Source organism: Leptinotarsa decemlineata, unplaced genomic scaffold (assembly GCF_025532065.1).
Source record: "Leptinotarsa decemlineata unplaced genomic scaffold, Ldec_3_MD MMD2_tig00000199_RagTag_RagTag, whole genome shotgun sequence".
NCBI classification, from domain to species: Eukaryota; Metazoa; Arthropoda; class Insecta; order Coleoptera; family Chrysomelidae; genus Leptinotarsa; species Leptinotarsa decemlineata.
Window position 1 is genome coordinate 11620400 of NW_027412544.1, and position 144179 is coordinate 11764578.

The window sequence follows — 144179 nt, forward strand, 5'->3', positions numbered from 1 at the left end:
TATCCTGCACCCGGAATTCACGCAGGCAGCTATAGCTGCCTACGTGGTGATGTTAGATGACATCTGGGAATGCTAGGTCTTCTAATTGATTCCACAAATGTGCGGTTAGCTCCTGTTGGTGACACCGTGCATAGGTATATATTGTGATGTTTTTCATTTTTGGTAACCAGTTGTTGTTCATCTTTGCAATTGGCTGCACCGCGCTGATGAGGCCAATAGCCAGAAACACGTGTCCACAGTTGTCGGTTGATTGGTCAAACCACCAACACTGACATAAAAACTTGGCAAGTTGACTTGGGTGACACACCAATAGGTGGTTCCACTTATGTTTCACTTTCGTTTACGCAGCTATTTTTATCAAGTACTTTTCTGATTTTTCACATTTTATCTTCAATCGAGGACCGCCTGCCCGGTACTGACGATGCCCAATAGGCTGAAACAGCTGTCTACCGGTGGCTCTTAAGTTGAAATGAATATGGGAATGATCAGAAAGTATTTATCTATTGATCTTTTATATATATATATATATATATATATATATATATATATATATATATATGATGTCCGCCACAGTAGAAGAGGAAACTTGAGGAATAAAACATGTAGACCACGGCTAATGAACCTAGAAACATAGGTCACTGGCATAACCGTTGTTTTGATATTTCAGGAGTAGATAAAGGAAACAGGAAGATTAAAAGACAAACCCAATAGGGAACCGGGAAAAGACAAAAATGAAAACTGATGATTTTCATGAATATATTGAATAGCTTCTAAGATATTTGTGAATGACTATGATTGAGTTTATTGTTATTCATTCATTTATCATTATCAGTCATATTCAATTCTTCAAAAAATTACCGTCTCGTCAGTGCCTTATATATTCAGGAGAATATAAGCAGTTACTACATTGCTAAACTATAAGTTTGAGATTCCACTATAATAACAATGGAATTGTATATTTTGTTTCATGAAGAATACTTGAAATGGTAGTTACATCTTCAATGAGCATAAAAAAAAAACTCCTGGTGAACGAAGAAATTGGGATAATTCATTACTTCCAGTGAGTAGGTAGACTCTTTTCAGATATCTTTTTTTCTAACAGGAGTAACTGCAGCTCCAAATCTTGCCAAAAATTCTGTATTACGAGTATAGGAACAACAACAAGCCGTTGGAATTTGAAAACTATCCGGATACACTGAGCCGGATCCATCTAATGCTAATAATCTTCTGTAAATGTACTTCTGCTTGCACGATGTAGTATATCCCGCAGGAAGGTCTACAAGAATGTCACATGGTTTATCTGGTCTGAAAAAAAAAACGTATAAAGTAAGTGACGTGAATTTTCAATACTTTCAACATAAAATTTGTCTGAATACATATTCAACTGCGATCTCAAAATAAGGAAACGATGGAGGGTCATATGCATCTGAATATAAAATATTGGAGTTATAGAATTCAATACTATTTGCAGGTCACGTGGGCAATCTCATTATTTGCTACTCTCCCCTCCCTCCCTCTCCTTGGTCTCCAATTTAGTGCAATGCAGACCGTATTGCCGCTAAGTTAGTGTTTTCCATATGTTGCATATATCTTCACTAGTTTTGCAGAATACATCGTTTTTCAACATGAACGAAGCTTTTTTGAACTTGTTTCTCCCTATAGATGATTTAATGATGGATCCTATTGATAAAGTTGTTCTATATGCTAGGTCTTCGTCTTCAGATAGCTTTCTTCTTATGATGATCATACAGAGGAAGGGATGTTGACGTTTCATCTTCCATTCTCAGGCCGATAAGTCTGATGTTGTACTCGACGACCATCAAAGTAGGATAATATTCGTCATGGAGTTCAAGGCTTCATGTGAGATGGATATCATTCGAAAAGAGATGGAGAAATTGATGAAATATCGATACTTTGTCTTCGAACGCTGCAGACTCTGTTCAGATAATTGGCTGTTCTTATTATCGGAGACCCTACTCCCAAATCTCGAAATAATGCTGGCTCGCCACACTAAGAAAGGAACGTTAGCCAAAGAAATACAGAAGACACATTCCTGGTCCGCCAGGATAATGTCTTCAACATCTCCGTCTAGCGTAGTTGCGTGATGGGTACAGTGGGTCTACTGTGAAGCCCCTGTGATTTCAAAGAACTTGTGAATCCGTTCTTCGAATAATGAGAGCGCCAGGCGTTGCGTCGAGATCAAATATACATGGTAGAGGTGGATAAGCTGCATGCTTTAAATTTTCAGGAAGAGTCTTGTCGCTTTTACAGTTTTCTTTCTTTTGGTAGACCACGCAGTTGCTCCGTGAAAAGTACTATGAAGCACCATTGACGATACCTAAAATGAGACCGAAATAACCCCGATACGTCCCAAATAACCCTAATGAGAGCAATTTTCATTCATCCTCTGGCAAGCATCATTTAATCCCTAAAATAATTCGAATTTCCAATATCATTTATACTATTCAACTACTTAATCCTCAACTCTTCGAATTCATGAAATGTTCCTCAGTGTTTACCATTTTATAGCAATTATCAGATCGTATATTCGCCTTCATGAGTATTTTTCATTTCATCGCTACTACTAAGCACAAGAATTTTTATGAATATAATAATTTTTTTAATCGAGACTTTTTTTATGGAATGACAAAACGTAACTAATTAGACTGGATTATACAAACTCCTGCGTGGTCTCTAGTGGCCTCTATTAAAATGAATTTTTTTCTTGGAAACAGTTTATTTCTTGATGACTCTCAACCTGATCCGTTGGGAAAAGTTTCAGGACTCGAGAATATCACCGAAGCAAAGAAAGGTAGCTGAATTTTCAAATTATCTTCTTTGTAACAATTTTATTAATGATATCGTTTAGTTATTACTTTTGGTTAACAAAATTACACTATTATCCGTTTCATCTTTGTAAAGATCGTTATGTCTTATGCTTATGGATCTGCCTGTTCTAGCATTTATCACCGTTATTTCATTCTCAACGAGAAATTCATTTATTCATTTAACGGCAAAGCCAATTTACAAAAACACATTCAATAAAGTGTGAAGAACTACAAAGTATTTTTGAATGCTCGTGTCTAATGACTACATTACAATTTACCATTTTACAAAACATTTAGCGAACCGTGAAATACAAATAATTAATTGATTTTTCAAGACCTGAAGTGACACATTGAACAGATCTAAATACTTGTGATATTGATTCCCCAGCTCCAGAATACGAAGAATCAGGCTGTTCAAAGCATAATTATTTAAAATTAGATACAAAATATATTCCGTCATTTGTTTATTTAGTTTGCTCCATCTTGTATTTTCCTATAACCATTTGCTTAGTATAACGAAAAATTTTCTTGAACTTTAAAATATATACCTGAATGATGTCAATGAATCAATATTTGAGTTGTATACATTAAGATTGAAAATACTTGTGGATAACTTAAACAAGCGAGTCATGAGAATAGGTCGGTCCAAATAAATCAATTAGAATTCAAGTTCAACAACAAAATGTGAAAATACCAAACTTTTGAAGATATTGTGACAGTAATTCAGTAATTCATCATGTGAAACGTTTCATCAGTTAAATTCTACAATTACTTTTTTTTAATCAATCTGTTTACCTTCGAAGATGAGAAGTACTTGACAATAAAATTTTAACTGCAGAAACGAATCTGCCTCGAATTTTTCAAAAAATGTGTAACTTTTTGTACTTTTCGAACAAATAGTGGGCCCCTTACGTGTTAAGCCAACCTGCAGCTTTGTTGTATATTCTTGGTGGGTTCAAAAACCGTTTCGATATTGTGTTTCCCCAAGGGAAACACAATATGTCTGTGTCCCTAGGGATATAAGCTATAAGACCACTTGAACGTTCAACACCCAAGCAGCCGATAGCATTCCTAGATGTACTAATCGAACGATTGTTCTAGACTAACCCACAAAATGAATCGAAAACCCACGCACATGGATAAGTACCTGCATGTACTATCGAACTATCATCCTAGTCCAAAGGGAGGAGTCATCTCCACTCTAACGGAACGAGCTCAAAGAATATGTGGACTAGAACATTCAGAGGAGATCGAATGGAAACAGTGTACCCGATATCAAAAAACAATCAAACTGAAGAGTTATACGGCACAAAACGGAAAGAAAGCTCAGATGGTTGCACGCGCGTATCTATCTTATATCATTAGGGTCACAGACAAATTTGGAAAACTCTTGGGGAAACACAATATTGAAACGGTTTTCAAACCTACCAAGAAGATACAGCAAAGCCTCAGGTCGGCTCAAGACAAAAGGGACCCGCTATCAGCAGCAGGGGTGCATCCCATACCGTGCACATGTGTGAAGGTATACATCGAAACCACCAAAAGATCCTTGGTAACAAGACTGAATGAAGGAGCATGGAAGAAACTGCTGATTGAACCAAATAGACAAATCATCACTCGGTACGGTAAACCAGAGGATTCTGTTCCAAAACCAGGGATACCACAGCCGACTGGTACGGGAGGCAATAGAAATTCAGGTAGAAAACGGTCAACGAAAGTTATTAAAAATTTACTGAATCCAGGTACAGGTAGCATTACACCAGACTACCTGAATCAAACACGCTTTAGGTAATTTACCCAAGCCAGGAAAACTATCTGAGGAGTCAACATAAATACGTTACCTAATATCCACGGCCTTCAAACCTGGAAAATAGTTACACTAAAAACACCGGCGCGAAAGCCTTAACCATTTTGTCAAACTGTGTAAAACTCAAGCAATGCTCAACTGAATCTGCAGCTACAGGATTATATTTTCATTTTTGTCGAAAGTGTATCAACAAAAATAAGATTTTAGAAGTTGACACCGATATTAGAAGTATACTTTTCTGGCATCAAAATAGATATTCTAGTGAGAATGGAACAATTCGTGGACACAACACATCAAAAAAGGGGAAAACCGGGGACACGTCAGAGCAGTACAGTCAAGTGCAAAGATGGGCAACTCAAGATCTATTAACTGAGACCACACATGTGCGGCTGGCTCCTGCTGATAGCACCGAGCATTTGTATTCCTTTCTTTTGGTAATCAAGTGTTGCCATCCTTACACTTGGCTACACCATACTGATGATGGGCCAAAAGCCCGAAATACGTGTCTATGCTTTGCATGCCACTTTTTTGAGTGCTATGTCCGATTAATAACTTCTGTATCTATATCAAGACACTCAATAACGTTAAAAGGTAAGACCTCGTTAGTCCTCAGGTCGCACAAGTTTCGACTCCTGAAGATTGTCGTTAACAATGTAAAAATAAGAAGAAAATGCCAAGGGTGTCACCCGTTTATTTTCGCAGATTCAAACTGAGGACCCTCCAGTTCCTTTTGGATTTCCTCCTTGAAGACGAATCACTTGGCGATTGAAACATGTGTCGATGTGTTAATATTAACGGTTTGACGTTGGGATAAAACTCCACTAATATTCCTTCTCGAAGTACTAGTTTTCCACCAGATGTCACAAATATGTTTATAATGCACAAGAAAACATGAAAACTACTGCAACATCAGATCCAACGAAGAAAAATACCAAAACTTGAATGAAACAATTACTTTCAATTCTTCGTGAACCGTTGGCTACTCCATTCAAACCAATATTTGGTTAAAACTTCGAAAAACCGGTTTTTTATCCCCTGGCATTTCACATTTTTTGTGGAGTGCGTAGGATGTTTTGCCTGCCGAACTTTCTACAATATTCAACTGTCAGTAGGCAACTGAAAATTAATTTCATTTGATGGATAGTACATGGTGTCCCTGAACAGTCATGCTCATTTTGTTATAACGCTAAACTAGCCATTACAAGCAGTGAAATACTATTTTGATAACGCAGAGAAAAGTAGATGAATTTTCTATCATAGTTATGAATTTAAACCTCAAATTTGGAAAATATGATATGCTTCAACATTGGGATCATGTATCAATTCATGAGAAGTTGAACATAGTCTTTTATCTGAAAACCAATGCTGTCGTCAATGAAGTGCCTTACAAATTTGAATCTAGTTTGGATCACCCAGTACAAAATTTGAAAATATTTTTCCTAAGACACCATCACCAATAAAAAAAAGGTACTCACTTTCTACAAGTCTCTACCAGAACGCCTTGTACCAACCCATCTTCTTCTTTCTGATTTATGATAAATTTCCACTTATTATTTTTATTCTTTCCAATTTGTGGATAAATCGTTGATACAATAGAAGCGCAAAAGTACCTTGATTGATCACCTCCAACCCTATTCGCGATTTCAACGGGAGCTTCATCTTTCCCAAAGAAATCTTTATAGATGGGGTTCTTCTTCAACGTTTCTTTCAGGTGGCGATAAGGATAGGACTCGACATTTTCGCAAAAAGTTTTTCCATTCGCACATTTTGGAGGACCTCTTGGACTGTTCACTTCTGGGGGTGGATCATCGAAAAGAAGCGCAAATAAATCAGGAAATATTATATCCTGCTCCGAATAGTCTAAGGAAGGATATCCCCCTGAAAATTACAAACCTATAACATTGTGTCAAATCTTATGTTAGGAGATCGACTCCGTGTTTGTAGTTGATTCACGAGTACGAACTGACAACGGAGAAAAAAAGGCCACGAGGAGACAAGTGAGATTAGAGAGTGTTGGACGGTCGATCGAGCAGAATACGTGTGATATATTTTGTTTGTGGTTGCGGGATATTTCCAGTAAATAACTGACTGTTATTTTCATTATCACTACACTTATATTTTCATAATTTCATATAATTCAAACATGCTTGATTATGAGCAAAGGATTCTGTTATAGGACTACAATTAAATTGTATTGTATCCACAATAGACGTTCTAACATCCACATCCCGGTAATTATTTACTACGACCCAGCGTTAAACACATCTAACTTTTTTCGTACTACCCCGACAATATTTGTTGGTGGAATAATGAGTGAAAAAAAATTTTCCACACCACTCATCTCAACTCGGTAAGCTAGAGAGGGTGTTTTTTGTTTTGTGACGGAAAAGGTGTTTTCAATATACTTGAAATAAATTTTAAGAAATTCAAAGAAAAGCTTGGAAAAAGTATTATATAAGTGATGAATTACATTTTTTTTTCAATCGAACACGCTGGAGTCGGGTTTTACCTCTTTAAAATAGAGATTTATCAAGTCAAGTAGCTTAATATTTTAACAAACTACTTGAGTTGACTCAAAAATCAAGCTCGTAAAAATTTACATACTTGACTTGACTTGATTTGAGATATGTATTACTTGACTTGAAATCAAGCTACTTCATATTACTTGATCTTGATACGCACTTGTCGCACGGTGTATATTTCTGCAAGCTCGCTCGCTCTTAGACAAAATACGGGGGTTCCCCAAGCTCCGAGCTGACTGAATCAATTATGCATACATACACGTCTTAGGTGAATGGTAATTTTGACCAAGTATGTGACATCACAAAATTACATGAGTACTCAAGAAGTGCCTTGCAAGAAAAAAAGAGTAATTCATCGGAAATAATGAAATCAGAGACCAGCGAGTCAGAATATGTGTCAGAGGAAATTACTTCTCAATCCGAAGATCGTGAACTTATACAAGAGCTGGCACATAAACAATGCAAATTCCTCAATAATCAGACTTCAGCCAGGTTTTGGCTGAACGCTGAAACAGGGTTTTGCAGAAGAGTATATTACACAACTAGTGTAGACGGTGATACATTTCACACGAATGAGAATGTTGTTGAACGCTGCGGGAGCCGAGTGAGAAAATTTAACGAGTGTAAGAATGTCACTTTCTTACTAGGTGTGTACACTATTTTTCCTACGAACACAATACATTTTTTTCGAGATTTGTATTAAATTTTGTTATCATTATTTTCTGCACGTGTGTGGAAATATTTTTGCGCACGTATGAAATTTAGTAGGTAGTTTATAAACAATCAAAGGGGAAAATTTTGTTATTTTTGGGTGATGTGGTCGTAGAAAAGTAATATTACTTTATTGAAACCACAACTACTTATTACTAATTCTTAAAAATTATTATTCATAAATACAATAATATATTTATATATCAATTTGATTTTTCCTAGGTGAATTCTCAGGATTTCCAGCAAGATCAGTTTGAAAAACTACTTGTGAAGTATATGCTGGAAAAGTATATACCTAGCGTTCAATTTTTTCAAGTTCCTGAATCCTAACGCAATTTTCCGGATAGGAATAAAATTAATTGTTTGGCAATGGAAATGTTCCGGTCAGCTTTTTGCTGATACATTGGAATTCTACGATTTGACAAATTCTGTGTAAGGAATCACAACTGATGATACAAACAGCAATTTCACCTATATGAATGAGATTGCAGACTTTATTTCCGACATTGACCCTGGAAATAGTCTCTTAGTATGTTTTGTGCACATATGAAATCTGAGGGCAGGGGATTTTATAAAAATACTTGATTCTGATTTTGAGTTTCTAGAGATAGAGACAGATCTATTGGAGAGTGATGAGATAACTGGAGATCTAAATTTGCTATCTCCAACAAAAAAAGCATTGTCTTGGAAAGAAGTCAAAAAAATCGGAAAATCTGCGCGGCGATTTCGAAAATTTTGCATTTCTCTGAATTAAATAATGGATATGCCGAAATTCAACTTTGGATATGCTACGATGTGGCCTCAGTATGAAAAACTCTATGAACATTATTTGTGATAACACAGAAAATATGAAAACTGTGAAGCCTACAGACACAGAGTTGTCGATAAATAGATCGATTTTGTCAATACCTGTCTGAACAGTTTCAAGACAATTTCCAAAACATTAGATGGAGAAGTATAATGCACACTTCCGATGGTGACAATTGGTATAAATATGCTCTTGGATAAGCTAGAACCATGGGCTATTGAACTCGATAATAATCCAAGTAGAAATGAGACTGATTTAAAATTCATTCACAGTATTCAAGCGGCTGAAGATAAATTCATCAACAAAGAACAAACTGGATGTAGTGTGTTGTATCAATCCTATATCCGCAGAATACAGAGGAAACATTCTCCAATACAAGTTGAGAAAAAGACTTGGAAAAGGAAGCAGTCGAACACTTTTAAAAAAATTTTGAAACAGAATATTTTCAGGCAGGTCTACAGATCACAACAGCATCATCTCTATCTTCAAAAGTTGAATACAGTGACTTTGATATCTGTCTCTCAGTTTATTCAAGAAATCTCCTGTGAATCGAACAAATGAAATGGCTTGGCGTTATGAAATAGACAAATTCCTGTCTGAATCACGTGCTGACAGTTCTGAAGATATATTAAAATGGTGAAGGAGGCACGCAAATTTTTTGTTCAAGGTTGGCCAAATTGATCTAAGATTTTTTATCAACGCCAGCATCTTCAGCTCTTGTTGAAAGACACTTCTCCAGAAATCAAACAGTGCTTGGAGGTTTCTCAATATTGATAAACATAAAAATCAAGTAGCTTGATAGAAGCACTTGATTTTTCAAGTACTTGATGAATGAATACTTGACTTGACTTGACTTGACATCAAAAACTACTACTTGGCTTGAACTTGACTTGATTTCAAGTCAATTCAAGTCAAGTAGCTTGAATATCAAGTCAATTCAAATAGCTTGAATATAAAGTTAAGCTGTTAATATCTGCATTGAAATCGAATCAACTTTTTCATTCTGAAATACTACCACTTTCAAAAAGTACTACGTTATTAAGCCGATATGATAACTAATAAAGCGAACAAAATACGGGTCAGTAGGTCATGGTCGAATGAAACCTAAAGTACCAAACGTTTTGTTTGCTACTGCGGTAGATATTATCATCGGTATGTGCGTTTACTGCGGGGACAAAAGTTATATCTTGAAGTTTCAGTAACGAATGAATTATATCTTCAAGATATAACTTCTGTCCTCTCGATGAACGCATATAGCGCTAGAACTACACCAATATGGGGTGAGCAAATTCAAAATCAAAAATCTCATATTCTGCGCATGACATATTTTTTGTGATTATTGAATCATCATTTTCTCCATACCATATATAGACTCTGAAGTATGTAGAATTTCAGATATCTCTCCTGAATAGTTTTCGAGTTATCAATTATAATAAACCTTCAACCCACTGTATGGGAACTTTTTGGACACATATCGTGTGATACACCCAGTATGATACTCCAGTTGGGTATGTAAATGTGTACTCTATCTAGTTGATATCACTATTTGGGTTCTGTTGTTGTTGAGAGGATAATTTTGAGCTGAAAATGCCCAAGTCCAGAAAACGTTCATCTGGAATACTGAAGCATAATAAACGTACTCCCAGCATTCGAAGAAATTAGAAAAAACGAAAGGACGATTTGCGGGTTACTTAACCAGCTGATTTGAGCGGTACATCTAACACGAACGATGAAGTACCTATTAGCTAATCTTGTTCTGAGGAATATTTTCATGAAACGAGTCCATCTACGTCACAGAAAGCCCCTGGTCGTAATTTTAATAACAGTTCTTTTTTCGAGTATATTCTTCTGGACAATGTTATGACGATAAGCGAAAAATAATATGATTGCTACGTGTTGAAAATAATATGAAAACAAATTTGAATACTTTTGATTTGAATAGGCTAAGAACCGGAGCATTTTCAGTACCGATTTTTTTTTATGTAGCACTATCGACAGGTGTGTCACTCCAGAATGGCCAGAATGTACTCGAAAAATACATTTGACTATGAAAAGTTGATATTATCAGCAGGTTATTTCCCTGTATCACTTATCATTTAATTTTTTGTTTAGCAGTTATATTCAGTTATTTTCTTCCAAACACAGCAACGGGTTTTTCAAAAATATTATCCATATCATATATGCCTCGTATTCTTATAGACTTCACGATAGATGCATTGTCCAATTGTGACTATGAAAGTGTGTATGTTATTTTCTGAAAAACATTTTAAAGCATGAATTTACAGTCACTGGTAGATACAAAAAGTTCAGTAGTTATTATGTCCGATTGTGGAAAACGTAAAAATCTATTACATCCGACATCTATATTGTTATCTTATCAGAATTTCAGTTTCTTTTATTTGGATTTGGATTTGATTCAAAAGTGGATATATACTCATAATATAATGAACAATTGGTTAGTTTTTATGTGAAAAAAAAGTTTGTAGAAAGTATTTCAATATCACCATGCCTGTCCTTATCACGACAGAAGATGAATATTTGTCCAAAATACAGTAATACATGAAAATGTTGATTATACCTACTTGTGTATAAAACACATCTAGTTTTGCTGATACTTAGACATCGTATATTCTGAGTTAGTACACTAACATGTCAATAATGTGTGATGTAAAAAAATGTGGACTAGTTGCTTCTGAGTCAGGGTGTTGTAGATTGAGTAATATCGTATTTTGTAGTATCTCTGGTGAAGAGTGTATCTGTAATGCAAGTAGTGTTTCACTTTGTTTGAAGGTGGTTGACAATGTTTCGTGGTGTATTTCATCAGTTGGGACTTCCATTGTCTAATATAATATAAATTGATTCGAAATGCCTGAAAAAAATAAAAGACTGACCGAAAATAACAATTTTATTAAAACAAAAAACTGAAATTACAAGGAAACAACATATAAGCTACAACTAGAAAATAAATAGTTGAAATATCAATGCAAGCTGAAAATAAAAAAATATTATTAACAAAAATGAAAAATAAAAATTAAAAGATTCCAAACCAAGTTACTTTTCGATTGTTAGTATCCACAATTGTCCTCGGGTGATAACTAAACTTATTCCTTCGAGATCTGACTATTTATAGGTCATTCGGGTGCTTTCACCTTTCACCTATCCCCTCTTTCCTCTTTCCTCTTTCCGCTTCATTGGTTTTAGCGGGAGATGACTGTTTCTCGAGAGTTGGACGTTTTTCGCATGATAAGAGGTTTCCATATATTACGTATCTCTACGCTAGCTTGACTAAATGCGTTGTTGGACAACATTTATGCGGCTTCCTTGAATTTTCGCCTGAACCAGTGTTCCTTTTTGTGGATGATTTCAGCTTGAGCCCATTTGATATTATGTTGATGATTCCAAACATGCTCTGCTATTCCGGATTTGCTGGTTTCTCCTCGCTGTGCGTGTTTCTTGTCCTCAGCAATGCGAACTTTCAACGGCCTCTTAGTTTCACCGATGTATGATTCTCCGCACTCGCAGGGTATCCGGTAAATGCAATTCTTGGAATCACAGTCCGCGTTTGGTAGCCTGGTTTTTGTGAGGCTGCTACGGATAATGTTCCCAGATTTGAAGCAGGTCCCTATGTTATACTTGGACCCAATCCTTCTTATCCTTTCCGATAATCCTCTGATGTAGGAAAGTACAAGTACTGGTTGTGGCGGTTTCTCTTCCTTGTGGAGCTCTTGCTGTCTCCTAGCTAAAGCCTGTTCTATCAATACTCTGGAGTAACCATTCGGTTGTAGGTCATTTTTGATGATGCCTATTTCTTTTTCGAGACCTTCCTTTGTATTACAGAGCTCGAAAGCCCGGTCTAGTTGAGTCTTGATGATTCCTCTCTTAGTCGATTAATCGACTGAAAGAGGAATCATCAAGACACTATTCGACCGTGTTAGATTCAAATATGAGGTGTGTAAGTTTTCAATATCCGACCTTTTGTTAACGCATTTTGTTCCATGTTTTGTTATTTCAATAATTTCGTTCAGGAGTTTTTTATTTAATATCGTCTGTTGTCCTATAATACTGACTCAAAATCAAAAATTTGAAGGGACGATTTGCAATGTTCTGCAAGGCTAGTAGGATTTTTCAGTGTTTTTAGTGGGTTGTGTATATTTTTACAATCCCTGCTAACAGAAGCCAACCGCACATTTGTAGTTCCAGTTAGAAGACCTAGAATTCCCAGGCTACATCTAACATGACCACGTGCAGCTATAGCTACCTGCTATTTGTATTTATATCCTGGACCCGGATGTCACGCAGGTGGCTATAGCTGCCTACGTGGTCATGTTAGATGTAGCCTGGGAATTCTAGGTCTTCTAACTGGAACCACAAATGTGCGGTTGGCTTCTGTTGTTGACTCCGTGCGTATGTATTGTTTCCTGCTTTCGGCAAACAAGTGTTGCCCATCTTTACACTTGGCTGCACCGCGCTGATGACGACAATAGCCAGAAACACGTGTCCGCGGTTTGCCCCCCTTTTTTGGAGTGTTGTGTCCACGAATTGTTTCATACATTCATTCATGGTATTTTATAGACAATATTGGATTTCAGGTCTTTTGGTGTTTTTGTTTTTATTCCCGTGAATAAATGATTTTCGATGGTATTTTCAGATTTCATACTAATTTTAAAATTTTTATTTTCTAGAGTCTTGCATAGTTGTGGTGTCAGACCTGCTACATACGGTAATTTGAAATATCAAATGTTCAACGGTGTTTTTACTTTTTTTTTGTCTATTCGTTATGTCTGAATATTCTAATTTTTTATTTAAAGATCTAAGATAGCCATTCTTGAATAACATAGTTTTTATTAGTTTCAGGTATTGGTTTTTAAAATTTGCATTGTGTAGCCCTGTATTTGAGATTGTTGAACCAAAACCTGAAACTAATAGAAACTATGTTACTTAAGAATTGCTATCCTAAATCTTCAATTGAAAAATTAGTATATTCAGACAGAACAAATAAACCAATAAAGAAAAAACACCGTTGAACACAAAATATTTCAAATTACCGTATGTAGCAGGTATGACACCACAACTATGCGAGACTCTAGAAAATAAAAATTTCAAAATTAGTACGAAATCTGAAAATACAATCGAAAATCATTTATCCACGAGAATAAAACAAAAACACCAGAAGACCTGAAATCCAATATTGTCTATAAAATACCATGTGCTGAATGTGTGAATATATATAGGGCAAACAGGCAAGTATCTCAAACAAAGAATTACTGAATACAGCAGGGATTGTAAAAATATGTGTGTAAAAATATACACAACCCACTAAAAACAATGAAGAATCCTACTAGCCTTGCAGACCATAGAAAATCGTCCCTTCCTATTTTTGATTTTGAGTCAGTCAGTATTATAGGAAAACAGACAATATTAAAAAAAGACTCCTGAACGAAATGATTGAAATAACAAAACATGGAACAAAATGCGTTAACAAAACGTCGGATATTGAAAACTTACACACGTCATATTTCAATCTAATAGAAAAAATCGAACAATAATCAACTTTGGAATCATTAGCAGACTGCTTTTTTTCAAATACAATTCTAATTTCTTTCATGGGATATTTTTGAATTATAAAGAACGATTCACAGACAGATCAGATTGTTACTTCCTTTGTGTCTGTGTCAACGTCTTTCAGGAACCTGTCTACGAATTTATATTTTATGTCGAAATTATTCACTTCACCCTTCAACTCGGAAAGCCGCCCTAAATGTAAGTATTCATCAATGTTGTTTTTTTGTAAAGGGTTCGAAACCTTTACTAGTTTTCAACGATTGTTACATCATTTATTTTGTTTCTAACAGAACTGCTTTGTAAATTTCCATTTTAATATATATGTCTTGTTCTTATATTTCAGAGTCCTGAAAATGAAACAATGAAGTTTCGAAACGTCGACAATTTGGAAATTGGTTTTCTTCAACATTTTGACCGAATTCCTGCCAACTTGACAATCAAAATCATCAAAAGTTAGCTTCAACGGAATGGTTACTCCAGAGTGATGGTAGAACAGGCTAGAGCTAGAAGACAGCAAGAGTTCCACAAGGAAGAGAAGCCGCCACAACCAGTACTTGTACTTCCCTATATCAGAGGATTATCGTAAAGGATAAGAAGGATTGGGTCCAAGTATAACATCAGGACCTGCTTCAGATCTGGGAACAATATCCGTAGCAGCCTCACAAAAACCAGGCCACCAAACGCGGACTGGTATTCCAAGAATTGCATTTACCGGATACCCTGCGAGTGCGGAGAATTATACATCGGTGAAACTAAGAGGTCATTAAAAGTTCGCATTGCTGAGCACAAGAAACACACACAGCGAGGAGAAACCAGCAAATCCGGAATAGCAGAGCATGTTTGGACTCATCAACATAATATCAAATGGGCTCAAGCTGAAATCATCCACAAAGAGGAACACTGGTTCAGGAGAAAATTCAAGGAAGCCGCGTATATGTTGTCCAACAACGCATTTAGTCAAGCTAGCGTAGAGATACGTAATATATGGAAACCTCCTATCAAGCGAAAAACGACCAACTCCCGCCAAACGGTTATCTCCCGCTAAAACCAATGAAGCAGAAAGAGGAAAGGGGGATAGGTGAAAGGTGGAAGCACCCGAATGACCTATAAATAGTCAGATCTCAAAGGAATAAGTCCAGTTATCATCCGAAGACGATTGTGGATACCAACAATCGAAACGTCGTGACGTAACTTGGTTTGGAATCCTTAAATTTTTATTTCTATTTTTCATTTTTGTTAATAATATTTTTTATTTTCAGCTTTCATTAATATTTCAATGTTTTATTTTCTGGTTGTAGCTTGTATGTTATTTCCTTGTAATTTCAGCTTTTTGTTTAGTTAAAATTGTTATTTTCGGTTAATCTTTTTATTTTTTTCAGGGATTTCAAATCAATTTATATTATATTAGACAATGGAAGTCCGAACTGATGAAATACAGTGTTTATACTATTGTTTTCACTATTTTTCAGTAAGCTCATTTCATATTTTGTTCAATACGCTTCCGGGCGACAGCTGATTAACGAAAAAACAGATTTTTTTTCAGAGGTTTTTTTCCCTTATTACAATTCTAATTATTTTTGTAGTGATCTTCTTGAAATAAATGGTGAATCTCTATATCTTCTTATTTGAATGCAATTTTAAATTCATCAGGGGCCTGTTTGATATGTTTTGTTTTGGCAAAACATATCAAAACATTTTTATTGCAATATATCAACACAATGACTCAAGTATGTACAGGCCGTTTTTTTTATCATGTGGCAACATTGCTATATTCTAAACCGTAACAGATACGAAGACGATTAAATGGGAAAAAAGGTAGCTGTCATCGGGAACAATACCATGGCCAAAGAAAATTTAAGGGGACTCTCGCCCTTCCAGAGTTATACGGGTAAAACCAAAAATGCTGTTTTTCGATTTCTTCGAATGGCATTGTTATGGAGGGTGTCAAAAAATGGAAAATATTATTTTATTCGAAGTTTACTATGACTATGTAATGATAAATATTCGATAAAACGTTTCATGTTAACATGGCCACCATCAATTTTTTTCACAGATATTATTACATATATTTTTAAAGCGATGAACTCACAATCCAAGGGTATATCACATTTCATATTTTTATATCGTTTTATTTAAAATAACCACCATCATCAGTGACAACCATCAAAAAGAAAAACGAATTATTTTATCATGATCGTTTGGGAAAAATGAAACCAATACGGAAAATCAAAGCTATATGGCAATCTACGTTAAATTCTCGAATTGACGACCTCTTTGTTGAATGCACATAAGTTGTCGGTCCAGACAATTTCTGTGGCAATTTTCTAGCATGATAATGATACATGCATGTCTTATTTTTTGTTTGAGATGGTCGATATATGTACATGGTGTTAAAAAAACTTTTTCCTTTATGTATTCCCAGACAAAAAAACCTAAAGGTGTAAGATCTGGGGATCGAACTGAATAGTTGATTGGTCCATTGATTCCAATCTATTTTCTTGGGAATATTGCATCTGAATGTTCCATTATTATTTTCGCATTATGGGGAGGTGGGCCGTCCTATTGAAAATATTATATTTCATGGCAGATATTCAGTGGTAATTCATCTAAGTAGCCATCGAATTCATTGAATAGAAAATGAAGATACATTTCACTATACACATGATCATCGTAAAGGAAGGTGCCAATGTTCCCATAATTCCCAACCAAACATTTATTTCGAATCTTTCTTGAAAATTGGTTTTCCTATGTAAATGTTCATTTGTATTATTCCACCTATAATGGATATTTCTGTTAAATCAGTGAATTTTCATTAGTCCATTCATATTATTTTTTTACAAATATTTCCAACTTTCCTATTTCTACGTCTTGACCACTTCACGAATTGTACTCGTCTTTCGTAATCCCTTTCATTGAGTTGATGAACTTTGCGTATCCTGTAGTATTCATATTTGTTTTTTTTTAATATTTCTGCTGGATTTTACAGAGAACCCCATTTCGTGGGCAATTTCTTGTAAAGAACAATCTTAATTAGCATTATTTTTGTAACTGGCCAATCCTAAATAGAAAAAAAGATGTTTTCACTGTATAAATTTTTATGTGGTAATATTTGCTTAGCCAAAACATTTATATCAACAACACTTTCAGTTTTCCTGCCATAGAAACCAAGCAAAGCCTACGCGTTTAAGATGGCAAATGAATTGACATGCTATTTGATCATACCAAATTACACAACAATCAAATTTTGACCAAAACCCAATATTTCCGTTACTTCCAGGATTGAGAATTATGAAAATATTACGAATTATAATTGATTAGGGAGAAATAAGCTTTTAAAAAAGGATTACGGAAATACAAATGTTTCCAAAACGAAAAAACGTATTTTCATTGTGTTAGGGTACCTACCTGTTGAATTTATTGGGTTGTCTGAATTATATTTTGAAGTAATGGAAACAATTCACAAAAAAAGTAATGACAGGACCATAATTTAAAATAGTTTTCACTGATAATGGTAGATGTTTCAAATGAAACGCAAATATGATATACCTTTGTATTGTAAGTTAATTATTTTATCAATATCTGTAATGAAAAAGACAGGTCCGTATTCTCCAAAATAACAATTCCATTCGAAATAAACAGCATTTTTGGATTTCCCCGTATAACTTGGGAAGGGCGATAGTCTCCGTAAATTTTCTTCGACCATTTTATTGCTCCGTATGACAGTTACCTGTTTTTTCATTTAATCGTCTTCGTATCTGTTACGGTTTAGAATATAGCAATGTTACCACATGATGAAGGAAACGGCCTGTATACCATTTTCATATAAATTTTCATTATTAGGTAGATCAGTAGCCAGGCAGATCGACGTGGGTGCCTTGTTCACTCTCTCAATCGACCGATGTGTGAGTTGGTGGTTCAAGCTGCAGGCTGAACGATCGATTTTCACTTGCTATCGTCCAACCCGTGTTAGGAATCATACGTTGAAAGGTAAGACCTCGTTAGTCCTCAGCTCGCAGAAGTTTCGATTGCCAGATTCAATTAGTACTTAGAATAGGTTGCACTATATGTTTTCCATTCTGTCGATGGAGTGAACGAAAAGTAGTTATTGCTCCTTCACTTTTAATGCGGATATAATGGAGTTAACGTAACTTCACGAAAGATACTACTACAATATTTCGAACTCTGCCAGGTAATGAGATGCAGATTTTATCAAGGTAATGTTTATGTGCATAATGAAACCCATAAATTAGATAGATGTTTAAGTGATTCCAGGAAGGTTTCCGATTTCGAAAAATGGCGTGTGATGATTTTTCACACAGGATTTTATTGTCGACGGGGCTATAATGCACGGAAAGTGGAATCCTAGAAAAATGATGATGAGCTTTTTTTTGATTCTCTACCATATTTTATCGATCAAATAACCGACAGGTACGTTGGTACACTTATCAATGATGATTCATTTCATAATTGAATTGAACTCATGTCATACAAAATCAGTAAATTATCCAATATCATGAACAGAAAGGTTATGACAGTGTCATAACAGCATTAATGATACGTATTAGCGGCAAGAATGTGGCTGTAGATATCAAATGAAGATTTCATATCACGAAAACGCATCAAGAGTATTTGATTGAGTAGAACACAGTTGTAGTGTTGTAAACTATAAGCATATGTGCCAAAAATGATAGTAAGCCGTGCCGTACTGCACAATTTATCTTAAAATTCAATGAATCCTTTGACTAAATATACAGTGTGTAAAAGCCAATTAATTTATTATTTCGATTACTGTACATATCAAAAAATAAATCCTGAGAAACATCTAATGTAATTTTATCAGTTCGGAAAAAAAATGAAAAGATTAACCGAAAATAACAATTCCATTAAACAAAAAACTGAAATTACAAAGAAATAACATACAAGCAACAACCAAAAATGAAAAATTCAAATAATAATAAAAGCTTAAAATTGAAAAATTCAAAAATAGTATTGTCAGAAAATGAAAAATTGAAATTAAAAGATTCCAAACCAAGTTAAGTCTAAGAGAAGCACTCCGTTGTGGAATACCTTCTCCATTGTGAAAGTGATGAAAGGACTTACGTTGGTGATGTGCTTCAGGAAAGTGTCTAGTTCTGCATTCCCAACCAACTCCCGCCAAACGATCATCTTCCGCTAAAACCAATGAAGCGGAGAGTGGAAAGAGGGGATAGGTGAAAGCACTGGAATGACCTATAAATAGTCATATCTCGGATGAATAAGTCCAGTTATCACCCGAAGACGATTGTGGATATTAACAATCCGAAAGTCGTGACATAACTTGGTTTGAAATCTTTCAATTTTTCATCTTTTGTCAATATTATTTTTTATTTTTTTTTTTATTTTCTGCTTTTATCAATATTTGAATTTCAATTTTTTTTGGTGGTTGCTTGCATGTTATTTCTTTGTAATTTAAGTTTTTTGTTTAATAAAATTGTTATTTTCAGTTTATCTTTTGATTTTTTTTTGGGAATTTAAATCAATTCATATTATATCAGACAATGGTTGTCTGAACTGAAAAAATACACCACGAAACATTGTCAATCACTTTCAAACAAACATCAAATGTGAATTATAATTTGACATTCTCCAACGCCCCTTCAACCCCCTTCGAATGGAAGGTTTCAATTCTCTTTTCATAAACGATATCGCTTTCAAATTTTCTGCAACAATTTGAATAAAATAAATTAAAATCATGTGGTTACCGAAATTCGATAGAATAGACTCAGAAACTAAAATGTAATGCAAATCGTAATGAAATGTAGAATACGAAAAAGAGCTATGGATGTTAACTGAGTAGATGTTCAAAATGTTAACCGCGATCGTCTTGGGAACATCCTAATCTCAAATAAAACTGTTATTTGTTCTTTTGAGGCATTCAAATCTCAAGGTTTACTTTTGTACACATTGCTTATTACAAATCCCCATAAAAAGATATTTAATGATGAAATATCAGGTGATCGCGCTGGCCATTCAATCGATCCTCGCTTCCCTATCCAGCGATTGGGAAATGTTGTATTGAGGTATTGCCGGACATTACTTGGTAATGTGGTGGTGCTCCATCCTACTGAAACCATATCGTATACACTGAAACTTGAAGGTTTTCTGGATCAGGATATAAATTTGCTGAACTTGACGTAGTGCCAAATAATCATCGCCATTCAAGATGCCCTCAATGAAAAATGGGACCAATAATATGGTTTCCTACAATTCCTGTCCAAACATTAACCTTTTGAGGGTATTTTGTGTGTTCTTCTTTCATCCACTGAGGAATTTCCGTTGACCACTAGCGGCGATTTTGACGATTAGCATGACCGTTAAAAAAGTACACTCATCAGAGAACAAAACGTCTTCTAATTGAATAATATTGTTATCCAACATGTCCATCATTTGCTCACAAAAATAAGTTCTTCTATCAATAATACTATCGATGATATATAGCTAACATTGAATGTAGTGGATGCATGTTCACTAGATGTATGTGGGTTTCCCTTATAATCAAGCATCACATCTAATTTGAGTTCATCACTCATTGCATTGGCAGCTGCTTTTTTTTAACTGACCTACATGATCAAGCTCGAGAAACTGCTTCTCTATTTTGCTTATTGTTTCTTGAGGTATGGGCGGTAAATTATAAAATTTCTCTTGAAATAGGCGAGTTAGTTCCTGTTGTGTTCGGGTTTCATCTCCGTAACAAATCATGTATAAAACCGTTATTTTATGCATTACCGCTAATTCAACCATTTTTCAGACGTGAAGTTAACAAATTTTAAACTCAAAATTAAAATACTGACAACTAATGTTGTAACATACAAAACAATTTAACAAAGCGTTTTTAACTAACGTTGCCCCAAAAATTATTTACAGTTTTTTAAAGGATACCATCGAAAAAGAACATTGCTATGGTTTTTGCTTACTTTCTTATCATCAAAACCTCAACATGAAATAAGTTTTGAGTATATTACAATAAGTTCTGAGTATATTTTATTGAATTTCGGTACACATGATTTTGATTCATTTTATCTTGATTGTTGCAGAAAACTTGAAAGCGATGAAATTTTAAAATTGAGAGTGAAGAGACCTTTCAAACGATATATTACGACGGGGGTTGAAGGTAGGGTTAGCATTTTTCCGTTAAAGTATGTCAAATTATATTTTAAATTTGACGTGTTCCGGGATTTTGTTAAAATATGAATTTATTCAATTTGGCTTTTACACACCCTATGTGGAGGAATGTGTTGAAGGTGAAGATGAAGAAGGACAAGCTGAGAGGAGACTTGAAAAGCCATAGTTAATAAAATTTGAGATGAAGAGAAACTTCTTTGATTGACGACTTGTTTATTTTGTAGAAATTCATGTTCAGTGAGGATACACTACAAAAACACACTTCTGTCTAGTTTCCACGATATTTCTTCATCGAATAATGAAGAGAAACGCAAATTAACGTAAAAAAGGAACGGATGAAAAATGTGTTCAGTTTTCAATGATTTATCTCACGAAAAATGGTAAACGCGTGGCATACACTGCATACTAGTTTCAGACAAATCATTCCAACGAATCAAAACTCACCGTTCTCAATATATCATTACAATACTCACATCGTTTTCCGTATTTCTGGCTCCGTTCTCTACTGGAATTATAAATAGTCCTAGCTGAATATTCCCAGTTTGCATTTATTAAACCCGTTTTATTCTCGGTAAGAGATATTTCCTTGGGCGGATAATGTTTGTTCACCGAAACTTGTGATTCCGAAGTATTTAGATGAGGTTTAGCATTCAGTATAGTCAACTGAAAAGAAAATGATAATTAGCACTTTCACAGGAATGTATAACGATGAGATTGGAACCTTTGGTGTGAAAGTTGAATAACTTTTTTCGAGATCAATTGCCCTAACACCAAACTGATATTTTTGCACTCCTTAACTTCCTAACAGAAATTTCAGTACATAAGGATTAACCAGACTAGACTAGGTATCAATTTTCTTCTCTTGAGGATGCTAACTTTGTTGGTGAAACGCGCGTCGAGTGCAAAAATATCAGTTTGGTGTTAGGGCAATTGATCTCGAAAAAAGTTATTCAACAGGACTGTATGATACCAAAAAACCTATAACAACAGAATCCTCTTCACAACTACAGTTAAATATTTTTTCATTGTAAGTTTCATATGTTAAATGAAAGTGTTAGGTAGAGTAACTAGGTCTAGAAAAAATTCTTCTGTTCAGCCTACTATTCGCCATAAGTGCCTGTAATTCATGAAGAAAATAGGCAATAAAATGAAATGATAAATTCTGATATTAGGTAAAAAACAAAATGTTTCGTAGTGGAGTTTGTATAGCTTCCTCAGATTATATACGGAAGATAGCAGCTTGTGAAGAGATAGGAAAAATATTATAAAATTATATTGTGAAATTTTTCGGAAAATTTTGATATATATTTCATTGTTTTCCCATGATGTGCCAGTTCAGCTGGTTTGGGATTACATAATTTTAGACCAAAAAAACTGAAGTGTTCTTTATGATAAATATTTTTTGAATAACTGGATACTTAGACTAATCAATATTAATATTGTAAATGATTTAAATTGAGAGAGGTATATTTTTAGAAGAGATTAATTTTTGGGAAAGAAAGATTTGGATTTCTAGTTCTCCATTTTCATACCAAAAAAATAGGGGTATCTTTCAAATAAAGGAAGGAAGCAATCAATTTCAAAAAAGTTCACTCTTTACGAAGATGTGTAGAGCATGCAAGGAAGTAACTTTCAGACACAAACTAGAAAAAAAGCCTTCTTGAAACCTAGTTTCATATAAATATTGAATTACACTAAAAAAACTTTCGAAAAAATACTTTCATATGAACACTGAATTATACAAAAAACAATTTTCTCTATTCAGTTTGTATTCCAAACATTCGTTATGTAATTGAATCAGATATCAATCACATGAATGCTATACATAATATACTAAATGGAGAAAGCAACGATTGTAATAACTGCCATTACAATAGTAACATGAAATATTATTTCATTCATACGCTTGGGAGAATTAAAAAGGCTGAGATGAGGACTGGGAGTCTTGTGAGAGCCACGAAGGGGAGTCGGTGACAGAAGCCCATCGAGACAACTTCGGGGGTGTCATCCCTCAGCCTTCGACGCTGAGGATGGTGGCCTAAATAGGGGAGTTATTTTGTTCCTAAAGCGCGTGTTGCGAAATTTAAGGAAAATCGGTAGTTAAATCGTAAGCCGGTATTGGGTACAGGAAAGTTCAAAATAAAAGTGTTGGTGTTGAAGACACACCGGGTCAACGGAACCTATGGTTGACCATGAACCACCAAAGAGGCGTTATGTAAGTGTTTTTTTTCTTGTATTCTAACCAGTTGATATTGAGAGAGAGATATTTCACATATTATTTTGTCTGGAGTTCACTTCCTATTTGCAAATATGTTATATATTGTTTGGTTCCTAGTGTGGGTTGTTCAGCCAGAGTTCAGATTATAATTACAAAAAAAGATGCAAATTCAAGGTGTTCACCACTCTTCCTGAAGTCAAAGTAAATCTGAAAGTATTTTGTACCGAGTTGGTGCGTTTACAGTTGTTTTAGAGGTTAAATTAATAGTAAATAGCACAGTCAAATTGGCGGCATTTTGTTCGTTCCATTTTCTTTTATTTTATATAATTTACCATTATACTTCATATTTGAAACCATGGACTTTCATTTTCTCTTGGACTAAGAAAAATACCATCCTCGTAGAGTAAGAAGAAGTTAAGAAAACAAAAAATTTAAGACTTCTTAGTCAATCTATCGGGAAGGACAGTAAGTGAAAAGTATTTCTAAGATTAAAATTCAGTTAGAGAATCTTCGGCATCGTTCTGGAACCATATAATGAGAAATAACTATGAGCAGGTGTACTGATCAGATTTCAAAAAGATCGGCCTTTTTGGAATTGCCTAACATCCAAAATTTGATGTGGAGAAATCCGCATCTGGTGACAGCAGCTGTCAAATTTATTTAAATAAAACAAACACGGCTATGGTAATGGCGGGAGGGTTACCAAGGGTTAATAGACAGTTAATGACGTATTATTTCACTACTGATCCATCTATAATTCCGTTGATGTTACAAATTTAATTTACATGGAAAACTGTCATCCTCACTGGTGGTGGACATCCGATGTTTCGACGTTAGACACTTGCCTTAACAGCTCTTCTGTACCAAATTTGGATAACATTATAAAAAAAAACTTTCAATTAGTTCAATCTGTTCATGTTATCGATGCCAATACTCAATTACATTCATTTGTTCATTTGATTGAATCCCAGCCATAGGAATCTTGCTCAAATTGAAAGGGGTATATTTTTAGGGGAGATTAATTTTTGGGAAGAAAAAGTTGTGGCTTTCTACTTATCCCCCTTCATACAAAAAATGTAGTAATCTTCCAAAGAAAGGAAGGAAGCAATCAATTTGAGAAAAGTTAACTCTATAGGTATACAAAGATATGTAGAACATTCAAATAAGTAACTTCCAGACACGATGAATTACACGAAAAAAAAAATCGGAACACATACTTTTATATCAACACTGAATTATACAAAAACACTTTTCCCTATCCAGTTATATGAAAAACAAGCAGCGCTATAGAAATAATTTTGTCTCAAATCATATTCTCCAATTTCCTCATATAATTTTTTGTAGTAGTTCTGGTTTCATGAAAGACAAATAAGTGATGATAATTTCTTAAAGATTTATTCTATATAGATATCACATTTCGGATGACTATCTATATATACATCTAGGTAATTTATATTCCTTGTTTTATTCAATATTGTGATCACATTATTATGTTTCATTTCTGAGTTATTAAACGGTGGTACCTTAGTAATATGTGAACTGAAAGGCACATAATAGGTTTTATCAATATTGACAGTGGAAACATTATTTTCACATCACTTTGCCAGTTTTTCAAAATCATTTTGTATTCTGTTTTTTGGCTGTACCAAGCAACATCTCTCTAAAAGAATACTGTATCATCATCAAAAGTGATGATGTCTTCCGAGGATTCCGCAAAAAACAGATTGTAAACATTCAGAATAAAAATCAAGGGACTCGAGACCATAACTCGTGGTGGTTTCACCACTGGAGTTTTTAATATTGATGGGACTGATGGAACTGTATTGATGATTAAGTTAAAAAGGAATGCTATCGCAATGAAGTTTGCAATGCTTTCAAGGGTATCTGCCGTAATTCCGTCACAAGCAGCAGCATTTTTTTTGAAGTTTATAATCACTTGCATTTTTCCAATTGCATTAGTATGGCTGAGAAATTGAATGTTGTACGTTTCATTTAAGAAAAAACAGAAAATTCGCTGTCGTTAATTTTAATGAGGGAATCAACAATAAATAATAACAGTGGAAACATAATCAACGGATGAATTATTCGAAATGACCTCCACCTAGCCTACGGTCTACTCTTGAAAGCTTTTCATACATTACTGAAGATGTCCGAAGTCAGCAATCGGCATTCTCGAACAATTCTCTGTCGCAGGTCTACTAGACTTGTAGGCTTAGTAGAGTACACTTTCAACTTCAGGTGTTCCCACAGAAAGAAGTCCAACGGTGTGAGATCAGGTGATCTAGCTGGCCACTCCACAAAACCCCTTCTGCCGATCCAACGCATTGGAAAACATTCGTTCAAAAACTGTCTCGCCCGAACTTCAAAATGTGGGGGTGTACCATCCATCAACTAAATTGTTGTCTTTTTCTGAAATTTGTGTAATCATAGGATTTACACAGTCTTGTAATAGATCAAGGTATGTGTATCTATTGAAATTACCTTCAATGAAGAATGGCCCAACATTATGATTACCTAGAATGCCCGCCCAGACATTCAATTTTTGTGGCGTTTGTGACGTTTTGATCATCAAATGAGGATTCACATCGCTCCACTAACGAAAATTATGTCTATTCACTTGATCATTCAACATGAAAGAACTTTCGTCTGAAAAACATGTATTGTATGATAGGTTTGGGTTATTGGTCAATTTCTCGCCTAACACCTCGCAAAACTGAAGTCGACGATCAGGATCATTTCGTTTAATTCCTGAACTAGCCTTATTTTGGAAGGATGAAATTTGCAGGCTTTCAAAATCCGAAAAACACTAGTAGCTGATACACCCGACGTTCTACCTACTTTACTGATAGATTGTCGATCATCCATTTATTCATGTCCTAAAACTGTAACTTCAACTCCGCAGCGACGGATTTAGACTTCGGCGTCCCATATTCATGATTTTCACATCGACGTATCACATCACATAAACGTATCGATAATATCTTCGAAGTTTGTTTCCCTCAAAACATCACTCTCTAAACTAAGGAGAGCCAAAATATTCAATCTGTCCTCGGTCATGGAACTTCGGAGTTTATTTTTTATGACTTTCAGTTTCGAAAAGGATCTTTCAACCGTACAATTTGTCACCATTAGTATGAGATAAATTCTCAGAATTACCTAAACGTTGGGAAAGCAATCTTCAACATTGTTTTTACACAACAATTCATACATCCATCTCTCATAGCTAATCTCCCCTCTTCTCTTTTGTTCAAATTCTTCATAGTGAACTATAAATAGTTTGAAACGTATGAATTCGTTGCCAAGAGTATCATCTACGTCGTCATGGTAGGTTTTCACCAACTTTTGGCTGGCAGACAAAATTTGTTTATCAAACATAGTTGTTGAATTTTTCCAAAATCCAAATGGTGCATTTAGTAGTGAGTACGCGCGTCCATTCTCTTCCGAAGAGCGGTCATGAGCTGGTCGACAACTGGGAAGTAGCTTTGAGTTCTAAATTTGTCCGAGGGCACCGTATAGAAGTAGATGAGATATTGTGAGCTCCTCGTAGCAATGATGAAGTCAGATCATGGTCACATATATTTTTATCGAACCTCGTACAAAGGTGCACGATAGCTCTCAGCCTACACCATCCTGCCCCGCCACATGCCAGCAAAAAATAAAATCTCGACCCGAAGCATCAAAGAGGCCGACGTGAGTGAATTTACTTGTGATCCACGATCTACCTGTTATGATGTGAACACTGAAAGACCTAAACCACCAGAGCTGCCTTTTGCAGATCATTCGTACTTCTTCACTACATTTTTAATCAATATGGCATGCTTGTTCTATTTGGTAGTTTTTGATACATTTTCATAAAACTCATAATTATAGTTCAGACCAGAACGCCTTTGTGTACTCAATGATGCTCTTATATTAGAGACATTATGTGAAATATGCATAGAATTCTGAATCATATTCGATCAATATACCGCAATGCAATGCTGTCTAACAGAGTATTTGAATGGATCATTTACTGAGTAGCAGCGATTACACGATTTGTTCATCTGTCGTAACTGAAACGGGTTCTGGTCCTAATATACAATTCTGGGTGCTGCATATATTTTGTTATACGAAATAAATAGAATTTTCTGATTGACTCGGTCGTTACTTGATGAAGACCCATAGTAATTTCACAAACTACACCGGAAAAGATTTGAGCTTCACAAACTTTATTTCCAAAAATATCACGACCTACTCAAATGTTCACTATAAAAAAGCTACTGTGATAGCGAAACATGTCCTGATATTTTTGGAAATAAAGTTTGTGAAGATCAAATCGTGTTCGGTGTACTTAGTGAAAACAAATAAATTTATTGGTTTTGGTTTCAGACAGAACAGTTGATCCAAAGTGCAATGTGGTAACTGAGCTCACTCAGAGATGTTTCAGTTCTGGAACTGATCATATTTGTCACACAACTTGGTCTATGGAATATTTGGCTAAATTAGTACTCTTCCAAATTCATTGTGAGTCATTATATGAGGCATTATACCCTTTAAGTACTATAGTTCAGGATCAGAAAATGCATCAAAATGGGTGGGAATAATCATCGATTTGGTCAATATAGGTGATGATTTGGAAAATTTAAATTGTGTGATTCGGAGTCGTGATCCTGATTGTGATGAATCAAATCAAAACAACTCTGATTCTGCTGAAGAGTTGATACTTTCAAAACCGGAATATTTGTAAAAGCTTTTGAGAGAGGGAGGAGCTAGGATTGAAACTAGAGAGACTGAATACTATTTTGAATTTGAAAAGGTTTTTTAATTTCAAATAACTGTTGACGGAGTTTAAAAGAAGTATTACAATTAATGAACGAATCCTGACAATCATGATCAACCGATGAAAAGAATTAAGTACAATTTTATTCAATATAGTGAATTTTATTATCAAATCTAGTATAAATGGGCATTTCAGAAACGATACCACTGTGAACCACAGTCTTCTATCTCAGATAAATGTGAAGGGTGTCAACTTGAGTAAACGAAAATACTGGTGCCAAGGGGGACACTTTTAAGGACTATTTGTAGCCCTCGTGGTTCAACCGCCTAGGAGATGTAGATGCTACCCTTAGAATTTTGAATAGGAAAGGGGGTGGTATATCATTTTAATTGAAGTTTAATTTTGCTACCAATGGTACCCTGAATTAATATTTTTTGATGAGCATTTTTCGATAAATAGCGTTCTAAACTTTCACATGAGATTTGAATTTGCCTGTTCTGAGATGCATTATTGTATTGACTCCTTTTAATAAAAGTAGGTAGAAGAGTAGAAGTCACCGTTCCATCCCTTAAATGACAGAAATAAATGTATTTCGCATGGAATTTTTTATTTGTTGGTTAATGACCTTTCACAAAATGAAATTCAATTTGCGAGAAAGACATTTCAAACATAAAAAATCGACTTACGCTCATCTTATAAACTGTTCGAAATGTCGTTCATTTTGCCCTAAAGTCTGTTTTTAAAGTCTCCTCTAACTTTACGGAAAACTTCACTTGAATTGATTTGCATGCTGTTGTAATTCGTCTAAGTTCTTTAATATCAGAAGGTTGTGTTTTATGAACAACGGATTTCGGAGGGTATTTAACTGCTCCCCTTCTGCCAATCATCCGAAAATATCTGGTTTAACCACTGTCGGACGAAAGAGAATATTGAGGTGGAGCACCGTTCTGCTGAAATTGTTACAGATCCTCTTGCAAAAGTAGCTCGTGAGTTATATGAATTTCGATAGTCTTCTCAAGCAGTTTGAGGTACAGATTGCCAGTCAAGTTTTTTCCAGAAATAATGGGCTAATAATGGCATTTCCAAAAATACCAACCCAAAAATTAACTTTTTGTGGGTGTTGTGTATGCCCTTTCCAAAAAACATGTGGGTTTTCGTCCCTCCAATAGCAATAATTTTGTATATTAACATTGCCATTTGAAGAAAATGAACACATGGCTGAAACAGATGTTTAACAGAAGATTAGGAATGGTAATTTTAAAAACTACACCTCATGATTTGATCTCCATAAACTTTATTTGGAAAATAGATCACAACATGTTTCGCCAACTCAGTATCTTTATAAAGAAATCGATATTTTAGATGTTAAGGTAAGAGAACAAGTTAATCAAATCATTCATAAAAAGTACTGCATTCAAAAAATTAATAAATTCACTAATAGAAAAGAAACCACATCTACCAATTAGAAATGAATTCACGAATCATGAATATTATGACAGGTTCATAAATGTATCGAAGTTTCAGTTCACAGACACTGAAAATGTGTTGATAGAAAGAGGTTTCAAATATAACATTGGAAATGAGAATAGCACTAACAACTTTGAAATTTTGGGGATCTAAACAGAAATGGCATCATCAGGAGGGGCATTAGCATTAATAAAAAATACCAGGCGTCACATATCATTTCTTGAATTTAGGAAATTTTGAAATACTGAAATGTGATTCAACTAATTCTTTCCAAAGACAAGTGAACGATTTTTTGAAAAATTCAAACATATTTTTACTGAAAGGGAAAAGTTCAAATTACCATTGATGAACCTCCAAATCCCAAAATTATAGTTACTCATAAAACTGTTCAAACAGAGTTATCCAATTAGACCAGTGGTTTTCTTCGTCACTGCAGCATCAGTGAATTTATCAGAGAGGCTAATCAGTATCATCTTGAACCACTGTAACTTCCAACCAAAATTCAGTCTACGGAATTCATATGACTTAATCAATAAAATGGAGAACATATCTCTACCAGACAACGCAAAATTACTATCCTTTGATGTGCAGAATCTATTTCCCAGCATACCTTCTGATGATAATATTACTTTAGTAATAGAAATATTAGATAAAAATAGAGTGAACCCAGTCATAAAACGAGAAATCATTGACGAATAAAATGATTTTCAGTTTTACAATATTTATTCCTCCTCAAAAGTGTACTTGTGGGAAATCCATTAAATTGAGCGCCTTACTTGCGGAAATTTTCATGGATAACCTAGAGAAGTCGATTTTCAAACATCCTATGATTAGGAATTTCTTGTATTGGCAGAAATATGTGGATGATGTGTTTGTATGTTTTACGGGTACTATAAGAGACAATTAAATACTTTTCATAGGGATATTAACAAAATTCATGCAAACATCAAATACACTATTGAAATAGAAGAAGACAACTCAATCAATTTCTTGGACTTAACAATTACTAGAATGAACAACAAACATGATTTTTCAATTTATCACAAACTGTCCTATACGGATATTACTATAAGTACATTACGATTCTACCCATCCTTATCATCACACAAAGTAGCAGCTCATAAAAGCATGTTTCACAGATTAATCAATATTCTTCTTTCAATAAATAATTTCAATAAAGAACTTAATATCATCAAGCAAATTTCGGGTAACAATGGGTTTAACCCATTACTGCCCATGGGGTCGTTAGCGACCCACGACAAATATGTTATCAAAACTACAGTCTTAACTACAACTAGGTTAACCACTACCTACTTCCGCAATGACACGTGTCCCTTTCTGCCGCCAAACATACTGAAGTGGAGTTATAGTTGGTTAGGGGTTCTCAATATCATTCAAACTTTTCCATATTTTTTATGTGTTGATAATGGCTGCGCTTCCTGAGGATACATACTGGTAAGTAAGTTATTTCGTTATTGTATGTAAGATAGTTGCTTTCAGTAAGTCTTAATAATATTGGGGTTAGATTTGCCAGTTCATATTTAGCATAGTTGTCACGTTTAGGGCATTTGAATAAAGGTGGGTCATTAACGACCCTCTGGGCAGATGAATACTATTTATACAAAATTTTCATTTTTGGATATTCGTAGAGAAACCATATTTCATTTACAGGAAACGTCCTCTCACAACCGCCGAAATATTAGAAGAAATTGAGAGACTAGATGAAGATGACCCAGTTCCTGATGAAATAGTCCTTTTGCCTCCAAGTGATGGCGAGAAAAGTGCTGAAGATTCGGGGGATGAGGAATGCATCGATCCCAACAGGTTAGGAGCAGCTCAACTGAGAGCTCCAGCGGAAGTTTTTTTTGAAGATGAGCTTTTACATGAGAATGGGAATGATACAACGACTTTTTCCCAAAAAAAAGACGGAAAACAGAGGACATATTTTCATGGAAAGGCGGAGAAGACAATCCAAACTCTAGACAAGAAAAAGAAAATCGTAAATTTGCAAAACCTTGTCCATTCACCTCCTCAACTGAACCAGTCGAATTTTTTCAACTTCTTTTGTCTGAAGAAATTGTAGAGAATTTAGTAAAATATACGGTTACATACGCTGCATCAAAAAATAGACTATTTGAGCTAAAAACTGGGGATATGTATACATTTATAGGAATTCTACTATTTAGTGGATATGTTCCTGTTCCTCGCAGGAGGATGTTGTGGGAAAATAGTGAAGATGTACATAATTCACTTGTTACTAATTCCATGCGAAGAAACCGTTTCGAAGACATTTTTTCAAATTTGCACGCTGCAGATAATGAAAATTTACCACATGACGACAAACTGGGAAGAATGGGCTATCTGATTGATGCCCTAAATGAAAACTTTTTTCGCTATGCGCCATTTGAAGACAATATATCAATCGATAAATCAATGATTCCATATTATGGAAGGCATACATGTAAGCAATATATAAAAAATAAACCTGTGAAATTTGGTTACAAAGCGTGGGTTGCAGCACATGAGCTAGGTTATTGCCTACAATTTCAAATTTATCATGGTAAAAAAAGCCAATATGATAAAATTGAAGGAATGGGTCTGGGAGAAACAGTCATTTTTCATTTTGCTAATTTCCTGAAGTCACAATATCCCAATGAGAGCATTTCTTTTTATTTTGATAATTTCTTTTGTTCAGCAAAGCTCTTGAAAAAATTGGGAGAACATGGATACAAAGGCACCGGAACAGTGAGGGAAAATAGACATAGTAAATGTAGACTAGTGGATGTTTCTACTATGAAAAAACTGGCAAGGGGAGCAATGTGCAGTGCATATGATGAAGATAATGATATTGTAGGAGTTCGCTGGAATGACAAAAGTGTTGTTACATTACTTTCCAATGAGTTTGGACTTTATCCAATTACAACATGCAAGAGATATTCGGTTATTGAGAAAGCTAAAACAGATATTCCTCAACCTAATGTGGTGAACAAGTACAACATATTTATGGGCGGCGTTGATCAACTTGATAACCACGTATCGAATTACCGAATATCCTTCAGAGGAAAGAAATGCTACATACCCATAATATTTTGGTTATTTGATGTGAGTATCACCAACGCTTGGCTCTTAGCTCGGGGGTATGGCTATGAAGGTGTTAACCTCTCATTCCGACGAAAAGTTGTTCAGTCTTTGCTGCTGAAATATGGAACAAAAAATATTACACCGGGACCAAAAAGAGCGTATATAAAGAACCCCACGATAGCAAACGGAAGACATATTATCCTCACCCAACAAAACAGAAGAAGATGCCAAGTTTGTAAAAACAAAACTACGAAATGTTGCGAAAGCTGTGACGTTCCCCTGCATGACAAATATTTCGAGACATACCACACTCACTAAGTTCATTAGTTTTCTGCTGAAAGACTTGTATTTAATTTTTTTTATTTGTGAAATACATGATTAGCAAGTCTGAATATGTTTATGTTTCATATATGTTTAATGCTCAAGGGGACCCATATCAAAGCTCGGCTACTATTGTGAATTTTTTTTTTTCATTTTTTTGTGGCTATTTGTATCATCTATATACCCTTTTCTCAATAAAATTGGGAACAATTCACAAAAAATAATTCTAGGCATTAATGGGTTAAAGCCGAATTAATAAACAAAATACTTGCCAAGAAAGTCTTCTAAAAGCGATTCGAGACGTTTTTTCTACTGATGAGGTGAATGAACAAAATTATGGAGTTTTAACGTATTTTGGACAAACATCGGAAAAAGTGGCTTCATTTTTGAGGAAACGAGATATCAAAATTACATATAGAACAAGTGATACGTTGGGAAAATTAGTTAAAAATAATAAAGACAAAACATTCAAATTCGAGAGATCAGGAGTATATAAATTGAAGTGTGTAACGTGTCCTGAAGTATATATTGGTCAAACTGACAGAACATTTAGGAATCGAATTCAGGAACATCATACGAGCTATGTAAATAAGAAAACAAATTCAACATACTCAAATCATCTCCTAGAAGAAAATCATATCTATAACGAAGAGTTCGAAATTTTGCACATAGAAAATAAAGGTTTGAAACTGAATTAGTTGAAAGCAATGGAAATTAATAAACTTTAAATTTAAAATATTCTGATGAATGACCAACTGGATTTGAATAGATCACCATTATTGAACTTGTTTTTTTAAAAACCGAGAAAGAATTATTATTGATGTAAATGTGAGGTAATGTGCTTCAGGTGATCACAATGGAACAGGTATCTTAGGTAGCGGTTGAGGTAATTTTTTAGAGGTAGTCTCAATTATGGTTACCTGTAATATATAAATATCAGTGTAAGAAACAACTTAAAGTATTCAAATCACTTTCTAACTTGATAAAGCTACTGATTAGCTACTGTGATATATTTTTCAAATTAAGTTTGTGGAGATCAAATCGTGAGGTGTAGTTTTTGAAATCACTATGAATCTTCATCAAGTAACGGCCGAATCAATCAGAAAATTAGGAATGGTATTGACTCGATGAGACCATCATGATTTCACAAAATTCTATTCTTTTATCACTACCATCATCGTAAAGTTCTTGAAGGATTTGCATTTTATAAAGATGAAATTTATTCATTTTCAATGCTTTCCTCAGTCTCGCGTGACATTTCCGCCTGTCCTGATACTGATCGTAAGAAGCTCTTGGGCTCTGCAACAAATGTTCCCAAAACTTCAATTGGAGCTTCTTCATTTAGTACTCTTAGGTTATTCCTTTTTTTATTTACCACCAAATCAAGCACATACCGATGACTTAAATTACAATTTGTATGTCTTCATTATAATCTGTTCAGAAATGAGAGAGAATACAGCATTATATCTATATATATATTTTAGTGTTATTGGCGTACTGCATTGAAATTATTTACTATCAACGAATTGAATAAATGGATTTATACTACGAAAATGCAATATTTATTCTTGAAATATATCATTCATAATAAACAAAATAACAAATCTACTATGACAAATGTTAAAATATATCGAGTAGTAACCAAAACATTATTCAACATATAGGTATTATATTGTCAACAGACACATCGCACCTATCAATAAGACTTACTTGGCTTTTTAGCGGGATTATTCGTGATAATCTTCAGTTTACTTCGAAAGCGCGTTGAATAAACAGCTAAACAATATGGAAGCTAGTTGTTCGGGAATCGTGAAGCGTCCGAAATTGTCACCATTAAATATAAATGAAATTACATTTGTTGTGAATGTATATAATTCTTTAAGAATACAATATCCGCCCGAAATAAAAAGTAAGGAGGAAGTAGTGGAAAAATGCGCGAGTATGACTGGAGTCAATAGATCGACAATTTTTATAATTCTCAAGGAACTCAAGGAAAACAACAACTTTTTCGAGCCGAAAGTATGCACTGGTAGAAAGTGTTTGGTTATCGATGAAGAAGTGAAGAATTCTATTAGAAAGACAGTACATTTTACATAAAAAACGAAATACCTTCATTAAATAAAGTTTTGTCAGTTATTCGTGAAGAGAGTTTTTTCCTGATATAAGAAGAACTCGATTATGAAAGATATTATACATGAGCTGAATTTCACTTTCGGAAAGCAAGATAGAAAGAGCATGTTAATAGAAAAATCAGAGATTGTAGAATGGAGAAGAAACTATTTAAGAGAAATAAAGAAGGCCAGAGCACTTGGTAAATCTATTTTTATTTGGATGAAACATAGGTCAATGAGGGTCATACCGTCTCGAAAGTTTGGCAAGATCAGAACATCAAAAGTGAAAGACAAGCCTTTATGGAAGGTTGGTCCACTGGTTTGGAAATTCCAGTTGGAAAAGGTCGTTGTCTTATCATCGCTCACATAGGCAGCAGTGAAGGATTCGTGAAAGATAGATTGATGGTGTTTGAATCGATGAAAAATATGGATTATCATCAAGAAATTGATGCCACAGTATTCTAAAAATGGTTCAAAAACATACTTGTAAAACTTCCGCAGGGATCCGTAATAGTAATGGATAACGCAAGTTACCACAGTAGACAAGTCGAGAAGCTGCCGATGTCGTGTTGAAAGAAAGCAGATATTACTGAGTGGTTAAAAATGAAAGCTATTCCTTTTAAATCGACCATGTTAAAAGCGGAGCTCCTCAACTTGGCTAAACGTCATAAGTCACAATTCGTCAGGTATGTCACCGATGAGATGGCAAAGACTAAAAGAAGGTCGGTTCTTCGGTTGCCGCCTTACTGTGAATTGAATCCAATAGAGTTGGTTTGGGCTCAAGTTAATGGATTCGTCGCCAAAATTAATAAGACCTTCAAGCTGTGTGAAGTATAGAAATACATTTACAGTGCTCTGGAAACAGTCGACCAAAAAGCTTGGGAAAAATGTATCCACAAAACAATCAGAATCGAAGCAGAGATGTGGGATCTGGATGATCGCATAGACTCATTATCAGAAAAAAATATTCCAGTTGCCATCAATCCTAATGAAACTGATTCATCCAGTGAAGTATCACTCAACGAATCCCTGTAGAGATTTTTCAGATCAAAATTATCGCAATGTCTCATTCGAAGTAAGTATTACCATTAAATCTATAAAATTGTTCCTGAATCAACTATAAAATCCAATAAGGAATATGAATCTTCATTTCCAAACCAACAAGAATATATAAAGTGTATCTCTCAGTGCAGCCACACTTTTCTACTTCCTGAAAATGCCAAAGTCGAAGCCGAAACGTCGAACAACGCAAAATTTCGAACGCGGTTCAACTAGAAATCAGATGTTTAAATTTCTAACCGCGGAAATCTATTCTATTTGTAAACTTATCTGGTGATGTTTCGAATACTTTCTCTATCTTCATTATCATACCGACGATCAATTTGATATTATCAGTGTCAATGATAATAATACTATCAAATTTATTTACATCAAAAGACGAATCACAACTTATTTAAATAGGTTGGATAGAGTCTTCAACACGTCACCAGATGATACGTATTTCCTTTAATATGCAAAATTCTTTAAATTCAACTTAATGACAAATTTGTTTTATTTTCCAAAAAGTTAATTTATCAAATGCAGTAACTTTTTGCCCTTTCTACATTTGTATTTATTTGTAAATTCAATATGCTGATTATTTTTTAGATCTGTAGAAGGTAACAATTCTAAATAATAAAAAACTATTTAAAATATAAATTGTCCTTCCCAAAATAAAAAAAAAAATATTTAAACAAAATTGGGGGTATTTTCACATTCTTTGTTGGTGTTTTCGCGTTCTTTGTCGCATATTCCTATTTTAATGGCTCGTTAGTGGCGTCCTCAAGAGATATAAAGGGTGGACATATCTCAATGATTTTGTGGGTGAATTGCAGTGCTATTTGCTTGAGACCTTTGTTGCTTTCTTTGATGTAGCGACATGGTTGCATTCTTGAAATTCTTTTAATCTCAGACAATACTGAACGAACTATAAAAAGACCAGCCGCTCTTCGTACGCACTTTCCAATTCCTTCCTGAATTATAATCATTTCAATTTTGTCTTGAGGAATGTAAACCATTTTCACACTTTTATGCACTTATTAAAGTAATCACTAAACAGCCTAACAAGTACAATTGTATGCACAATACTACCACATCATTCACATTTGAGAACCAATTTTTTGCCTGAAAACAAAAACTTTTCACAGCAAAAGAAACAAAAAAAGACGGTTATCTGCACAGTTTCTGCGATGAGAATTGAAAATATAGCATTCACTAAACACAACTTCACAACAATCTACGTCTTACTATTAGACTGCTTTTTGATTTGAATTGATTGGAGCTAGTGGCTAATGTTACCTCTGTTGGAACGGTACCACATAATATTCTTACCAGTTCTCGTAAAACCATCAATCTCAGTATAGGCTTACTAATAATTATTTCTTCTAGTTAAGAACCTTCTCCTCATTAAAAATTCTGATGGTAACATCTACCCCCTAGGGGGTTGAATCACGAAGGCTACAAATGGCTTGGGAAGTGTCCCACTTGACAATAAAATCGAATTTTTTTCTCCTCATATTGTTTACTGGAAGAAAGATATTGAGGGTGGGAAGTTTTCAAATTGATACCCTGTATAGAAAGATTGAATAAGGAAAGTGACAGATATAAAATATATTACATAGTGAGTTAGTATGGGTAATTTATATTTTAGATATTCGAAATGTTGGTTTTTGAATATAACTTCAATTGGTAATGACAATTACCTAATGAATATATATCTAGAAACCTCGATTTTCAAAATTTTTTCAATATTTTTTCAATATCTGATCTTATAACTATGATAATAAAAAATACGTATTTTCGCCAGTCCACAGGAGATGTGTTAATGATGCAATATGTATCATTGAATTTTTTATGCATAAGATAACTTTTTTCGGATGATTCAATATGGTCTCAAAATAACGTCACTTTGTATAACCAATAACTGTGATCTCCAAATATTTGTATAGTTTCTGTTTGAAATAATACGGAAATAAAACATTCTTATCGTAATGTTCATAATACATCACCAGAAATACAAATTCAAATCGATTGGAAAAATATTCTCATTAGCCTGAAGAAAATGATATGATATATATTTGTATATGATATACCATAGCATACGTCATTGGGTTGATCATCATACACAGTAAAAAGTATTTTTTGCAAAGAATATCATAGGTTGCTTTGAAATATTTATCTCTATTGGAGAAACTATCACTTCATGCCAACAGCGCCATGTTCCCCAAGAGAATCACAATTTTTTTAACGAAGAAATCAAATTTCTTGGACTTTCAACGACATCATTCGTTTGATTATATTAGTGCGAACACGAACTATTTTGAATCAAGAAAATATAATATCATCTCAAAATTTACCACCTATTTGAAGAGAAAAATAAACTATTTTGAATGGAGAGCAATATCAACTTGATCTGAACACATATTGTTTGAATTTGAAACTGTCTCACTTCAAATAAATCAATTCGATTATAACAAGAGTTTTGTGAATCTATGTACAGAAATATATTATGATCGACTGAAGATAACAAAAATTTTACATTCAATGAACAAAATGTCTTTTAATGAAATATTTCATCGCGTACGCGCCAGTATGTGTTGGAAAGTGAATTGGTGTGTTGCGATTTAAAGGAGGGAGTGTGTCATGTGCCTGTAGGCAGTGCAATTCTTTTCCGATTATTTTGTATTTACCATAATGAAACAGATTTTACAAGACTGGGGTCTTACACAGTGGAAAGATATTTTCATGGGTAAATATCATAATTGGATAAAATTGAGGTGTTTGGGTTACATGAGAAAGAAACTCCGCCATATCAGTAAGTACTGCGTAATATATGAAGTACCGAACAGAAAGTAGTAAACTTTGACAGCAACTCCTAATTTTGCCCTCATTTCGCAAAAATTATATCAATACCTCCTAATTTTTCACACATGGATTATTACATTGGCCGAGCTCTGCAAGAAAATTACTCGATAAAAATAACTGCGTAAACGCAAGTGAAACATAAGTGGAACCACCTATTCGTGTGACACCCAAGTCAACTTGAAATCAATATGGGAATGATCAGAAAGTACTTATCTATTTATCTTTTGATTTTCATGGAATTATTTTCCAGCAGCTTGACTGCATTAACCTTTGTCGATTCCATATCATTTCTAGAAACATATAGATTCGTTTTCCGATGGCATTTCAAGTTAGCTTTCCAAATTTCTGCTACCTCAGTTGTCGGTTGATTGGTCAAACCACCAACACTGACATAAAAACTTGGCAAGTTGACTTGGGTGTCACACCAATAGGTGGTTCCACTTATGTTTCACTTGCGTTTACGCAGTTATTTTTATCAAGTAATTTCTGGTTTTTCACATTTTGTGTCAGCCCAAAGGGTAAGGGAGCAAGGCTCCAGCCTGACATAAACGACGATGACCATCGACATTTTGTCTTCAATTGAGGACCGCCTGCCTGGTACTGACGATGCCCAATATGCTGAAACAGCTGTCTACCGGTGGCTCTTGAATTGAAATCAATATGGGAATGATCAGAAAGTACTTATCTATTTATCTTTTGATTTATTATTTTCCAGCAGCTTGACTGCATTAACCTTTGTAGAGGCTGGTCCTAGAAGTACTGGGCCCAACAAAGAAAACACAAAAATTTGGAAAAAATGTATTTGTTTTTCAACATAACCTCCGTGCAGCTCTACACATTTTTCCCAGAGACGTCCAATGAGTTCGATACCGTTTTTATAATAATAACTGTATTGCTCCTCAAAATAGCCATTAACTGCCGACATCACTTCTTCATTGTTGGAAAATTTTCGACCCCTGAGCCATTTTTTCAAGTTATATATATATATATATATATATATATATATATAGAAACAGAAGTTAATATCGGACATAGCACTCATGAAAGTGGCAAACCTTACACTTGGCTGCACCATACTGATGATGGGCCAAAAGCCCGAAACACGTGTCTATGGTTTGCCACTTTCATGAGTGCTATGTCCGATATTAACTTCTGTTTCTATATATATATATATATATATATATATATATATATATATATATATATATATATATATATATATATATATATATAACTTGAAAAAATGGCTCAGGGGTCGACATATTTTTTTTTTATTGATGCAACTAATTTTCCTTTATTTTGAGTATTTCAATATTAAATTCTACAAAAAGGATTTGAAGCTGTATATCTTCTATTAATTATCTGCGAGCGCTTTCGACAGTTGGTAGTACTGTCATCTTCTGGCACTCCTCAAACTTTGTTTGAGTGCCAGAAGAGTGCCATATATATATATATATATATATATATATATATATATATATATATATATATATATATATATATATATATATATATATATATACAAATATGAAAGTTATTGAGTGTCTTGATATAGAAACAGAAGTTAATATCGGACATAGCACTCATGAAAGTGGCAAACCATAGACACGTGTTTCGGGCTTTTGGCCCATCATCAGTATGGTGCAGCCAAGTGTAAGGATGGGCAACACTTGGTTACCAAAAGATAGAAATACAAATGCACGGAGCCACCAACAGGAGCCAACCGCACATTTGTGGTTTCAGATGATAGATCTCGTGTTTACAAGAAAACTATCAAAATCACCACGGAGGCAGTTACAGCTACCTGCGTGACATCCGGGTCCAGGAAATTATACAAATATGAAAGTTATTGAGTGTCTTGATATAGAAACAGAAGTTAATATCGGACATAGCACTCATGAAAGTGGCAAACCATAGACACGTGTTTCGGGCTTTTAGCCCATCATCAGTATGGTGCAGCCAAGTGTAAGGTTTGCCACTTTCATGAGTGCTATGTCCGATATATATATATATATATATATATATATATATATATATCGTGAAAAAATGGCTCAGGGGTCGAAAATTTTCCAACAATGAAGAAGTGATGTCGGCAGTTAATGGCTATTTTGAGGAGCAATACAGTTATTATTATAAAAACGGTATCGAACTCATTGGACGTCTCTGGGAAAAATGTGTAGAGCTGCACGGAGGTTATGTTGAAAAACAAATACATTTTTTCCAAATTTTTGTGTTTTCTTTGTTGGGCCCAGTACTTCTAGGACCAGCCTCTACAAAGGTTAATGCAGTCAAGCTGCTGGAAAATAATAAATCAAAAGATAAATAGATAAGTACTTTCTGATCATTCCCATATTGATTTCAATTCAAGAGCCACCGGTAGACAGCTGTTTCAGCATATTGGGCATCGTCAGTACCAGGCAGGCGGTCCTCAATTGAAGACAAAATGTCGATGGTCATCGTCGTTTATGTCAGGCTGGAGCCTTGCTCCCTTACCCTTTGGGCTGACACAAAATGTGAAAAACCAGAAATTATTTGATAAAAATAACTGCGTAAACGCAAGTGAAACATAAGTGGAACCACCTATTGGTGTGACACCCAAGTCAACTTGCCAAGTTTTTATGTCAGTGTTGGTGGTTTGACCAATCAACCGACAACTGAGGTAGCAGAAATTTGGAAAGCTAACTTGAAATGCCATCGGAAAACGAATCTATATGTTTCTAGAAATGATATGGAATCGACAAAGGTTAATGCAGTCAAGCTGCTGGAAAATAATTCCATGAAAATCAAAAGATAAATAGATAAGTACTTTCTGATCATTCCCATATTGATTTCAAGTTGACTTGGGTGTCACACGAATAGGTGGTTCCACTTATGTTTCACTTGCGTTTACGCAGTTATTTTTATCGAGTAATTTTCTTGCAGAGCTCGGCCAATGTAATAATGCATGTGTGAAAAATTAGGAGGTATTGATATAATTTTTGCGAAATGAGGGCAAAATTAGGAGTTGCTGTCAAAGTTTACTACTTTCTGTTCGGTACTTCATATATTACGCAGTACTTACTGATATGGCGGAGTTTCTTTCTCATGTAACCCAAACACCTCAATTTTATCCAATTATGATATTTACCCATGAAAATATCTTTCCACTGTGTAAGACCCCAGTCTTGTAAAATCTGTTTCATTATGGTAAATACAAAATAATCGGAAAAGAATTGCACTGCCTACAGGCACATGACACACTCCCTCCTTTAAATCGCAACACACCAATTCACTTTCCAACACATACTGGCGCGTACGCGATGAAATATTTCATTAAAAGACATTTTGTTCATTGAATGTAAAATTTTTGTTATCTTCAGTCGATCATAATATATTTCTGTACATAGATTCACAAAACTCTTGTTATAATCGAATTGATTTATTTGAAGTGAGACAGTTTCAAATTCAAACAATATGTGTTCAGATCAAGTTGATATTGCTCTCCATTCAAAATAGTTTATTTTTCTCTTCAAATAGGTGGTAAATTTTGAGATGATATTATATTTTCTTGATTCAAAATAGTTCGTGTTCGCACTAATATAATCAAACGAATGATGTCGTTGAAAGTCCAAGAAATTTGATTTCTTCGTTAAAAAAATTGTGATTCTCTTGGGGAACATGGCGCTGTTGGCATGAAGTGATAGTTTCTCCAATAGAGATAAATATTTCAAAGCAACCTATGATATTCTTTGCAAAAAATACTTTTTACTGTGTATGATGATCAACCCAATGACGTATGCTATGGTATATCATATACAAATATATATCATATCATTTTCTTCAGGCTAATGAGAATATTTTTCCAATCGATTTGAATTTGTATTTCTGGTGATGTATTATGAACATTACGATAAGAATGTTTTATTTCCGTATTATTTCAAACAGAAACTATACAAATATTTGGAGATCACAGTTATTGGTTATACAAAGTGACGTTATTTTGAGACCATATTGAATCATCCGAAAAAAGTTATCTTATGCATAAAAAATTCAATGATACATATTGCATCATTAACACATCTCCTGTGGACTGGCGAAAATACGTATTTTTTATTATCATAGTTATAAGATCAGATATTGAAAAAATATTGAAAAAATTTTGAAAATCGAGGTTTCTAGATATATATTCATTAGGTAATTGTCATTACCAATTGAAGTTATATTCAAAAACCAACATTTCGAATATCTAAAATATAAATTACCCATACTAACTCACTATGTAATATATTTTATATCTGTCACTTTCCTTATTCAATCTTTCTATACAGGGTATCAATTTGAAAACTTCCCACCCTCAATATCTTTCTTCCAGTAAACAATATGAGGAGAAAAAAATTCGATTTTATTGTCAAGTGGGACACTTCCCAAGCCATTTGTAGCCTTCGTGATTCAACCCCCTAGGGGGTAGATGTTACCATCAGAATTTTTAATGAGGAGAAGGTTCTTAACTAGAAGAAATAATTATTAGTACGCCTATACTGAGATTGATGGTTTTACGAGAACTGGTAAGAATATTATGTGGTACCGTTCCAACAGAGGTAACATTAGCCACTAGCTCCAATCAATTCAAATCAAAAAGCAGTCTAATAGTAAGACGTAGATTGTTGTGAAGTTGTGTTTAGTGAATGCTATATTTTCAATTCTCATCGCAGAAACTGTGCAGATAACCGTCTTTTTTTGTTTCTTTTGCTGTGAAAAGTTTTTGTTTTCAGGCAAAAAATTGGTTCTCAAATGTGAATGATGTGGTAGTATTGTGCATACAATTGTACTTGTTAGGCTGTTTAGTGATTACTTTAATAAGTGCATAAAAGTGTGAAAATGGTTTACATTCCTCAAGACAAAATTGAAATGATTATAATTCAGGAAGGAATTGGAAAGTGCGTACGAAGAGCGGCTGGTCTTTTTATAGTTCGTTCAGTATTGTCTGAGATTAAAAGAATTTCAAGAATGCAACCATGTCGCTACATCAAAGAAAGCAACAAAGGTCTCAAGCAAATAGCACTGCAATTCACCCACAAAATCATTGAGATATGTCCACCCTCTATATCTCTTGAGGACGCCACTAACGAGCCATTAAAATAGGAATATGCGACAAAGAACGCGAAAACACCAACAAAGAATGTGAAAATACCCCCAATTTTGTTTAAATATTTTTTTTTTTATTTTGGGAAGGACAATTTATATTTTAAATAGTTTTTTATTATTTAGAATTGTTACCTTCTACAGATCTAAAAAATAATCAGCATATTGAATTTACAAATAAATACAAATGTAGAAAGGGCAAAAAGTTACTGCATTTGATAAATTAACTTTTTGGAAAATAAAACAAATTTGTCATTAAGTTGAATTTAAAGAATTTTGCATATTAAAGGAAATACGTATCATCTGGTGACGTGTTGAAGACTCTATCCAACCTATTTAAATAAGTTGTGATTCGTCTTTTGATGTAAATAAATTTGATAGTATTATTATCATTGACACTGATAATATCAAATTGATCGTCGGTATGATAATGAAGATAGAGAAAGTATTCGAAACATCACCAGATAAGTTTACAAATAGAATAGATTTCCGCGGTTAGAAATTTAAACATCTGATTTCTAGTTGAACCGCGTTCGAAATTTTGCGTTGTTCGACGTTTCGGCTTCGACTTTGGCATTTTCAGGAAGTAGAAAAGTGTGGCTGCACTGAGAGATACACTTTATATATTCTTGTTGGTTTGGAAATGAAGATTCATATTCCTTATTGGATTTTATAGTTGATTCAGGAACAATTTTATAGATTTAATGGTAATACTTACTTCGAATGAGACATTGCGATAATTTTGATCTGAAAAATCTCTACAGGGATTCGTTGAGTGATACTTCACTGGATGAATCAGTTTCATTAGGATTGATGGCAACTGGAATATTTTTTTCTGATAATGAGTCTATGCGATCATCCAGATCCCACATCTCTGCTTCGATTCTGATTGTTTTGTGGATACATTTTTCCCAAGCTTTTTGGTCGACTGTTTCCAGAGCACTGTAAATGTATTTCTATACTTCACACAGCTTGAAGGTCTTATTAATTTTGGCGACGAATCCATTAACTTGAGCCCAAACCAACTCTATTGGATTCAATTCACAGTAAGGCGGCAACCGAAGAACCGACCTTCCTTTAGTCTTTGCCATCTCATCGGTGACATACCTGACGAATTGTGACTTATGACGTTTAGCCAAGTTGAGGAGCTCCGCTTTTAACATGGTCGATTTAAAAGGAATAGCTTTCATAGCTGAGCCATTTTTTCAAGTTATATATATATATATATATATATATATATATATATATATATATATATATATATATATATATATATATATATATATATATATATATATATATATATATATATAACTTGAAACAATGAAGAAGTGATGTCGGCAGTTAATGGCTATTTTGAGGAGCAATACAGTTATTATTATAAAAACGGTATCGAACTTATTGAACGTCTCTGGGAAAAATGTATAGAGCTGCACGGAGGTTATGTTGAAAAACAAATACATTTTTTCTATGTTGGGCCCAGTACTTCTAGAACCACCCTCCTTTGACAACATATGGTATTGGTAGATATGATAATGATTTCCAGACATTGAAACTGTGATGGTTACAATGATTGCCGGCACACAACGGATATTCATAAAAAGAAAGGAAACAAACTCGTGATTCACTTGTGAAGTTCTCGTAAGTGTCAGAAAGATAATTGAGGAAGACAGCACTCAGCTCTGAAATAAGGAGATACGGAACGAACCTAGTTCTGTTTTGGATGCCAGCAGAATATTTAAATATAAATTCTTGCTTTGAAGTTCTATATAAAGAAAGAGGAACACCATCAATTTGATCAGTTTTCAGAGAAATTGTTTCATCGGGAGGATGAGGGGCGATTTTGGTTATAAACTGAAAAATTATATGACCGTTTGATGGCTACTTTAGTCTTTGGAAGAAGTTAATTAATGATGGACTCAATGAAGAAGCAATAACGTTTCCAAATAACACTTTGTTGTGAGATTTTTACTTAAAAGCTAACAAACCCGCGATAGCTTCTTCAGAGATGTTGAATACTAACATGTCTGAAGAATAGCATGTTTGAAGAATAGTCATTTGAATCTTAATGACTATTACTACCTGACAAATTTCTGGAATTCTCTCTAAGTGAAACCGGTTTCATAATGCAGAATTTTCACGATATTGTTAATGTCAGATCGATCTAATTGAAATGGAAATGTAGTGAGGAATAGATCATTGAGTTTTGCGTAGACATGCAGCTAACACCATCCGATCCAGCCGCGATCATCGTTATATATATAATATTTGTAAGAGTATATTTTAGTTTCAGCCATCATAATGAATGAAATATGAGTGCAAAACGGAATGAAGCAAAACTGAGCGAATATGAACTTCTTCGTCGGGGCAGATGACGTCACACAGCTGTCTATAAGTTTCTCATTCTTAGAGATACTTCGATGGTTCATTCATAGTTTGATTCTATTTTGACAAAAAAATTTATTTGATCAATATTGAAGGAATGAAAACTCTTCCATTCTACTAGATAATGATCATTAGTTTGAAGTATTGATAATGAATTATAATTTGAGCAAGATCTCGTAAATAAGCGCTCTAAGATTACTGAGAAAAAGTTACTTTCAAACATTGTTCTCCACAAATTTTTTGTTTCAATCTCGTATAAGTATCTATTGATAATGAATTATAATTTAAGCCAGGTCTCATGAACAAGCACTCTAAATTTCCCTGTGGGGAAAAATTATTTTCATAGATTCACGATGTTTTCTGAAAATTCAGTTCTCTATTACATTTCGTTTTCATTATATGCTCTTTCAGGATAATATTTATGATTTGCAATTGCTTGAAATAAACCAATCATAATATATAATGTATTATTTAATTTCTTTCCTTACCACTTATAGCTGTTCATATTACAGATGAAATACTTTGGATTCAAGTAACTAAAGACATCCATATGAAAGGGACAGTTTATAAACAGAAGCATAAGATCATCTTCAATGAAGTATTGAAAATGCTTCTCTTCGAAGAAAACATTCAATTTCTTCTAGGGAGATATTTAAATAGTGGTCTAAGTTAACATATCATTCTTGCAAAACCCAAAACAGTTTTGCACAGACTAAATAATGCATACTTACTTCTCTTGAGCTAATGTGATGATTTCTATTGAAATCTATGCACAATCTTGATGGAATATTTGGTTTTTTTACTTACAGAAGCATTTATTCAGTCCATTTGAATTGATGATTCAAATTAAAATTAAGAGAATATATTTCTCAGTTTATAAAAATATTTCTTTATGAATATAGGAGAACAAGATTTCTTTGAATCGAGATAATATTCTTCACTTTGAGATTTTTATTTTCACTGTGTATATACAATAATAATTATAAATCATTCTCATGAGCATTTCATTTAGAACGATTAAAACTATTTTTGTCTATCTGCAGACGTCTTACAAGAACCATCATATAACCTATATTTTCCAAATACAAAGTTTACCGAGTATTTATAGAATCTGTTCTGTTAACCATTCACTGTCCTCTCACAAAACCGCCACAAGTTGAAACATAGTACAAAATAGAAATCAACAAGGACCTACCTTCAAATGTCCTAGCAACCGATAACCAGAATTTTTTTTTCAGTAACTCAATAAAAATTAGTAGAAGGAATATCCATGAATAAAACTTACCAGCTCTAAAAAAAGCAACACGCTTGCTAGTAAACACCTATATAACATGATGGTCTATTTTGCAAAAAAGGGCCAAGTGTGTAATTGAAAACTGCTCTAAGCATGAATATCACATCAAATTCGAACATATCGGTGACAGTAATTGTTTGTATGTGTGTTATTCACTTTCAAACAATATAATCAAATTTATCACTAGGCGGTGATCGCCTCACAATGTTCCAATAACCATTGTTATGATTTCAGCACCGTTTCACTAACTACTGTTACTTTGGAATACACTTCAAGCTGACCTAGTCTATTCATGAATGTCCCAAACTCAACTAAAAATGTGTATAAGTTTCATACACTGATGATGCGACTTGCTGAACGATAATTAATACTCCATGGAAATCCCCGCACATAACAATCTGAAATCGCTTCTTTCATCTAGGCAATTCATAACTGGATATACAAGTTCGTGAATTCTATTTATAAAAAGGCGTATTCATGATGTTTCGAGTATATGCACACAGAAGTGGCCTTTGGAATCATTATTTGTTCCGCAAACCATTGAACGTGTTCACTGAAGTGAAACTTGTTGATTTTAAGTTTTATTGAGTTGTTGACGATTACTAGGAGTAAAAATTTCAAGAGAGAGTTGAATCTTGCCATAGAAGGGTGTGTTGTTCACAGTTCAATGACCCTGCAATTTCGGGTTCGATAGGACCATGAATCTCCTTGAATTCACATGAAAGATCAGTTGCTTTAAAATGTAATATAAATATTTCCATTCCCACTGTAACTTCATCTAGAAGAACTGTTCAAAAGGATTTCAGATGAAACGGGTTCTTGAATCTATTAGGTCATTGATTCGAGTATATTTTATTTCAAACTGTAACTGCATTATAGTTATATATTACTGTTACATAGATATCTCGAAGAAATTAATTATAATACTAAATATTATTCGCTGTAAGTATTTTTGATATTTCTCTCATTTTCGAAACAACGGAAATTCCAATCTTCAACGTTCACCAATAAACATCATCAACCACATTCAAACAAACGCTCATTAAAATGCTGTAACTGGAAAATTTGATGTTTTTCCATGAACTGTAAAACGATAACAGTTATTGAAAATTACTTTATGAAAATCTTATTCGCACACAAAGTTTTCTTTCAAATGTCTCGGAAAGTAGTGGAAATATGAAAAATTGACAGACTGATTTGAAAAAATCCCATCCTCGTCGCCAGTAGTAGAATACTCAATGGGAAACAATAAATAAACACTCGTCACTTCACTGGCTATACCGCTCTATTCGGTCATCGGTACTGAGTTCTCTCCTCTCCAGAGTTAAGTAACAACCTTATTCATCATTCGGGATGACTTCAATAATCGATTCAGTAAATCCTAATGCTATACATACACTACAGTCTCACTATAGCTAAAGACACTATCGTAGAGTTTAAACAGAAAAATATTGAGGAAATTCGAAATAAACGACTCACAGGAATAGTTTACAATCAAGACTAATTTGATCTTTATAGATGTTTCTCTCATTTTCATGTCTGGCGAATATGGCTTCCAAAAATAGACATATTCCATTATTGTGACGGAGAAAGATTCATATCTTTCAGTTTCCTCTGAGCTGAAGAAAATGTGTAGATTTTTAATCAATGAGGTATATTTACGGATGTATGTAAGTATTACAGTTTTTCATGGCAAACATCCCAAATATTCTGAATGAAGTTTCATGAATACGAGATATATAAAAGTATAGATGTAACATTAGATACTGTATTTATGAGTAACTGTGTTCATATGTGGAATGTGTTTGATGAGGAAGGTAGTTGAGATCATAGTTTATAAATTTGAAAATGGTTTCATACACATTGAGAAACATATAAAACACATTTGGGAATTTGCTCAGATTGCATTGGTATGACAGATTTTACAGTATTGAAATTGATAGTACTCAGATTATGAAAATAAACATTGTCCCACAATTGACAAACATGAATATTACCAGAACAGTTTCCAAAGATACAAAAAAATTACTTTGACGGAGCTAATAAAAAACGTTTACATCTGAATACAATAAAGTACTGAGAAAATATAAAACGGCTGATAGAAGACTAGTTTTGGATCTCTACCTAACAACCAATCGAAAAATTCACACAGTCACCGTAAGGTCTCCATTGGGATCTTCTGACCACAAACTCATTTCAGTGTTGATGGAATTACCGATAAATATTGGGAACAATCTAAGCCGAGAGGATCTTCAAGACCATTTTCAAAGTTTTCCCTGGCTAAATAGTTGTTTCAGCTCGAATGATCCATTAACTTGTGCTTCTGAAGTCACGAAAGTTATTCTATCATCCATAGATGCATATATTACTTTTCCAATGGAACTTACCTCTAATGGTGAACCTTGGCTCGACAAAATTTGCAAAGTGCCGAAAATCGAACAAGGTTTGTTGATGGTCGCAACAAATGCAAACTCAAAATAAAGAAAAACTTTACAATCAGAGAGTCAGGGATGAACTGCTTGCTAATCCCAACGGGTCTAGATCCTTCTGGTCGTTAGCTGAAGCTGTTAATCAGAAACTTCACATGATTCACACTGCCATCAATAACAAATGCGGATGATTCAATTGCAACAGCAGCCATTGGAAATGCAAATCTACCAGTTGAACAATTTTCGTTCCTCTCCACAGTTGATTTTCTGGGAAAGGCACCACCCACAATTCCTCCACTAGAATTCACAATGCCGGAAATTCCTTTTCGACAACGTCTAGTCAGGTCAATTTTGAAACAGCTCAATATCAACAAGGCTTCTAGTTCTGAAGAAATGCTTGTCATCGTACTTAAAAAGTGCACAAATGAACTTGCACCGGTATTTTGCAAACTTCTCAAACTGTCTTACAAGGAAAGTGTGTTTCCTTCTTGTTGAAAGATTGCTTGCCTTCAGCCTATATCCCCGATAAGAGCAGGATAAATCTTCCAAGTAACTATAGACCAGTCGCTTCACTATAAGTGATATCAAAAATCATGAAGAAAGCCGTAAACCACCATATACCATATCCTAAAATATTTGGAAGGCTTCAACATCTTGAGCGATCATCAATATGGCTTTCGGAAACAAAGATCAACAGGCGACTTTCTATCATATGTCACCTATATTTGAAATAACGCAATCTAGAAACATGGACATAATGATGTTAGGAGAGACAATTCCGTTTTCTGCTCCGATGAGTTTGTAGGGGTTAAAATGGACACCAATGTCTTGGCACAATCATGTCGCTGCAATTGCCAAAAGCTGCTTCTCAAAAGCTTGGAACACTGTTCCGTAGCAGAAAACGGTACACATCCCAGAAAATTTTGATGCCGTATAGAGCTCAGATCAGACTATCTTTGGAGTATTGTTCTCATGTATGGAGCTCCGCCCCTAAGCTCCGCCCCTGAAGCTTCTGGATTACAAAATATTTTGAACAGAGGCATTCGCCTATTTGGAGACGCGAGCATCACTTGCAACCTCGATAGTCTGGAAAATCTAAGAGATGTTGTGGATCTGTCTCTTTTCTTTTCTATAGATACTTTCACGGGAGGTGTTCAAGTGACCTGGCACATTTGATTCCAGAAAGAGCGGTACATATTAGAAATACGCGACAGACTGTGGCTGCTCATCGTTCAACTGAGTACACCTTGAACTTCACTGATCAAGAACGCTTTCATTTGGAGAACTGCGTTTATGTGGAATGCACTTCTTGAGAAATTTTTGCAAATGGATTTAATCTCCAGCGATTCAAATTCAATGTGAATCGCTACTTTGCACAGGCACCTCTCTTAGAGAGCCATAAGGATTTTTCTGTAGTGCTTGTGTTTCATTTCAAAAAAATCAATGCGAGGATGCACGCTGAGCTGAACAAATACAGAACAAATACATAAGGAGAGACGCTAAGGGGCTTTCTCTGGATGTACATGCCAGGGTCAATAATCTAATACTTCATTCAAATTGAGAACTCGATACTCCTGAGGCTTCCAGCATGGATAATTCAGTTTCACAAGAAAGTGGATGATTCTGAAGGAGTCCTTCACCTAAAATGTGTATAATATACAAAGTGAATTCAGCTTCGGAATACATATCTGGAGAATAGAAACATTCATTACTTTCTTTGCTTTCTGTGCAGCATTATCTGGGTATCTGTTACACGTACCTACAAAGTTGTAGGTCTCGACGACAGGCAAGGGTTAAGGTGTTTTTTACCTGAACCTGAATCAGGATGTCACACCAATAGGTGGTTTCACTCAAGTCTCGCTTGCGATTATGCAGTTACTTTTATTGAGTACGTTTCTTGCTTATTCACATTTTGTTTTTAATCGACGATCACCTGCCCGGTACTGACGAGACGATGCCCAATAGGTTTAAACACTCTATATATATATATATATATATATATATATATATATATATATATATATATATATATATATATATATATATATATATATATATATATATATATATATATATATATATTTATATATATATATATATATATATATATATATATATATATATATATATATATATATATATATATATATATAAATATGTTCAAGTTTTCCCAAATTTCTATGCGGTTTCCCTTGTTGACACAAAAAGGATTTGAAGCTTTATATATATCGTATATACAGTAACTTGCTGGAACTATACCAAAACTCATATTGATAATAATGAAAATTGTATCAATCAACTTTCCCTTTAGAGTCAAAGATTATCAAATCATCATGCCCATTGAAAAATGACATTTATGTGAAGGTATGACATTTGTCAAACCAAAAAAACTCCATTAATGTTTAACTTTTTTCGTCGATTTATATGTTCAATTAATTGCTTTTTACTCATTTTTACTGTAAGTATGATTTGTAATTTTATTCATTGGCCAAAAAACCCACAACTCAATAAATTATAGGCCCTGAACAAGCTTCCCACTAGAAGCGAAAGCTTGGCAAAGTAAAGCAGAGTTTTTGATTTTTGATTTTTTGACTGAGATACCCTGTTATTCCATTCTACTGTATATATATATATATATATATATATATATTTTTATATATATATATATATATATATATATATATATATATATATATATATATATATATATATATATATATATATATATATGAAAGTAGCTGTTTCAGGAGGACTTTATTCCAGTTTGTGTCTGAAAGTTACTTCTTTGTAAGGAGTTTTTTAATCGGACATAGCACTCAAGGAAGTGGCAAACCATAGACACGTGTTTCGGGATTTTGGCCCATCATCAGTATGGTGCAGCCAAGTGTAAGGTTGGCAACACTTGGTTACCAGAAGAAATAAATAAAAATGCACGGAGCCACCAGCAGGAGCCAGCCGCACATTTGTGGTTTCACTTAATAGATCTTGTGTTTACAAAAAAACTATCAAAATCACCACGGAGGCAGCTATATATATATATATATATATATATATATATATATATATATATATATATATATATATATATATATATATATATATATATATATATATATATATATATATATATATATATATATATATATTTTGATATTGAATTTCACAAAAAGGATTTGAAGCTTTATATCTTCTATTAATTATCTGCGAGCGCTTTCGACAGCTGGTCGTACTGTCATCTTCTAGGCACTCCTCAAACTGAACTTGTCATCCTGTCGTCTACCTCTTTATACGGTTCGAACGTCTCAACTCAGGTATTTCAGGTACTTTAGGTAAATTTGCCTGTATTTGTACTGCATCAGGTAATATTCTTTGTGTTAGATCTTCTCTAGGAATGTTTATATTGAATGTGAGGTCTTGTTGTGTTTTGATTTGTACTTGTTCCTCATAAGTGATTAATGGCTGTTAAATTTATGGATGTTCAACTTTTCCCAAATTTCTATCCGGTTTCCATTGTTGACACAAAAAGGATTTGAAGCTTTATATCTTCTATTAATTATCTGCGAGCGCTTTCGACAGCTGGTCGTACTGTCATCTTCTAGGCACTCCTCAAACTGAACTTGTCATCCTGTTGTCTGCCTCTTTATACTGTCCGAACGTCTCAACTCAGGTATTTCAGGCACTTTAGGTGAATTTGCCTGTATTTGTAATGCATCAGGTAACATTCTTTGTGTTAGATCTTCTCTAGGAATGTGTTCAATATATTGAATGTTGAGGTCTTGTTGTGTTTTGATTTGTACTTGTTCCTCATGAGTGATTTATGACTGTTAAATTTATTTATGTTCAAGTTTTCCCATATTTCTATGCGGTTTCCTTGTTGAGTTGTTTTATGAGTTTCATGTTCTCTGGTGGGGGGAAATTATGTTTGATTTGTATGGCGTGTGTTGCGAGGTTTGATTTATATACTATTGGATTTATGTATGCCTTTTTGTGCTCATTGTACCTTTAGATCAGTTTCTCCTTGGTTTGGCCGATATAGAATTTGTTGCAGTCCGAGCATTCTATACTGTATATCCCGTTTTGGCCTTTGACTTCTTCTTTTACATAGTTGTTTATTTTTTGTGTTATTTTGGTGTTTGGCTTGTATGTGATGTTGATGTTCAGTGGTTTGAAGACGTTTGTTAGTTTTTTGTTTGGTGTCCTACGCACGTAAATGCTGTCCATCGTTGTGTTGTTTTGTCTGTTGGGGTGTCTTGATCCTTGTTCTGTATTTTTTGTTTGATTCTGTTCCGTTTTCGTTCGCTATTTGGTATATGACTTTCCGTTCTTTGTTTCGGGCTTCATTGCTGAGCGGTATCCTTAACATTCTATATATGAATGCGTTATAGGTAGCCATTTTGTGTGATAGTTTGAAGTTGCGGGTATGGTGGAGTATGGTTTCCTGTATATTGCCATTAGAAATTGTGTTTTGTTGTGGTTATATCCTATGGTTATGTCCAGGTAGTTAAGTTTTGAGTTGTGTTCTTCCTCAATACAACGACAAGTGTCAGACCGAACACTAAACTGTTCTCGTTCGATATGAAAAACATGTAGTTAAAAAAAACAGCAGTAATACAGTAGTAGTGATAAGTTCACATGGTAGAATAACTTTCAATTTGGGCTCATGTATTTTGCCTAGAGTGTAAAAGTTTCTTAACGTGGTTCTTCACTTGACCAATAGGTCCATAATGAATGTCGAGATTCTCACAGAGTTGATTGCAACAATTGGTGACTTGAGTAATATGTTTGTTCTAGAATTTGGTAGATAAAAAGTCAGTTCATTTCTAGAATTGATTCGTGGAACATGAAAGTTGAAGTGGGAGAGTAGTTCGGGAGAGTCAATCAGATTATTTACTATAGTTTATAAATGAAAATTATAGAGTAGTAGGTTTTGAAGCGATAATAGATTAAACTTATTCAGTAGTATTCTGTCGCGATGCCTTGTTCAGGGTGAACTCCTTCCAGCTTGTAAATAATATATTTCATGAAGCCTCTTTGTATAGACTCAATTTTGTTTATGTAAACATTGTATATAGGTGACCATATAAGGGAGGCATATTCCAGCCGAGATTTAACGTATGCATTGAAAAGAGTTAAAGAAATGTTTTTGCTACGAAAGTTCTTACAGTTACGATAAATGAGCATATTATTGTGTCATAGTGGATGGAGAAACTCAGTTTAGGGTCAAATGTGACACCAAGATTTCTTTGATGAGTGCTTATTTGAAGAGGTGTGTTATTTATGCAGTAATCATGAAAAATAACATTATGTTTAAGGATTCATTTTGAGTATTTACATTTGTGTGTATTGAGGGGAAGATTATTTTCGCTACACCAAATGTACAAAAAGTCAAGGTCTTTTTGTAAGATGAAGCAGTCCTCCTGTGATGTAATGGGACGAAAGATTTTCAAATCATCTGCAAAGAGTAAGAAATTGCTGGAGAGAGTATTTTCTATGTCGTTAATGAAGAGTGAGAATAAAAGAGGTGCTAAATTTCTTCCTTGAGGGGCACCACTGGTTGCAATAAATTGGAACGACTTGTGACCCCTATAATCTACGAATAGGATACGTTCAGTTAATTAAGAGCGGAAAAGGTTTGAGAGTTGAGAGTCGAATCCATATTGGTTGAGTTTATTGATAAGAATGTTATGATCCAACTTGTCAAATGCCTTCGAGAAATCTGTGTAGACAGTATCTACTTGTAGGTTATTATTAAGTGCATTACTTACTGATTTTGTGAAGCACATTAAGTTAGTTATTGTTGATCTTTTGCTGAAGAAACCGTGTTGATTGTTTGAAATTAAATTCTCAACATCAGGAAATATTCTGTTGTACAGGCACATCTCAAAAGCCTTTGCAAAGTTTGATAACAAGGTTATAGGTCGGTAGTTTTGGATATTGTTTATGGCACCAGCTTTGAAAATTGGTCAAATTTTTTATATTTTCCATTTGTTAGGAAAGCATTCTGTACTCAGTGCTAGATTGAAGATTGACTGTAATGGTATGGCTAGGAGGTGTGCACAATCTTCAACGAAAAAGCTAGGTATGTTATCATCCCCGCTTGTGAGTTTTGGTTTTAGTTTGTTGAGAGAATTGCAGATTTCAATTAGTAAAACATGTTTTGAAGAAATGATAGGATTGTTCGTTCAGAAATAAATAAACTCATGGATTCAAGTAATTACCTGAATCTGTTTAAAATCCGTTTTTCCGTTAACCAGCTATCGCACCCCTACGAACGATAACCCTCAGAAGTCGAAACTTGTGCGAGCTAAAGATTAACGAGGTCTTACCTTTCAACGTGTGATTCCTAACACGGGTTGGACGATAGCAAGTGAAGATCGATCGTTCAGACTAGGGCTTGAACCACCGACCAACACGGCAGTCAATTCGAGTGAGTGAACAAATCACCCACGCCGAACCGCTTGGCTACCGACCGACCAAATGGAAATGAAAAACTGAATATTTTTTCGAATGTGAAAACTGGTACTTTTCTTATACATAAGCTCAGGTAATTTCATTGATTGAGCGTTTATTCAAATGAGTTTGTACACAATTTTTTATTTCAATATTGATGGATTCATTTTCAAATTCAGGTAGGTACACATTTCCAATATCAAATCGTAATCAGATGTTTGAAATTCAGGCACTTGAAATTCAGGTACTTCAAATTGTAAAAATATATATGGAGCTGAAGGAGCTATTGTATAACGAAACACGTGTTGCATTTTTTGTGGAACTGTTCAGTGAAAATCTCACGATAAAGTGTTTTCTGAATATTTCTGAAGTGACAAATGGCAGTGGCATGCCCTATTGGCGTCCATAAAAATGGTTACTTCTAAATATATTGACAATTATCGATTTTACAAAATATAATGATTGTTATAAATTCTAATGGAATACCAACACGTCGATTGTCTTGCGATGTTAAGGAATAGTGTGAACGGTGCGACGTTTGTTCTTTCAAAGTTCCAGTTTTAAACTTAGCTTCTACACAAAACCACATTCGAAAGAATTTTCATCATTTGCCATGATCATCCTACGAACAGTATCAACAAATATCTGGTTTTGGTGATAAAACATGTCTCTGATTGGTCTAAGATTGTTCCTATTCTGTATCAAGAAGCTAATAGGGTAGCAAAGGCGTTCCACAATAATGTAATAAATAGGAATGTGGTACAGTTGCAACAGCTATCTGATCATTGATGGAACTTCAAATCAGAAATATGGGGAGCATACATACAGTAATACTTTTCGAACAAGGAATAGATTTATTTATGAATGCTTATAATTTGAGAAACGAAAATTATCGTTGAAACCTATCATCAACTAGACTATGAATACAGAGTTGATCGACGAGAAAGTGAAATGAATAGAGTAACTTTATCAATAAAACTGAAGAGATCATCAACAATCGATTAGGAAAAAAGATAAGTGGTTAGAGTAGGCGAATTTATGTGAAACAGGAAAATGGCATACTTGTCAAATATCCAGATGAACTCATAGAATGATTTCCGAAGTATTTTTCCGAGATAACCAAACTTCATTTCTTCTTCGCATGGATACCATAAATGTTATCATTATGCATACATTACAATTTTTTATAATAACTGATTATGAGGTTATCTCTTTTGTTTCTGATTTAAAAAACTAGACTTTGGTCAATTTTGATTAATTTTCTGTAATAACATTAAAAAATATCGTTCATGTTCATTTTTATTAGGTCATCAACGTACTGATTAATCAATCTTTCAAAACAGCTACTTATCTTTTGCTAAACTTTGTATACACCCAGATCACCGTGAACATTCAGTTCTTTCCTTGTTTTTGCTTTATTGAAAGCCGTTGATACTAGCATATGTGAAATTACATTGGAAATTCCATCAAATTTGTTATCTCCCAATCATAAATGAATATATAATTATCTGGAGAGGATTCACTGGCCGGAGCCTGTCCCCGAAACCCCGATACATTCGGAGGTGCTTCGGGGAAAGGCATGATGTTTTGGATATCCAAATTTTCAATAAATCACAGAATACTCTCAAACCCTCCTTGACTCCCTAAAAAGCATAACCCCAATTATGAAACTATCAAATCTATTTTACTACATCTCGTGTCACGATTGTGATCATTACATTAGTATGACTCCAGAACTGATAGAAAAAATAATTAACGGTCATATATACATGAAAATTTCCAGCACAGCATTGTATAAACATATAATACAAAACAAGCATAACCACAATTTGAAAATACTAAAGTTCTAACTTGAAAATAATCAGGAAAATTATGTAGATAAAATAAAGGGGAAATTATGTAGATAAAAAACACAACAACTCCCTGAATGATAGAACTGATATGAGAAATTTAAATCAAACCTCTTAAAGCATTGTATGAAAACCGACTTCCATTCATTAATTGAACCAAATTAAAAAATTCACCCATCACCCCTAACCTATCCTTCATCGACTTATGATGCACTGTTTGGAACCTTTGGTGTAGTAATGAATATTACTGGAGTTTTTTCCTAACACAAAATCGTTATTTTCAACACCTCGACACGTGTTTCGATCACCAAGTGATCACCTTCAAAAGGAAGATTTAACGTTTGTTTGAAGGTGATTGACAAAGATTAATCTTTAATCGAAACAATCACCGTAAAACAATACCTAATACACATGAAAGAAATGATAACGATCGAAAAAGACTGATTTCCTTCCACATTCCTTCCACACTACAAAATAAAACATCCAATTTTTTTCCCATTATTTGCAACACATGCTAATTGATGACAGCTACCACCATAATAAAGTTATTACATTTCGCCTACATAAAGTAACACGCATACAAACATAACAAACACGCACTAATATTGCAATAATTTTTTCGTTCATGAATGTCATTTTTTTTTTCAGAAAATGAATTTTATATAGACAAATCAAACTGAAAATGCTGCTGGACAGAAGTAAAACGTATTTTAATCGAATTTTCGATTTAGATATTTCATTTTGGATTTCAATACCCAAGATATTCTTCATTCCACTCGTTTGTGGAATTAGAAGAGTGAATCTGTACGATTCATTCGTTTTTCCTCTACATTCAGGAGGTTATTAGCTTAATCTGAAACGAAAACTCCACTCTTTCAATCGAGTGGTCTGTGGAGAGTTTGTGTAGTTCGGAGTGAAAATATTCAGAAAGTGGTACAGAAGTACTCTCGAGGCTGCGTTATATCGGTGAATATAGGCTGAGGACCCAAAAAAAAGGGTGTCTGGTGACTTATATTTGGTGAACGCGACTACGGTGATTTTGTAGAATAAATCATGGCAGGTCATAACAAACCCATCAGTTTCCAACTCGGGCTCACATGACTTGAGTAAGGTAGAGATCAGTTGCTTTGATAAGCTGAGGCCTTCAATGTTCTTGAGAAATATTCCATTATCCGGCGTATCGTTTTGTAGTTTCAGGAGTGAGCTGAGTATTGCGGCTTTGATGTGGGCCTTTTGCTGACCAGGTTTCAACTGAGTGATAGAGTTGCATTTACTTCGTTCAGTGCCAAAAACCAAACTAAATTCAACGGCCGCTCGGGCACCTGCTTATAAATGAGAAATGCTTCGTATACTGTTCCATGTGATGCACTGCTTGAAACCTTTGGAAAATGAATATTGCTCACATGTATGGAGCTCCGCACCTAAGCTACTGAAAAAAATAGCTATTCACCTGATTGGATATCCAAAATCACAAGTAATCATGAAAGTCTGTAGTAATGAATATTACTGGAGTTTTTTACCAACACAAACCGTTATTTTAACACCTCGACGCGTGTTTCGATCACCAAGTGGTCATCTTCGAATGAACAGTTTAGTTTGATCTTCCTCTTGAAGATGTTCAATTGGTGATCGAAACACGTATCGAGGTGTTGAAATAACGGTTGGTTTCTGGGAAAAAACTCCAGTAATATTCACTGTTCCATGGTCACAAACCATGCATGGCTTCAGTCAAAACCATTCTATTTTGAAGACAGTCCAAATTAAAAATTCCAATAGAGTTGCAGTTACTTCGTTCAGTGCCAAAAACCAAACTAAATTCAACGGCCGCTCGGGCACCTGCTTATAAATGAGAAATGCTTCGTATACTGTTCCATGTGATGCACTGCTTGAAACCTTTGGAAAATGAATATTGCTCACATGTATGGAGCTCCGCACCTAAGCTACTGAAAAAAATAGCTATTCACCTGATTGGATATCCAAAATCACAAGTAATCATGAAAGTCTGTAGTAATGAATATTACTGGAGTTTTTTACCAACACAAACCGTTATTTTAACACCTCGACGCGTGTTTCGATCACCAAGTGGTCATCTTCGAATGAACAGTTTAGTTTGATCTTCCTCTTGAAGATGTTCAATTGGTGATCGAAACACGTATCGAGGTGTTGAAATAACGGTTGGTTTCTGGGAAAAAACTCCAGTAATATTCACTGTTCCATGGTCACAAACCATGCATGGCTTCAGTCAAAACCATTCTATTTTGAAGACAGTCCAAATTAAAAATTCCAATAGAGTTGCAGTTACTTCGTTCAGTGCCAAAAACCAAACTGAATTCAACGGCCGTCGGGCACCTCTATAAATAAGAAATGCTTCGTCCACTGTTCCGTGTGATGCACTGCTTGGTGGATAATGAATTTTGCTCACATATATGGAGCTCCGCACCTAAGCTACTGAAAAAAAAAGATATTCGCCTGATTGGATATCGAACATCACAAGTAATCGTGAAAGTCTGTAGTAATGGAGTTTTTACCAATATCATATCGTTATTTTAACACCTCGACGCGTGTTTCGATCATCAAGTGGTCATCTTCAAATAAAAAGTTCAGTTTGATCTTCCTCTTGAAGATGTTCACTTGGTGATCGATACACGTGTCGAGGTGTTGAAAAAACGGTTTGTTGTTGGAAAAAAACTCCAGTAATATTCACTGTTCCATGGTCACAAACCATGCATGGCTTCACAGGCTCCAGTCAAAACCATTCTATTTTGAGGACACTCCAAACTAAAACTTCCAAGAAGAATATCGTCCCACCACAGAGTATTCAATATCCTTCGCAGAGTAAGGCAACATTTCATTTCAAAAGTACCGTAGGATGGCTAAAGTGAAATGAGGTGTTGCCTGGTAGAGCATGATGAACTCCCACTTCACATATTCTAAGTGAATGTCAGGTGCAGCCCATCATTATTATCATTACTGGGGTTGAACTGATCATGCCCTTCTCCAAATAAGCCCCCGGAAAGGCGCATTAGCATTATCAACCAATGACCTCTCCTCAAAACGTGGGGGGAGTGATAATTGAATTTGAAGATTTCAACCTCAGTGCGGCATGCCGGCATGATCTCAATATTCAATAGGAGAGAGCGACTCCAATAATCAGTACAATTATCCTAATACAGTGGTCTTTCGAGCTAGAAGAGAAAATCTTTAAATTCTGTTTGTTCGGCACATTTCATTCTCTTCAACCGATTTAACATTCCCCGGAACCTAAGGCAACACCGATACTGTAGAAGTACAGAAAACAAAAGGCATTCTCATGGCCCTGATATGTCGGTAGATATGGGCTGAGAACGCATATGCTTAATATGTCGGCCAACAATACATTAGGGTCTCAAGCACCTCGCAGCAGGCCCCGCACTTGATGTCAGGAACCTCTATACTCATCACGTGACTGCAGTAGACTGATGGGTCGGAGACACCATAACGACAGGCCATGATTAATCCCTCAGATTTTCAGTTCTACCCACTCGTCCTAAGGAAAGCAAAGATAAGGTGCTTTCATAATCCAAAGTCTACAATGTTGTTTAATAGCCCATGCATTGACGTAATCTTGTGTTGCCGCAAAAATGGAGTGATCTCTGCGGTTATTATGTGGGCCCTTTAGCCAAACGGCTTCCAACCCGTTAACAGATTCATTACCACCTCGTACAGTGTCGGAAACTAAACCAAGTTCATCAGCAGCCCGGACAGCAGCTTTTTCATCGGGGCGGATCATGCGGGAAAGGGAAAAATGAACTCCTGATGACTTCACAGGCTCCATCCAGTACCATTCTATCATGAAGAATCTCCAAACTCAAAAGTCTACCGCCTCTCGGTTGTCAGGGGAAGTACAACCGTGGAAATGACGATTTGGGAATCAAAATCCTATTAAGATTCCTTATTTTTGGTTCTCCACGTTGAATCCATACAACCCCTGCCGTTTATTAAGATTCCTTGGGGAATCATATATTTGAATTATGTATGCAGAATGGATCAAGAGTATAGCACCCGAGAAAAAATGATAATCTTAAAATAGCTTCCTTAGCGTTTCTTATACACGCTGATTATTTTATATTCTTTACAAATATTACGAACTGGGATTTTTTGGTGTTAACAGCAACTGTGGTCATTAGGCTTATGTACTGGGCAGGCTATGATTATAGTTCTTGGGCCATATGAATAGTATCAAGGGTATTTGTAGTGCCACGTCAGCCATGTAACTTGACAGAATGAATCAATTATATCAATTACATGGCTTTTCGAAAAACTGTGTATTCAGAAACCACTACGATTACGATCTAATATGCCTAACGGTAACATATGGGCTGGTGATTTCACAATTGCAGAACTTCAACATTTTATCAACGAAATGATTCGTATTTTTGTTTTTTTTATTATCGATATATTCATTTCATTTTGTATTGAAATATTTTGAAAACATCATAATGATAAATTCCAGTTAGTTTTCATAAGATGATCAATACCTCAATTCATGTTACTTTTGTACTTGAGTATATTTCATCAAAATATTTTCATTTTTTTTTCAATTGGAAAGAATATAATGTGTCTCACTTTTCATGGAAGCACATCCATACCTTTCGTATTTATCAAAATAAGATAATGAAAATGCAGAAAATACACTTACCAGCTGAATGGTGTTGGCCTGAGTGATATACACTAATTTCAAAAACGACGAAGGAGCTGAAAATTATATATTGATTCAGATTCACAAAATTCAAATAATTGTTTCTTCCTCTATGAGTCCTCCTTCGAAGAGAATACATTTTTCTATTCAATTTCTATTATTTACAACCACTTTTCTTAGTTCCTGGCATGCCTCGATTATTCTCGCACGAAGAGAGATTAGCGGGGCTATTCCTATACACTTTATTTTTTAACGTTTCCCATGAATAAAAGTTTAGATGGGTGAGAACAGGGGAATGTGGAGACCACATCACGAGAGGGCTATCAAGTTGGTTTCTGTTGAGCCATTCCTTGCTTGTCCCATAATTGTGAACGGGTGAACCGTCCAACTGAAAAATCAATTCATTCTTTCTATTCAGAGGCAATTTTTCCAGGAAGTCGGAGAACTCATTCTTCAAAAATCGAATGAATGATTTTTCGTTCACTTTCTGTTAAATGAACAAGGGTCCTAATAATCTTTCATTTAGTATCCCACACCACTCATTCACTGTTTGGGATATTTGAGTTCGACAATTCACCACCCAGTGCGGATTTTTTTCTGCCTAATATCTGAAATTCTAAATAGATACCACACCGTTAGTGGTGAAAGTCGCCTCATCCGTGAATAATATATTATTCAAGAAATTACTGTCATTCAGGTAATTGCCTTGTGTTCACAAACAGTATTCCATTCATCTTTGATAGTCTCCACCATGTAACGTGTGAAAAAATTCAGGTTTGAAGGCATGCATTCAATGCCTTTTCAAGCATCTCCAAATTTTAATCCGGCCTAGATTGAGTTGAAGTGACAAATTTCTCAAACTTATATGGGGATCAGTACAATATGCTGCCAAAATGGTTCCGTCATTGATATGGTTTTTGTCAAATTTCCTCACCTTCATTACTTGACCGGTCCTCTTGAATTGGTTGTATATTTTGGAAACTATTCCAAAGTATACGGAAGTATTAAGTGGGTGTCTTCTATTAAATTCAAAAGCTGCTTTGCGATAAGACCTCGCACCTTCTCCAATCATCAGTATTATTTCAATTTTCTCTTGTATAGTTTGTCGGGACATGTTTTAGACTGAATCGATATGAAAATCAATAGATATTTATCAGAATAGAAACTTGAAGGAACACACAAACAACAGGATAGATAGGATCAACAGCAAAACAGCAGCAACAACAAAAGCAACAGGAACAATAACTCAATTAATACGAGGCAACGTCACGACATCCTTCGATTTTTATTGAATACAAAAATTTGAATTCGCGAAAGAGGCTGGCAATGATTTAATAGTGAACAGATATTGTGAGGTTATAAAATAACTTTTTTTCGAAAAAACATTATTTTCAGTTGATATTTCCGTTGGTTGAATTGATTTATTTCTAAAGTGAGAGCCCCTCGATCTAAAACGCACACTTTATTATTATTCTCCATGAGAATTATAAGTTCAGCTGAAAAGTGTTTTTGGTTATCATTCAATTTCGCTAATTTCACAGTTCTACGTCAACAATTACGGAAAATACGGGAGTGCTTCCAAGCAAAGTGAGAAAAAATTGGATAATTCAGGGCTGATATTTTTTCAGGAATAAGGTGTACCTGTAGTAATTTGGGGGTTCTCATCACGAATCTGAAGGAATTTTCAGACTATTTTACCTATTTACTGTAAAAATGGGTTCTTTCATAACAACTGGCGGGCAGTATATACCACTTAGGCCAACACCATTCAGCTAGTAAGTATGTTTTCAGCATTTTCATCAATCTTGGGAATTTTATCATTGTATCTTGATAATAATTACAGGGGTGCTTCCATGAAAAGTGAGACACACTGTATACACACTTCCACTCATCACACTTCCGTTATCACTTTCTTTTATTCATTGCCAACTTCAACGTTTTTTTTTTATATTCTTGTAGCAGTTACAAAGAACAACCCAGATATTTGAATGCGCGAGGTGGATCTATTGAAATATGTTCAGGAGACTTCAGGATTTTTGTTTTTCATTCAATTCGATTACAAAGGCTTGAAGACGTTGGAGTCTCTACACTTTCCATAATTTTGCTGTAAATATTTTGAAGCGCTGCCTGGCATCTATAGTCGAATTTCTGATATGCATGGCAAAATCTTGAAAGCCACCAGGATCAGTTATTTTATGGAGTTCAAAAATATTGTCAGTATTCGATACACAAGAAAGATTGTCATGGTTTAATCTGAAAACGAAGTACCATGAACGTATTTCATGTGTCGACAACAATGGTACTTACTGATAATTATATCTTAATTGTTTTGTCATTGCAATTTCAATTACTTTTGAATTTCTTTTCGAATAACTGAAATTTGTTTTCTCGACACTGACTGTGAGAAAGCTTTTTTGACAGAGTGGTATTAAGGTTTCGAGTGAAGAGAAATAAGAATGATCATGAATATACTGAATTCGAAGTCTAATTGATAACCAAGCAGCTACATTCACTAGAAACAAGTAACACTGCAGTTAAAAAAACAAAATGTATATCGATCTGCTTTTGCAACAGAAAAATATTCCAGAAGGTCATTGCCCCGTTCATTGAGACGCAAAGGTTCATCACAGAAGAGAATGTAGTTCAACCTAGATGAGGCTTCAAATTTCCTTTCGTTTTCTTCAGCAATACTGGTTACCAAATATAAAATCATGAACGCTAGAAAATAAATAAATAAATCTCTTGAGAGAAAAGCAGTATCTTACAGTATAGATAATTGTAAACATTTCAAAATACTTAAACTTTGGTTAGGTGATATAAGTGCATGCTATGTGTAGAAATTTGCATATTGTTCATGATGGTGATGTAATGCTGGTCACCATACCAAATATGTTCATTACATTTGTTATGTAATATTCGAGATGGAAATGTGATCTAAGTTATATTATGTTTACACAACGCCGCCTATAACAAAAATCTTAAGAGTGGACCATAACGTTACAGAAACTTCCACAGCATCCTAGATTGTTCTGGAATGTTGCACAATGACCTGGAATGTTTCAAAATGTTTTCAAACGCTACATAATTTTTCTGAACATACCACAACAAATTAGAATATTCCTATATGTTCTGAAATGTTATGTGATGCGGTCAGTTCCGTCCTATATTCACGAAGGATTGAGAAATTGAAACGGTGACTTACCTACAAGATTTACATTTTTACACACATTCTTTAATCCAATTTTACCGCCAGTATTAGTATTAGGTCTTAGAAAAGACTTGTAACAACTATCAATATGATACAATCAACGACAGCTTTTGATGTCATCAGAACGATCTTCAGCTAATTTCAAAATAGATTATTTAAATTTGAGTGCAGAAACTTTGTAAATTTTTTTCGAAGACTCTGCGGTTTCTTTTTCTCAGCCTGTTCATCTACTTCATCGCCACAAAATAATCAGTTTTCTTTCAAACTAAAGCTGGATTGATTTACTCGTGCTCTAGTACGAGGTGGACCTACTTTTGAAGTACTGGCCTGTTCATTTTCACGTTGTCATTTTGCTGCGGCAATTGAAGTTTTTTGGGTGTATGATTTTCGGTAATCCACGTGGATTGTAACGGACTTTAGACCTCTTAAATATTCAGTAAACTCATCACTTCTCGCATCACTTGCATCGATTAAAGTTTGCATTCCACGATTAACTACAACAGTTTCACCTTCAGTCAAAAGCTTAGAGCAAATAAAGCAAAATTGCGACATTTTTATTTTCAAATATTAATCACTAAAAACTCGTATAGTAGACGCTTGTAATAAATACGTATATTCATTCGAACAGAACGTTTAACACTAAAAGAAGCAGGCATATGAACGACGCCACATGGAAAATAGAATAGGTAGCCAGATGTTATATTCCATATGGGTAGAGGGTAATTTCGAAGGGACTGACGGTCCTTCAAATATATATTTTCTGAATATAATATATATTATATACATGAAAGAGACACAAACAGGCATTTTTACTTGCTTAAGTGCCTGAATGTGTATATACGTGGCTAATGTGAGCATATTACATGTACCGTGACTTTTACAATTGCGATATCTCAGGAACAGTGATACTTACGGAAAAAATCATGAGAACCATTTATGTAGAGAATTTTGAGATCTACAACATTGGTCTGAAATATTTTTTTGATAAAACTCACGGTTTTCGAGAAAAACTCAAAAAACCTGACATTTTAACCTTCGACCCCGAATAACTTTTGAAGCGCTCATGGGACCGATTGGGACTTTCAAATTTTTATTTTTTATGGTAAAATGAAGGTTTTCACCAAAATTAAGCTCTGTCGCAATTTTCTTGAATTCAATATTGTATAATGACCGGACTATAATTTTTTAATGAATTCAATTACCTGAGCTTATGTTCCGGTTTTCACATTTGAAAAATCATTTAGTAACGGTGAATCATTCAATTCTAATTGATCATTCAGTAAATTACAAGAATTACTGAATCTTTTGATATGTAAGCATTCTAGAAGATTAAGTTTGAAACTCTTCTCTTCTAAATGTAACACGTCACATTCATTATTGAACTCATGTCCTTCTGCTAAAAAGTGGACCAATGTGGAATTGGTCTTTCTATTTACAAAATTATTTCTGTTTCCTTTAATTCTTTGGGAAAATGTTCTCCCTGTTTGGCCAATATACAATTTTGGACAAGAACCACAAGTCAGCTTATATACTCCTGATCTATCCGACACCAAAGTTTTGTCTTTATTGTTTTAATAATAAATTTACTTAGACTATTATTCGTTTTGTAAACTACGTTTACGCATTCTTTCTTCAAAATTCGGGCAATATTAATGGTTAGTTCACCCAAATATGACAATGTCCTATAACTGACGTTATCGCATCTTGAATTCGAGTAGATAGACTTTTTGGAAATAATGGAGTCTATAATATTTACATTATAACCTGACTGCGATTAATTTGATCAAACTCAGCTCTCTCTGGAAACTACTCTTAGATAGTGAAATATTCAATAGTCTGTGAAGCATAACTACTATTGAATATAGCAACTTTATGCTGGTAAGGGTGTATGAAGGAATTACGTATGATAATGTCCGTGTAAGATGGTTTGTGGAAAATTGCAAATTCATGTTTATTTTTCGTAATGGTTAAGTCAAAGTATTTTATTGAATTATTTACCTCGTTTTCAGTGGTGAATTTTATTGACGGGTGGATGGAATTGGCATATTCAATGGATTTGCCTAGTTGCCTATCTGTACCAGTTAAACAGACAAAATCGCTGCTACAATATTCCCAAATAAAATACAAGCCAGCGATTCGAAGACCCCGTTCGCTTTGAAGTTACAAAAAGCTAATCCGGCACTGTTCAACTGTGTTTATACAACAACTTACTAACGACTTGTAAATTACGATAAATCCATATATTTCATTAGTACCCATTCTTCTCCTACTTCAATAAACATCAAACTTTTGTTACCGACCACAGTAGTAAGCGGCCGTCCTTGTTGTACAAACGGTTTGTTGTACATATTTTGTATCAGTTGATCAGTGCAGTTCTTGGGAGAGTAAAGAAACACATCGCCTATTGAGACGATCAGTGTTTACAATGCGGTGTTCTGTAATGTTTTGGATGTGTGCTTTTGATTTACGGTGGTGGTGATTATTCCGAAACAAAATGCTGGGATATATTTTTTTATTAGTTACTTCAATAATGGTAAGTACATATTTCTCTTCGACGAGCTTTTCTGCGGTACACATTGTGAACTTCCTGGGCGGTCACTTGCCCTGTTATATTAGTACGGGGACTCACCGCAGACTGAGATAGGTAATAATTATTATTACACACGAAAGGTTAGTTGACACAATATATGCAAGTCATACGATATGAAAATAGACAAATTGTATAGTCTAAAGGATCAGCAAACCCTTTCCTTTTTGTGACTAAACGTCTCTATATAAATCTATAAATCTAAAAAGTATCTTGTAATCTGTTTTAATTGTCCTGACGAAGGTAATAAATTTACCGTAAACTTGACATATAACAAAGTGTATTCCTTGCAACAGTCCTACCAATCTGAGTGCAACTCCACGAAATAAATTGATTTACATTAAAGCCAGTCACGAATTCTTTTATATATAGATATGAATAAAGGAATAACATAGGGAGGTTGAATCGGTTATAGCAGTCAGAGGCAGAAATATTATGCATCTATTTTTTTGGTTCCAGCTTTCGAAGTTATTATTGTGTCTTCATCGGGAACTGAAAGTGACGTTGAAATGAAGCTATCATAAATGTAACATAGAGGATCCTCATATATGTATGTCAATAACAACTTTTTTTTTTTATATGAATAATGTCTGACAACCGTTGTTTAGTTATTGCTATATCGCAAATACTCATAGGATCTGTTGAATTAGTCGGAAGTTGCCTATTTGGATTCACGAAAAAATCTTTCATAACGCGACCTTTCATCGGACCTAAAAATAAAATCAGATTGAAGGACTCTTTGTGCTGTTTCATATCTGTTATGATTTGGTCTGAACCAGCTTTCAATGCGACCTTTCATTCATTGAATTCCTATTTGAAGTTTTCTTCAGAACAGACATCTAGTTTTTCATCAATCAGTAGTAACTATCGCATCAATGGATGTAACTATTTATGGGTGTTCCTCTTCGAAAAAACATCGTTAATGTCAGGTCATACAATTCCATGTCCGAAATTATTTCATAAAGTAGAGACATATATTATCGGTCTAGAATGTCTCTTGAGAATTTGCAGATAGGTATGAATACTGTTTAGGTATTCACAAATAATTATCACAAATATGACCCTGCGTCAAAAAACATGTATTTTGGGTGTTTTATTCATTCTGAATGCATCATCACAATTCGTTCAGTGAGAGATTTCTTCAAATGAAAGTTCAAATTTTCCATTGCAATCACACATATTTATGTTGGAAAAATCGAAAAATTGACATACTAATATACAAAAAGAAATTGACACCAAAATAAGTGGAATGCATTTTACTTGAATTTCTAAATGTGTTTTCCACATTACCTATATATCAATGTATGTTCAATTGTTTCTCAAACACATTTTCACTTTCACAATGGTATTTCCGAGTCAGGGTTGAAAAATATTCAGAGTTGACATAAGTCTTCATCTTCAAGTTCTAGGTAAGAAGAATAGTATTATCTGCCTTGTTACAATAGTGGTAACTGAAATTGTTGACAAAAAATAGATCATTGAAAGGAAATTGGTTCACACCAGATCACAACAAACATCGGCCAATTTCAGTTTTTTGCGAATATCTCAGAAAGAGCCATTGAGAGGCACATAATATGCTATTGTTCCTCCAAAATAATTAAGTTTAATGTGATTTGACTAACCTTGTAAGTCTTATTATTACCGAAATGGCAAAAGTCGAATCAGCTGAAAAAAACAGTCTGTATAATTTTTGGGAAAGAAAGTTTTTGGCTTTCTACTACTCCATCTTGATACAGAAAAAAGGATGAGGAAATCTTCCAAAGAAAGAAAGGAAGTAATCAATTTGAAAATAAGTAACTCTATACATGGATCTGTAGATCATGCTAAGAAGTAAGTTTCAGACACAAACTGAAATAATTTGATACTGAAGAGCCTTGGGGAAGTGTCTTAAGGCGATACATCGATGTATATCAGTGAGGATGACAGTGTTCCATGTAAGTGCAATTTGTTACCATTCATTCAAAGTAGAACTCATGTGAATGATATCTGATTTTTATTCCACAACGAATGTTTGAAATACAAACTGAGTAGAGAAAAGTATCTTCTGTATAATTCATTGTTCATATAGAAGTATTTGTTTCGAAAGATTTTTTTCTTTCGTGTAATTCAATGTTTATATGAAAGTAGCTGTTTCAGGACGACTTTCTTTCAGTTTGTGTCTGAAAATTACTTCTTTGCATGTTCTACACATCCATGTATAGAGTTACTTATTTTCAAATTGATTACTTCCTTTCTTTCTTTGGAAGATTCCCTCATCCTTCTTTTTTTTTGTATCAAGATGGAGTAGTAGAAAGCCATAAACTAAATTAATCACTCCTAAAAATATAACCCCTTCAATTCAAGTCTGTATAAGATCCAACATATATTGCGAGTCTGTTCATTTTTGATTTTGTGTTCTACCTATTCATATCTCACGATCAAACGTGTGATTTTGTTTTTCATTGCCCCAAGTTCATTTATATTGATGATTTAATATACATTTTCACCAAAATGTTTACTGGTGAAATATTTGACATTTAGAATATAGTAGCGACCCACTCCGGTATGTATTTATATAAAACGTTCACAGCTTTTTGTCAGTAGACAATACAAACATGTTTTATTTAGAGACTACTCTTGCAAGAGCGACATATACTTTGATTACTTTGGAAAACAAAATTTCCAATGAGGAACAGTATGATCCAGAAATTCACAGGGTCATTGCACAAACTGTAATTTCAGACTGTTGTGGAATATACATATCTGTGGTATTTGTGATTGACTAATGTATCATTTTCTGAAATGAGTTGGACAATTCGTTAACCAGTCTCTGCAGTTAGAATTTATTTTAGGTAAATTTCACTAGTTCGGACTTCCATTGTCTACTATATAAAATGATTTGAAATCCCTGAAACAAGTAAAAAAGAATAATTAAAAAAGAATAGTTGAAAATAACAATTATATTAAGCAACAATAAACCTGAAATGAAATGATAGTGAAGTAACCTACAAGTAAAAATATAATAATTGAATAAATAAAAATTAAAGGAATGCAAAAAGAAAATAATAAAAAGTAAAAAAGTGTAGAGATTCCAAGTCACGTTAGTTCACGACGTTTCGATTGTTGGTATCTACAATCGTCTTCGGGTGATGACTGGACTGATTCCTCCGAGAGATGACTATTTTATAGGTCGTTGAAATACTTTCACTTTCTCTACTTTCCATTTTCCGCTTCACTGATTCCGTGAGAGATGACCGATTTGGCGGGAGTTGGTCATTTTCCGTTTGATGATGGGTTTCCATATGTTTCGTATATCTACGCTGGCCTGGCTGAATACGTTGTTGGACAACATGTATGCGGCTTCCTTAAATTTTCTCCTGAACCAATGTTCCTCTCTGTGCAAGATCTCAGCTTGGGACCACTTGATGTTGTGTTGATGGGTCCAAACATGGTCTGCTATTCCTGATTTGCTGGTTTCTCCTCGCTGTGTGTGCTTCTTGTGCTCGGCAATGCGAACATTCAATGGCCTCTTAGTTTCACCAATATAGGATTTTCCGCACTCACAGGGTATCCGGTAAATGCAATTCTTGGAATCGCAGTCCGCGTTTGGGGGCCTGGTTTTCGTGAGGCTGCTACGGATAGTGTTACCGGATCTGAAACAGGTTCTAATGTTGTACTTGGAACCAATTCTTCTTATCCTCTACGATAATCCTCTGATGTAGGGAAGTGCAAGCACTGGTTGTGACGGCTTCTCTTCCTTGCGAGGCTCCTGCTGTCTTTTAGCCAAAGTCTTTTCTACCATCGCTTTGGAGTATCCATTCCGCTGAAGATCGTTTTTGATGATGTCTAGTTCCTTCTCGAGACCTTCCTTTGTATTACAGAGCCCAAAAGCACGGTCTAATAGAGTCTTGATGATTCCTCTTTTTGTCGATTGATGGTGGTTGGATTCGTGGTTCAGATACTGTCCCGTATGAGTGGGTTTTCGGTATACAGATGTTTCCCACTTAGTGTCGGTCCTCTTCACCAAAACGTCTAAGAATGGCAATTCATTGTGGATTTCCTTCTCCATTGTGAAAGTGATGGAAGGTCTCACGCTGTTGATGTGTTTCAGAAAGGCGTCTAGTTCAGTATTCCCATAGTTCCATATTATGAAGGTGTCGTCAACATATCTCAACCAGACTCGAGGTTTCTTGTGGGCTTCTTCAATGGCCAGAGTTTCAAACCACTCCATATATATGTTGGCTATGACTGGTGAAAGTGGCGATCCCATTGGTAGTCCCTCATCTTGTGTAAAGAATTCGTCCTTCAGTTGGAAATAACAATTTCGTACACAGCATCCTAGTAATTCCATAATTACTTTTATAGGTAGATTCGTTCTCTCTTTCAGGTTCCCGTCTTCGGATAGCTTTCTCTGTATGATTTGGAGTGCTTCTTCGACCGGAACGTTGGTGTAAAGGCTTTCCACGTCGAAACTAATTAGTTGATCTTCCTGTGTGACTTCAATTGACCCTAGTAGTTCGACAAAATGTCTTGAATTCTTCACAAAAGGTAAATCGTACCTACCTGTTTTTAGGTGGGTTTTGTCTGTATTCCAAAGACTCAGATCTGTTCATTTATGGTATTTTGATCATCCAAAGGAGAACTGAACATTTTTGTGAACAAATTGATATACATGATATCAAACGGAATGACTGTTATTTATCTCTTTACACTACCCAAATGTCATCTAAAAAAGTATCGAAATCTCGTTTCATGACTTGGATATTTCATGCTTTTTTATTTCTCAGATTCCATTGTTCATAGTGATTTTTGTCACAATCAACTATGTCTTCAAAGTGATTTACCGATGACTGTCATCGGTGAATCGCCAAGATGAATAAACCTCTGAAGAAGCCAGCCCCTCGTGCTGGCGAAACGTAAGGATGCAGTTCCAAACTACGACCCTGAAACGCGAATGAAGATAGTAACACTGGAGCTCGACAAATGTTGGAAAATTGAAATTTAAATATTATTGCAAGAGCCATAGTATTTTTATGTCCGTATATGCAGGCCTGTATATACGGTCTGTTTCTGCAGGCAGTTTGTATAGTCAGGTTTCACCGTTTCCGAAATGGCAAGAGTGGGATCAGCTAAAAAACGGTCTGTATGTACAGGCCGTTTTTTTTTTTCAGCCCACCAGAAACGGAGAAACCTTCAAAATTGCATAAATTGGACAAAAGTTTTTAATTTTGAGAAACTTGAATATTTTTTTTCATATCAAGAATATCAGTGGTTCTTTTTGAAAATGTGACATGTGAAAACATTTAAGATACACCCTGTATAGTTCGCGATCAGTGAAATTCGATATTAAAATAATAAATCAATTCGCGTGAATGCGAGAATCATCATAAAAAGGGATATTTCGAAAGTTGAACAACTATCGATAGATAAATATTTTTATTGCGAGTTTTATAGCGACATTAATGATACTGATTTATTTCTACGGTTATGAAAATATAATTATGAGTTCGCAATCATTTACTTATTGAAATTTCATTTTCAATGACGGTATATATTTGTTTGGATTATATCGTCATTTACGATGTAGCGAATTTCTTGGTAGCCTCTTTAATAATTAAATCGCCTCACAAACATCCGATGAGAAATCATTTATATGTTCAATTAGATAAATTATCATATACATATTAAACTGAAAACTATTAGGTAGTTAATATGTTAATGTTGGAATTATTCATGTCTTTAGATTACACTTCTTGAACTGGATTTTTAATCATCTCTTTTGAAAGTCACTTTACCTTCATAATTTGTAGTCTACATTATTCAAAACTCTGTTTTTTCGACAATCTAATCCTAGAAGAAGTTGTTAAATACTGACAATCCTACAAAGTTTAAAACACACTGACACCTTTCCACAAGTTTCTTACAATGAAAAAATTGAATCTTTGTGTACTCAACAAAATTAGAAACTGAAAACATGAAAATAGAATTAGTAGATACATTTTTATGTCAAACGGTTGCATTGAAAAAAAAATAATAATGATGTAGATAATGTACTAAAAACTAAAAAATAATTCGTAGCGTGAGTAAATATGTAAATACTACGCCCAACGATTCGATTATGTTTTTATCTGATCAATACCGTAGATTGCTCAGAAGAATGGTGTGATGACTGTTACCTAGGACCTTCTGAATTATTTTTCAGTACATTATCTACTTTTTTCAGTTCATTGTATGGTTGAAAAAATAAATTTGTTAATTTATATGAGTCTATGTATTTGGGTATTCTCAAAGTCAAATGTCTAGGAGGTAGGAAGCAGATTTGGACTTGAGGTCTCATATTATCTTTTATAAAGTTCAAGCCTATCCGTTCTGAAGCATGAATTTTATGTCTGGGAGAGGTGTGACTATTATATTGATGAATTCGTGAAGTTAATTATTTTAAAGTTTGGATTCATCATAAAATGTATTCAATTTTGTCAGGATCAACTTGTCAGACAAACAGTGGAAAATGTACATGTTGAATCTGTTTGAATATGTCGCTGCCCTACAAACAACAACTCCCAAAAGTTGAAACTTGTGCGAGTTAAGGACTAACAAGGTATTACCTTTCAACGTGTGATTCCTAACCCGGCATGTACATCATTATAAGTTTCAAAGAGGTCATTTTCCAGAGGCTTTCAAGATGTCATGAAAAAAAGGTTCAAATTGGGTTCATGAATGTTTCTTCAATTACTATATATCACATATTGATTTGAATACTAGAGATGATGTGATCAATTCGCCCTTTGTACCTCTCTCATTCTTTACTTTCCAAAAATTGCCTGGTATTCGTTATAATCGCAGTGTCATTTTAAAAATATTTATACTGGGCTGTCTATCAGAAACAATATAACTCGGTAAACAGGGTACCATCAGAAAAAATATACTTCAGTCAACATGGTACTATAGTTTCATCTTCAGAGAAAAATGTTTTTCCCAAGATTTTGAAATTGTTGAAAAAACATTATTCGCAATTTTTCTCGGTTGTTTTTGTGAAAGTTGGAATCCTCTCCTGATATCATTTTAATAAAGTATTTTTATCTTCTGAAGACGCCAACGGGGTTAGCGAAATGCGCGTCGAAAGGAGTATTGCATTTCTGATAACTGGGATTTATTCTATGCCAGAGTTTCCAGTTTTATCTCTTCTTCATTGTCAGTATTTATTTATATCTTCTGATTTATTGAAATTTTCAATACTGATCAAGTCTTATATGTAGCAGCTGAAACTCTTATTATTGAAAAACAAGGTGAAAAATTACTTTTTTAGTTAACCAATAAAACTTAGATTTTTTCAGTTCCATGAACCATTCTTACAAGTGAACGCACAACTAGTATATACAAGGGACATTGTTAGCAAGGGGAATTTAGGATGGATCTGGCTCCATCCTAAAACTCGCTTCGGGCCGGCACTGGCTAGCCGATATATAATAAATAAGATCACATCCAAATATTCACATTGAAAATTATCAAAATAATAACTCAGCAGATTATTTCTGAGAAATAGGGCACAAGTTTTGAATTCTGAGGGTTGTCGTTTGTAGGGGTGCAACAGCTGGTTAACGAAAAATATACATTTTGAACATATGTTAACCGTTTTTTCATGTTTATAAAAAATATATAATTCAGTGTATAGAATATTCATTGTGTCGTTACATCGTTTCCCTGAAATCATTCATTATATCAGAAAATCCCTTTTTTATTTTGGTCAGAAAAAATCATCACCAAGACTAAACAACATTTTCCAATTTTTTTCTTCATTTGTTTAGGAATCACACGTTAGGAATCACACGTTGAAAGGTATGACCTCGTTAGTCCTTAGCTCGTACAAGTTTCGACTTTTGAGAGTTGTCTTTCGCAGGGGAGCGACAGCTGGTTAACGGAAAAACGTATATTAACACACATATCATATCGTAGTTTCACTCTATTGAAAACCATTGCGCCATGTTGTAATGTAATAAAGGATTGTTTTCCATACAGTAATCTTTTCAAAATATTTTCCAATGGAAATAAAATAATTATCAAAAGACAATTCTGATCTTGTTAGTTACTGTGCTAACCACTTCTTTGGCGCTGTGGTTTATTGGCGAAAGAGTAAATGCAATTCCGATTTCTGGAAAAAGACAAGCCTGTAATTGTCACTTCAATTATCTAATCACTTAGAACCAGACAGTTTAACCTAACTGGAATGTTATATTTACTTTCTGATCACTTTGTTTAAGGCTGTAAAGCAAAATTAATGACGTAGATTGATAATATAAGTGAAAGGGTTATTTTACGATTAGCAAATTGGAAAATCAGAGTTGCAGTGATAATGCGTTCATAATGTCATTGAGACAATGCCGTTTTTATAAAATTCATTTCATTTTGAAGTCTCACATGCCGTATGATGTAAACCTTACATTTAGGTCCTTTTTAATCATATTTTGAATTTCGAGTATCATGTCTAATAGAAAAAGTGTTGGGATGAATTGTTGTTGACACAACGTCCCAACTTAATGATAAAATATCTTGTATAGTCGAAGTAAACGATATTGTGCACATTTAAAGGTGGCGGCACTCTCAAAGGCCAAAATAACCAATACATAGAAATGAACCGGCAGCGAACTAGTACACGTGAACTGTAGACTTGGCGGTTCGTATTGGATAATTTTTACGAAGCGAGTTATATGATTGGCTGAAGAGTCATAAAATTAAATTTGAAGTCATGTTACGGTGACGAATGGAAATCGGGGCATGTGGGGATGGTTATCGCCGTCGCTTTCAGTTCAGGAACTGTTCGCGATTTGAGTGTTGAAATTCGATATTGGTGCAGTTATAATTACTAAAAATTTTTTTTATTTGCTTAAAATGTGGCTGGCGTCCTTGGACAAGTACTAATAGTAATAACGAGTGTGATAACAACGCAGACTTTTTCCAATATAATGATTCCAATAACGATGCTGAACAAAGCTTCAAAGAGATACCAGTGAATAAGAGTCGGATGGATTTGAATATTAAAACACAGAGAGTATGTTTTAATGTATATAAGAATCTATATCTCAAGTTTGATTTCAAGGGGAACAAACTGTTATACAAGCAATATCAGATTTGACCGAAATTCCTTTCTCAACTGTACGTAAAATAGTAAAAAACAAACTTATGAAAGCAAGACGCGATCTGATACAGGATTACCAATACATTTAGATGTTCATCCAATAAAATCATTGAAAAAAATAATATACGAGTGTTATAGAAGCAATGAGATTCCTGCAACAGAAATCATAAAGAAAAAATGAGCCTTTTTCCTGAGAATAGTACAGCGAACGTGTCACGAGAAGCAGCACTAGTAGTATAGGGACAAACATAAACTATTCACATGTAAAACAGAATTATTTACGTAATGTTAATTTATTATTCAAAAATATAAATCTGATATAAAAAATTATTTTGTGCTAGAATAATGCCAACAAAGCATTGCTGTTTTGCGAATTGTACGTCGGATAATCGATATCCGGAAGAAAACGTGTTTTTTATACTCATTATAAAACCTCATATTGATGAGGTTTGATGTAAGAAATGGATACGTGCTTCGAAAATGGTGGATTTGACACTGCAAAAAATAAATAAATATTCATATGTATGCTCTAAACATGAAATGAATAGTAAACTTTTCATAGTTTATTACTACTGATTAGAATGAGATAATAATCTCAATCGTTCATTAAACTTTATTCATTTATTATATTTAATTGAATTTATTTAATTACCATTTATATTTGATTTATATTTCACTGGGAAATAAATCTGAAATTCATAATTAATTTAAATTTCTTTTATTGCAGTTTGAATCTACCGCTACTCTTTTACTAGAATCTGTATACTAACCTGTCTATTAATCAATTTTTTTTCCAGTTACTTTTAAATTACGGCATGCAAGCCAACGTTTTAATGTTACAACATTGTAATCCTTTACAGTTGCAAATTTTAGTTTTGCTCCAGAAACATCTTCTGTTAAAAACATTATTTTTTAATTGTACTTTGCCATATGTTTATATGAAGATGAGGCAGTGTTTGACCCTACCGAACTACTAGCGCTGCCAGTGAGTAATTTTTCGTACTTCAGGAAAAAGGTTCATTGAATACTTCCGGCCATAACGTGAGGTGCTCAGACAAAACTCTTCAGAATTGGATAAAGAAACTAGGATTTGAATTTAAAATAATAAACAAACGTCAAGCAGTTATGGAAAGCAGAAGAATAGTGGAATTGCGTAACAAGTACTTAGAACAAATAACTAAATATAGACAAAAACAACGGCAAATTTTTTATTTGGACGAAACTCACGACACAGTTACAAAAGGGTAGACTAATGGTTCGAGAATGTGAACCTAACATGCCTGCAAACAAAGGATAGCGACTAATCATTGTGCATTGCGGAGGAAGTAAAGGAAGACCAAGGAAGGTAATATTTTCGAGGAATGCTTTGAAAACACATTGATCCCAAATTTGGATGCGAATAGTACTGTAGTTCTTGACAACGCTTACTATCATTCGCGACAGCTCATCAAAGTACCGAATGAAAATTCGAGGACAGATGACATACAAAGTTTTTTAATGGATAACAATTTTTATTTTGAAGATTACTATAGCAAAACCCAACTAGTTGAAGTTTTACACACAAAAACATTTGAAAGAGTTTGAAAGTATTGCTGAAAAGTATGGAAACACCATACTGAGATTTCACCCCTATTTTTGTGTTTTCAATCGCATCGAGTTGATTTGGGAAAAATTTAAACAAAGCATCAGGCGTAAAAATAATTTTCCAAAATTTTATAAAAAGTTAATAGAGCTAATTAAAGAAGAAGTATTCAATATTACCGAAGAAAACTGGCAGAAAAGGATCAACATTTCAATTGAAAAGACTATATGGAGATTGTACACTTCCATAATAATGGTGGAAATAAATTCATTTATATCATATTGATTTAAATGATGACAGTGATAGTCAAACAGAGAATATGGAAGAGGAATTATCAGAACCTTTCGAAGAAAGTTAGTGAAGTGTTTTTGAAGCGATCGATTGCATAAATATATGTGAGTAAGAAGTATTCAGAAGTATTTTCAATTTCCACCCCGTTATGTGGATCCCTATTTTCCCACCCACCTATAAAAACGATATATCCATTATGTATATTTTTATTATACATATATATCATATAGTTATTGTGATTCTCATATAATTATAAATGATTATTGAATAACGAAATTAGTTAGCTCCCTAACTATATTATCAAAGGGGAGCTGTTGGAAGGTGGATTGCACTATATCGTCTACTTGAACTATACTAGTTGTTGCCCGCCGCTTCTCCCGAATTTGGTTTGTCACATTAAGTTTCGTGATAGACCATTTCAAATAAATAGTTACAATACTTTTTCAATAACCCAAAACTTTAGGTTTCGAACTTCGAAACTAACGAAATTTAATACAATTTTTGGACCACTATTTTTCTCCCGTATGAGTAGAAATTTCTGATTCCTGTCATGTAAATGTCATTTGTATTAAGGAATGTAAACTTTTACGGCCGGTGATAACTGTTTAAAAATAATCTATTTGAAATCTGCTTTTCCGTTAACCAGCTGTCGCACCCCTACAAACGACAACCCTCAGAAGTCGAAACTTCTGCGAGCTTAGGATAACGAGGTCTTACCTTTTAACGTGTGATTCCTAACACGGGTTGGACGATAGCACGTAAAAATCGATCGTTCAGCCTGGGGCTTGAACCACCAACCAATACTGCGTTCAATTTGAGTAAGTGAACGAAGCACACACGTCGAACCGACCGGCTACCGACCAACTGTTTGGAAGCTGTAAGCTGAAAGGTTTTTTGGCCGTTATCTGCAGGTTTTTATGCCTGACGTACCTTCTACCACTGCAATACACATTAACAATGGCGATGTTGTGACAATCGCAGTGCCCGAGTTGATGCTTCCGTTGTTCCGAATTCATCAATTACGATTACCTACAATGCTCCCGCATGCCCCCCCCTCCGTATTGTATTTCAATTTGCTCTTTCAGGCATTTTGTAATATATGGCAGAGCTTAAACAGGCAACAACGATTGGAGGTAGAACGGTCTTGATTAGCAACAGTTTTACATTGAGTCCTATGTTAGTCTCTATCGTATGTGGTGCCTGAACGGTAATCTCCTGTGGAGGGTGACTCCTAGGTCTGTGAAGATGACGTTCCCATCCGGGTGCATCACTATTGGTGGAGGCTTGATCAGTATTTGAATCCGTGTTAGTATTCGAGTTTGCATTCGTGTTCGTATTTGTATTAACGGTTGGTACCATTTCTTCAGTGTTTGCCATCCCTTTCTTAGCTGTTGGCCAGACTGGTACAGTTGGTATCATAGTTTAGTTTTGTGAAGCTCGTTCCACTTTTTCAGGGGTCATTTCTTCACTTGGGGTTGGCACTATTTCTTCAATGGTTGCCGTTTCCGTCTTCACTATCACTGCCAGCTTTTACGTGGGCTATGCGCCTTCTGATGCGGCGGTTTGGTTTTCCTACCTTTATGAAACCGTCCTCCGACTCTGTTTCAGAGTTTCTTTCATGTCTTGTGGCCGCTTGGTTTGTCAATGTTCTTCTCTTTCATCATGCCTATTATCTCAGGAGCCTACTTTGGCTTCTTCTGCCTTTTTACCTTACTCAGCCTGGTGCCAGTTTCTATCCTTGCTGGTTCTTCCTTTGGTTGTTTTTTCTCTTCATCTTCCCAAGCGTTGTTGTTTCTCTAGTTCTTGGAGCCTTGTTATCATTGCCGTCATTTCTCTCACTAGTTCTAATATGTCCTTGTCGTGCTCTCTTTTTTTTTCAGTTGAAGGTTTCCCTCTGACAGTCTCTCAATTTCCTGTTCCATTTCTCAATGGTACATATATTGAGAGCGTTCCTAGTAAATTAAGAATTTGAAAATTCAAAAATTATGTGTGAGATACACACAAATAGTTCTGATGAGAACTAATTTCAGCTATGAATGATATTTTAAAATTGTCAGGGTTTTTATCTTTTCAGATAACATAAGCTTTCGTGTACTAAACAGGTCTGTACTCTTCGGTGTCTTGCTACGAACTTTTCACCTACGATGCTAGTATTCAACTCTGGGTTTATATTTTTATTAGTGGGCGTGACTTGGTTTATCTCAACTGGATTACCTGATCTTGTTTGGGTACCTTTAACGACAGGTAGTCAGACTTAATTGATGTTCATTTCCTCTGTTTTTCATTGAAATCATCACCGTTTTTCAATTTCTATTACCTCTTTATATACTTTTGAAGAGTAATTTTAAGTTTTATCGAGTATTACTGTATTTTTGAATAAGATAATGGTGGTGCATTTTAAGTTGAGAGCATGTTTGGCTACAGCATATTTGTCGGTTTGTCTGAGTCGACAATTTCCCTTGTATTCAGAGAGACGGCTAGTTACACCAATGTACACCGACCCGCAGCTATAAGGAATCTGGTATACCCCGGGTGTTGATAAAGGTTCACTGGGTGTTATCTGATAGCTTTTGTTGGCATAAATATTGGTTTCACCCCGTGTTTCTCTAAGATTCTCCCAATCTGGTCTGTAACATTTGTAACATAGGGAAGTGACACTCTTTTCTTGACCAGCCTAGTTGAGATTACTCCTGAGACGTATGGCCCGCTTGAATTCTCCTCTGCTGTAATACCTATTACCTTTAAAGACATCCTATAGGTAATTGAGTTCCTCAGGTAGGTACGAAGATATGTCGTCTTCTCGCAACCAACGTTTCAATTACCCCTCATGAAACCAGAAAAGTGATTTTAGGCAAAAACATAACAATCTGCACTAATAGCTTTGAACAGACAACGGGTTACCTCTGGGCTAGTACTAGAGTGCCACCAAGATTCAGCCAAAGCCTCGGTAGATAATAACATTATCCTGAGGTGGGTTAAAGAGCACGACAGAAGTAAGAGTAATCGCATTGCCGACTATCTAGACAAGGAAACGGCTGGCGGCTGGACTAAGAATTTTAGTACCCAGTGACACTTACGGCCTGATGACTTCGTCAATCGCGGAACTAGCCAAACGCCAAACCTACGCTCAATCCCTACAGAGATGGGATGGAATTAAAGGATGCAGTCTTGCCAGGATCACCTTGGGCGACCCTGAGAAGCTGGCGCCGAAGAAATATCTGGACCTACGCTTGACAGTAGGATTTCTGACTAGCCAATGTCAACTAAGAAAACACCTTCATATTATGGAACGATAACCCTCAGAAATGGAAATTTGTGGGTGGTAAAGACTAACGAGGTCTTACCTTTTAAAGTGTGATTCCTAACAAGGGTTGGACGATAGCAAGTAGAAAAAGACCGTTCAACCTAGGGCTTGAACCACTGACTAACACGGGGGTAGACTGAGCGAATGAACAAAGCACCTACGTCGAACCGACCAGCTACCGACCGACCAAACAATATAACAAAGTGTACCTGATTCAAAATGTTTCTGATTTCAAATAACATAAAAAATAAATATTCGAAATAAACTTGTCGATAGTGTAGGTCTTTCTCAGACTTCCGAAGATGACCTGTTTTACATGTTCATTGACGCGACTATCGTCACATCATTACCATCATACTTGTTTGAGATACGAACGTATATGATTTCTTCAACGGTACTTGATTCTGATTGAAACGCATGTCACGTAAATAACAGTGAAAAACTATTATACAAAAATAACATTTATACACACTTCTCACGTAGATACGTGAAGAGTTGAAGACTGATGTAAGTAAAGAATCGATTTTTGTATTTACATGGTGTAAATTCATACCAGTTATTGTTGAGCAATATGACTTGAATTTATGTTTTATTTTGTATCATTTTACCATTTGTACCGTTGTGTTCCTTCGCAATTCACAATTCAACTATAAAATACCACTATAAAACAAGGTAAAAACATACTCATTTGATATCCTTCACCACTACTCAAATTCCCAACATTTTTTGAGTTGTTTTCATTGTGAAATTGGCGCCCTTTAGATCAACCTCAATTTCTGTATGCTGCAAAGAGGAGAAACAACCTTCTTGATGATCACTAAGATTCAGAACGAATTTGACATAGTCATTCTGTATCCAATTTTGAAACTCTTTTATCATAGGTATACATCACATGTGTAATATTTCAGTTCCATGTTATATTTCACTTATGCATAGTTAAAAACTATTTATTTCATTGAAGTTTTTGTAATGCATTATATTGAGCTAGGCATCGAGAATATATTCGAAGGACCTGCTATTAAATAACGAAACTGGTTACAAAAAAGGATTTTATTATAAAAATTATTCTACATTCGAATGCTTTCCTTCAATATACTCCCGTTTCCTCGCCACATACATTTCCATACGTTTTTTCCATTGATTTGGCGATTACAGCGCTTGTTCGAGTCCGTTTATCGGCCAAATACCGTTTCACAGATAGCGCGTTATGGGCAGGTACGTTGTCCTGGTGCAAAATCTGTGGTTCTTCCACAACTCGGCTGTTTCCTACGAACTCGTTCTCGCAGTGTTGCTAAAACTGACAAATAGTAAGTCTGGTTGACAGTCTAACCCTCTGGAACCCATTCAGTCATCACGAAACCGTTAATGTCGAAAAAAACGATCAACGTTGCCTTAAATTTTGATTTGAACATCCTTGCTTTTTTTATTCTGGGCGATTCAGGCGTCTTTCAATGCATCGATTGCCGCTTTGTTTCAACATCGTATTGAAAAATCCACGTTTCGTCGCAACTAATAATGTTTTTCATCAGTCCGGGATCTTCTTCTAACCTTTCAACAAAATCTGAGCAGACCTGTTGATGCAAGAACTTCTGGTCAGGAGTCAGGTTTTTTGGCACCAACTTTGCACTGACTTTTGTCATGTGTAATTCCTAGTGTAAAATTTTTCTAACCGGTTTTTTATTGGCGTTTACAGCATCGGCAATCATTCAGATACTCATTCTGCACGAACAATTTGGTTGATTTTGGTCACTGTTTCCGGAGTTGAAACAATAACAGGGCGACCTGGGCGCTGGTCATCTTCAGTGTTCTCTCCGCCCTCACGGCAGCACTGACACCGCTCAAAAACACGCGCACGAGATAGATAATTATCCCCATAGTCTTTTGCACTCAGTCGGAGTTTTTTTCAATTTAACGAGAATTTCAAGAGTGATAACTTGCTCCTGTTTTTCGTCACACATGGTTTTCGGCACGAGAAAAAAGAACACGTTTGTTTCAAACCGCCACTGCACAAATACTATAATAGTGATAAAAACGTGTTTTGGTACGTGAACAGAGAAGATTTCCAGATACCCAACGCACTACTTGTTTTTTCCTCACCCCCCCTCTAGGACGCCCCTTAGGCGCGCAGTCTCGTTATTTAATAGCCGGACCGTTCAGATCAAAATTATTATAATTGTTTTTTTACGGCTACGCCATTACACGCGATACGACTATTAAAATTAATTCTCGTTGACATCAATTCATGTGATTTTCCTGATAATTGTATAAACTACAGAGTGTCCATTCAGGAGAGTTTCAATATCATTCAACTGCATCTACCAAATAACTTCTGACTTTGTGATCAATCACGTTACTCAAACTAAATTGACGAGGAGAGAATCATATGTCAACAAAATACTTATTGTTTAAGCATATGTTTTTTTCTTGACACAATCACCAGAATTATTTGATTTCTGTTGAGTACATGGGGTGCTTCTTTCATGTTTGTGGCTTTGTTCAACTACTCAATTATTTTCACACGGAGGTTACCCTTCAAATGTCAGTGATGAATCATTGTCGAAAATTTGCGGAATTTTATCAATCAGTTCTAAGAATGAACAGAAGTAGTCAGTCGCTATATAATACCCCAATACGCCCAATACCCATAAATATATCTGAGACATCTGGTGATACGTTCAGTATGTTTGAAGCAAAAGGTTTGAATTTTTCATTTGAATCAAAGCATGATGTAATTATGGTGTTTTGAGTTTTCAAGTTTATGTTTTTGTTATGCTTACAGACAACTAATTATGTGTCGCGTGATTCATGTACCTGTACTTAATTTTTTTTTCCTTCGTGATATATATTTATTCTAACTGGGTTTTGGGAATTGAGAGAAAAATTGTTATTTACATCTGAATTCTGCTTTTGATCAACGATGGAAAAATGACTACTCAAGAGAATTGAAACTGCTGACAAGAATAACGAAAATGTACAAAATGTTACAAATCAATTTTCTCAAGTATGACATATTCTAAAATATAACCAATGAACTTCAATTTTCACAACAATTTTTATGTTTACTACAAGACAAATACAAAGCAAGTGACAAAATTGTGATGATAAATATTACCCTCACTGGTTTGTTGCATTCGACTCTGAGACGTATTTCGAGGATTTAAAGAAACGTTAAAACAAGTTCATAACATCTAGTGGGAACTATTTTGAAGGCAGCAACATTGATTTAGACGAATGAATAAATATTTTTTTATATAACGTTATTTGCTTAACATACTTCGCAGGCTCTGATGTTTCATAGCTCAAAGGCGTATACTCGACAGTATTCTTATTATTTTCTGGGTATATACCCTTTCACAATCTGATAAATAAACAAATTCAATTGGACATTGATATATCGAAAACTGCTCAGTCGGTTTGTTTTTATTTTTTTAATTACCTTTTGTGCATTGTGCATACCTTTACTTTTTGTCAGTGTTCCAACCACCTCTCTCCATCCCTAGGAGTAAGAAATAATAGGCCTTGCGTTTACACAGTTGATGAATTTCTCATATTAAATGAGTAGGAAAAGAACGGAAATGAACATGAGAACGTTTTTTAGGGAGAGTACCAATACTCAGTGGATTTAGTATGTTCTTGTTAGTAATAGTGAAAGAATAAAAATCCCACGACCTTTTACATATACGAGAAAATTCCAAGTTTGTAAATCCACACCTGTACTGAATGAAAACTAACGATTAGATGCCTGTTCAATAGCGCAAAAAAGGTTGATGTATTTTCGACGTATTGATGAGTGATATCCATTTGATATGAGTAATATCTTTCCAATAGCACAAAAAAGGTTGATGTATTTTTGATGTATTGATGAGTTATATCCGTACGCCACAAAATACAATCAAAATTCATAACTAATTGAAAATATTGTCATTTCTGATAGTAAAATATTTTGTTTGAATAGTACTATTGTTGTTCAGATTTCGCAATGCATGTTGGACGCACATACACAACATTTCCAACAACTACTGTTACTGAACTTTCTTCGTCGGATTGTATTGTGTGACTAGTTACATTTCTGGAGATATTCAAGAGGTGAATTTTATTCGGGAAAACTTCAAAATGCTGAGAAATTGTTTCAATAAGAAATCCACTCAATAACCTCGTAATTAAGAAGATGATGCTCAACAAGAATTTTCCTGTAGAATAATGCATTGTCTCGCTGTTGATGGAAATCAGTTGATTCTGAAACTTTTCAATTTATTTTCCAGAATTTACATGAAATTTGTCATTTTCTCAATTTTGATCAATTTGTCCGTTATTCGTCAACCAATTTTTTGCATACAATATTTTTGTACTCAGTGTAAACCAATTCATCAATTGAGTTCCATATAACTAGAGGCATTTTTCTATTTAGATTTTTACAATGAAGTGTTAAACTGAAACAATAACTTTTCCTAAAAACCAAAACTGCATCTTCTGGACGCGCGTTTCAAAGGGTATCATAGTTATCTATTTTTTTTTGAAAAACTTTGAATTCATAAATAATTTATTTCAGATTTGTTCTACCATACCACAACATGGTATCGCAAATATAAAGAATGGGCGTTTGAGAAGGAGCAACCAGGACTGTAAAAGCCACAACCACGGATATAATCACGGGCACCGCCACAATCAAGGTGATAGAATGTACCCCACTTGGCCATTCCAAACAAGGTCTGAACGATCACCACTTGATTTGCATTCAAATAAACCCATAGCAACTAGCCAATATCGCAAATTAGCACCATTGTCTTTCAATATAACTTTAGTGCCAGTTTCATCATTGAAAAACAACACGAGGAAAATAACACCAGGTAGGAATTTAATTTATAATTTAGGTGACCTGAAGTCTTTTGAGTAAAAAAATAAAAATCAAATAAATCAGAAAATGGGTTGATGTTGGTTCAGAAATTTAAAAATTTCAAATGAAACTTCTTTCAAATTTTCCAAATGATACAGTAAACAATCCAGTGAAAACAATTTTTTCATATACCAGAATCAAATTACTTTCTTTTGGGGTGCGTTTCGATAACCAAGTTGGTATCATCTGAAAATGTCTGAAACTAGTCATGTTACCTCAATTAGCAAAACACGCGTTGAGATATAATGTTACTATAGTTCGTTCTTCGTGCTACTAGAACAATAATTACCCACGAAAATGTTTCTAGTCCATGTCCAATAAACCTCAATGAGTGACTGAATATTTGTTCCACGTTCAGTATGGTGTGAAAATTGCCAAACAAATATTTGCTACAAAGTTTAGGGCCTCATTTTGAAATTTCAAAGTAGAAGGTGATCAAAGTTAGGCAACATTTTTCATAAAAATTCTATTGATATAAATTGAAAGGGGTATATTTCTGAAAGAGAATAATTTTTAGGAAAGAAAGGTTTTGCCGTCGTTTACGAAGATGTGTAGATCATACAAAAAAGTAACTTCCAGACACAAACGTACAAAATAGAAATAGATTTCTATTATATATACCAATGAAGATATTGAATATAATATAATTTCGAAACTCTAGGATTTTCCGGTATATTTTTGTAACCGAAAAAAACTATTGTCAATTTTTTTATATCATTCAGTAGTACTGAAAAATGATCAACTCGAGTTGATCATGACGCCCTCGCGTCAGCCACAAAAACCTCATCTCAGCGTTTTGTAACTTTCCCAAGCGTATGATCTTCGGCTGAATGTAATATATACATTTGTTTAGTCTAGCCCAATTTGAACATGACCACAATGACGCTCGAAGGTTCGACAGTCATAAAGTAGGTCAGTAGTTCAGTGAAATAATATTTTACGGTAATCATCGCAATGGCAGTTATTACACCGTTTTTGAGATCACAATACATAGACTCAAATTTGAAAAGTCCGGTAGTTTTGATTTTTTTTTTCCTAGGATGATTGTGAGTATTTTTTTTTTTTGATATCGTGACGATGAGGTCTAAAAATATCATCGATTACTCTGCAGTTTTGGTTTGACTTCGATTTTATACTGTGTATACTAATTTACTCTGCCTTTTCCCACCCCCAATATCAAACTGCGCTACTACATTGTTTGACAAGAATAAATGCTGCCAACTTTTTGAAAACGATACATCATTGCGGAAGTAGGCAAAGAATATCGGGAACCTTGCTCAGGGGAAAATATCTTGAAATCCCTGTATGGAGACATTAGACATCAGTTCGTGAGCTTTCTTTGCCACAGCAAATTTGAGATCAGTATCACAAAGTTCAACTACTAGCTGAACTACCTTCGACCACTAATGCAACGTATCTCAACTTTCTGAGGACATGGAATGGGTTAGGATTTTCAAAGCAAATGGGTGTAGTTTAGAAGATCTCGAAGAGTAGAGCCATCAGCCTAACTCACTCTTGCGAATTAACAACTGATTGTATGGGACCGTTCCACTGTAAAAAGGTGGGCCTCAATTGTTTCTCTTTTGGGAATTTTGTGCTGGTCAAGAATATGATTTCAGAAATGATAACAAAGATGACGCAGATCATAATCTAGTGCCGCTATTCGATGGCAATGAAGATCACGACTTCATCAGCTCACTCTCTACAAAACAAAGAAAGCTCATGGAAATTTATTTCCTCCCAGTTCCTAATTATATTACTACATATTTTTGTATATCTTTCACCGCCTTCGTTTCTACTTTCTGTAAATGAAAGCATTTTCGAAATTGTAACTGTACTTTTGATGGATTATTTGAAATTGAATATCTCCCCTCACCAGTAAGTATTCAAGGGTACGAAGTAGTCACCTTGAGTTCAAGTTGAAAAAAATTGTTTCATTTTGTAAAATGTGGTATCTTGCGCTTTGCGTTCCAAGTTATTATCATCAGGAAATGATCCAGAATATAGTCTCAATTATCTCCTTATTCTCCCCAATCTCATTTCAATCATAGTAAAAATTGTTGGAAGAGAATAATAACCTAAGAAAATTCACATTACCAAATTCAATGGTTATTTATATGCGTTCAGTAAACAGAAGAGTATCAATCCAGAATATAGTCTCAATTATCTCCTTATTCTCCCCAATCTCATTTCAATCATAGTAAAAATTGTTGGAAGAGAATAATAACCTAAGAAAATTCACATTACCAAATTCAATGGTAATTTATATGCGTTCAGTAAACAGAAGAGTATCAATCGTTATATTTGATAGTACAGAGTTCTTTCAATCCTTTTCTCACAGTGTCACGTGATATTCCCATTTGTACTACTGTTCGTAAGGAGCTGCTAGAGTGTGTAGCAAATATTCCTAAATACTCAAATTGGTCTTCTCCATACAAATCTCAACAGATTTTTTCTCATTTTTCACTGAATCATTTTCGAAGAACTTCACCTCCACATCAGAAACAAGACTGTTCTTCACATCAAATTCTATTTTTTTTCACTAGAAAGAATCTCTGTTCTTCATTTGTACTTTTCAATCCCTCTGTAAGCGAATATTACGTCAATTCTTTCTTGAAGAACACAATGATCTAGTATAAATCGTGGTGATATTATTGAACAACTTTCGCTTTTCAAACACGACTTCTTCAAAAAATTGGGAACCATTAGAAATAATTTTCAACACCCTTCCACTCGACATCTTTTTCATTTGAAAGTCCAAGCGTAGTATTTATTGTCCGAAAGGGAGTGAGAACTGAAAATTTAGTTTGAAACTGATCCTCTTGTAGATATACATTTTTTAGGAAGCAATTTTGATTTTCATCTATTTGAATTTTGCTGGTACTTATATTACACGATTTTGACATTGGAATTATATTTTGCAAAAATTATTAACAGTGAGCGATGGTTCAAAATATGTTATGAGAAATTGATGCGAAAATGATTCACCAAATATTTGTATATTTGGGTCGATGGTTTTGAAAAATAATCAAGATCATAATGAATCGATCATTATATGAAAATCAAGGTCCAAACTGATGATATATTTAAATATTAGTATGGACATAATGAAAAAATTGAAAAATTCAAATACTTTTCTTCATATTTACTTGCAAAATCGAGAATTACATGAGTAACGTTGTTTGCCATCGATTTTGCAAATACCCTTTATTATTTTGCAGATGAAAATCAAATGTCATCAATATTTGAGAACTCTTTCAGTTGCAGATCCAGTTCCGGTGCTGAAACATGTGCAACACGTTGGAACTGAGTCAAACGCCGATTCTGATAAGGATAGTAGAAATATAATCAATCTCAGTATAATTCGAGAGATATTTTTCATCAATATCACTGAAAATGAGAAAACCGGTGAGTGGAGGAGGTGGATAAATAAAAATGAAAAAAGTACTATTTATTCTCAATTCGAAAGTAGATCTTTGAATTATTGTTGAGAATTCTAGTGCATGTCTCGAAAAATCTAACCCGAATTCGATCAATTTCTTCGACAATCGGATTTGCATATGGTTTTCACTAATTATAGGAGTGATTTGAAAGGAAGTTCAAATGTGTATTCAAATGGGATATTTTCCCAGAGTTGGGAAAAATCAACCCTACCGGAGCTTCCATCAAAAAGGCTGCCTAATTTCTTCGATATGTGAGGAAGTATGACGAAATTATTATTCTTTCGTAGCTCTATAGAAGAGTTGTGGTGGATCGTTAGTGCTATACAAATAACAGAGAAATCATGTAACTGAAATGTTCAAAATTACAGTTCGATTTTTCACAAATGGAGTGATGAAGGCAGTCATTCGAAAAACTGAAGAGTGCTATGACTGAGTTTGATGAATAATTGAGAAAACACACTTTTTTCTAAGAAACTAGTAAATATCAAAATGAAAGAAGAGCAATAACTAAACACATGTTGAGCTAAACATAGTTCACAATAGTGAAAAGAAATGCGTTCTGAAATATTAAAGAAATTCAGTTAACATTTTCGAAACGGGAAGTGTTTCATAAGATAGATGGAATGAATATTGCACGAAAATTAGAACTGGAAGTGTATTTCCTAGTAAGGAACTCAAAATGAGAGCAGAATATTTGAGTAATCAAAAAAAAAACCCAACGCTAAAGTACTGAATCTACGACTTGATACCAGTTATTCTGATCTTCCATAGCTTTCATTAGTGAGATTGTACAACGCGCACACACTACTGCCATCAACAAGAACAAATCTGTATGAAAAGTGAACTCAATATGATAGTCTATTTTGTTAACTACAGTTGAATAGGTTTCAAAATCAGTTGTACCAAGGAAAAGAATGGAAACCAATGAAATATTATATTCCTTGTCTCAATAGGTTACCTATAATAGTTCTTTAACTTTTGGAAAACTGCACGTAGTACGTGAAAATCACAACCTGAACCTGAAAATATATCATAGATCAATTATATTGAACATAATCGAACAATCGAATCCTACCAGAAAAGAAGGAGCTACGAAGAAAAGAAATGTCAAAAATTTCGAAAAGACTAACTAGGAACAAAAAATATGTTTCAAAACGAAAAAGAATCCTCCAAAACCCCAAAATAGATTTGTGAAATATTTCGATTTGAAATCTATATATATCTTTATCTCGGTAACTATAACGATTGATACACTGAGAAATGCATGAATAATTGGTTCAATTCATTAGGGATCTAGGTGGCTTCCCAAGTTATTTATTTCAAACTAACAGAAAGTAGCGGTATGTTAACACTGGAATGTTGATTTGTCTTCCGTCACCCTGACCACTTGGATTCAATTTTCGCTATTCATTACAGAAATTAATTTACAATTAGTATCACTCACGTGTCACTAGTATATGTGGAATGGACCTGAGCGTGACATTGGGTTGGATTTTTTGATGTTCATGGTATTATTTAGCTATTGTATGTCCCTGAAAACTACCCTAAGGAGTAAACTTTACTTGTTTTCCAAATTGAGTAAGTTGTCCGCATCTTCTTCATACCCATTTTTGAGTATAAAGAATCACGTCTCGTGTTACATTTTGTGGATCATCAAAGTTGAAACAAAAGCCTAGCCAGCTACAGTTGTCTTGAAGGCCTTTCCTTCTCCACATATATGTGGTTCCAAACTCCATGCGATTTCGGCACATCCGAAACACTAACAAATTCTGCATTACAGTGAGGAATTCTAGTTGGTATCATCAATATTCGAACATTTGAGCCAGTTGACATTGTGGAAATTGATACATATGGAAATTTCCGCCCTGGAATAAATGATATTCGTACAATCATTTGAAGTTTATAGATGTACTTCATAAACCAAATACTTTTATATATCATCTTGAATCTCAAAACTACAGTCCACCAAAGTTTTGAGATAATAACATTTTTCTCATCAAGAACAACGATCGCTTCAGACAGGAACAAAACTCCAGAATTATTTGTGAATTGAGAAAGAAATTGTTAGAATAGGTATTTGAAACTGGAAGTTCCAATTGTAACATCAACTCTGGTTTCTATGCCAAAGTATGAAAACTTTCTTTGCAGATGTTGATGGCTATTGTGGATTATAATTTTAACTGTGTTCTATTGCTTCGTTGACTTATCATCTATCATTAACCGTCTAAGATTCTCAAAAATATTTAGTTTCATGAAATTCAGTTCGAGGTAGCATTTCGAAATTCTGAGGGCTGTTTTTTGGTATTCCAGCGACGTCATTGTGATTAGATTCATTGATAATGAAATAACTCTTATTGAATTGATTTATGCGTCCATTTTAAAATGATTGCTGTGGCATTATTAAGTATGGTTGAACATTGTTTTTGTTTTCCATTGTTCTTGGATTCGGAACTCAGACATATCCCACACAGGTTGAATATCATATAGAAAAATAGTAACGATCTCGACATTTCAATAATTCTCAATTTCAATATAGAACAAAAATGTCCATCATTATTTCATTATTTCAGACATATCTCACACAGGTTGAATATCATATAGAAAAGTATAACGATCTCGACATTTCAATAATTCTCAATTTCAAAATAGAACAAAAATGTCCATTTGTTTGAAGGTGATTGACAATGTTTCGTGATGAATTTCACTAATTCGGACTTTCATTGTCTATTATATAAAATGATTTGAAATCCCTGAAACAAGTAAAAAAAGAATAATTAAAAAAAAATGTCCATCATTATTTCAATTGAGAGTTTCAACTTGCTCTCATGAATGTCAGTGGAACATAATTTCTTCATGAATTGATATTTTTTATAATTTTATTATAGCTACTGTAGTCAATATAGTCAATAATGCTGTTGAGTTATATAGAGAAAACTATTTCTAATATAATTGTTCAGATCAAAGTTCATGCATGTGTAAGACTTTAGAATAACCACTAGATATGGTAAATCAATATTAACACATATTTCGCCTGATAGATTTTTTGGTTATTGGTATTATTGAAATCATGTTATATCGGCTGTTATAAAAAATTTTGAAAAAAACATTTTTCTTTCAGAAAATAATTCCAAGATGACATTCCCAAATGATGACAAATTTCATCACATCAGTCGCAAGATCAATTCCAGAAACTGTACATTTGGATTGTGTGAGGTCGTAGACGATTACCCCGAGGAACAAGTTAATAGACTAGTCAGCCGATCAAAGGAGCTGAAACAGTACTTCAAACATATAGAAATAACTCATTTTGACAACCGTTTTGGTGATGGAGATCAATTATGTTCAACGATAAGTCATACAGTTTTCCCAAAAAGTGCAACGAACACCAAAAATGTTGAAATGTTTTTGGTTAATGTTGGGGAATTTAAGCAAGGTGTTGTTTTCGAAACATGTGCTAGGTAAATGTCAGGTCAACAAAGTACTTTTTCTATCTCATTGAAACCAACCCATGTTCTCTCTCCACCCAGAAAATCAGGAAACGTTTAATCTCAAATCACTTTTTACCTAAGGAATGCTGTTTGAAAAGTGAAGCTACTGTTCCACGTTTCCATTCAATACTCTCATATACATACTCCCAGATGTATCTCCCTAACTTCATAAGTCACTTTTCTGCTTCATCTAACGATACCAAAGTAGTACTTCAGATCACTTCCAACACCAAGATAGCACTTCAGTTTTGTTGTGTGAGAGTGTGTTCATGTTGGTCTGTTCATTCGACTCGCAACCTAGAATAGTTTCTCACCAGTTCATTTCAGCTAATTTCGCAAAGTTTGAAATTGAAGCCATGCCCTAGTCACTAGCAATGCCATGGTGGGAAGCAAACGAAGCGGTCGAAAAACAAGTCTTTAACATATTTCGTCATCACCACTACACCACTTGATATCACCACTACAATTTTTGTCGAACACAAGTAAATGGTCACGAAATAGTTTTTGAATTGATAAGCAAAATACCACGAATGAAAAAAAGGAGTACAAAGAAACGATCAGGAGATTTGAAAATAACTTAAGAAATATGTGGAACGAAAGACGTAAACACGAACAAAAGAATATATAAAAACCAATGCAGCAACTAGAGTACAAAAAAGTAAAGAGAAAGACCATTGAAGAAGATATATGTTGTGAAACGATTTGTCTCTCAACTGAACTGCAGTCAAAAGTTACAGGAAGAGCACCACAATAACTACGAAGAGAAATATTTTCAGAAGTTGATAAATGTTTAAGTTGAGCCAAAAAGAATTGAAGAAGTGAACTAACCCATCATACCTAGATCACGCATTAGAGTAGTGAACCGACTTCTTAGAATTCAAGAAACCTGGCAATAATTTGACAGAGATAATACTTAATTGATAGTAGGAAGCTACCCAGGAAGCTACGGTGTTAGCAAAACTCGTCTAGAAGTAAAAATGTTCGTTAAAATTGTTTGGATATTATGAAAATGATTTTTATTAATTAACGGGTGAGTCCATTTATGCATATTGTCATGACGTGAAGAAATAATAAACCAGAGAAAGGGAGAAAAGTTTATGAATTCATATGAATCAAGAAAAGATGAAATAGGTAGCAAAAAGAGTAAAAGATACTTACTCCAATCGGATCAAAAGATGTATGTGTATACCAACTAGAAGAAGATAAGAATCGTAGTGATACGAAGATTATAATGATTCATTCATATTGTTACGTCAGGAATCGATGGAATACAACTGGAATATCGTATTGTCACCAAAACAACAAATACTAAACGCAAGTGAATATACTAAATGCCAACAAATGAGTTCAATTCTAGCGAAAATCGGTACTGATGGATTGCATCAAGGTACACTTCAGATTACAGATGATAATTAAAGAATTCATTAACAGGTGTATAACAATTATAAATTGAACTCAATAGGTACTGGATCCCGGCAACTATACTGGTTTCACCAATTATAAGATTAATTCAAAGATCAGTTCAAGGGAATTGTGTTGTGGACCCTACAAACTAATGGCACAAAAGTGAAGTCTTGATTTTCAAATAACTTCTGAGTATTTTATAGAAAAAAAACATCAAGAGTTAATAGAACACTTCAATTGTACTATTGAGGAGAAGACGTTTCAGAGTTTTGAAACCACAGTGGAATTTTTTTTTTTTAAACGCCATCTGTTCTTCAATAATTGTCAATGAAAATTTGAAAATCTAGTTTCATCAATCATGGATTACTTGAATGATGATTATTATAATTGTCATTATTATTATCATTATTATTATCATCATTATGTTATATTAGAAAACCAATTCCAACTCGAGAAATGATTTATTGATAATTTATACTGATTTTTTTCTACAAAATTTTCATTCAATTCATTTGCAGTTTCATTGACTTTTTTTTCAGAGAAGGGGGATCATGTAGTTACTCAGACATATTTCCAATGGGATATTCTACAACTTGTTCTCAAAAGTATACCGTTAGGCGGTTAATGGCTGTCGAAAAGGAATCGGATAGTCCCGTATTTGATAATTTTCAACTTCCTTCTTGCTGTGTATGCACTGTGAAGAAAAATATACCAACTTGATGCTCATTTCATTGTGGATGTTGATGTTGGAAAAGAAGCGGTCGCACTTCCCGAATAATTATATTAGAAATATTGTGGGCATGCCACGATATTCAATTTCAAGACTGTATCGATTAGACGAATACTTTAGAATATTAGACTGTACAAAATTTGGAAAAAAAAATTATTACTCAAATTGTATATATAGTGTTAATTGTATGAAAGGTTCAAGAATATAAATATTTTCATGATTGACATTAGATTTTCAATCTTTGATCTTTTGAATTCAAATCAGAATAAAAAGGACGTCACCCCATGTTTAACAAGTTGAAAAAATGAACACTGCACCAGTTGCGTCTGATGTTTCTATTAGTTTATGTCGGTATTTTTTTTGACTGACGTTTCTAGAATAACAGTTGTATTATCCAAATTACGATAGCCATTCGCAGGTTTAAAATCTATTTTTCTGTTAACCAGCTGTCGCACCCCTACGAACGACAACCCTCAGAAGTCGAAACTTGTGCGAGCTAAGAACTTACGAAGTCTTACCTCTTAATAGTATGGGCTATAAGTTTAGATTCGTGTTGAATGGACATACTATTAGTTAAATAAGTGGTTAGGCCCATTCGATCCGAAATATTGTCTAGATCATTATGAAAAATAATCAAATTAGTTCATAAAAAATCCTAAAAGTTATAAACTATTGAAGACCCTGAAAAGCACTGTTCGATTTTGTTGTTTATAGTTCGTGAACTATAAATATTTTTAATTTTGAAAAAGAGATCCTTGAAGAGGAGGAAATTTACTAAAAAAAAAGTTCTGACTTCCTAAACGGTATCTCTATTATTTATAATTTTAATTTAACGATGAAAATAGCCGTCCGCGCGTCATTTTCAAGTTGCGCGCACGGCCTGTAAGCGAGTACGTAACTTGAAAATAATTTTTTTAAGGTACTTTAAGTAGATAGATAAATTAAACAAATTCATGATATAAACTAAATACAATAGAGAGCTGATTCTCGTTGGAATTTTTCATTAAAGTTATTTTTTCAATAATCTAGACAACAAAATATATTTTATTTTGTTAATTTGTGGTTAATTAACTGTTAATTATGATTTTAGAAAAGAAAAAAAATGTCTTAACTAATAATTCAAACAGTAGATATATAAAAAACCGATTATGAACATTCAAATATTATTATTAGGAATTAAAAAAAAAAACATAGTTGACAGTTCTCCATGAAGTTGCAAAATTTTTTTTTCAAAATATTGAAATAGTCCATTTGTTATCAAAAAATACCTCAATTTCAATGAAGTTCAATAAAGAGTGGATAGGTCTTATACCAAGAGCAGAGATTCGTCGATACCTAAGAATTATAGACCGGAAACATGCTTGAATTTGTATTGTGAGTTGATTACAAGCATCTCACAAACGAATACTCTCCGCAATTTACTGAATATTTGAACGGATATATTTCTCTGGAGAAAATGGGTGGAACGACGCCACTCCCGAGAGGTGAGTCCTGGGGATATTCAAGGGATGTGATTGTGATGTTAGAGATGCAACTTAGCCTCAATTTACCCTTTCCTGAAACTCGAATTGTTTGCACGATCTTCATCAACGAATTCGAATTCAACTTTTCGTAGTAAATAATATAATTAAGGTTACTGAACAAAGAATGTAATCTTTCACGGTCACAGATTACTGCGACAGTGCTATTTTCCGATTTTTTTTCATATTCGGTCAAATATCACTATAAAACATTTATTCTACTTCGAGACTTTGATTATTGAATAATCATGTCTACTGAAACAAATCGAAATGAATATGTATAGATTACTTATGATGCACATAACAAAATGAAGATACAGGCCAAAGATGAGCGTCGATTTTGATTTGATTTGATACTTTTTCTATTTTAAATAATAATATTTTGAATTGAGGGATTGATAAGGGATATTCCAAATGAAAATAAAACTCCGTAACACAAGGCAGCTCATAAGAAGAATCCATAAATATTTTTCGAAATGGAGAATGAACGGAAATTGACCCTCAATCAATGTGAAACTTCAGTTTTTCAATTTCATTTATCGAAAGTACCGTTAAAATTCTGACATTTTGTAGAACCTTTCGCCAGTTGGATGATCTTTGGATTACAGCAAAGTGATAATGTTTCTTGAAACATATTATCATCGTGATTTTGATCTCATTAGTTTAATTTTGCCAGGTGGTACAGGTCGGTCCTGTGAATAATTGTTTCTCTGTATACGTTTTTGAATTAAGTGACCCGTTACTTGATCAAAAGTAATATCACTACCATGATAATAATTAGGCAATTTTCACAAATACTTTTTTAATTCACAGACGCGTTTCACTAATACCGTAGCTTTCTCGATATGAATTAATGTTTTGAATGTTTGGGAAACGTATATTTTTGCTTCAAAAATTCTGAATAGCAACATACCATTAAAATGACGTTTCCATAATACTTTCAGAGTTCCAATTTGAGGCGTTGTACAAAAATAACGTAACCCGATTGATATTGACGTCTCAGAAAATACACAGAAGATGAAATTTCATATATATGTATCGTTTATTTAGCACAAGCTAATGCAGTTACAATATTAGTCTTAATCTAATTTAAAAATTTAAATGTCACAATTAAAATTTAAAATTTAAAATCATGTACATTGAAACATATAAATAAAAACAGCACAATAAATAAAATAAAAAGAAGAAAAAAAACTGTATTAGCAGGTTCCTATACTAAACACTTTGTAGGTCTAAAAGGTGCACTTTTAATTTTCTTTTAAATATATTTAGAGAGGTAGCATTCTTAATATCCTCCGGTAGTTCGTTGAATGCTTGAACTCCTTTAATGAAAACTGTATTATTTGAATTGACATTACTAGTCTGACGTATATGAAAGTTATTGCGATTTCTTGTATTGTATTCATGATATTCAAAGTTATACTTTAATTTCTCACGTAGATATACAGGAACATCACCAGTTTTAATTTTAAAAATAAATATTAATGCTAAATAACGAAAGTAATTTTTTACTGATAACCATTTTAATGTATTCAACATTAATGTTATATGTGTTCTTCTATCACAAGATAATATTATTCTCATTCCTCTATTTTGAAGTTTCTGAAGTCTTCCAATTTCATTTTGGTTTAGTAAGTACAAGATGGTTCCACAATAAGTAAAATGAGGTAAAATCAAGCTATTATACAAAAGTAAAAGCGACCATTGGTTTAAGTGCTTAGATTGCCTACTTATGTAATTAATTTTGAATGCTATTGTTTTAATAATATATAAAGCATGTTCTTAAAAAAATATTCTATTATCTACAATTACACCCAAATATTTAATTTTTCTTACTAACTCAATTTTATCATTTAATATTTTAATATTGTAATTATATTTTTTGAAGTCATGGTACTGCTTCTCATTTCCTATAATCATGAATTTTGTTTTATTTTCATTAATTTTTAACGAGTTGAAGCAGCACCAGTTATATACAGATTTTAGTGTCTCATTTATTACATTAATTATATCAAGCAGATCATTTGATGCATAATATATTAAAGTATCATCTGCAAACAGATGAACAAAGCATCTATCAATTATAAATGAAATATCATCGATATACAATAAAAATAGAAGAGGACCTAACACGCTACCTTGCGGTACACCACACTCGTTTATAATTTCTGAAGATAAAATGTTATTTAATTTTAATTTCTGTTTTCTATTATCTAAATATTCCATCATCCATTTTAAAGCATCATCAATAATACCAAAGCTTTCTAGTTTTCTAATAAGTAAAGAGCGGTTAACAGTTTCACCCTCTGAAGATCTAAAAAAATAGCACCTGTGATTAATTTATTATTTTGGTTTAGTTTCCACTCATCTAAAACATACTGCAGTGCTGTTTCGCAACTGTGTTTGCCCCTAAATCCTGACTGTACACTACTTAACAAACTATTTTCTTCTAAATATTCAACAAGTTGCCTATAGACTACTTTTTCCAATACTTTCTCAATAGTACAGAGCATATTGATTGGTCTAAGATCAGATGCCTTATTCGAATTAGCAACTTTAGCAATTGGTGTTATAGTTGAAATTTTTAAGATTGATGGAATGGTACTGGTTTCTATAGAAGTATTTATGACATTAATTAAGGGCATTGCAACATTATCAAAACAATTTTTTAAAAATTCTGCATTTATATCATCAGGACTTCCTTTATTTGCCAATTCAAAAATAATTTCCTTTAAAGTGTCTCTGTTAATTAATTTAAAACTTTTTAAGTAGATATTGTTAGTTCTATTTACAATAGGAAAATCTGGACCAATATAATCTATATTGTTGACTATTTCTTTGATACTGTCAACGTAATATTTGTTTAAAACCTCGGGCATTTCACATATATCTTTCACAACTTGATTTTCACTCACCTCAATCTCCGTGAATCTAAGTTCTTTATTATTTTTAGGTGTCATTTCCTTGAATATCTTCCACAATTTAACAGAGTTTTGTTTGTTATTTTCAATTTGTTGTTCATAGTATTTACTTTTTTCTCGTCGAATTACTTTAACTGCTAAATTTCTTGTCTGTTTGTATTTCTCTAGATTTGAAGGAGATTTGTTTAAAATATATGCCTGATAACTAATATCCCTAGCTCGGGTAGCTTTTTGAATAGTGTCATTCCACCAATTTTTATACTTGGGAAAAATCTTAATATCTTTTATTGGTGCTACTTCATCTAATATTTTTATAAGCTTTAAATAAAAGTCATTGTATCTTTGATTTATATCTAGTCTATAATTCCATTGTATTTCAGCTAGTTTTTCATTTATTTTAAGATAGTCAATATTTCTACTACGGCTTCTTATTACTACAGGTTCTCTATCATGTAAACTATCATTGGTATAGATCAAAATATTAAAATGTGTACTTATTTTGGGAATCTTTTCAATTTATATACAGAAGTTTTCCGAATTTGTTAAAACTAGATCTATAATTGAACCACCGTTATCGTTATTAGATGGATGAGTAATATCATTGACTATATTCTTTAGACCATTGTCAGAAATAAAATGCTTTAATTTAACACTAGCTGTTGTATCTACCAGCCAATCAATGTTAAAATCACCCGTAACAACTATATTACAGTTATTGTCACATAAATATGTCACTACAATGCTTTCAAAAAAGTCTAGAAATATTGGAATAGATCCATTTGGTGATCGATATAAACTAACCACAATATAACTTACGTTTTTAAACATGAATTTAATCATCATAAGCCAGTACTGCTTTGGTTCACCAAATGACCTATTCCAAACTACATTCACTTGTTTGTCTGCATATCATGAAGTTAAAATCTGTCTGATATCCTACAAATGTAATTATCCAGATCATGAAATTATTTCAATAATTTGTTTTAAAAAACCCGAATCTTCGATTCGACAACTCGGTTGCCTAAGTTGGTAAGATTTACAATGGATCCAAATACTTATTCACCATTTTTATATATTTTTCATTAGACATAATGATAAAAACGATCTTTCTGAAATTTTCAACACAATATCTTCGAAAGATATTTCGAACATGCAAGCTGCAATAGATATTACATCGAGTATTAAACGCTTCATTGAACGAAGTGGAATCTTTCATCGATTCAGTTAATGAAGTTTATGAACGTTACAGAAAAACATCGGATATTATTTCAAATGAATTTATACTTACATCAATCTGTTCTGAAATTGTCGATAAACCGGAGACTTCCCTTTAAGTAGACCAGATTCATACACTTGGCCTCAAATGAAAGAAACTCCGAACACAACAGCAATGAACACAAAGACATTATAGATTTTCACGATAGATTATAATTGATAGACAATGACTCAATTCAAAAATGAATTTCGACGAGACTCAGGAAGTCGGAATATTACGAAAATTAGGGGAGAGTTGGGTAATACCGCGCCCTTGGGGAAATATTTCCATTATATTTTTTTGGAGGGGCCATACTGACTTGAACTACAATTTCAGCAAGGAAGTTTAGCTTGGAATCGAGTCAATATAAAATATTAAACTATTATAGTACTTAATGCTACTTAACGCGTTACGGGTCACTTTGACGCCGAGTTCAGGTTACGGGTTGACTCGGGCGCCAGCTTTCGGCCTGGAACTGGTACTGGAACTGAGACTCAAACTCAACTGAACTCCCTTGGTAAATGCTCTCGAGATTATTTGAAGTAAATTTCTGCGGCGGTGTCCGGTGACGGACCGTCACGAGACATTATTCCATCTCTCTTACATCTCGAGCAGAAAATTCTGGGGTTTGCTCGATAGTGGCTCCTGAAATGTCTAGTCTGCCCACATCGCCAACATTCTTGGTCTTTTCTCTCATGTCGGATCGAAAGCGGCATAGTGGTGTTGGTCTGGCTACTACTAGGACTACTCTCTCGACTTGTAAGTGCTGGTATAGTTCCTCCAGTGGCAGTTCTGGGAGACGGCTGGTAGGTAGCGTTATGCAGAAATGGTCTCGTTGGTGTTACTGGCTTCGACCTGGTACGAGGGAACGATTCCACTCTAGCAGCATGCTCAATCTCTGAGCGGAGTAGTTCGTATTCTCGGCTGACCTCAGCAAATTCTTGGACGTCGGTGAAGTCGGTCTTACGGATCTGTTGTCGAAACTCTGGGTGCAAATTTCGGTAGAACCAGTTCAACTCCTGTTCTGGTGAAATACCTCCGTGGCAGCGGATGAGGGTCTGCAGATCGATGATGTACTGTGAGGACTCCTCCTGCAGTTGGTGCACCCTTCTGCTGATGGCCACTTCCAAGTCGATGAGGTAGTTGACGGGAAAGAAGAACTTCTGGAAGCCGGTGCAGAAGGCTTGCCAGTCAGGCCATCGTGATTGGTTATTTCTGAACCATAAAGCAGGCCTTCCTTGCAGCAGCTCGGGCATTGCTTGTAGAAGACGGAGAAGGCTTGGTAGGGTTTGTCCACCGGTATTCGTGTTAGGAATCACACGTTAAAAGGTAAGACCTCGTTAATCCTTAGCTCACACAAGTTTCGACTTCTGAGGGTTGTCGTTCGTAGGGGTGCGACAGCTGGTTAACGGAAAAACAGATTTTAAACAGATTTTTAAACAGATTCGTCCTTGTGATGGCCGGGGGCGCGTGTCATCGTAGTCGGAACAGGTGAACCTCGGCCCTCTTGTAGGAACTTGATCAGACGCCAACGTTTCTCGTCTACGGTTCCAGTGGTCGCGAGTCGGAACTTTGTCAGTTCGGCGTCGAGCTTGTCTTTCCTCAGTATGTATATCCATCCGCCTCGGGTGTCGGCGGGACCGCTTCCTGCTGGAGGGTTCCGGTTGACGGCATTCCCTGTTTTGCTTGCCGGGTCCTCTGGTGCTCCAGATTTATCTTCAGACATCTTTTATTAACACTTTGAGAACGTATGTGTTGCTTATTTCCCAGCTATACGGTCGGCTCCTATATTGCCTACGGTACTTCCAATCGATGAATGGGTGGTGGAAATCGCTTCTGCGTACTCGAATACCTACTAAACGAGGTGTCGCAGGGTCAGTTTGCAAATCTGTTAAAATAACAGTTTGGCGATTTCGACGTATTTCGAAGTAATTCCACCTCCTGAAGCGTTTTCAATCGGTTTTGGTGATATAACTTCCCGGATTTATTGATTCTCCTTCTAATTGGTTTTCTCCCAACTTTTGGTAATCAACGGCCTTTGTATACCATAAAATCGGTCCTTGCTCGGGCGCCAAATTTATAACGCTACTCAACGGTTATGGGTCACTTTGACGCCGAGTTCAGGTTAGGGGTTGCCTCGGGCGCCAGCTTTCAGCGTGGTGTGCTCCATGTGCTCCGGTCAGCTTCAGTGAAGAAGGCAATATACCAGGGGTCTCTATGGTATTGACTAAATCAACTGTAGCCAGTACGGCAGGCTTTAATTGCCGTCCTGGGTCCTCTCGAAATTATTTGAAATGAAGTTCTAAGGCGGTGTCCGGTGATGGGAGAGTTGTGCCCTCCATGGGTGATACGGTGTATTAACAAATAACGTATGATTTTCAAATCTCATTGGCGTCCCGGCATAGTACAGTTTCCTATCGCTATAGAGTGGCAATTCGCATTGGTGACCTGGGATTCCTATCGCTATAGAGTGATCTAGGAAGGTATTCACTCAGTCGGGGTCAAATAAATAACGAAGCAATAATATAAATACAAAATGAAAAGCTGATTCTACCTGACGTACTACTGGGGAAAATAGTAACTTCGTTACAGTACAAAAGTGAAATTATGAACAGTAGATTGAAAGCCTCTAAGGTGCCGGATTATCGAACTAGTTTGAGACCCGTGCGTGACTGGTTATTATGGATTGTAGTCAGTATTTGTAGGTTGATGTTTCAACAAAATATTGAAATTATTGTGAAGTTTCAATATATCTTGACAAATAAAATTTTTCAACAGTATTTTTTCCACTGCATTCTTCGTGGCTTCAACTAGAACAGCTGCCTGCTGCCTCTTTATGAGAAAGTTTCAAACTACGGAAATATCAGAATTTGGGAAATAATTATATCTTTCGCCCAATAGCTGTTGGAACTTTTGGTGTTTTTGGCACTGAAGCCTTATCTTTCATCAATCTTTCTTTCTTTCATCATCATGTTTCCTGAAAAACAACTTTATAAAGAAAAGAGAGGTAATAACAAACCACTTCATGGAATTAAAACAAAAACAAATGGAAAAAATACTTTCTCTCAGCAAAATTCTGAACTGGGTTTCAGAGATATTTCGAAGTGTTCAGTGATGAATTATTCAGTCAAAACCCTTGGGTTAAATGGTTGGAAAACTATAGACAACACCTGTTTCTTGAAGAGCGTAATCCAATGTTTATCAAATACGAGATGTTATTGGAATATTTGAAAAAAGTTGAATTCATGTAAGATATCAATACTAGTATAGTATAGTAAAGGATAGAACAAAATCACACCTTCAAGATAACTGAGAGAAAGTTTATCTGTGCAATTATTATTTATTTTTTGTTAAGTTCACACATGTACCTGTTTCGTCAATATATAATATTTATAACATATGCTTCAATTCTAGTCATATTTCTAAATATGACTAGACTAAATATTTAAAAATTAGTTTTGGTTAAATAATGCATTTTCATAAACTACACCTTACGAATTGATCTCCACAAACCTTATTAAAAAAATATCACATGTTTGGCTAACACTGTAGCTTTTTCGTATTTTATAACGTACTAGAAGTTCATTCTTTACTCTAATATGTATATGCCCCACGTAATCACAATTGAGATTTTCTACTTAGGTACTCACTCGATCATAATTACCTTAAGCATCTACTCAACTTTTATATACCTAACGTACATCCTCGATTATGATTACCTGGAACATATTTCGTCATTGATAATACATCATTGGTTGTAAGAAAACAAGTTTAATAGTGGTGATCTATTTAAATCCAGTTCGTCATTCAGTAAAATGTTTGACTTCATGAGTTTATAATTTCCATTGCTTCCAAATGATTCAGCTTCAATCTTCATTTTCTATGTGTTAAACTTCGAAATCTTCGTTAAAGATATGATTTTTTTATAGAAGATGATTTCAATATGTTGAACTTGTTTTCTTTCTTTACATAGCTCATTTGATGTTCCTGGATGCGATTCCTAGAGGTTCTGTGATGGAGTTGGCCGATACTTGATGAAAATCCATAAGTAACGTATTCAAAAAACACTTTACTGTGAGATTTTCACTAAACAGTTTTACAAAAACGCAACACGTGATTCGCCATACAATGGCTTCTTTGGGCGTGTCTGAACTATCATATCGTAAAAAACGTATAAATGAGTGAGTGAATTTACTTCACGGGTAATTCAATGCAACAGAACGAAACATTATCTGTCATTATCAAAAGTTAGGAAACATTCTAAAAAAATTATATTTTGTATGCTTTCTCATGGATGGGTGAACCAAAATGAAAGAATACATACCATTATGTGGAAGTATGAAATACCTCTCAGATAGGGTATAACTTAACCCTTATACAATCTAAAATTTTTGAAGCGACTGAACAGGGAACTCAGATAAATGTCTCCGAACAGGTTATAACTTGATTTTAGGGTAGTTTTCTCGTAATCATTGGAATAAAAAAATATTTTGTATCGATATAATAATGTCAGGTCAGACAATTCCGCTTTCTGCTTCGATAAGTTTGTTGGGGGTTGAAATGGACACCAATATGTCTTGGCACAATCATGTCGCTAGAATTACAAAGGCTGCTTCCCGAAAGCTTGAAACACTGTTCCAAACCAGAAAACTGTACACACCTCAGCAACTTTTGATGCTTCATAGGGCTTAGATCAGACCTCTTTTGCCCCTAAGCATACCCTGAAGCTGCTGGATTCCATCCAGAAAAGAGCCTTTCGCCTCATTTGGAGACATGAAAATCACTTGCAACATTGATGATCTGGAACATCGAAGAAAAGTTTTGGGATTCGTTTCTCTTTCATAGATAATTTCACTGGAGGTGTTCAAGTGACTTGGCACAATTGATTCTACTAGAAGCGGTACATATCAGAAATATACGATGGACTGTAGCTGCTCATCGTTTTGAGGTTCAACTCAGTACACCTCGAACTTCATTGCTCGAGAACTCTTTCATTTTGAGAACTACGTGTATGTGGAATAAACTTGCTGATAACGTTTTTCAAATGAATTCAATCTTCAACGATTCAAATCCAACGTGAATCGCTACTTTCGCACAACACAGGCACCGCTCTTAGAGGGACTCAACGATTTTGTTTTAGTGCTTGCGTTCTGTCCATTAAAAAAAGGCAAAGGGTTGAATGATAGTTGAAATATTTCGTTAGAAATAAATGCAAATGCATTTTGTCGAGGATTATCAAAACTATTTATATTATGGAGAACGAATATTATTATATCATATGTTCTCACAATTATTCATACTGAAACATTTCAATTCCATTTCTCAACGTAGTGACGCAAATTGTCAGTTCAGCTTGTCTCACAATGTAAATCTAATATTTCCCGGATATCCATTCATTTTATGGTAAAGAAACAGGTGACCGAGATATAACAAACACCTCATACATTTCCATCCGAAAACCCACTTCCTAGACGTCAGAGAATTGTTCAGTTCGTCAACCGCATCCTTCCTCTTTCGTAAAACTATGTGCGAAATGAAGTGAACCGCGTACGAATGAATATAACTACAAGAAAATGGTATAAGGGATGAAAAAAAAGTCGTTTATCATACCATATTGGTTTGTTTTTGTTGGTTTGAAAAAACTTTTTTGTGGATGAACTGTTCAACTGAAAAATGTTTTCCACTGTAGAGTGGGATGCAAATTGTTCAGCAAGTAAATTTTCTTTCTCTTTGACCGTTCTTGTTATTGAACCATCCGCTTACATTGAAAGTGGAATTGAAGACTGGGTGGAATTTTGACCAAAGATTTAAGCCACCGACCAGAAAAATCTAGAACTGTTAACAAACTTGTCGGTTAGCGTGATTTTGGAAGGAGATACCTTACTGCCAACTTTTTTGGTTGGTCGTTGATAGGCCGCTTTATATTTAACTTTCTATTAATTTTAATTAATTCATTACTAACTTTCGGCAAAACTTCAACAATAACATTGCCCCACAGTTCAGGAAATGCATTGTAGGAAATAATGGTTTTGAATGTCCTCTGCAGGATGATGTCTTCAAATCAGCCTCCACCCTAGTGGATAAAATATAGCGGGCCAAGTCGGTCGAACACTTCCTGTTAATGTACTAGAAGCGAAAAAACATGTACCGGATCTTTTACGATTATAGACTAGCAACTTAGGGTATGCTTGGAATCGGAGATTCATATTGTGTGGGCAATCTTTTGAAAAAGGTGTAATTTGAGTTTGTCATTCACAGTTGCTGACTGTACAAAATTTTCTAGTTTCAAATATAATTTCTCAAAAACTGAGTTAGCTATTGCAGTTACATGTTTTATCAATACCAGTGTTGCCAGATCTACTGTTTTTGCAGTGTATCTCCGTTGTGGTATTCGATTCAATTTTCTACTATTTAAGAATCTACTGATGACTCAGTTCACTTTCTATATACAGTAGAATTCATATATAACGACTCCGCTTATAACGATTATCCGTTTACAGCGACGATAATGTTTACTCAAGTTCAGTTTCATATTTAGTTATTGAGAAAATATACCGTTTAGTGCGACTCCGGTTTAAGCGACAAATCGCTTATTGCGACCGTTTTTCATGATAATACATATGGTTAAAACGTCGCGCAATGTTTTGTTTTCACAATCTGCGCACCAATACCTTGGCGCACTCTCTCTTCTTAGGTACTACAGAAGTAGTACCTAAGAAGAGTACCTAAGACTAGTAGTAGGTACTACTAACAGGTAGTATTCTTAGGTACCCCTATTGATAGGTACTACTAACAGATATTAATAGATTGATTTTAGGGCAGAGGAATATGAAGTCTTTGTCACTTGTTGTAAGTTCATAAGGTGCGACTCTGTTCAATGCCAATGTTTTGAAATGCAAACGTCCTGGTCTCCTACTCATGAGCAGTTGGATAATGCATTGTTACAGTTGTTCAAGCTTTAGCGCGACTGGAGAATACCTCTTAATGGACCTCTGCTACAAGAGAAAGCGAACTTTTTTGCCAGACAATTAGACATGCAAAATTTCACATGTTCCATGAGTTGGATAAACCGTTTTAAAGTGAGACACAACATCGTCTGTGATAAGATTGCTGGCGAGTCTATGTCAGTTTAACAAAGTGATACCTGGAACCAACTCAAGCAAAGGACAATTTTCAACTGTTACAAACACGCTGGTTTTGTGCGAAACAATGTAGAATGTGGCCTAACTTCAAACTCAGAATATTTCAAGGAAGAAGACGACGTGTCTCTGAGCATTTGGGCGAGGGCTATTGATATGCATCAGTTACCCATAACAAACGAGGACTTTGAACAATACGCGTGTGTCGATGATGCTGTCGCCACTTGTGAGGAACCGTCTGATGGAAACATTGTGGAAAATATAATTGCCAACGACGCGAATAGCAAAGATGATGACGGTGATCATGACGCACCAGAGAAGATTTTTCCAATCTTGAGTGTGTCTGAACCTCTGAAGGCTGCGGAAACCCTCAATGTGTTTGTTCAGACTAACTTGGATGATGATGTTATGAAAACAATGATGTCGCGAATTCATAAGGCTGTACGAAATTCTTACAACCGAACAAAAGTTTGTCAAACATAAACTCAACAGGCTTTCTACGTTAGTAACGTAGTTTTTTCGTTTTGCGTGTGTATTTCATCTCTTTGCATTGCAGTACATAATATAAGTACATATGTTTGTACATTAGGATGTTTAAAAACTATTGAAATTAAGCATATGTGAATAAAATGTTTTATTCACCAATCGATCAGCAGGTCGTTATACCCGGATTCTACTACAAAGTATATATATATATATATATATACATATATATATAAATATAAATATAAATCGGTTCAATTCGTGAGGTTATATATATATATATATATATATATATATATATATATATATATATATATATATATAATATATATCGGTTCAATTCGTGAGGTTATATATATAACTTCGTTTTGGTAGTGCGTGCTAATTACAACAAAGCAACTGATTGTTTGACCGATAATAATAATCCGGTGAGTGTGCCAGCACCCACCAATAAAATATTGGCCGATTTTGTACTGGCCGTCCAAAATCGGTGTGTGTGCAACTAGCGTAAGGCGGTTCTGAATTCGCCTGGTTGACCCATTTTTCATACAGCATATTGAATAGCCCAGAGATGATTTGTTCTTCTACCGATCGTATAGTAGATTTCACGGTGGACTTTGAAGATAGATCGTTGAAGGAGCACATATTTTGTGGCTGACTCGCCGTGGCCCGAATTACCCATATGAACAATATATTATTGAATTTCTTAAAGAATGTAATATTTCGTATGAACTATAATGTAAACAAATGCAATTGCATTTTCAAAACATATTTTATAATTCTGCAACGGTTGATGCGGTTTTTTTTCATAAAAAAAAATTAATAAACAGCTCGTACGTTGCAGAGGAGGGTCCAATAGATCCACTCACTTTGAATATACCTACCTAATTACATAACTGATTCAATCACGTCATTTATGACCGTTTATTAGTCGTGTCGTTTTGGATAATACCCATAATACAATATGAATATGCTGGACGGACTACGCGCAAGAGTACTCATAGATTTCGAGAATTACTTACAAACGAACGATGATTCCTGGAATAGTCAATTAGAGTCAGTTCGGATTGTGATAACGAAACAAAATACAGTTAGGCTCGATACTCACTATGATGCTGTTCTCGGTCCGATCTCGCTCCGGTCTCGGTCCGATCAAATCTCGCTGTGTCTACACTACTAGTTCCACACTCAGTATGTCTCGATCCATAATCGACATAGGACGTTTTTCGAATTAATTCGATAAATTGTACTCGCCAAAAAATGGCATTTAATTTTTCAATCGAAGAATTAACGATAATAGCTATTAGTTTGGACGAACAGAATACAAATGAAAAAAAATTGTAACATAAAATGAAAAGAAGAAGAATGTGTATACATCGCAGTTTACTAACTACATATCGTCATTTGATAGACGACGAAGGAAAGTTTATTACTTATGATCAAATGTTATAAATAACTCAGATAAAGTACTTACCTTTTTCAGAATCCCACGATTTATTACTACCCATGACTAGAAGAAAACTGTAACGTCTCCTTGCAAGACCAAAGAAAGACTGGAGTTGAAACAAAAACGTATTCACACTGTCGGTACAAGTCATGACAGGTCCGATCTAGCTCCAGTCTCGCTCCAGTCAAATATTCTATTCGACCAACCGGTACCGGCGCGATGCCGGATCGGAACCAGAGCGATACGATAGTGAGAATACTTTGATTCTTTCTTGTTTGAGAATACTTTACCGGACCGGGAACAGACCGAGACCGGAGCGAGATCGGACCGAGACCGGAGCAAGATCGGACCGAGAACGGCATCGTAGTGTGGATCGAGCCTTATGAGAGATGCAATTAGTGCGGAAAAACGCTGAAACATTCAGCTACTGGAAATTCATATGAAGATCTTGATTTCAGTGCAACTTGTATTGTAATCTCATCAATCCTTGAAGGTTTTCCAGAATGTAAATAATTATTCATTATTAAAAAAGTAAGATACATGCAAAGGCAACGGTTCGTCGGAAAACAAATGGTGGATCGTTGATAAATATTATTGGGCAGAACTATAAATCAAACTATGAGCGCCAGGACACTCATAGGCCTTTTCATCACAAATATTTTTTACGCGCATGCGTCAGTATCAGCCATCTTTTTCGTACTGTTTTTTGTAAACAACCATGTTGAAGAGCCCGCAACTCATGTTTTGAAAATCAAAATATAAATTGAAGTTTATCAATTGCAAAAAAGTGAAAAAAAAAGTAGTAAGTCAAAATAATCAGAAAAAAATTTCTATACCCCATTGTAATTATGTTATCTGTATGAAAACGACCAACAAAACGGTTTTGTTATGGAGTATGTAAAAGTGATACATGATACAAATCATTCAAAACTAATACATAGGTACTATTTTATAAATTTTCCAAAGCATTCCTATTAAAGCATATGCAAAATGTGGTAAATGTGAATTATAGGTGAAAAAATGTGTCAGGAGTGCCCGAGGCTTTGAATCTATTGATGATGTTACCAAGGATACTTATATTTGCTCACTACATTCCAACTGAACAAAACCCTGATCCTTTAAGCTAACAGGAATTTCAACATACGTACATTATTCCTTATTGCATTTTTGATTGTAAATTTCATAAATTTCATTTATATTATGTTGTATTGAATATTTCCCTCTAATAAAAATTACTAAACATATTCAATTCGGTATTTACATATTTGTTTAATCAATAATGTCATATGTATAGCCTCAAAATATTAATAGCTTGATTTATTTATTAGTTCCATAAGTAACACACAACTGAAATATATTTTCAATTACATCAAATAAATTGACATTATTAATAAGAATAAAACTGTAAATACTATTTTTTCATATATTTTCAGATAGTAAACAATTACTGATACCTAACCTCTCAATCAGCTCACTTTTTTTCCTTTTTGCGGACGCCCATAACGTTTTAACCACATTGTTCCCAATTATGAGCCTCAACTGAATTATAAACAAGTGAAGCACCATCAGTGGTTTTTTCCAATAATTTATTTATTTGTAGAGATAATATTTCTTGCCCAGCCATTGTTGATTAAAACAGTACGAACGTTTTGAATTACCGCCATTTCAATATGAAGGCTACGCTTTCGCTCGTCTTATGATGGAGAGGCCTATTGTGCTGTCGGAATTGTTAACGGTGTTTATTTTAAATTACAAAAACAAGCATAAGATTTACTTTCATGCATGTGAGGTTACGTTAACTATAAAAACCAGATTATTTCAAACAATTTAGTCGATATGAATGATCGTGAATATTTCGATCACTTATTTCATAAATAAAGACAGTGTAAGTGATGCTGATCATTCATCGGTTATTTGATTCAACAAAATTTGATATTAATACATTACCATATTGTAGCATGATTTTGCTTCTCAGTTCGAAGTTATTAATGTAATAAAAATCAAACATCAGTACCAAATTGATTCCACAACAAGGCAATATAATTTTCAGTGATAAATTCATGTTGGGAAAAAAATAATAAAATATCTGGTCTGTTCTCTACATTTATTTTTCACAGGACTCTATGTCAATTCTAAGATTCGGAGACTATCTATTTTTCTAGGCTGTGTGTATGAAAACCAACAACTGGTATCATAACCATATCTTCAATAAGTTAAGGATATTCAGAAATAGAAAAGTGTTGCCAAGTTACCAATTTTTTGTGATCCATAGTATTGAAAATAACTGCCAATCTTTCAATTTTACCAAAAATGCAACATGACGTAGAATTCTGGATGAACTTTCCATTAGAAAAAACACTCTTTCTAGTAGCAGAGTTACTGATCTAATGGATAAGGGTAAGTGAATCCATGAAAAAACGGCGAAGAATATTTCAAGACCGATCTTCATCCATATAAACGTTTTTTCATCAATAACGTAAAATCCCTGTTATTCAACAAATACTCAATAAAAACTGTTTCGACAATGCCTTCTGTTTCAAAATTCAACTTACAGAATTCATGGATGCATAGTGTTGCCTGGGAGTAACTAACATTGTCACTCAATTTGAAAATGCAGTGTCAGAGAAAAATAAATGGTAGCATTTCAAAAATGCTACACTATCCCCCCTGCGAAACAGCTAAAATGATTGGGCACTTCAATTTGTGTATGTAAAAATATATTTCAGTGACTACACGTACTACTTGACCTAATGGAAATAATATCAATTAATGTTACAATCAACTGAAGTCATGATTTTGACAATGACTGATTGATAAAGTCTGTCAATATATCTCTCAATTATTTACAATATCAGTTATATTGAGATACTTAAATATATACATTTGGATATAACATTGAACCCAGTATCTACCACAAGCTGATGAAATTTATCCAGTAGAAATATGGAACTTAAAATTTCTCTATCACTCACCAACTCATTATGTCCAGTGCGAATGAGAGATATCTAAGCACAAGCCATAACATGCAAAAAACCTTCGACGCCATGCGTCCAGACACTTCCATCGCCTGTATCGCTAGCGTCACTTTGGATAGTTTACTTTTTCATGAATGTTTTCAGAAAATACGCTTTTACAAGAATCTTCTTCACCTTATAAAGGGATTTTGGCGCTTCATTTGTCCAAGAAATATTTTGTTTTTCGTTCTGCCCGAAATTTGATACGAAGAATTACATTAGAAAATTTGAAAATGATTGACAAAAAAAGGAAAATTGAATGGCCTCTGCAGTCTCCGATTTGTACATGATGCAAAAATTAATGATGAAGTCAAAAATACTGATGAAAGTATTTTCCAATGAAAAATTGTTACAAGTTTTGATAGAAACGAGACTAAGTAATTCTGGTGTTTTTCAAAATTCAACTCGCCTAGACAAAAATAATTATTTCAAATGCAAATTTTCTTCTAGTTTGTATATGTGAAGGAGAAATCCAAAATTGATTCGTACATTTTTTAATGACTTTCAAATATTTCTTCAGTAAAGAGTCAAGACAAATATCTTTAGTTTTGAGTTCACCATCCGTTTGATCCACTATTACCATGTTTTCATCGCCATTGTTTTGAAAAAAATCATAAATTACCATTTCTTCCACATGTTATATTTTGAGTCATACCAGGTGCATGGTTCTTAGGAAGACTCCATGTCGTATTAATGAAACAACCTTAAAATGATACATCAACATCGCACCATGTTTATTCAGCTTGTTTCAATAAACGTTCTCGTAAAAATAAACAATACACTCAGACTTCCATTTTTATTGAAACAAATGATGAGCAAAGCTCGACTGCGTATAATAATCGTTCGAAGTACTCACTCTACAATAAATATATAAATAAAAATAATAAATAAATATTCGATGTGTTATTCGATTCATCTTATAATATATCACAAATCGTACATTTATATAAAATTCCGATATTTCACAAGATTGTAGATTTTAATTTATCAGTCGTTATTCCAACGTAACTCTAATACTTCATAATCGGCAAAGTTCGCCTATAATTGAGTCAAAACCGCTAACTAACATCAAAATACGATATCACAAATTATGTTTCTACTTCTAACTGACTTGAAGGCTTTAATTACCAAAATATATTATACACTGACTGAAGTAAAATACAGGGAATACTACAGACTACTTCATTTCACAATGTTTTGAAAATACAACCACCGGAAAAAGCTTGATTTGGAAATCATTTTTCGTTTTAAAACTAACTGAAACGATTCATATCAAATGAGAAGTTTTGTCATGAGTCAATATTAAAAACGAATTTTAAAAGCATGAAGATGCAAAATAATTTTTGAATTATTATTAATAAAGATTTGATGAGAAAATATAGTTTCCAGAAAAACCAGCATCCCTATTGTTTAAGCAACAAAGAAGCATTCGGTAACAATCGCAAATATTCGATTGTATGAAAACCTCTCGAATTTCAATTTCAGAAATATCTTTTGAAAATTTTCAATATCATCGTATGAACAAAATATCAAAGGAGACTTGTAATGGAAATAATTTTTCTTTCTGAATGTTTTAGATAATATTCAAAATTTCAGTGGCAATGATTATACATAATTACATAATTCATCATATTATTCAAGTACATATTACATAATTATGTTTTGAAAAGCCCTTGAATTCCATATTCATGAGTGAAAAATTATTTCAAAAAATTCCCAAATGAACTCAATAGTGATGAGTCGGGAAGAAACAATTGTTGTAATTGTTGACAATGTATCCAACTACAGAGCTATGCACAAAAACCATTCATTTAACGCTCTATAGAAAATGTGCTTTATTCAATAGAGTTGAATGGATATGTTTTGTTTTCAGCTTTGAAGGAGCAATTAACTGAATCTCGAAAGGTTAGCGAAGCCCTAAAATACATGAAATTCTTCAAACACTTCAAGTATTTCAATCATTTCCAATCCATCGAATAGAATATCTTATTCAGCTCAACCCTGGTGTGATAATTGTCTATGATTTTTTAATGAAATAAAATAATATTTCCAGTGAAATATTTTTCTGCATTAATCGTTTTTCTTGGATTTTCGCAGAGATATGAAAGAAAAACCTAGTTGAAATTATGAACTGTTAAGTTTCGTTGTTACTTATTTTCCCCGCCGTCACCTCTTAGCTTTGTTTTCTGGATCAGGACCCAACTTCCTATACGAACATACGCAGTTACTAGGTATTGGAAAATATCCATATTCTAGTTTGCCAGTATGACTCACAGCCACTAAACGCACTAAACTGTACGCCTGTTTGCAGAAGGTGGTGAAATCATTCGGCCACTGATCGTTCCCAAAGCATACGCTATTTTCATCTCTGTAACAAAAATAGTAATGAGTATATACTGAAAAAGAGTTTTCTAGATCAACTTTAAAATTATTGCTGCATAATGGAAGACTTGCTTCAAGAATAATCCTACAAATTGAAATGGACAACAAAAACCCGTCACATGTCGTCATCTACACCGTAATGTCACTCAACTGTGCCTCAAAATGACAGATTCGTGTCATAAAAGAGGCAAGTCTCCTTTATATTCTTATCCTTCATCCAATCAGAAAATTCTAAAAGATATATTTGTTATAACTGAAATCAGTAACGGTAAGTATTTTTATATATATATATATATATATATATATATATATATATATATATATATATATATATATATATATATATATATATATATATATATATATATATATATATATATATATATATATATGTAAACGGTCATTTGTCAGCCCGTAGAATATACGATGTGAACTCTGGTCAGCCCTCGGAAACGTCGGTCGTCCCGGTTTCGGGCTCACCAACGTTTCCCACTGTATATAGTGTTTTTTGGACATGTTATCATGTGAAATGACGTTTAGCAAATTTTCGGTTGGGCCGACCATTACACCATATACACATAGCTGATACACCACCTACTTTCACAAAACTTCGCCAGGAGGCGTGGCTGTGTAATTGTATACACCTGATGTGAATAGTGTCTTTGTGAGCCCAGGTTTATACGAACACTTTCAATGGATAGCATGTTGGTCAGCCCACAATCGGGCAACGCTGCACTTGCATTTCATGATTCTAACTAGATTGTCGTGGTGCAGAAATTCGATATTAGAAATGGAAAATTTTTTGAGAGATGTAGAATTTTATGAAAAAGTTCCTGTTTTGTATGTTTTTTGTACAAGCGTTCGTGTGCGTGCATCACCCTATATCTATACAAGCAATTTAGATCAGGGATTGTTTCGCATATAAAAGTTTTATCAGAGCTTCGTAACATATTTACTTGTAGAAAAATGCTTGGTCTGAACTCATACTTTCCCACATTCGACTACTTACCCGAAATCAGCTTTTTCGGATAACGGTGTCGAGTACGGAAATGTACTGTTTCCGTTCTAGTTAGGATAATAATAATATAATTACTAACAGTGCGTTATTCCATTTAGCTTGTCGAAGCAATTTTAACCTCTGCACTATCTTAGATACAAAAATTTGAATATGTTATAAGTTGAAAATATCAATATAGTGTTCGGAATCACACGTTAAAATGTAAGACCTCGTTAATCTATAGCTAGTACAAGTTTATACTTCTGAGGGTTGTCGTTCGTAGGGGTGCGACAGACATATTTTAAACCGTTTCCTGTTTGTATTTTCAAATGTAGATTTTCAAATTCTAATTATTTGGCATGGACGCCTCAACAGAAATCGCGTTGTGTAAATCAACTTTAGACATTAAGCAGGAAACTTCGGGTTTGACTTTGAAATTGTAGATTTGAAAACCTGACTGCACAAAAATAATCGAAGTGTGACTGAGTAGAAATGAGTAGATGAAAAATGACATTTTTTTCACAAACGAAAAATCTAAAATGCGATGAATGATCTGGTAATGAATTTATTGAGAAATGAATAGTGAATATCCAGAATGTCTACAGTTTCAATAAATTCTATATAAAAATCTGCAGCAGCACTACGGATTTCCGATATATAATTTAGTTAAAAAATTAGGTAAAAATCGCACTAAGTATGTTTTCTATGACGAAACGAAATTCTGAGTGACTAGCATAAGGTAAGATATAATTTGTGAAACAGATATTAGTAATAAGTTTCAATTCTCTTTTTCTTAGCAATAGTTTTTTCGAAAACTCCCTTTCAGTTTTTGGAGGTATGATGTTGTTCAGGTTGAACATAATGAAGTAGAGATTAAACCAATGTTTTTTATTATGTTGACTGTTCATGACGATGAATACGTCATATCATCATCGATTATAACCCGCAGCAGACATTTCAATCAAAATAAAAAAGACTTGGAATATTTCAGCACAGAAAAAATTTGATCAGGTTGAATAAACATTTATTTGAATGGAGTATTATTCTTCAATTTGAGAACTGCTGACAAAAATTGTTCGGTAAACTAATAAACACGTAGTATGAAAAAATAACATAATTTCTAATGAAATGAAACTACAACATGGGTAAAAAAATATCAAATGAAAATTATTAATATTATTTCTTCTTTCTATAACAACAGTAAACGTATTCTTTGATTGCAGCCCAGTTTCTATTTTTTAATAATGATGAATATTTCTTTTCCTTATATTTTAGATACAAACAAGAACTAATTCAATTCTAGCACTTCTTTTTTTTTTCGGAGCGAAAAACTTTTTGACTATATTTCGTTTTGCTCCTTAGACCAAGTTTGTTTTTGAGAAGGTTTTATTGTTTTCAAAACTGTGCGTGTCTGATGATCTGAAATGAGATCAGTGTGTTGAAAAACTCTATCAAGATATCAAACGGGTTGAAAATAGATCCAAAAATGAATGATAAAAATAAAAAATGGAAGGACGATACTGAAAAGTGATTTGACTCATTTCCAACCTATACTCAGAGATACGGATGATTCCAAAACAGCTCAAAATATAAATAATTGATTGCATATAGGGAATTTTTTTCAAAAGGAGCCACGTTCAATATCTCCATAAATAAGACAGTAATGTAAATTTCCCGAAACACCTAATTTTTGTGAAATAATATAAGGTATCGCTGAGACGCGTACACACTCCTCTTCAAAATATCAAACAAAATAACCCCATATATGCCATCTATTGGATAAGTGATTTTATCAGGAATTTAACGATGATTTTTCAGGGTTGATTTCTAATTTACTGTGAAGATGGACCTTGAAGTATAAGTGAACGACTTTTTAGATTAATTGATACAATCTCTCACAAAAACGTATACAACAATTATTTCTATTGTTAAGTTCCTAACAGAAAACAACTTTTGTCGCGTTGAATTATATCTGTCGGATTTTTGGCAAAGTTTCTCACACAAAACACTTCAAAATACTTTCTAAAATTCACAGCCAAAAATGTTCCACTAAACAGTTTTATAAAAACGCGACACGTGTTTCGCCATACAATGGCTTCTTCGGGCGTATCTTTATCTACTATATTTTACAAATTTAATGCTTGGTGTACCTAATTTTAAAATTTAAAGTACCTACATTTCAAGTACTTGAGTTTGTAATGGATTAAATGACCTGAGCTTATGTCCCAGTCCCCACATTTGAAAAATACTCAGTAACGGTTATTCAATTCTAATTGATCATTTAGGTAGTTACCCGAATTCTTGAATCTATTGATTGCTTGACATTTTAGAAGATTGAATTTCAAACTCTTCTCTTCTAAATATAACATGTCATATTCATGACTGAACTCATGTACTTTTGCTATAGTCTATTTCAAAAGAGTGTAGAGTAATAAATCATGAAGTGTCATAAAATTTGCCTGAATTTCGTTGTCGTCCATGGGCGTAGGCAAATCTTAGGATTATTAAACTTAATAATTAAAGTAAATTAAAAATTACAGACATAGATAATAATAAAAGGCCATTTTTGGGAAATAATTTGGTCTAAAACTAAGTACCTACATGTATTTAGGTAAGTAAAATTTCTTAAAAAAAGATTAAGATTAATTTTAGTGGTTCTTGTAAACTTATTTAATATGCAATTTGGGTTCATATACTTGAGCATGATTTCTCAAAAAAGGGTTAACACTTAGTTCCGAGGTGCCATGTCATTATAATATTCCCTTTTTGACCCTGCCCACCAATCATGCAATACCTATTAAACCCAGGTAATTAAGAAAAAGGGTTTAAATATATTGTAATGGTGTCTTAAACATTCGAGTTATAATAGTAATTGTTACTACACCAATTAAATGTACAGTGATATTGTGATATAGAAATAGTGAAAAAGTTATAAAATGGGGACATTTACTCCAAAGAAAAGAAGTGTAAAAAATTATCCGCTATCTGTTTGCGAAAAAGTTATAATTTTAAATGTATATGATTGCATAAAACACGATCACCCTAGTTTGTCTGTGCAAGAAAGTGTTGAACGATGTGCCCGAATGACTGGAATTGGACAGTCCACGATTTTTAAATTATTGCGAGAAAGAAAGATATCAGGCCAGGTAAGTCCATGCAAGAGAAAATCAGGAAGACCAATAAAAATCTTAGATGAAGACACCAAATGTGACATTCGAAGAAAAGTTCATTCGTTTTATTTTAAAAAGGAAATACCCACTCTTGAAAAAATATTTATCGAGATAAGCCAAGATAACGATATTCCTTTGATATCCAGAAAACTTTTATGGAAAACTTTAAAAAGTATGAATTTTGCCTGGGAAAAGCACAATCGAAAGGCACTATTACTGGAAAGTGATGAAATTGTTTGCTGGAGACGAAAATATTTGACAACTATAAAGCAGTACCGCAGAGAGCAAAAGAAAATTTTTTATCTTGATGAGACGTGGATAAACGAAGGTTATATAGTCAAAAAAATGTGGCAAGATAAAAATATAACAAGTTCTCGCCAAGCTTTCATAGAAGGCCTTTCGACGGGTATTAAAGTGCCTTCGGGAAAAGGGAAGAGGCTTATAATTGCTCACATTGGAAGCGAAGACGGATTTTTAAAAGAAGGTTTGTTAAGCTTTGAGTCGTGCCGGACGGGAGATTATCATGAGGACATGAATTCGGATGTCTTCGAAGACTACTTCGGGGAAATGTTAAAATTTCTTTCAGCTGATTCGGTCGTGGTTATGGATAATGCAAGCTACCATTCAAGGCGCTTAGAGAAGGTACCAACTTCAGCTTGGAGAAAGCAAGAAATTATTAACTGGCTGTCAAATAAAGGTATTCAGTTTGAGACGAATTCAGTAAAGAAGGAACTACTAGCCATAGTAAAACAACATAAATCTCGCTTCATGAAATATGCCGTAGAAGATGTAGCAGAAAAGTATAAAGTAACTGTGCTGCGCCTACCGCCATATCATTGCGAATTAAATCCTATAGAACTTATATGGGCACAAGTTAAAGGATATGTTGCAAGGCACAATACCACATTTAAAATGAAAGATGTCAAGGTATTGTTTGATCAAGCCATTATGGAAATCACATCAGAAAACTGGCAAAAAGCAATCCAGCATGTTTTAAAAGAGGAAGATAAAATGTGGGAACTGGACAACTTGGTCGATCAGGTGGTTGACCCTATAATTATAACACCAGGGGATGATGACAGTTCTTCGGATGAAGACTATACTGATGTAGAATAATTTAATTGAATTGTAAATATACTGTAGCGGGATAAGCAATCTGGACAGAGACCAGTGTATCAGTGACAGTGACACTTTTGCTTAGGTTAGGGTTTAGAATTAAGGGTAGTCTGAATAATTATTTTCTCGGAAGGTTCTCGAAAATTGTACCTAGTAATCTCTAGAACATTCAATTAGGGTATAAATAGAGTGTTGTTAAACGTTAAGGGAAGTTCACAGTTTTAGTATTGTTCAAGTGTCAAATTGTAATAACGTATCCAGTAAAGTTCTTGTCGTTTTTGTGAATAAATTGATTTAAAGTCCCCACAAGTGTTTCAATACGTAAAGTTCGTTCGTGTGTGTTTGTGAGTATTTCCCGATTTCGGTTCGTATATATTTTATTGTTACATTTTATATTTTTTCAATAACACTGTTCTGCTGTATTAAATTTTTATTTCCTTTAATATAATTTTTATGAATGCATATTCTTTTGGCAATTATCCCACTAGCGCGCCTCTGGCTCAGTATTTATCCGTCGATAACAATGGACAAATCCCTTAAAACAGGGTGATACCTACCTGCTCTTTATGAAACGACATAATTTTGCAATGCGGACTAGGGAAGTGACAGAATTTATTGACGGATCACCCTGTAGCGCTTTTTAATACTTAATGAGATTGTATTACTCTACACTCTTTTGAAATAGACTATAAAAGGTGGTTTGCAAATGTGAAATTGGTCTTTCTATTCACAAAATTACATCTAAGCTTTTAATTCTTTGGAAAATAATCTCCCTGTTTGGCCATTATACAGTTTTGGGCAAGAGCCACAACTCAGCTGATATACTCCTGATCTATCCGATACCGAAGTTTTGTCTTTATTGTTTTTAATAAATGCACTTACACTATTATTCGGACTATTACTATTTCTGTGAACTAAGTTTACGCAGTCTTTCTTCAAAAAAATATTATTGGTTAGTTCAGCCAAAAATGACGATGTCTCATAACTGACGTTATCGCATCTTGAATTTGGGTAGATATGGTCCATGGCTTGCTTTTGTAGTTTTTGTTTGATTTGTTTGATCAAACTCAGTTCTCTCTGGAAATTATTCAACAGTCTATGAAGAATATTATTGAATGCAGCAACTTTATGCTGGTAAGAGTGCGTAGAGGAATTATGTATGATAATGTCCGTGTAAGATGGTTTGTGGAAAATTGCAAATTCATGTTCATTGTTATTTTTTGTAATGGTTGAGTCAAGGTAATTTAATGAATTATTTACCTTCCTCTCAGTGGTAAATTTTATTGACGGGTGTATGGAATTGACATATTCAACAAACTTGCCTACTTGCTTTTCTGTAATGATTTCATTATTCACTAGTGATAAATGGATATCGTAATGCTTGAAGAAATACATGCATAATGAATATTTAATACAACAGTCCTGAAAAAACTGTAACGTCTATTTGATAAAAAAAAATTGATGAGCTTCCGTGAAGTATCATATTTATTCTAATACTTGCTACTTTCTACACACATTCACATCAAATCGATATACCAAATTTGAAACATCCATTCGAACTAAAAATGAAAACACAGGAAAATAATATTTCATTTGAGTTAGGAATTGGAAAACAGTGAATTACTTAAAATTGAGTAGATTCTATGATATTTATTTGTAATCGTCATATACCTATATATTCTCTAATTATTCTCTAAGTATACCAAAATATTGGCAAGCCAATTAACAAAATAGCATTAGGACCATTGCAAAGATCGTAACGGTTCTCAAAGAGTTTCGCGCCAAAATAGTTAACGCGTGTCAAACAATTGCAGATTTCGTAGGAATACTGAAACTTTAATGAAATGAATAAAAACACTTTTGTCTAATTACCTATATTTGATTTTATTTATATGACCGTTTTCGGGTTTGACCCCATTACCAAGTATTACCTTACCTATAAATTTCGTCGCCGCTGATATATACCATTATTTTTTGAAGAGAAATTTTGATGATCATAATATCCTCCATTTCATAAATTTATTATCGGATGAAAAGTGCAATTTTCTATACTTCACTGAATTTGACTTCGATACTAAATTTTCCCATTTTCATGATGTTTTTCTTCAAGCTTTTGATATATCCTTCCCTAAACAGTTTCAAAAAATTAAACAAAATCAAAGTTCAAGTAGACACAAACCATGGATTACTAAGGATATCGTTGAAGAAGGTATATTACTCAGATATTTATAATTTGAACAAGAGCCAAACCAATGTACATTTATTGGGTCAATATAAGCAACTCTTAAAAAATCATAGACAAAAAATTGTGCTCTCAAAAAGTCAATACTTTAATAATCAATTCCTCAAGGCTCAACATAAATCTGAAGCTGCCTGGTCTATCATCAGGAAAAATACTATTATAAACGATTCATCTAAGACATTGGCGATGGTGTACTTGTTGACGATGGTCCCGGTATATCTCAAGCATTTAGTAGTTATTTTGTCGATTCATTGGAGTCATTAGTAAAAAATACTGCACCTGGTGGCATTGAAAATCGTTGTGTAAAAACTGAGAGTCTTTTCCTCTATCCAATAGATGAAACTGAACTCGTGGAAATAATTAAATTCGCATGTTCGAAAAATTCCAGTGGGGTTGATGAATTGCCAGGCAATGTTTTAATGAAGGCTGCTTTGAAAATAATGGAACCTCTGATTTATCTAATCAATTCATCTTTCTCTGAAGGTATTTTTCCTTCCCGACTTAAGCAAGCAATGGTCGTCCCAGTCTATAAAAAAAGCGATAAGCATGTAATGTCGAACTACAGAGGTATTGCTTTACTATCTCCATTTTCGAAAATATTTGAAGAATCATATCAAAACTTGTGTCCTTTTTAAATAAATACAATATCGTATCTGACAACCAATATGGGTTTCAAGTGGGCTTGTCAACCCAGGATGCCATCCTTTCTCTACATAATCATGTATTATCAAACTTCGACAACGATGAAAAATCACTTAGTGTTCTTTTCGACTTGACACGAGCTTTTGTATCAGTCATCATGGTCTTCTTCTTGATGAACTGTTTGGCATGGGCGTTCGTGGTCCAAGTCTGAAATGGATTGAAACCTATTCAACTGGTCGTACACAGGTTGTTAAAGTTAGGCTTCAGATTGGGTCATTTTTCTCTGAATTTCGAAACGTTGTTACAGGTGTGCCCCAAGGTAGTGTTTTGGGGCCTACACTATTTATTTTATTTGTTAATGACCTTTCAAAAATTAATCATCCACAGTGCTCTATACAATTTGCTGATGACACATCTTTTACTGTCAGTGGTTCGGAATGTGAAACATTGTCAGTAAGAGCAAATGATGCTGTATTCTACATGCAAAATTATTGTTCTAAGAATGGCTTGATTCTAAATAATCTTAAAACCAACACCATTTTCTTTACAATTCAGGAAACTGATTGTAGTGTATTGGTTAGGTCTGAGATTAAAAATATTGAACAGGTAAACTATAAAAAATTTTTAGGAGTTTTTATTGATTCCTAACTCAATTGGAATCATCATGTTGATTTCATACTGAAGAAATTAGCGACACATTGTTTCGTTATATGGAATCTGCGTAATTTTGTGTCTATTGAAATTCTTAAAAGTTACTATTATGCATATATTTACTCTGCCCTCAATTACTGTATTATTTGTTTTGGCAACTGCAATAGAATCAGTGTCTTATTAATTTTCCAGAAAAAAAATATTAGAACAATTTGTTTTAAAAAAAAACTCGATTCCTGTAAACCACTATTTGCAAAGTTGAATATATTAACTGTTACTTGCATGTATATTTTTAATTGCGTAATCTACGTTAAATCAAATTGCTCCAAGTTTTAGAACAGAGATGATACATGTCTTCTTTCGGGCTTCATCCTGAGAAAAAACTATAACATTTTAATTCCTAGTCATAAGTTAGCCAAGGTGACTAATGGACCTCATATCATTTCAAAAAAACTGTACAACAAGCTCCCAATATCCATTAAAAAATAACTAGTGTAAAGCTCTCTAAACAAAAAGTTCGGAAAGTATTATGTGAAAAGGTATTTTATTTGCTTGATGAAATTTTTCAGTCTGATTTGGAATTTTAAATTTTAATTTTTGTACCCCTTTTATGGTCTGAATGTTATGTAATATATCATATAATTATGTTGTTTTATGATTGTGACCTCATTGTAATTGTACTGAGTTATGTGACTTTTTCCATGCCGTCCCTAGGTCTACGGAAACAAAGATTTTTGATTTGATTTGAAGTATTGAAAAAATACTTAATAATGCGGGGTCAAACCCGAAACTGGTCGTATACATAAAATCAACTAGTGGTACTTAGACAAAAGTGTTTTTATTCATTCCATTAAAGTGATCATGAATTACCACAAAATAAACAAGTAATCAATCATACATAATACAGAAACTATATGAAACATAAATAGTCAATAGTAACGGCATCTTTTTCTTTTCCTAATATATTTTTTCCGGTAAACTAACACATAGTTTACCTCTGAAAAACTGGATTTGCCAGGATTTTAAAAACACTTGATACCCTCACGATGAAATCCAATGATACACTGAAATGGATCGCGTTCCTGGTCAGCCATTCGATGTGGCAGCATTGTAGGGCTGACCAAGATGCTCTTCATATAGCGATTTGTATAACTATGGGCTGACCAACAGCATGGGGCTGACAAAGGTTTAAAGGATATGTCAAATTTTTATTTTCAGAAAAAATCTACCCCTCTGATGGGCCTATTAATAAAATCATACCACTGAAGAGTATTCCGAAAAGTATATACCTAAATATATTCGGGAAGTGCTGGGTGGACCAACGCCCCGTTCATATACCGGGCTCACCAATATGCAATGAACAAATATATATATATATATATATATATATATATATATATATATATATATATATATATATATATATATATATATATATATATATATATATATATGAATCAAAAAGGGGAAAATTTGTGGACAGAACACTCAAAAAATGGAGGCAAACCGCGGACACGTGTTTCTGGCTATTGGCCTCATCAGCGCGGTGCAGTCAATTGCAAGGATAGACAACAACTGGTTACCAAAAATGTAAAACTTCACATATGCACGGTGTCACCATCAGGAGCTAACCGCACATTTGTGGTTTCAATTAGAAGACCTAGCATTCCCAGGCATAATCTAACATCACCACGTAGGCAGCTACGTGCATATGTAAAGTTTTTCATTTTTGGTACCCAGTTGTTGTTCATCCTTGCAATTGGCTGCACCGCGCAGATGAGGCCAATAGCCAGAAACACGTGTCCGCGGTTTGCCTCCATTTTTTGAGTGTTCTGTCCACAAATTTTCCCCCTTTTGATTCATATCATACACACTCAATAACATATTTATCTCTGTAAATATATATATATATATATATATATATATATATATATATATATATATATATATATATATATATATATATATGGTAAAATGGATTAACAGGGTCTCTCAGTCAAAAAATCAAAAATCAAACTCTGCTTTACTTTGCCAAAATTTCGCTTCTAATGGGAAGCGTCTTCAGGGCAGTGAAAACAATAAAATGAAGATATAAATTGACGTAAAAGTTAACATGTATACAGAAAAAAAATCGTATGCATGTTAACTTTTACGTCAATTTATATCTTCAATTTATTGTTTTTCACTCATTTTTACTGCCCTGAAGAAGCATATATATATATATATATATATATATATATATATATATATATATATATATATATATAGAGAAGAATATATATATATATATATATATATACAGGCTGATTCACGGTGGATGGCACATTAGACGTTTCTGGTGAACCAGACAACGGATCACTTTGAAAATTTAATGGAGGGCATATTCGGACATTCTCTAGCCAACTAAAATATTTTCGACAATGCGGTGTTGCCGCTTCTATTAGAAAGCAGTAGCAACTTTGATTTTTCAAATGGAACACTCTGTATATAATATTATTTTTGGAATCTCCAACAATTGCCCGACAACTTTTCTTGATATTTTCCTATACCTATCTGTTACCGTTTTCGAAATAAAAATCAATTTCAATTTTTTTCTTCGAAATTCATGACTTCTAAAAATGCCGATATCTTTTAGTTAAGAAGTACTTTAATATCGAAATTTGGTTTGGAGTTAGGTGATACTTGGACACTTTCCACACGTCAGCCTAATCTCCGTTACTTCAATACAGGGTGGTAAAAAAATACAGTTTTTTCGTTTGCTTGAAAAAGTTGCTGAAATTTGATTATTTTAAATGGAACAACGTGTATATTATTGAAAATTCGGAAAGCTGCTGAAATTTGCTTTCTTTCTATGTATATCATACCTATACCTAACTAGTCAAGTTTCGGACTTATGAACATTTATTTGTGAAAATGTCCCTTCAGAATGGTATTTCCATTCGGTATTTGGTAAGCAGGCCATGATTACTATTTGACAGTAGCGTTGTGACATTCTCCTAATAATATCGACATTTTCGTCACTTCAGAAGTTGCAAATACCTTCAAAACGATGGAACAAAACTATTCAAACGAAGTTCTATGAATTTGTTTATTATTTTTGGACAGTGTGACAAAATTATCAGCAGAACATGTAGAAAGTTCAATGAAATGTATCCGAATCTACCGCCAATGAACCTCAAGAAATTTATACGAATTCAGAACAATTTCAATATGTTTGGATAAACTTTAAAAAAGCACCAAGAAACTTGAAATTGGAAATATTGATATGAATAATTATAAAAAAGTAAAACAATCATGTGGAATATTTCAAAATATGTTCGAATCGCTGGCCGTTCACTTCCAAGCTCTTTAAAATGCGGGTGTTGACTGCTTTCGTGGTGGCAGATCTGATTTCATTGGGATCCAAATCTTCAAATGTTTGGGCAATCCTTTCTAACAATTCATCTCTCGAACGCACGGGTATTTTGTAAACTTTTTCTTTAAACATTCCCCACAAATAAAAATCTAATGGATTAAGATCGGGTGATCTCGCTGGCCAATTCCATGGTCCCAAGCGCCTCATCCACCGATCGTCAAATAGTCTATCCAGTTCTGCGCTCACTTCTCTTGTGCAATGTGCAGGAGCTCCGTCTAGTTGGTACCAACAGTTTCGATAATCTTCGAGTGGCAGATTATCCACGAAACTGTCTACAGTATTCTCCAAAATATTCAGGTAGCTTCTGGATGTTAATGACTCCTCGTATATCACGTACCTCAATTTGTTGTCCATCAACATGCAGAAGACATTGAAACTATATTTTTCTTGAAATCCGGCTTCTTTTGTGACGTGAGGATTTTCACTGGACCAATAATGACGATTTTTTCTATTGAAAATCCCTTCTCTCGAAAATTTCGATTCATCAGTCCAAATAATTTTATTTTAAAAAAATGGATCTTCTTGAATGCGTGTCAACAACATTTCACAAAATTCTACTCTCTGTTGAGGATCTTGAGGCTTCATTGCTTGAATTTTGGTGAATTTATAATCATGCATTTTATGTCTTCGCAAGATTCTTTGAACCGATGAATATTTTATACCCAAATCTTCTTCAGCACTTCTTATCGATGACTCGGGAAATGCGTGAAAATATGCTAAGACATTAATCTGGTTGTCTTCGAAAGTTACGGGTCGAGGCGAATTTCTTGGTGCTTTTAAAGTTGATCCAAATGCATTGAAATTGTTCTGAATTCGTATAAATTTCTTGAGGTTCATTGGCGGTAGATTCGGATACATTTCATTGAACTTTCTACATGTTCTGCTGATAATTTTGTCACACTGTCCAAAAATAATAAACAAATTCATAAGAACTTCGTTTGAATAGTTTTGTTCCATCGTTTTGAAGGTATTTGCAACTTCTGAAGTGACGAAAATGTCGATATTATTAGGAGAATGTCACAACGCTACTGTCAAATAGTAATCATGGCCTGCTTACCAAATACTGAATGGAAATACCATTCTGAAGGGACATTTTCACAAATAAATGTTCATAAGTCCGAAACTTGACTAGTTAGGTATAGGTATGATATACATAGAAAGAAAGCAAATTTCAGCAGCTTTCCGAATTTTCAATAATATACAGGGTGTTCCATTTAAAATAATCAACCTTCAGCAACTTTTTCAAGCAAACGGAAAAACTGTATTTTTTTACCACCCTGTATTGAAGTAACGGAGATTAGGCTGACGTGTGGGAAGTGTCCAAGTATCACCTAACTCCAAACCAAATTTCGATATAATAGTACTTCTTAACTAAAAGATATCGGCATTTTTAGAAGTCATGATTTTCGAAGAAAAAAATTGAAATTAATTTTTATTTCGAAAACAATAACAGATAGGTATAGGAAAATATCAAGAAAAGTTGTCGGGCAATTGTTGGAGATTCCAAAAATAATATTATATACAGAGTGTTCCATTTGAAAAATCAAAGTTGCTACTGCTTTCTAATAGAAGCGGCAACACCGCATTGTCGAAAATATTTTAGTTGGCTAGAGAATGTCCGAATATGCCCTCCATTAAATTTTCAAAGTGATACGTTGTCTGGTTCACCAGAAACGTCTAATGTGCCATCCACGGTGAATCAGCCTATATATATATATATATATATATATATATATATATATATATATATATATATATATATATATATATATATATATATATATATATATATATATATATATATATATATATATATATATATATATATATATATATATATATATATATATATATATATATATGCTAATGCCGCGCAGAGTTGAAGTAAAACCATCAAGCACCTGTGCAACGTCTTCGACTTGGAAAATTGAAAGATTCGTCGCAAGTTATTTTTCGAGTCTAGCTCCAAATGAGTTCATGACTAAGAGGTGGTGGCGGTATGAAAGTTTTCAGACATCAGTAACACCCTTCACGGTGTCCTACTACCTGGCTGTGGTGGGATGGATGAAAAATGTGTTCATCCGTTAACGGGGGACATGAGGGCCTTATTCGACAGAGTGTCGGGGCCTTCTGTATCGGGAATCACGACCAAACAATTATAATTCCAGCTAGTCATGGAGTCTTTCTGTAGTTAATTAATGGGATGTTCACTGCGCCACCTGCAGACAGAGCCAGGAAACAACTCCACGGCAAACATACTTCGGGGTGGGAGTTGAAATAATTGGATTAATGATCAATAGAGAAACAGGGCAACCCTGAGCTTGTCATATATATTTACATATATATATATATATATATATATATATATATATATATATATATATATATATATACAGTGTGTCAATTTGAAAACTTCCCACCCTCAATATCTCCCTTCCAGTACATAATATGAAAAAATGGTCAGACAGGTCAACTTTATTTGCAAGGGGGACACTCTGAATGAATATTTTCAACCCTCGGGGTTCAACCCCCTAGGAGGGGTGGATGTTACCCTCAGAATTTCAAATGGAAAGGGGGGTCAAGTGGCACATCATTTTGAAGGGCATTCAATTCGCTTGCCGACGGTGCCCTCATTTATTATTTTCCGATCAGCAGTATTCGAAAATGTAGTTCTAAACTAATAGAAGTAATTAGAATTGGCCTATACTAAAATGCCTGGTTATCAAGTTAGTATGCAAAGAAATACAATTTATTGACTCTCTTATAAGTAAAACTTGTGATGACGGGTCAGCTTTTCAACTTTCCATCAGGGGTAAAATTAGACAAGCCTCAAAAAATTTACATTAATTAGTTATCTGATTTCGGTGACTTTCATTTGGGTTTATTATCGGATTTAAAACTCTTATCCCTTTTTTGTTACTTCTGCTATAAAAAGTATCGTTTTTTGAGCAAAAAAGGTGTTCATCTCATTCAAGCCATTTGGTAGTACTATCATTTCAGTTTCATTTGTTGAGCTGATCAGCGATACCTTAGAAAGTGTATAAATTGTAAGAATGGTTTACACTATCCAAGACCGAATTGAAATAATTTTTATTTATGGAGAGGTGGGCAAGTGCGCACGAAGGGCGGCATCTCTTTTTAATGAAAGAAATCCAAATCTTAATATAAGTCACCGGTATGTGCTTGATTTGGTGACAAAGTTTTCCGAAACTGGTTCGGTGAAGAATAAAAAAAGGAATAACCCCAGAGTACTGAATGAGGATGCTCAAATTGAGGTGTTGGGAACATTTGCTGCAGAGCCGACTAGCTCCTTACGATCAGTAGCAGAACAGACGGGAATGTCACACGAGACTGCAAGGAAAGCACTGAAAATGCACAAATTTCATCCATATAAAATGCAGATTCTCCACGAGCTCCATGAGGATGATTATGACAGAAGAATAGAATTCTGTGAAATCATGACTCTTCGAATCAATGCTTTACCTAATCTTCTGTTCAATATCTGTTTCAGTGATGAATGTTCATTTTTCCTGAATGGCAATGTTAATAGGCAAAATTGTCGCTATTGGAGTGACGAAAACCCTCACAATTTTCGAGAAGGACATACACAACACCCACAAAAAGTTAATGTTTGGGCTGGTATTCTTGGAAATGCCATTATCGGACCTTTATTTTTTGAAGAAAACTTGAATGGTGATCTGTACCTAGATATGCTTCAAGCACCTATCGATCCACTTATAACTGACGAGCTCGAAACTCAAATTGATGCACACGGTAATTTACTGTTGCAGGAAGATTTGTTACATTTCCAACAGGACGGTGCGCCACCTCATTATTTTCGCCCCGTCCGACAATGGTTGAACGAGCGATTCCGGGAGAGATGGATTGGCAGAAGGGGATCAATTGAGTGGCCACCGAGATCACCGGATTTGACTCCATTAGATTTTTTTCTTTGGGGATATCTCAAATCTGTCGTTTATAAAACACAGCCCACTGATATGGATGACCTCAAAGGACGAATTACAGCAGCATGCCGGTCAATTAGTGGTGAAGTTTTCCAAAATGTTCGAGAGGAGTTCGAAAACAGACTGTATTACTGTTTAGAGCAGAATGGACAACATTTTGAACATATTATCAGATAAAGCGTAACAAGATGGTTGAAATTTGTTTTTTGCAATTTAGTATTTTTTGTTTGCACTCGATGCGTATTTCGTTAACTAAGTAGTTCTACATTCCTCTCACATCCACGAATTCGAATATTACTCAAGGGTTGGAACGATGCTACCTAGTACGATGCTCACCTTTTCCAATAGTCCATTACAATCATTTGTTTTGAATACCAACCTGAATACCAAACATCTAGTGCGGGCGAGTTTTAATCATTTATTCTTATTCACTTCTAATCACCGTTCGTTTGGAACGTTATTGTTCAAAAACTGCTCATCAAAAACTAATGAAAAAGGTATCATTGGCAAGAGAATTGAATGCCCTTCAAAATGATGTGCCACTTGACCCCCCTTTCCATTTGAAATTCTGAGGGTAACATCCACCTCGGGGTTGAACCCCGAGGGTTGAAAATATTCATTCAGAGTGTCCCCCTTGCAAATAAAGTTGACCTGTCTGACCATTTTTTCATATTATGTACTGGAAGGGAGATATTGAGGGTGGGAAGTTTTCAAATTGACACACTGTATATATATATATATATATATATATATATATATATATATATATATACATATATATATATATATATATATATATATATATATATATATATATATATATATATATATATATATATATATGGACATGGGGATCTCGTAAACGATAAGAGATAGAGTATCGGTTAAATTATGGCAAAGTTGCGTATTTTAGAGACCTATTCAACGAAAATAGTTCTCCAGCAGAATGGTGCACCTCCTCGTTATGCAGCTCCAGTGCGACAATTTTTGGATGATCATTTTCTTCGTCACTGGATTGGCAAAAGAGGTCCTACGGAATGACCACCTAGGTCTCCGATATTCTCAACCATGTGAGGGCGGCAATGAAAGCTCGTTTGTACCATTATATGGAAGTTGTTGGAAACCTTGCTGAACATTTATTACAGAATTTTTTTTTCTTCTCATTGTCCAGTTATCAGATTTTGATTCAAGAATGATTGAAAAATTTCTTTTTCTGATTTATTGCTTTCATATTTGTCTCTAGAACAAATACTTCAAAATGTGTCTTCCTGTATAATTGTTGACCTGTGTTTCTATTTTTCCTGCAAATCATTGTTTCAAAAGTTATTCGGGGTGGCTCGTTTTCAACTCAAATAATTTGTAGCTCCCAAACCATAAGCTTCTGACCATATTTTATACTTCGTTGAAATCTGCTCACCATGGAGCATATGATAATGCGAAACAATATAGGGTGATCCATTTAAAGAAAAATGGTGACATGCTCTGGGAGTGCGATAAGGGAAGTAACATGAAATGTGAATATGTCAAAATGTGTCCCTCTGTATACTATTGTTGACCTGTTTTTTTATTCTTCCTGAAAATCATTCTACCGAAAGTTATTCAGGGTAGCTCGTTTCAAATGGAACGTACTGTATATTCTGTTGTCTGCGATTTTTCAACATTATGACACCTAGTATGAACCCAATATCTTTCTGTCTGTCAGTATTTTCATTTCTCAAGACGAGCAATTATCGTTATCACTCTCATTTTCATAAATGCCCTTAGTACAACCTGGCTGTGAAAATCTTCAGTCATTTCGCTGAAACCAATTAAATTCTACCCATATCATCCATATCATGTTCGGATTTCGACCCGTAACCCAAAATGTTTTCGAAGGGGTAACTTGGTATCATATGATCTTTGGATATGTTTGGAATTCGTTGCTACACATATTTAACGATTTATTATCTTTTCGATCCGTTATATGTTGTCCCACTCTTTCAATTCTGCGTATAACAAGATGTGAATAGGGTAGGTTCAATAGGGTCAATAATACTCCTTTCGATTTCGGTACAAAAAGCAAGAACTTACATCCTGATTAGTTTTTCAATGAGACTTGTGCTATAGTTGATCACAAAACCAAAAGTGTACCTATAAGTTATCAGGGATACAATGCACCATGTTTGACTTCCATTCTCGAATCTTATCATTCTTTATCGGGCAGCATCCGTTCTTTCCCAAAGTTAAATCTCTTCACTTTGGAGTTTCATAAAACCCTATTTCTTTATTTTCTTTCCTTTAGCCAACTGTTACTTTGGTCAATTAGTTATTCCCATCTACATACTCTAGTACAGACGTAAATAGTCCCCCGTCACAACTTTCAAGCTGATCAAGATATCAAGTTCTGACTAAGTTTCTGATAAGGAAGACAATAGTGTTGCATCCCTCGTCGCCGGAAGGATGCTACAAACTCTTATTTTCGAATAGAAAAAGAAAATCTTCTTCATTTTTGTGAATCGGATGAACCTTTTCTATACAATTTCATAAACTACAACTCACAACATTCACTCCTTGACAGTGATAAATTATGTTAACAAATGTATTTTCTACATTACAAAATGTTACTGGGGTAATTCCGTTACAAATACAATTTCTATCCACGAGTCATGAAATGAACTGCGGTTGTGTATTGTACACTTCAAATGCCACGTATCCCCTCGAAAATAAACCCAAATGATGAGGTACCAGCAAGATGAGGTCTGCTTCATTATTATAGGCTGGTTTGAAAGTGGCTAGTAACAATTGTCCAAACCGAAGGATAGACAAACATCCCTCAGAATTACCCGCTAAAATATTTTTTTTTGTGGGGCCTTCCGGAATCTGAAATGTATAGGGTGTTTTCCATAAAGGTATGGAACTTGGAAATGGGATAAAACCAAGATGAATTTTGAATTTAACATGAAATTTACTTTGTTCAAAGATAATCTTCTGCCATTATATTTTAAATACGACTTCTGGTACACCACGACTGGCTCGGACGTAGTCTAATCTGGAGGTCCAATTCTCGATGATTTTTTCCAACGCGTCGAGTGTTGTCCTTCAAGTGGTCAATCGTTTTGGGCTTATCGGCGTAGACTAGCGACTTCACATATCCTCATGATCTATTGGCGTTAAATGACATCATCTTGGAGGCCAATTCATGGGTCCGAAACGTGAAACTATGCGGGTATTAAACGTTTCCTCCAATAAATCAATTGTGACATAAGCTGTGTGACATGTTGCGCCGTCTTATTGAAACCACAGCAACTGCACATCAATTGCTTAACGAAAAAGTCATTATTCATGAATCTGTAACGATCACCATCGACTGTAGCGTTCCGAGCAGCATCGTTTTCAAAGAAGTAGGTACTGATCAATGATTCCAACAGCCCATAAAGTCAGTTTTTCCGAATGTAACGGTATCTCAACATACACTTGACGTAACTCCAAATACGGCAGTTTTGTTTATTAATGTATCCATTTTACCAAAAGTGAGCTTCATCGTTAAACAAAATTATCTTATGGAAATCGAGATCAACGGCAATCTTGTTTTGGGCCCATTCGCCGAATCTACGCCTTGCTAGGTGATCGTGTGGTTTCAATTCTTGCAATAGTTGGATTTTGTGAGCACGAACACCAAGATCTTTCCACAAAATATTCTACAAAGTGGATGGACACATATTCGATTCCTGTGCATGATGGCGGATAGACTGATTTGGGTTTTCCTCTACGCTACGCTTCACAGCAGCAATGACTTCTTCTGTACGCACTGTACGAAGTCTCTATGGAGCGTTTCATCATTTAGAGTTAACGTTGTGCAAAAACGTTTATAGTTAATCGAATTAATGGTTCTGATGGACGTTCAGTGCGCAATACGTAGGTATTTCGAACGAAACCATGATTTTTAAAATAAATTTGCACATTTTTAAAGCGTTGTTCAGGCGTCAGTCTATTCATTTTGAAATGCTAAATCAAACTGATCATATTTCACTTGACAGCTGACAAAATGGCCGCCAGTTAAAAAAGTGTTGTCAACTTGAAATTATATACCTCTATAAAAACCAGAGTTCAAGGTTAGAATAAGGGGTGCTACTAACGGAGTGAGTTTTGAATAAGTTTTTCTTGAAATTAGGATATTATTTATGTACGTCGGAACTATTTTTCGATAGAATCACTCGAATGGATTTATTAAAAATTTAATCAACATTGAAATCTCTTGCTGAAATAAGTGGCAACGTATGACAATTTTCTCCTAATTCTTCAGAGCCTACTCGACCGTAAATGTATGCTCGCATCTCTTTCTCTCTTACCCCTATAGTAATATATGAAACGTAACTCTTTCTTTCTTCACTAACTAATACCTCCCTCTCACGCCCGATCACACTTTTCGTAAAGTTCTCGACTCACCAGCTTTCTCCACAAGTCAAGCGCGCGTAAAGAAGTTTCACTTCAGAAATCTTCCTTCTCGAGCCTTCATGCTGAATATCATAAACTAGAAATGGCAGCATAGAGAAAGAAGCATTTTGCTAACATGATAAATACTGTTGACCAGTTATTCATATTAGGAAAAAATTCTGCAAATAATTCAAAGAAGCTACTACTTTTATGCAGAAAGCAGAAAGTTCCTAGTACCAACTAGTAGCATTCCAATCAAGAACAGTATGACGTAATTTTGAGAAAGAATAGGAAATGAATACTACGTATCATGAAAAGAAGGAGAATTCTACATCCAGTAGTGAAATGGTTCCGAAAGTCGACAAGAAAGGTTTCAATGAAACAGTCTCCAATCACAGTAAAACAGAAGGTATGATAAGTTATTTTTGCTTGGAGATAGAATATTTGAATTGGAAAGTGGTCGAAAGAAAGAAACGATATTCATCAGAGATGATTAGGAGCATTCTGAATGATGCTAATCAATCAAATACCTATACGCGCGAAGCAACTAGTAAAACAAGTTGGATTGAAAATTTGATTTAAACAGAAGTCAACTGAACAAATGGCCAAGGAGGATATCAAATATTATTCATTCTGAAACTTTTATTATTATCGTTCATGCAAATGTTTTCAAAGAAAGCCGCCATGCATTGAACGGGAAAGTAAATACATTTATTGTTGGTTACAAAGCATATAGACCACTTCAAAAAGGTACTAGCAGAGTCGTTATGATCAGAGATGTAACTGTTCCAGGAGAAGCTCATAACAAAATTAAAACATCCTTTGATCAACAAATTGAAAGTATTCATGAAATAATACACGAATACTTACGTCAAATTCAATTTAAAAAAACTATCTGCATATGACCTTCCGAAGAACTATCACTAACTTGCCATTTCTGAAAGAGAACATATTTTTTAACTTTGCTTTCAGAAAAGTCAACATCTGTCATTTCGAATAAATTGTAATGTTGGCTAAATGATCCAAATCTGCCAAAAACAGCATCCTTATTTCTCAACATTCATATGATAGATTGTTAAATAAATGAAAGAAAAAGTAATGATTTTGATTACATTATTCTCTCTCTATATATATATATATATATATATATATATATTGGATGGCCGTTGCTTCCCACTCGGGTACATTAGGCCAGGCACCTCCAATTTAGGTTGCCAGGTGCTTCTTCGGGGGGCGCAGCGGTCTTGCACAAAGCATTGCCGCCACCCGATTTTTTCTAACTTTTTTTATACGAAAACAAGTACATTTTTTATCAAGTTGCTTCCTGCTCAAGATACCTTTTGTTTTTTTGCATATACAGCCCCCTTTACGTGGTTATCCGAACCACCCTGGCCTGGATACCGGCGTGAATAAAGGGGGTCCCTTATTTTTCACTTTTTGAAAAGACTCTCACATGTTTTGATTATCAACACAATGGACTAATACACAACACAAAACGGAGCCCCACGGTAGTACATGGCGGACGTTATCAGCACATCCATCCACTGCTACGGCCACCACGAAACTCTCTGAATACATTATTTTTCAGGAATGTACACAAACACTGGAGGGAAATTTCCAATACGATAGGAGACTATTGATATTTCGGGGACTGGCAATACTAATTTCAATAGGCAAAATGTGGCAACACCATAATAAAGTTTGACATTTTTTAACATGAACATACTCACAATATTTTGATATACAAGTGCAATTTGTTTTGTTTGCAGGGAATTCAGAGAATCAATTTGACCAAGAAATGGAAATTCCAGTAGAAAGTGAATTATTTTTCACAACTTTCGACGTGGATTATCTCAACAAGAAAGTGTCGATGAACTCAGTTCTTTATATGGCGATAAAGCATTATCAAAAACCACAGAGTTTCGCTGATATAGTGAATTCAATCGTGGTCGTAGTTGGTCGCCGATGAATTCCGTGTAGGTCGTCCAGAACCGGTTGTTGTGCCACAAAACATCGATACATTGCATGAACAGATAACGCAAGATCGTCATGTGACATATTGGGAGATAGAAGCATGTTTGCACATCAGTTTCACTTTAATATATTCGATTTTGCATCAACACTTAGTTGTAAAAAATGGTTATCGTTGGATCCCCCGTAATTTATCAATCGTGTTTTGAGGAAATGATCAAAATCATTGATATATGCGTATTAGCCGAAAACAAAACAGCAAACGACCGTTTGAGTATTCCAAGACGAGCTAAATTCAACAAAAGTTTTTCGTGGAAGAAACACATCGAAGCAAGTAGTCGCCTGTTTCTTCGGCCGAACGGGTCTTGTGGCTAATGTTTTGCTTGAGCAATGTAGAACAGTCAATTCTAAGTCATACACGACCAATTGTTTGACGAAAGTCTTCGGAGAAATTCGTGAAACTAACCGTCGAATGAGAATAAAGTGCTAATTAGGTGCTCATTAGATATTTATAGTGAATCTAGATTCCATAATTCATATGGAGCTTATGGACCCGATAACCACCATGGACACGATAACAACAATTAAAAAAATGTTTAAAATATGTTTTTTCCGTTAACCAGCTATCGCACCTCTTCGAACGATAATCCTCAGAAATCAAAACTTGTGCGAGCTAAGAATTAATGAGGTCTTACCTTTTAAAGTGTGATTCCGACCGACCGACCGGTCGGTAGCCGGGCGGTTCGACGTGGATGCTTTGTTCACTCAGTCAATCGACCGATGTGTGAGTCGATGGTTCAAGCCCAAGACTGAACGCTCAATTTTCACTTGCTATCGACTAACCCTTGTTAGGAATCACACGTTAAAAAGTAAGACCTCGTTACTTCTTAGCTCGCACAAATTTCGATTTCTGAGGGTTATCGTTTGTTGGGGTACGATAGCTGGTTAACGAAAAAAACATATTTTAAACATTTTTTTAATGGTGGTTATCGGGTCCATGGTGATTATCGGGTCCATAAGCCCCATATGAATTATGGAATCTAGATTTACTATAAATTTCTAATGAGCACCTAATTAGCACTTTATTCTCATACCATTACTTATCTAGGAACGTACTGTAAGAACTCAGTCCATCAGTCATAGTGGTTTTCCATAATGCCCCATAGGCATTATGGAATCTAGGTTTACTATTATATATCTGGTGAGCACCTCATTATCACTTTATTTTGATTGTCTAAGACTTTATTGCATATTGTTAATTTTTTTTCTCAAATCAGGTATCTCGAATTTTTTTTCACTTATTCGCGGTCGTTTTCATCTTAATTTCTTGCAAGCACCTAATTAGCACTTTATTACCACGCTTAGTTTATACCTGATAGAGCATTCGTCCTCGTTTTCGAGAGACCTGATTCTTAGATCTGTTGTTTAGCTAAATTGGAAGCTTTTATTTAATAATCAGAAAATTTTACGATCCTCACCGTTTAGCACCCAATTAGCACCTAATAGTGTTCCCTTAACATTCAATATTCTATTAATATTTTCATTGCGTTGCTAGCACCACATACTGCTAGCAACGCAACTTTGAGTATTGAGTTGCGGTGTAAGTTACAGAGAACCTAATTTTTGACTTCGGTACCTAAACAGCACCTAAAAAGTACCTAAGTTTGGCATTTTCTGAATGCGATGTCCGTACTTTGCGTTGCTGGCGTAACAGAGCTGGGACTGAAACGAATGGATCGACTGAACACTTCCCGAGAAAGTTACTATAGAAAAAAACGAATCCCCAACGGTTCTAAGTTTCTCCAGATTATCAAATTTGTGAAGTTAGGATCTCCTACAGCGTGATTCTTGATAATGAATTATAGATGCGAGTAAACATTTCGGAAACTACTGCGGATTGAAATATTGAATATTTGTTGATTTATTCGATTTTTATCGGGTAATCGGGACATACGGGTAATTTTATTCAATTACCCGTATGTCGTGATTTCATCTAGACTTTCTATTTCATCAATACATTGAGAAAAAAATATCTGAAAGGAGTGGAGATGAAACACTGGGTATATAAATGAAAACTATCTACAAAGATTTTCAGATCATGCACGAAAGTTTCTTTCAGATGGAAATCAAAAAACAAATTTTATCCGAAACAACTAACGGTTATGAACATATAATCCCAAAAACATATTTTGTATCCAGTTTGTATATCAAACCTTCACAATAAAGGGGTCTAAAAGCACTTTCACTAGAAAAATTGTACTCTCAAATACAGTAGATAGTTGTCCTGAAAATCTTGCAAAGAAAATTGGATTACATAATAGAGGAAATACTTGCTATATGAATAGCTTTTTACGAGTGTTGGTCATGACGTAGAATTTCAAGAACGAAGTTTTAACGATGAACGAGAATGAGAATGTTTCCTACTTCACCATACTCAAACAATTATTCATGCAGTTGCAGTTTCGGAAGAATGTATCATTTTTCCCACCGACCGATTTCCTGGAGTCCTTGAAGTCCACTAGATACTCTATAGGACAACAAAAGTATTGTTTCGAATTCTTTGGGTCTTGTTGAATACTCTTCGTGAGCATTTGCTCGAGTGCAAATGATCTTGCTATTTTGAATATCGCTTTGTGAGATGTGGTCGTTGTTTGATCAGTCTCCACCAATATGTGACTGATTGCAATCTGTACTGGAAACAGCATAGACGATACCTGGATTGTGCGTTGATGGAGTTCCGACTTTCAATTTCGAAAATATATTTTCATCATCAGAGTATTTTTGAAAAACATTGTTTATGACTCATGATAGATAGATGATCAATATTTAGAATTGAGAAATATATGGAAATAATGATGGGTAATGATTAACGATTAAAAATCAAGCTATTGACTAGCAGTGGATAGTAACCTCTTTGACATAACTCGATATTTCAGCAGATTCTTATTTCAGAAACGTTGAAATGGGTATATACAAAGTTGGTTCAAATAATGAGGTGAATTTCCAGTTTTCTTAAAAAATTATGCATTCTTTCGTCAATTTTTGTTTTGTTCACTTTGAAGTAGTCCTCCTTCAATTTTGGAAACAAGAAAAAATCGAAGGGGGTCAAATCTGGTGAATATGGTGGCGTATGCATGAATACGGTGTTATTTTTGAAGAGGCATAAGCCTTTATCATTATACCTATGTAATTCATACTGTCAACCATAAATGAATCAACTTCGAAAACAATCAAGCCAAAAAATTACGAACAAGCAATGACGGATGAGCAGGTGCATCATCCTAGCCAGCGTGTTCAGATATTTTCATAGGCAGTATTCGATAACTAATTACTATTGATTCCATCAGAATGAAAAAAAAATCACTTTTGTACCATCCTTTCCTACAGAGGTGTATTTTCGTGTCATTAATATCCACTTCAACCACTTTATACTAATCTATAAACAGCAATAGCTAAACTTTTTTTGTAAATATAAGTTTTTTCACATGAATATTTCTAGAAATACTCACACACAAATCTCATAGGAAACAATTTGTTGGTATCCTTTCACATTCACAATGAACTTCTGTTTCATTTTTGCATCGAAGGCAATCAATGGGAGTTTTGAAACTCTCCTGGTCCTACACACGTTAGAATCTATATATTCGTCAACACTCTTGATTCGTGGAACAATTTCTTCTGTGGGTTTTATTACATTTCCTGAAAGATGAGCGAACTTATTTTTATTTCTCTTGATCAGTTTCATTATAGCTGTCTTAGGGTAAAAAGTCGTATTTGTGCAGAGCATATCTGTGTCGCAGATACTCTTTTTCGGTATGAATTTTTTCTTTATCGTCGTTTTCGTTTTCATCGTGTCGCAATTTTCGATCTGCAAAAAAATTTTGAAATCATCATTTAACAATTCAGAGAATTCACTAGAATGAAGAT

General features: G+C 34.3%; 3 protein-coding genes and 1 long non-coding RNA gene across 9 annotated transcripts in view; 1 reads left to right on the top strand and 3 right to left on the bottom strand.

Annotated features, from left to right (window-relative positions):
- Window positions 1-742: 742 nt before the first annotated feature.
- LOC111506599 (uncharacterized) lies at window positions 743-48493 on the bottom strand. 2 transcript variants are annotated; one of them, XM_074172939.1, is made up of 4 exons: window positions 48051-48493; window positions 21873-22062; window positions 6246-6513; window positions 743-1305 (listed from the first exon to the last, which is right to left on the bottom strand). In XM_074172939.1, exons 1-4 carry the CDS (start codon window positions 48096-48098, stop codon window positions 1080-1082), a joined length of 732 nt encoding a protein of 243 aa, XP_074029040.1. In that variant the 5' UTR covers window positions 48099-48493; the 3' UTR covers window positions 743-1079. The 2 variants fall into 2 exon arrangements, with proteins under 2 accessions (XP_074029040.1, XP_074029039.1); XM_074172938.1 differs by having other exon boundaries at window positions 6111-6513; window positions 48051-48489.
- An 8056-nt stretch (window positions 48494-56549) lies between these two features.
- LOC111506597 (protein spaetzle) lies at window positions 56550-97733 on the top strand. 4 transcript variants are annotated; one of them, XM_074172940.1, is made up of 5 exons: window positions 56550-56567; window positions 88100-88397; window positions 91706-91852; window positions 95006-95345; window positions 97319-97733. In XM_074172940.1, exons 2-5 carry the CDS (start codon window positions 88229-88231, stop codon window positions 97497-97499), a joined length of 837 nt encoding a protein of 278 aa, XP_074029041.1. In that variant the 5' UTR covers window positions 56550-56567; window positions 88100-88228; the 3' UTR covers window positions 97500-97733. The 4 variants fall into 4 exon arrangements, with proteins under 4 accessions (XP_074029041.1, XP_023017489.2, XP_023017490.2 ...); XM_023161721.2 differs by lacking the exon at window positions 56550-56567 and adding an exon at window positions 68931-69207; XM_023161722.2 differs by lacking the exon at window positions 56550-56567 and adding an exon at window positions 68931-69207 and having other exon boundaries at window positions 91712-91852.
- Window positions 97734-116070: 18337 nt separating this feature from the next.
- LOC111504858 (protein spaetzle) overlaps window positions 116071-144179 on the bottom strand; it is a 144305-nt gene continuing 116196 nt past the window's right edge. For both annotated transcript variants that reach the window (XM_074172943.1, XM_023159569.2), the window contains exons 2-3: window positions 143762-144120; window positions 116071-117656 (exon numbers count right to left, since the gene is read on the bottom strand). In XM_074172943.1, the coding sequence (XP_074029044.1) occupies window positions 117455-117656; window positions 143762-144102 (543 nt within the window). In that variant the 5' untranslated portion in view covers window positions 144103-144120 and the 3' untranslated portion in view covers window positions 116071-117454. The remainder of the gene's footprint in view (window positions 117657-143761; window positions 144121-144179) is intronic.
- On the bottom strand, window positions 124867-127906 carry LOC141481433 (uncharacterized). Its single transcript, XR_012464976.1, has 2 exons — window positions 125775-127906; window positions 124867-125721 (listed from the first exon to the last, which is right to left on the bottom strand). It is a non-coding gene; the product is annotated as an uncharacterized lncRNA (long non-coding RNA).

Bases quoted from the DNA above. Each gene is read 5' to 3' on its own strand.
- LOC111506599 (XM_074172938.1), bottom strand. From the start codon at position 48,098: ATGTTATATAGGTGTTTACTAGCAAGCGTGTTGCTTTTTTTAGAGCTG. The intron at 6,514-21,872 runs GTGAGTATTGTA...TGTAATTTTCAG, and splicing joins CCAGAAATACGGAAAACGAT to GGGGATATCCTTCCTTAGAC. The intron at 1,306-6,110 runs GTGAGTACCTTT...TTTTTTTTTCAG, and splicing joins CTGGTAGAGACTTGTAGAAA to ACCAGATAAACCATGTGACA.
- LOC111506597 (XM_023161721.2), top strand. From the start codon at position 69,169: ATGCTGGGATATATTTTTTTATTAGTTACTTCAATAATG. The intron at 88,398-91,705 runs GTAGGAATTTAA...GAACTCTTTCAG, and splicing joins CACGAGGAAAATAACACCAG to TTGCAGATCCAGTTCCGGTG. The intron at 91,853-95,005 runs GTGAGTGGAGGA...TTTTTCTTTCAG, and splicing joins CACTGAAAATGAGAAAACCG to AAAATAATTCCAAGATGACA.